This window comes from Schistocerca nitens, chromosome 8, assembly GCF_023898315.1.
Source record: "Schistocerca nitens isolate TAMUIC-IGC-003100 chromosome 8, iqSchNite1.1, whole genome shotgun sequence".
NCBI classification, from domain to species: Eukaryota; Metazoa; Arthropoda; class Insecta; order Orthoptera; family Acrididae; genus Schistocerca; species Schistocerca nitens.
In genome coordinates, this window is record NC_064621.1 from 367,283,233 (window position 1) to 367,427,411 (window position 144,179).

At 41.9% G+C, this 144,179-nt stretch overlaps 1 protein-coding gene across 1 annotated transcript; it reads left to right on the forward strand.

Moving 5' to 3' along the window:
• Positions 1 to 22,075: 22,075 nt before the first annotated feature.
• LOC126198942 (acetylcholinesterase-like) lies at positions 22,076 to 100,791 on the forward strand. Its single transcript, XM_049935586.1, has 10 exons — positions 22,076 to 22,180; positions 31,557 to 31,691; positions 42,880 to 43,159; positions 49,599 to 49,784; positions 64,790 to 64,989; positions 69,442 to 69,607; positions 76,300 to 76,481; positions 88,219 to 88,351; positions 97,553 to 97,682; positions 100,317 to 100,791. Exons 1-10 carry the CDS (start codon positions 22,127 to 22,129, stop codon positions 100,462 to 100,464), a joined length of 1,614 nt encoding a protein of 537 aa, XP_049791543.1. The 5' UTR covers positions 22,076 to 22,126; the 3' UTR covers positions 100,465 to 100,791.
• The last annotated feature ends 43,388 nt before the right edge of the window (positions 100,792 to 144,179 follow it).

Sequence of the window (144,179 nt, forward strand, 5' to 3'; positions counted from 1 at the left end):
TGTACTGCCTGGCGATCGGGAATTGCGCGTAGCATTGTCTACCATAAGAACAGCGATTTCATCAACCATCTGTGGTGAAACTAGTCGTCGACCTCTTATCGAATGGTTCAAATGGCTCTGAGCACTATGGGACTCAACATCTGAGGTCATCAGTCCCCTAGAACTTAGAACTACTTAAACCTAACCTAAGGATATCACACACATCCATGCCCGAGGCAGGATTCGAACCTGCGACCGTAGCAGTCACGCGGTTCCGGACTGAAGTGCCTAGAACCGCATGGCCACCGCGGCCGGCTACCTCTTCTCGGAGCGATGCCCATTTCTCCAGCTGACTCGAACTTATTCATCATATTCTGCGCAGTAGATGGAGAAAGAGGACCCTTCCGTAATCGTTTCAGCCGGCATTATTCTCGAAATGCAGCTGCAGCATTACTGTTGTTTTGATAATAGAGATTCACCAATAATGCCCTTCTCCTTTGGTCCAAGCTCATGTTGACACGTCAACAAATGCACTGCGACTGGTCAGGTCTGTAAGACTATGAACCACGATGACTGATCACGGCACCTGGTGGCCATAGCTGGAACTGGACGGTAGCGCTGTGAGGCATGGAAATCATGCACCCATACTCTGGACATTAATGCTGCCATGTTTGGTACTCGTACTGTAATTAGACTACTGGCCATTAAAATTGCTACACCACGAAGATGACGTGCTACAGACGCGAAATTTAACCGACAGGAGGAAGATGGTGTGATATACAAATGATTAGCTTTTCAGAACATTCACACAAGGTTGGCGCCGGTGGCGACACCTACAACGTGATGACATGAGGGAAGTTTCCAACCGATTTCTCATACACAAACAGCAGTTGACCGGCGTTGCCTGGTAAAACGTTGTTGTGATGCCTCGTCTATGGAGGAGAAATGCGTACCATCACGTTTCCGACTTTGATAAAGGTCGGATTGAAGCCTATCGCGATTGCGGTTTATCGTATCGCGACATTGCTACTCGCGTTGGTCGAGATCTAATGACTGTTAGCAGAATATGAAATCGGTGGGTTCAGGAGGGTAATACGGAACGCCGTTCTGGATGCGAACGGCCTCATATCACTAGCAGTCGAGATGACAAGCATCTTATCAGCATGGCTGTAACGGATCGTGCAGCCACGTCTCGATCCCTGAGTCAACAGATGGGGACGTTTGCAAGACAACAACCATCTGCACGAACAGTTCGACGACGTTTGCAACAGCATGGACTATCAGCTCGGAGAACATGGCTGCGGTTACCCTTCACGCTGTATCACAGACAGGAGCGCCTGCGATGTTGTACTCAACCTTACTCAACTTACCTGGGTGCACGAATGGTAAAACGTCTCTTTTTCGGATGAATCCAGGTTCTGTTTACAGCATCATGTGGTCACATCCGTGTTTGGCGACATCGCGGTGAACGCACATTGGAAGCGTGTATTCGTCATCGCCAAACTGGCGTATCACCCGGCGTGATGGTATGGGGTGCCATTGGTTACACGTCTCAGTCACCTCGTGTTCGTATTGACGGCGCTTTGAACAGTGGATGTTACATTTCAGATGTGTTACGATCCTTGGCTCTACCCTTCATTCGGTCCCTGCGAAAACCTACATTGCGGCAGGATAATGCACGACCGCATGTTGCAGGTCCTGTACGGGCCTTTCTGGATATAGAAAAAGTTCGACTGTTGCCCTGGCCAGCACATTCTCCAGATGTCTCACCAATTGAAAATGTCTGGTCAATGGTGGCCGAGCAACTGGCTCGTCACAATACGCCAGTCACTACTCTTGATGAACTGTGGTATCGTGTTGTCACTAGAGAAGAGGTAACTGCAGAATGCGTTGGTCAGGACAGTCCTCGGATTTCGAATGTGAACTGCTAGTTGGATATCACCATAGTAACTAATCTGTCAGGGATGTTTCAATCCTTCTAAAGCAGCCAAATCTGTCTGTTGGTGGCGTCATTGTGAAGTGGAAATGCGAAAGAACAACGACAACTAAACCAACACCAGACAGACCTTATGTACTGGTGGACAGGGACCGTCGAGCATTGTGAACGGTATTTGTAAAAAATCGCTTGAAATCTGCGGAGGGAATCACTCGTGAGTCCCAAAGTGCTAACAGCAGCCCGGCTAGCACAATGTCTGTTGAAATGGATTTAAAAAGAATGGGCTACAATGGTCGGGCAGCTCAGAAACCATAAATTTCTTTTGTGAGTGCTAAAAGACAATTGGGGTGGGGTAAAGAGCGACGCACTGGTCAGCAAATGATTGGAAACGAGTAATTTGGAACGACGAATCACGCTGTACCTTGCTAATTCGATGGATGGGCTTGGGTTTGGAGAATGCTTGGGGAACGTTACTTGCCTTGATGTGTAATGCCGACAGTGAAGTACAGAGTAGGTTATATGGATGTCTCTTTCTTGTTTCGAGTGCGGTGCATGCGTGTCCCAAGGAACAGACACTGCAGCGAATACAGCCGTTTTGAAATATATGAAATTTATTCCTAAAATCCAAATACGAACAGCCATTAGCTGTATAAGAGAATGACGGCAGTGAAAATTTGTGCTGGACCGGGACTGGAAGCAGATTTTCCACTTTATGTGAACAGTCGCCTGAATCGCTTTGGCTGTCTCTGCATGATTCACGGCCAGACTCAAACTTCCATATGCCGTCGTTACTGCGTCACAACCAGTACTCGTACATACATTATGTAATTCCGGTACAGGGGAAGACATTTTTAATTCAAAGACGTTGTCCAGTAGCGACGGATAAATATGCTATTGCAGCGGCTGTGTTTTCAAGAATGATGCGATGTTCCTTCGGACATGTATACATATCTGAAGACACAGGCACTGGAACAACTGCAGCCATTATGAAATACTGTATTCGCAGAGGCGAATACAAACAACCATCAGCTGTTTATTTATTTATCGTATGGAAAGGAAATACTTTTTTCTTTAACAAAACATATACAGATATTTAGCACACATAAAAGAAAGTCATTGATTAAATTCACAATAATTACGAAGTACAGAAGGTGGCAAACTGCTCAACATACGCCTTAGTTGCTAGGCGCTACAGTCTGGAAACGCGCGACTGCTACGGTCGCAGGTTCGAATCCTGTCTCCGGCATGGATGTGTGTGATGTCCTTAGGTTAGCTAGGTTTAGGTAGTTCTAAGTTCTGGGGGAGTGATGACCTCAGAAGTTAAGTCCCACAGTGCTCAGAGCCATTCGAAACTTAGTTGCTAACAGAGGGAATGCCTCCGGATGGCCAAGAAAGGACCGATTTGAGCCCTTACATACCATATGCTGAACAGTTTGTCGTTCTGCACTACAGTCACAGCTGGGCGATGTTGTTAATCTCGAATTGTACACTAATCAGTACATATCCTACTATTTGTCCTTATTCTATTGAGTGAAGACCAGATGCTGTGATGCACTTCAACCCTTGGTGGCCTGGTCAGGATGCAGGGCATCTTAAGCTGTTCTGGGGTAATGTTGTTCTGTCAGGTTTCTGACCTTCGTTCTGCTGTTGTTGTTCCGTTATCTACCAACAATCTGCAGGTCTTCAGTCAATACAGAGTCAGTGACACTCAGGTCTTTGTGGGTCGCAGTAACAGCCCAGTCGTCAGCATAACCAAATTTCGTTGAGGCTGTCTTAGGCATGCCTGCTTAATACTGGGAAAGAGAAGGGGGGCTAGCTCTGATCCTTGTGGAAGGCGATTATTAAGCTTCATTAGAGGGCGCAGCTTGTTACCCGTTAAAACTTGGAAACTTCTATTGATTTACATAGCATTGAAAGTTTCCGATTTTAAGAGATGGTATGACTCTTAAAAGTTTGGATATGACCCATTGCTTCCGTACAGTATCAAGGCTGCTGTTACTTCTATAAACACAGTTCAAGTCTTTTGTTTGTTTTGGAAACCTGCTTCAATAAAAGTTGTCAGTGAGAGGATCCGGTGGATGCAGCTGCGGTTTGGGCGAAATCCTGTCTGTTCAGCGGGTTGCGGAAACTTTTTGCCTGATTCTCTTACACAGTATTATTTCCAAATGTTTGTATATTGTGCTAAGTAAAGCAGTGTGTCCATAGCTTTGCGGTTCGCTACTTGGTTTACCTGGTCTTAAGATGACTGTGATTTTTGTTACCCTCAAGTCATGGGTCTGTTACCAGTTTGGAGGATATCATAACGAATGCTGCTAGCCAAATTTTTACATGCTTCCCACAGTGGATTAGGAATCCTGAATGGATGCCGGCAAAACTAGGTATCTTTCCCGCTTACATTTCTTTGAGAGCTGTCGTTATTTCCTCACTGCTAGATGGTTTGGAGTTGTCTGATGCATGTTTAGAGGCTAGTGTGAGAGTGTTCAATTCCTTTTTGACCTTAATTATATGTGATCGAATCTTAGGAGTTCTAGAGATGGTCATAATGTTATTTGCTGCTTGCGTGGGAGTAACGGCCTCCTTCGTGGGGTCTGGTGGGTTGGCACATCTTAGTCTTCTTAGCAGGGACCAGGCTTTTCTGTTTGAACTGTTGAAGTCTAAGGCCACAACTGTTTCATTCCGCTGCATAAAACGAGCTGCGTCGATACTGTGCAGAAGTTCATCAGCTGTTTCACAGTTATTGGTTTTGCAAAACTGTCCGTACAGATCACAGCGCTGATTAATGTTTTGCGTCTTCTGACAACAACGGCCTGCCATAACCGGTGTCAATGAAAACCCTGGATGACTTGCCGCACAGCCAACATCGCCCAGTGCTTCTCGAGTTTCGTCCATCCAGGTATGTATTCCTTCTGGAAGCCTCTTTGTCTGTGGAATCCATCCCACACATTTGTTCAGGAAATGCAGGCCAGTCGGCTTTTCTAAAGTTCCATCTAGGTCAGAAAAATGATCTTATGACAGGTATACCTGTACATAATTCGAGAAGCACTGGACGATGTTGGCTGTGCGGCAAGTCATCCAGGGTTTTCATTGACACCGGTAATGGCAGGCCGTTGTTGTGAGAAGACGCAAAACATTAATCACCGCTGTGATCTGTTCTCCAGGCGCTAAAGCGGAATGTGCACCAATCTTTAGCGTCGAAAAGCAAGATGGATTGTGTTCTACACACCAGTGAAGCAGCATGATCCCATTTACATCGTTTCGTTTGTATTTCCATAATCCATGTTGGCTGCTGAAGTCAAGTACACTGTAGACTTGTCATGAGAGTTTAGTGCACGTGCTGGCCACATGGTTTCTGGTGGTCAGTAGACCTTCACAGCAGTTATTTGAGCTGTGTGAGGGGATGACGGCAATGAAAATTTTTGCCCAACCGGGACTCGAACCTGGATTTCCCGCTTTACGCAAGCGGTCGCCGTATCCGTGCACGACCCATGGCCAGACCCAGTCTTGTATTTCATAAAGGCTGTAGTCGCCGCAGTGCCTCTTCCTTCGGACGTGCATGCATGCGACTTTCATTCCAAAAGTACTCACATGTAGAGGAATTACATAATGAGTGTGCGAATACAGATTGTGACGCAGAAACGACGGCATGTGGAAGTTTGTGTCTGGCCATGATTGGTGCACGGGTAGCCAAGGCAGTTAAGGTGACCGCTCATGTAACATTGGGAGGAAGCTGTGATTCTCCCAGATCCACTTCTGGATTCATGGTGTGGGGAGCTATTGCATATTAGAGCAGAACTGATTCGGTAATTATTGAAGAGATACTGAATTCTCTTTAGTATGTGTTAAGAATGTTAAGTTCTGTTATCATAAATCTCATGGTCAGGAACCAAATGACATATTCTAGCAGGGTAAAGTAAGATTCCATCGAGCCCGCCAGGCTAGCCGCGCGGTCTAATGCGCTTCTCGAGCAGGATTGCGTGCCGGTTCCTGGCACGAATCCGCCCGGCGGATTAGTAAGGAGCCAGCCTGTAGATAGTTTTTAAGGCGGTTTACCATCTGCCTCGGTGAATGCGAGCTGGTTTCTCTTATTCCTCCTCGTTACACTATGTCGCCGATTGCTCCGCAAACACTCTCCATGTACGCGTACTCCACAATTACTCTACCACGCAAACATTTGGATCTACACTCGTCTGGCATGAGACGGGGTCCACTGGGTGCCCAACCGCCTGGGTCTGGTGTGGGGTGGCAGTAGGGTGGGTGGATTGCTGTGGCCTGTTGTGAACCACTGAGAGCTATGGCAGGGACGAAGCCTCTCCGTCTTTTCTAGGACCCCGCTTCAGTACACAATACACACAATACAAGATCCCACCGACACTGCAGATCACACCACAAACGGCTTGGGAATTGTCTGGACTGAATGGGCTTCCCAGCCCCCTGATTCGTCTACCAATGAGAACATGTCTGGAACGCAGAAGGAATACGTGTACTTTCATATCTGCCTCCAGCAGGCCATTTTTACGAATTGACACAGCATGTGTTTCAGACATGGCGAGAAATTCCACAAGATGGCATCCGGAGGCTCTTTGCTGCCATGGCACAGAGAATACAAGAGGGCATTCGTGTCAGTGAGGTCATACCTCGTTATTGATGTCGTTGATGCTCATCAGTTCCGAACGCAATAAAAGCGAATCGTTTAACGCCCGTTACGCAATAAAAACCTCCATAAAGTTTGATAAATATCGGACTGGCCTTTCAAACTGTAAAACTTTACGTCAGTGTGGTTTATTTATGGTTATGCTTAAGTCTCCTAATAACACTGGGGTCAATATAGCCCCATAAAAACATACATATCTTGTGGTGTCACCGCCAGACACCACACTTGCTAGGTGGTAGCCTTTTAAATCGGCCGCGGTCCGGTAGTATACGTCGGACCCGCGTGTCGCCACTGTCAGTGATAGCAGACCGAGCGCCACCACACGGCAGGTCTAGAGAGACGTCCTGGCACTCACCCCAGTTCTACAGCCGACTTTGCTAGCGAAGCTACACTGACCAATACGCTCTCATTTGCCGAGACGATAGTTAGCATAGCCTTCAGCTAAGTCATTGGCTACGACCTAGCAAGGCTCCATAATCCTTTGCTATATATATATTGTGATGTCTGTACCATCAGACCAATGTTCACCAATTGTGGATTAAAGTTAAGTATTACAAGATTTTCGTACTTCATTGCAATTCTCAAGACATTGTCCTGTTCCAGACCTCACGCCAATCTGCGTGAGCTTAACGCGTGCCTTTCGGCTTCCTCTCGTTGTGACTTGCCTGTCTTGCTAAGTCACAACATTCGTCTCTCTAGACCTGCCGTGTGGTGGCGCTCGGTCTGCTATCACTGACAGTGGCGACACGCGGGTCCGACGTATACTACCGGACCGCGGCCGATTTAAAAGGCTACCACCTAGCAAGTGTGGTGTCTGGCGGTGACACCACATATCTCCCTTGTTGAAACAAAAAATTCCGAAATATATCACATTGTCCCTCTGAGTCAACTGCATCCAACAACGTTCCCTTCATTTCTATATTTACAACACATTAAAATTTATTCATGGGTTTTGCAATGAATGCGAATGAGGTAATATGACACCAATAAATTGTTTCTTTCTTGAAAGTAACATTTATGAAAATAGAATGATGAATGTTACTTTGAACACATGTTATCAGAAACACCCACAACAATGAAACTATTATCTCTCCGCTACTTATATACCCATTGTTTAGGTTTCTTGCCTCAGCTATTGATGTACCATTCCTATTACCACTGGGGTCAAGCACCGTGAAAAAACCACATCTCCCTTGCTTTCAGTGCGATTATTTTAGAAATATATGACTTTCTTCACCCCCCCCCCCCTCCACCCCCCATGAACCATGGACCTTGCCGTTGGTGGGGAGGCTTGCGTGCCTCAACGATACAGATAGCCGTACCGTAGGTGCAACCACAACGGAGGGGTATCTGTTGAGAGGCCAGACAAACGTGTGGTTCCTGAAGAGGGGCAGCAGCCTTTTCAGTAGTTGCAGGGGCAACAGTCTGTATGATTGACTGATCTGGCCTTGCAACACTAACCAAAACGGCCTTGCTGTGCTGGTACCGCGAACGGCTGAAAGCAAGGGGAAACTACAGCCGTAATTTTTCCCGAGGGCATGCAGCTTTACTGTATGATTAAATGATGATGGCGTCCTCTTGGGTAAAATATTCCGGAGGTAAAATAGTCCCCCATTCGGATCTCCGGGCGGGGACTACTCAAGAGGACGTCGTTATCAGGAGAAAGAAAACTGGCGTTCTACGGATCGGAGCGTGGAATGTCAGATCCCTTAATCGGACAGGTAGGTTAGAAAACTTAAAAAGGGAAATGGATAGGTTAAAGTTAGATATAGTGGGAATTAGTGAAGTTCGGTGGCAGGAGGAACAAGACTTTTGGTGTGGTGAATACAGGGTTATAAATACAAAATCAAATAGGGGTAATGCAGGAGTAGGTTTAATAATGAATAAAAAAAATAGGAGTGCGGGTAAGCTACTACAAACAGCATAGTGAACGCATTATTGTGGCCAAGATAGACATGAAGCCCACGGCTGCTACAGTAGTACAAGTTTATATGCCAACTAAGTCTGCAGATGATGAAGAAATTGATGAAATGTATGATGAGATAAAAGAAATTATTCAGGTAGTGAAGGGAGTCGAAATAGTCATGGGTGACTGGAATTCGACAGTAGGAAAAGGGAGAGAAGGAAACATAGTAGGTGAATATGGATTGGGGCTAAGAAATGCAAGAGGAAGCCGCCTGGTAGAATTCTGCACATAGCATAACTTAATCATAGCTAACACTTGGTTCAAGAATCATGAAAGAAGGTTGTATACATGGAGGAACCCTGGAGATACTAAAAGGTTTCAGATAGATTATATAATGGTAAGACAGAGATTTAGGAACCAGATTTTAAATTGTAGGAGATTTCCAGGGGCAGATGTGGACTCTGACCACAATCTATTGGTTATGAACTGTAGATTAAAACTGAAGAAACTGAAGAAACTGCAAAAAGGTGGGAATTTAAGGAGATGGGACCTCGATAAACTGAAAGCACCAGAGGTTGTACAGAGTTTCAGGGAGACCATATGGGAACAATTGACAGGAATGGAGGAAAGAAATACAGTAGTACAAGAATGGGTAGCTTTGAGGAATGAAATAGTGAAGGCAGCAGAGGATCAAGTAGGTAAAAAGACGAGGGCTAGTAGAAATCCTTGGGTAACAGAAGAGATACTGAATTTAATTCTGGAAAGGAGAAAATACAAAAATGCGGTAAGTGAAGCAGGCAAAAAGGAATACAAACGTCTCAAAAATGAGATCGACAAGAAGTGCAAAATGGCTATATGCAGGGATGGCTAGAGGCCAAATGTAAGGATGCAGACGCTTATCTCACGAGGGGTAAGATAGATACTGCCTACAGGAAAATTAAAGAGACCTTTGGAGAAAAGAGAAGCACTTGCATGACTATCAAGAGCTCAGATGGAAACCCAGTTCTAAGCACAGAAGGGAAAGCAGAAAGGTGGAAGGAGTATTAAGAGGGTCTATACAGGGGCGATGTTCTTGAGGACAATATTATGGAAATGGAAGAGGAGGTACATGAAGATGAAATGGGAGATATGATACTGCGTAAAGAGTTTGACAGAGCACTGAAAGACCTGAGTCGAAACAAGGCGCCGGGAGTAGACAACATTCCATTAGAACTACTGACAGCCTTGGGAGAGCCAGACCTGACAAAACTCTACCATCTGGTGAGCAAGATGTATGAGACAGGCGAAATTCCCTCAGACTTCAAGAAGAATATAATAATTCCAATCCCAAAGAAAGCAGGTGTTGACAGATGTGAAAATTACCGAACTATCAGTTTAATAAGTCACAGCTGCAAAATACTAACGCGAATTCTTTACAGAGGGATGGAAAAACTGGAAGAAGCCGACCTCGGGGATGATCAGTTTGGATTCCGTAGAAATGTTGGAACACGTGAGGCAATACTGACCCTACGATTTATCTTAGAAGAAAGATTAAGGAAAGGCAAACCTACGTTTCTAGCATTTGTAGACTTGGAGAAAGCTTTTGACAATGTTGACTGGAATACTCTCTTCCAAATTCTAAATGTGGCAGGGGTAAAATACAGGGAGCGAAAGGCTATTTACAATTTGTACAGAAACCAGATGGCAGTTATAAGAGTCGAGGGACATGAAAGGGTAGCAGTGGTTGGGAAGGGAGTGAGACAGGATTGTAGCCTATCCCCGATGTTATTCAATCTGCATATTGAGCAAGTAGTAAAGGAAACAAAAGGAAAGTCCGGAGTAGGTATTAAAATCCACGGAGAAGAAATAAAAACTTTGGGGTTCGCCGATGACATTGTAGTTCTGTCAGAGACAGCAAAGGACTTAAAGGACTTGGAAGAGCAGTTGAACGGAATGGACAGTGTCTTGAAAGGAGGGTATAAGATGAACATCAACAAAAGCAAAATAAGTATAATGGAATGTAGTCGAATTAAGTCGGGTGATGCTGAGGGAAATAGATTAGGAAATGAGACACTTAAAGTAGTAAAGGAGTTTTTGTATTTGGGGAGCAAAATAACTGATGATGGTCGAAGTAGAGAGGATATAAAATGTAGACTGGCAATGGCAAGGAAATTGTTTCTGAAGAAGATAAATTTGTTAACATCGAGTATAGATTTAAGTGTCAGGAAGTAGTTTCTGAAAATATTTGTATGGAGTGTAGCCATGTATGGAAGTGAAACATGGACGATAAATAGTTTAGACAGGAAGAGAATAGAACCTTTCGAAATGTGGTGCTATAGAAGAATGCTGAAGATGAGATAGGTAGATCACATAACTAATGAGGAGGTATTGAATACAACTGGGGAGAAGAGGCGTTTGTGGCACAACTTGACCAGAAGAAGAGATCGGTTGTTAGGACATGTTCTGAGGCATCAAGGGATCACCATTTTAGTACTGAAGGGCAGCGTGGAGGGTAAAAATCGTAGAGGGAGACCAAGAGATGAATACACTAAGCAGATTCAGTAGGATGTAGGCTGCAGTAGGTACTGGGAGATGGAGAAACTTGCACAGGATAGAGTAGCACGGAGAGCTGCATCAAACCAGTCTCAGGACTGAAGACCACAACAACAACAACAATGACTTTCTCCTCTATGTCAGTTGAATACAATGTTGCTTCGTTTAGTTTTATATTTACAAGACATTGAAATTTATTCATGTTGTTATTTTGCACTGAGCATCAGTGGTGTCAATATGAACTTAATTTAAATTTTTCTTTGTTTCTTGAAAGTAATATTTGTGAGAACAGAATGATGCCTGTTACGTTAAACAACTGTGATGTATGTTTCTTTTTTTTTTTTTTTTTTTTTTCTTTTCCTTTAACATGGCTGCGCTTCAGCAAGTGTGCATGTAGGAGCTTCAGTGGATTGAAAATAACAGGAAACCAGTTGCAAAATACAGGTTTATTAAACATTGAGCATGGTTTCGACAATTGAAAAGGGGCTTCTTCAGAACGTGTTGTATGTAGGATCACGTATTATATGTGATCAATGTGGAAGTCGTTGACTCTGTGTAGTACATGTGGGTGTTATGTAGGCCTACTTAATCAAGATTTAAACTATTCGATTTAATAATAGTCTCTCTCTCTCTCTCTATTTTAAAGCTTTGTCTGAAAACTTTTTAAATTAGCACACATTGGACAATGGATCCAACAACGTGTAGTGTGCCACTTGAAAGGTATGTACATATATGATATTTGAATATAAAACGTGCCATTGGATCCTACAGAGAGTAAGTGTGCCACGTACACAGGTAGTGACATGCACCGATTGGCTAGAGAGTAGAAGCACTAGCCTCTGGTAGGTGACGTTTCTGCGCCTTCTGTATGCACGTAGCTGCAATGGGCATCATGTGTTATTTCACAAGCACACATTCACTACTCGAATTAAACCTCGTTTGCAAGACCGCCTTTCAACTTTTTAGCTAATATGTTAACTCTAGTAATGAACGTGTACTTGTGAAATAACACACGCTACCCATTTCAGTGACGTGGATACAGAACATGTAAGAATGTCACCTACCAGAGGCGACCTAAGGCTAGTGCTTCTACTCGCTAGCCAATCGGCGCATGTCACTATCTCTGTACGTGACATACGTACGTTCTGTAGGATCCAATGGCACGTTTTACATCCAAATATCATATATGTACATATCTTTCAAGTGGCACACAACACGTTGTTGAATCCATTGTCCAATGTATGGTAATTTTAAAGTTTTATGGCAAAGCTCTACAATATAGAGATATTACTTTTAAATCGTGTACTTTACTTGTTGATTAAGTAAATGACATGCACTTGTCCTAGACAGAGTCAACAAATTGCACATTGGTTACAGATGATATGTGATACTACGTACAATACCTTCTGAAGAAGACACTTTTAAAACTGTCGAAACTATGGTCAACGTTGGTAAACCTATATTTTGTAACTGGGTGACTGTAATCCATTGAAGTATGTGTTTATGTTAGTAAATTAAAATACTGCCAATTGATCCCGTGTAAATTGCTTGGGGTCTGTATGATCCCAGTAGCATTCAGTGAAAAAAAATGGTAGTAGGAGGTAGTACGAGTCTTGTCAACTCATATTTCTCAGTTATTTCAAATTCGCTAGAACAAATAGCCCCCAAACGGTACTATCGTCATCAAATGGCTACAGGGGGAAGCGGCTTCAGACTTTCCCGCACAGTGTTGGTACTGTTAGCGCAAGTGGTACCAACTTTCGCTGCCGGCAGAAAAGAGGCGCAGTCAGCGGCAGGAGGAGGCCGAGCAGGGACGACAAAAGCAGAGCGCAATCCGGCCGCGACAATGCGCCCATCCAATCTGTTAATTGCGTTCCCCACTGACGCACTTCCCGGCAATTAATCAGCTGAACCCTAAAACTGTTAAGTGGATTTCCTGCGGTCACAAGGAAGGGATTGGGGACGGCCTGCAAATGAAACGGGGAAATTGCATGGGTCGCGAAATGCCGGCCTGCGGGAACGAGTGGAAATGCTCAATTTGTGACGTCACCGTGTGGCTTGCCGTGGGCTAGCGGCTGCTTTTACTTTCGTATTACAGAGTGCTTTATCGTCCGCAGAAACCTACCAAACCAGTACACTTTTAATATCACGTCTCCTAACGCGATATTAATACCACTATAGTTGGTCTGCCTGCTACGTAATTATTTGTGGACAATCGAAAGGAAACTAAGAGAATTAAGAATTAAAATAAAATAAAACGTATGTCACGTACGGTATCTTATTAGCTGTATTATTTTCATCTCTAATTTCGCTGACATACACTGACGATACATTTGGCATTGCGTTCAATTATAACATTAGACAAACCTGCGGAAACTGATACCTAATACAGTCTGGTGAGTGCATTATCACGACAATGCTCTACAAGTATACATACAAACTACGTCCTGCAGTAATTCAGTACTATAGTACTATAGAGATTTGCAGGACAACGCTATCACCAAGAGGATGCTAGTGATATGGTAGAAAGTGGGTGAGGTTAGTGGTAAGGTGCTGGGCACATTAAACACCTAACGTAATTTAACATCCTTTATTAAAACATTAATTGAAGTACACTAGACCCAAAGCAATGCAGAATTAATCAAGATAGAAAATTTAAAACAATTCCTATATAGCCTGTATCAATATTGAAATCTTGGAAGCAATTATTACACAACTCATTACTCAAAAGAGTAATTACATTATTAAAGTATAGATTCAAGAAAATAATTTTTCTATAACATTCACTGTCATATAACTCTGCCTCTCGATCGATTGCGGTTCAACAAATTTTAAATTTAATACCATGACAATTAATCTAACTCAGATTCAAGCCGGTGAAAATAGCAAGTTTGCGTAACGCTGTTACACCGCTGGTCCCACGGCTCGCATTGAAGATATGCCAGTAATAAAATAAAAAAAAATTAAGTTATTCAGTTAAGAGGTAATAAAGTTCCAGACAAGTATAGCTTAATGACTGATTATTTACTTCACATAAAGGGCCTTCTGGCCGTTATTGTAAATGCATTAGTCACACGTCGCCTCAGCTGTTTACACTCACCTCGTGCCTCCGATCCAACTCCAATTGTCGTCTCTCGGCCTAGACAGCCGAGCTTAAAATCTTATTTTTCCCCCAACTGTAATGATCCCTTCGACCGGCGATCCATCGCAGATATTCCAGCCTGCCGGAAGAAAGAAATTCCAGGAGAAATAACCATTGTTAAAACAAATACTGAATTTGCTTACTTAATGTAAATTCTAAACATGACTGAACCTTAAAGGTGGCGCTACTCACTTCAAGCATTAATGCAGTAGACAGGTAGCAGTGCGTAATAGTGATTTACAATAACGACCAAAGGGCCCTGCATGTGAAGTAAATAATCAATCAGTAAGTTATACTTATTAACACTATTTGAGGGAAACAGTACAGAATTTTAATTTTTGGAGGCAACAACTAAACGAGGATCATATCACTGATTACGTTAAAGAGAGGAAATTTTCAGTCACGTAACCCCTTATTCACAGTAACGGCCAACTGCGAGTTTTAGGTTTGAGACAAGCGGGTGACCCACTATCGTAAGTAACAACAGGACCGGTTACAACTATAAAGTAATAGACCACAGTTAATGACGTGGTCAGTATGATTTCAGTAGACAAATGCGCTAACACAAGACCAAGAATTTCGAGAAGCTATTTACAACGAAATAAATCTCGGGTGAACAGCCTGGTATGAGTGTGCATAGGATACAATATTTCGGCAATCGACCACGCTGCCATCATCAGGTGCGCCTGGAGAAATTGAAGAATCACAAGCTATTTACAGCCAACCTTTGAAATGAATGGAGGACAATAGTATGTGAATAAGTCAGATGGTGGAAAACGTGCCTCAGTGGAAGCAAGTAATAGGGAAGAAAGAAAACACATTAAATAATAACAATAATAATCGATGGCGCCTACATATAAAAACACAGTCCCTGAGGGTCAGGCCGTATGAGGTAGCAGCGTGGTCTGAGGCGACTTGTCACGGTACGTGCGGCTCCCCCCGTCGGAGGTTTGAGTCCTCCCTCGGGCATGGGTGTGTGTGTTGTCGTTAGCGTAAGTTAGTTTAAATTAGATTATGTAGTGTGTAGGCTTAGGGACCGATGACCTCAGCAGTTTGGTCCCATAAGAGCTTACCACAAATTTCCAATTTCCTGAGGGTGACACAGTGTAGTCACGTAAATCAGCTAATAATTTACATTAAAACGTACCTAAAGACTGCCCTAAACATGTTGTTGTGGTCTTCAGCCCAAAGGCTGGTTTGATGTAGCTCTCCATGCTACTCTGTTCTGTGCAAGCCTCTCCATCTTCGAGTAACTACTGCAAATTACTTCCTTCGGAATCTGCTTACCGTATCTATCTCTTGTTCTCCCTCTACGTTTTTGCCCTCCACGCTTTCCTCCAGTACTAAATTGGTGATACCCTGATGTCTCAGAACGTGTCCGAGCAACTGATCCCCTCTTTTAGTGCCCGCAGCTCGTGGTCGTGCGGTAGCGTTCTCGCTTCCCACGCCCGGGTTCCCGGGTTCGATTCCCGGCGGGGTCAGGGATTTTCTCTGCCTCGTGATGGCTGGGTGTTGTGTGCTGTCCTTAGGTTAGTTAGGTTTAAGTAGTTCTAAGTTCTAGGGGACTGATGACCATAGATGTTAAGTCCCATAGTGCTCAGAGCCATTTGAGCCAGCCCTCTTTTAGTCAAGTTGTGCCACAAATTCCTCATCTGACGAATCCTATTCCGTACCGCCTCATTAGTTACATGATCTACCCATCTGATCTTCAGCATTATTCTGTAGAACCGCGTTTCAAACTGTTTGTCGTCTATGATTCACTTCCATACATGGTTAAACTCCATAAAAATACTTTCAGAAAAGACTTCCTGACACTTAAATCTATACTCGATGTCAACAAATTTCTCTTCTTCAGAAACACTTTTCTTGCCATCTCCAGTCTACATTTTGTATCCCTCCTACATCGACCATAATCAGTTATTTTGCTGCCCCAAATAACAAAACTCATATACTACTTTAGGTGTCTCATTTCCTAATCGAATTCCCTCAGCATCAACTGATTTAATTCTGACTACATTCTATAATCCTCGCTTTGCTATTATTGATGTTCATCTTACATCCTTCTTTCAAGACGCTGTCCATTGCATTCAACTGCTCTTCCAAGTCTTTTGCTGTCTCTGACAGAATTACAATGTCATCGGCAGACTTCAAGGTTATTATTTCTTTTCCCTGCATTTTAATTCTTACTTTAAATTTTTCTTTGGTTTCCATTACTGCTTGGCCAATGTACGGATTGAATAACATCGGGGATAGGCTACAGTCCTGTCTCACTCCCTTTTTCAACCACTGCTTGCCTTTCATGCTCCTCGACTCTTATAACTGCCTTCTGGTTTCTGTACAAACTGTAAATAGCCTTTCTCTCGCTGTATTTTATCCCTGCCACCTTCAGAACTTTGAAAGAGAGTTTTCCAATCAATATTGTCAAAAGCTTTCTCTAAGTCTACAAATGCTGTAAAAATGTGTGTGCCTTTTCTCAACGTATCTTCTAAGATAAGTCGTAGAGTTAGTATCGTCTCGCGTGTTCCTACATTTCTCCGGAACCCAAACTGATCTTCCCCGAGGTCGGCTTCTATCAGTGATTCGAACGGGACTGCCTTCCACGATCAATGCTCTTACAGGTCACCTTAGTTTCTAGTCGTCACTAGTATCCCCCTCCTGCTTTCCAAACCGCACAGAAGGATTCTAGCATAATCTCCTCGTCTATTTCTCTTGGAAGGAAGAGTAAGACGGAGAATGATATTACTCATGAAGCGCAAGGGTCTGGCTTCGAGCCTCGGTACGGCGTACTGTTTCGATCCGTCTGGAAATTTATTTCCAGTATTTTCTGTCTCTTCCTCTCTGTGAGTTGCGTTCGTTAACAGCGAGAAACTCACTTATATTCATTCTTCTTTTAATATTTTTGTACATACAGTGTACAGTATCTGCAACGTGAAGATGCGTCACCTTTTTGAGACTTTACTGACATCTTGAAAATAGCTGTCTCGAGCACATTCTTCTTTCGCGTGAGTGTTTAGCCTTATAGTAATGTTACTAGGGAATGGAGGAATCTGTCGGTAGAGTCTTCGTGGCGCCATCAGACGGACAGTCAAGTTCTAGGCACTGGCAGAATGGACGGAAACTGGTGTGTACCTCTCACGGAATTGATTAGTCGATGAGTAGCGGTGGACAGCCGTTACCAGCATTGGTGAACAAGTAAACTGCTCGCCGCTCTGTGCATGCTATTTCAATTCTTCAAGGTTTCAACCACATTTATGGATATGTTAACAGACTCAAAAACGGTTCAAACGGCTCTGAGCACTATGGGACTCAACTGCTGTGGTCATAAGTCCCCTAGAACTTAGAACTACTTAAACCTACCTAACCTAAGGACAGCACACAACACCCAGCCATCACGAGGCAGAGAAAATCCCTGACCCCGCCGGGAATCGAACCCGGGAACCCGGACGTGGGAAGCGAGAACGCTACCGCACGACCACGAGATGCGGGCTAACAGACTCAACATTTACATTCTAGGTAGTCGGCGCCCAAGCTTGTATCGAGAGCATCATCATTGGTTGCCGTCTGCAGTAATCGCTTATTGTTTTGTAACGTATATAACCCGTTGCAGGTAAATCTGCGTATTACTACTTAGGTTTCAAATTAATTACATTTGCCTTTCATGTCATGATTTTGTACGTCGAGGCCACTCTCTACAGATGTGGGTGTTTCTTTTCGTGTCATCAGTCTTCTGACTGGTTAGTGCGGACCGCCACGAACTCCTCTCTTGCGCCAACGTCTTCATCTCAGAGTAGTACTTGTAACCTACTTCCTCAGTTACCTGCTGTAAGTATTCCAATCTCAGTCTTCCTCTACAATTTTTACCCTCTACAGCTTCATCTTATACTATGGAAGTCATTCCGTGATGTAATAAAAGATGTCCTACCATCTTGACCCTTCCTCCTGTCTGTGTTTTACATATACACTCCTGGAAATGGAAAAAAGAACACATTGACACCGGTGTGTCAGACCCACCATACTTGCTCCGGACACTGCGAGAGGGCTGTACAAGCAATGATCACACGCACGGCACAGCGGACACACCAGGAACCGCGATGTTGGCCGTCGAATGGCGCTAGCTGCGCAGCATTTGTGCACCGCCGCCGTCAGTGTCAGCCAGTTTGCCGTGGCATACGGAGCTCCATCGCAGTCTTTAACACTGGTAGCATGCCGCGACAGCGTGGACGTGAACCGTATGTGCAGTTGACGGACTTTGAGCGAGGGCGTATAGTGGGCATGCGGGAGGCCGGGTGGACGTACCGCCGAATTGCTCAACACGTGGGGCGTGAGGTCTCCACAGTACATCGATGTTGTCGCCAGTGGTCGGCGGAAGGTGCACGTGCCCGTCGACCTGGGACCGGACCGCAGCGACGCACGGATGCACGCCAAGACCGTAGGATCCTACGCAGTGCCGTAGGGGACCGCACCGCCACTTCCCAGCAAATTAGGGACACTGTTGCTCCTGGGGTATCGGCGAGGACCATTCGCAACCGTCTCCATGAAGCTGGGCTACGGTCCCGCACACCGTTAGGCCGTCTTCCGCTCACGCCCCAACATCGTGCAGCCCGCCTCCAGTGGTGTCGCGACAGGCGTGAATGGAGGGACGAATGGAGACGTGTCGTCTTCAGCGATGAGAGTCGCTTCTGCCTTGGTGCCAATGATGGTCGTATGCGTGTTTGGCGCCGTGCAGGTGAGCGCCACACTCAGGACTGCATACGACCGAGGCACACAGGGCCAACACCCGGCATCATGGTGTGGGGAGCGATCTCCTACACTGGCCGTACACCACTGGTGATCGTCGAGGGGACACTGAATAGTGCACGGTACATCCAAACCGTCATCGAACCCATCGTTCTACCATTCCTAGACCGGCAAGGGAACTTGCTGTTCCAACAGGACAATGCACGTCCGCATGTATCCCGTGCCACCCAACGTGCTCTAGAAGGTGTAAGTCAACTACCCTGGCCAGCAAGATCTCCAGATCTGTCCCCCATTGCGCATGTTTGGGACTGGATGAAGCGTCGTCTCACGCGGTCTGCACGTCCAGCACGAACGCTGGTCCAACTGAGGCGCCAGGTGGAAATGGCATGGCAAGCCGTTCCACAGGACTACATCCAGCATCTCTACGATCGTCTCCATGGGAGAATAGCAGCCTGCATTGCTGCGAAAGGTGGATATACACTGTACTAGTGCCGACATTGTGCATGCTCTGTTGCCTGTGTCTATGTGCCTGTGGTTCTGTCAGTGTGATCATGTGATGTATCTGACCCCAGGAATGTGTCAATAAAGTTTCCCCTTCCTGGGACAATGAATTCACGGTGTTCTTATTTCAATTTCCAGGAGTGTATTCCTCTCCTCTCCAGAGAACCTCCTCGTTGCATACCTTACGAGGCCACCTGTCCGCGCCGGGTAGCTGAGTGGAGAACCGCCATGGTAGTTCAGCGTGTTCGGTCAGAGAGCTGCGTGTTCTCTCTAATTAAAAAAACTGAGTCAAGGAATCAACGATCAACTTGAACGGAAGTCTTGAGACGTCCGCCCGACCAAACCCAACGAACTATATCGATGAAAAATATTGGTCAGCGCGAAAGAATGTCAATCGAATGTTAATCCTAAGGGCCCGGGTTCGATTCCCGGCAGGGTCAGAGATTTTTCTCTGCTCAGGGACTGGGTGTTGTGTTGTCCTAATGACCATCATTTCATCCCTACCTACGTGCAGGTCATAGATGTGGCGTCAAATTGAAAGACTTTCACCCGGCGAACGGTCTTCCCGACGGGAGGCCCTAGTCACACGATATTCATATTTTTTCATCAGGCCACCTAATTTTCAACACTCCTCTGTACACCACATCTCAACTGTGGATACAAAAGAATAATAAGTAGCCCATCCGGAATTCCCTGGAATGGCCTGTACTAGCGATACTGTGTACTCACAGCAAAATTCCTAGATACAATCTGAACATGGCCTTCCCCATCAAAGAAGTGGTGGGGAGTGGAGTGAGCAGAGGGGAGAGGCGGCAAGTAAAGTAGATTTTAAAATTTCGCAACTATCGGGCCATATCAGAAACCTGATTTACTTTGATTTCGATTACACTATTTTACTGTTGATGTTGATATGGGGTTTTCACAGGTTGCCTTCTAAAGTATGGAAAATGATAAACTTGAGTGATGTTAAAAGCTCTTGGAAAGATGTTACTGAGCCGAACAACAAGAGCTGATTCCTCTTATCTGCAACGTACAGCTCAGGCCTGTGTTGCTAAGGTTACGTTGGGGATTTACGTGCTATGAAATCGAACACCCTGTTCCTCCGCTTTCGTCCTTCACAAGTTGCTGAGAGATCTGTTCGATGAACACAGCGTAGACAGCGGAGTACTAACCTGGTCACTGTTGTCAGCCAAACTATTTTATTGACGAAAATGAAGATGTATCGTCGAGTATAAGGCCATTAGAGACGGTCAGTCCTACTGAGCTGCTGCTGTTGTGGTCCTCAGGCCGAAGGTTGGTTTGATGCAGTTCTCCAGGCTAATCTATACTGTCGAAGACTCTTCATTTCTGCTGCTTTCGCATTCATTATTATCCCTACTTTTCATTACACCTTCATGGTTTTGTGTTAATAATCCTGTACTCACCCGAATAGAAGTTCTGTTCCTCCTGCCAGCGTACGGCACCAACTGCCACTGTAACTAAGTTCAACCTATCAATTTGTATCTATACACTGCTTGACAATCGCTAAGGAACAGAGACATTGATAGGCAGGAATAATCACAGGCAATCATGGGCGACGTGAGACGAAGTACTTACGTGAAAGAGTTGGAGCGGTGTGTTTAACGAAAAATGGTACAAATTCCACCACATAGGAAAACAGGATAACAGACATGAGTAACGTTCCGCATTCGGGAGGACGACGGTTCAATCCCGCGTCCGGCCATCCTGATTTAGGTCTTCCGTGATTTCCCTAAATCGCTACAGGCAAATGCCAGGATGGTTCCTTTGAAAGGGCACGGCCGACTTCCTTCCCCATCCTTCCCTAATCCGATGAGACCGATGACCTCGCTGTCTGGTCTCCTTCCTCTAACAACGCAACCCCCCATGAATAACGTTCACATTTGACGCAGGTCAGACTGCCAACATAAATGAAATGATAGTTAAATAAAGACCCTAAGCAGTCGACTGGGGCTGAAAATGTGTGCCCCGACCGGGACTCGAACCCGGGATCTCCTGCTTATATGGCAGACGCTCTATCCATTTTTTTTTTTTTTATCTGAGCCACCTAGGGCACAGAGAATAGTGTGACTTATCCCTTGCACGATCCCCATGAGACCCACATCCACAACTTAATGTCCACACACTACACACTACATTCGTAGAGCCCCTGCCCATTACACTCTTTACTCGCGGTTGACAATCTTACCGAGTCCCGTTAGAGTTCGGGCAATACGAGTGCATCCGCACAGAAGAAGAAGGTCAATGGCCGGTTAGCCTTAACTGTATGAAGATGGTAGCTGTTCTTTCGGAGAGGGGGACACGTTACACACTGTCCGAAAGAACAGATAGGTGTGTAATGATGGCAGGGAGAGATTGCCTTAGAGGTGTCCAGCACCAGAACCCGTTTCACGAACTCACAAACTCGATCTACCGTAACGACAGTGGCAACTCGGCCTCCCCAGCAGTAGCGAGGTTGCCTTTGCAAAACTGGCGACGAGGGTTTCCCAAAGCTACAGTTGTAGATTGCAGCTTAATGTCGCTAAGGGCATCAACTTACCTCAGGGTAATTCGACCTTGACAACAGCCTTTATCAGTACTGTCAGTAGATACGGCGTAGAGTGCTTTGAGTACTCCACTGATAAAACCGGCTCATGGGCTATAACTTCTTCAGACGTTATAATTCCGACCATGACTGTTTCTGTTCAGTCTGACTTGTGACACTGCCAACACAATATTACTAGGATGATCTCGTCTTTAGTAGCACTGGTGTGCGTGGCCACTATTTCGTCCTCACTGGTGAGCGCCTTTTTCTCTCCTATTACTTCCACTCTTTATTAGATGACTCTTACCACATGTTACGCTACTCTCAGGACACTGACGTCAGAAAAATTTCGGGCTTACAAGTATTCGTAAAGGCAGACTTTTCTTTAAATGAAGAAATGAGGGGTACTTTAGGTAGTTCAGACATACAAATTTCACATGAGTGTGCTTAATATTTCATGTAACAGGTCCATTTTATGCGATTAAAATCGTTGTTTTCCCATATTTGGCTAGCGTAACTGCCTTTTGATGTTTTGCTTTGTGTGGTGTTGCCAACAGTCGAATGTTATTGCCAAAGATCGAAGTTATTGCAAACTATTCAATGTATCCAGAATGAGATTTTCACTCTGCAGCGGAGTGTGCGCTGATATGAAACTTCCTGGCAGATTAAAACTGTGTGCCCGACCGAGACTCGAACTCGGGACCTTTGCCTTTCGCGGGCAAGTGCTCTACCATCCGAGCTACCGAAGCACGACTCACGCCGGGTACTCACAGCTTTACTTCTGCCAGTATCTCGTCTCCTACCTTCCAGACTTTACATATATGTGTGTGTGTGTGTGTGTGTGAGTGTGTGTGTGTGTGAGCGTAATCGTATTTGTTTTAATATGATTACGTGATGGTATATGTAGTTTTTTCAGTGTATGTGTGTGTGTGTGTGTGTGTGTGTGAACAGTTCTTATTCACGTGCCAGAATGTATTTAATTTCTATGTATTGGTTTAACCTGCTGTTGTTGCAGTGTTTCAAATCTTTTTCCAAACGAGTTTCTTTCTTTTTTTCTTGTAGTTCTGACACTGTCAGATTTAGAGGGAAACGTGGGTAAAATGTGTGTTGATGTTCTTATGGTTTCATATTACTTCTGCAAATGTATGTCTGTGCCTTTTTTATTGTTAGTTACATTATTTTTTGTTTAAGCTTATTTTGTAAATGTTTCACTGCCGTGTATGTGTTGTCTTCGGTTTTTTCTGTCAGTGCCATGCGGAGTGCGGGGTTTCCTATGTGCTGTGTTAACTCTAAATGTGTCTCAGTTGTTTTAACGTGTAATTAGACATTCCAAAAACAAAAATTATCAACGTACCGTAGTATTGTACGCAACTGAGTACGACAGGACTTCAAAGGTTGCAGATATTCGCTCAGAATTAATAAGTAAACACTCTGTTGATTACACTGAAGTTGTAACATACTTTATATATTACAACCAACAATCAACAAATAAGGTTAATTAATTAGTAGTGTGGCTGTAGTCGGTAGTTGGTCCACAACAGAACTACCTTTACTATCTTTGACATTCTTATCTTAACGATTTTAGAACGTATTTTGAGCTTGCACATAATGAGATATCTCGGACAATAGGACCTTTTCCGCAAACATCGGCCATCTGCATTTCTCACAAGACATTCCGAATCCATTGATCGAGATAGTCATGTGAATACAGTAATTCTTGACTTTCGAACGGCATTTGACGCAGTATATCACCAATGTTTACTGACGAAAATACAATCACATGGGACATCAAAAGCAACCTGAGATTGGATTGAGGATTTCTTGTTAGGGGGAAAGCAACATCTCATCGATGGCAGAGAGTCATCATTAGATGTATAAGTAACTTCGGGCGTACCCAGGAGAGTATATTGGGACCCTTGCTCTTCATGTTCTGTATTAATGGCATGGCAAACAATATTAGTAATAACTTTAAACTTTTTGCAGACGATGGAATTATCTATAATGGCGTACAGTCAGAAAAAAGATGCACAAATATTTATTCAGAGCTTGATAAGATTTAAAAGTGTTGTAAAGATTAGGAACTTGATTTAAATCTTCAGAAATGTAAATTCGTGCAGTTTACAAAACGCTAAAACGAAGCAACTTGTGACTACAGTGTAAACGAATCACTATTGGAAGCAGTCACCTGATACAGTTACCTCGTTGTAACAGTTTTAGGGATTTTAAATGCCGGCCTAAGTGGCCTTGCGGTTCTAGGCGCTGCAGTCTGGAACCGCGAGACCACTACGGTCGCAGGTTCGAATCCTGCCTCGGGCATGGATGTATGTGATGTCCTTAGGTTGGTTAGGTTTAAGTAGTTCTAAGTTCTAGGGGACTAATGACCTCAGCAGTTGATTCCCATAATGATCAGAGCCATTTGAACCATTTTTTTAGGGATTTTAAATTGAACGATCGCATAAGTACAGTCGTAGATAATGCACATGGTTGGTTAGTTGCTAGGGTACTGAGATAAAGCAATGAACCTACAAAGGAGATTGCTTAAAAAACACCGGCAAGAGCCAATATAATGTATTACTCAAGTGTACGAGACCCGTACCAAATAAGACTAACGGGAGATTTTGAAAGTGTACAAAGAAGGACAGAATGAAATGTTACAGGTCTGTTTGACCCACGACAGAGTGTCAGTGGAACGTTAAAAGCTGTGAACTGGCAGACGCTTGAAGACGGGCGCCAACAATACCGCGAAATCCTTTCTCCAAAGTTTGTAAAAACAGTATTGAGAAATCTACAGATCCCTAAGCATCGCTCTCGAAGGAACCGCGAAGACAAGATTAGACGCAATTAAACCATCATTCTTTCCACGATCCACATGCGAATGGATAGGGAAGCAACCTCTCTACGTGGTCCAGTGGGAAGTGCCCTCAACTGTGCTCTTCATATTGGTTTGCTGGGTATAGATGATGGTGCAGATTTAGTTGGTAATATTGGGCCAATTTCAGTAGTTCTTCGCTCAGTCGTGTTTTTGTCCAGACGTTTAGTTTCTGAGTGAAACCGAGGCGTAATGCAGAACGGTGGTAAGAATGGGATGGAGACATGTACGAACGTGAAATTTTATTTTAAAGTTGGGAAGGCAATGTCGCAACATGATGCGCCAGGTATATGGAAACAATTATTTGTTGAAAAAGTATGTGGACGAATGATACAAATACTTCCTCACGGCTGGAACTGAGTGGAAAACTCGCATCGGCGAGGCAGCCTTTTGACGCGCACCTTAAACAGGACGGCATACGAAAATTCGTCAACTCTTGACCGAAAATCATCGACGAATATTTCGAATTTTGGCATAATTTACAGGAATGCCGTACGGGATGCTTATACAACCGCCGTGGGAACACTGGATAACCGTTACTGTGTTCGCTGTTGTTGCATACAGACTGACTCAAAGACAGGAGCAAGCCAGGATAAGACGGACAGTGACACCATTTCTCCGGATCCCCCACGCAACGTCACAGGCAAGCAGTCGTAGTTCCTGAAGCACGACCTGATATCGACAAGTGAAACTGTCGGGTGATGTGGTCCTGTATACCGAAAAACATTGGAGATTTTAGAGGGTTTCAGGAGAAAACTAAACTGCGAATGGAAACCTGTGCATGAAACCGTCATTCATCAAGGCAACAGGGCGTCAAATTCATAGGAGAAAAGGTCTGTCTACGCAGCAGCTCGCACTATCTTCTCCACCGGCGATCGTGGCAATTAGCCCCGATCATTACCGTCAGCGTACAAAGTCACGTTTGCTGCCGGAGGGGTGGCCTAGTTGCAGGCACAGAAACCTAAAAGTTAAACGCTCTGTAGCGTCACTGAGTTCCTGTCCTCAATTTGTTCCGCAAGACACCTTCTATAACCTCTCGAAGTTAGTCGCGACATTTGTGGGACACCCTGTATAAAGAATACCTGCCAGTAGGGATGTCTTTTAATGCGGCCACCTAGTAGAAGATCATCTATAAGGTCCTGAAAATTAGACATATGCATGGAGAATACTTCGCAAATGATTCGTGTTGTCTTCTGCACGACAATGCACAGCATCATACCACCGTATCTCTGCAGCTGTTACGGCAGGGAGGTGGGTTGTTCATCGTCTTATTATTAACCAAATGTTTCTCCTGCCCTTCATTTCCGTTATCCTCTCATGGTAAACGCTTAGTAGGAACAACATTTATCGCAAAATTATTGATATTCAACCTAGTGGGAACGCTGAACTCAGTCGAATCCGTCTGCATGTATTGTCAGAAATGTATATCCAGGAGAGGAAATAGTTTTGAACATTAATAATACACTATCTGATCAAAAGTGTTTAGACAGCTGTATGCAATCAGCTAGTGGCCACACTAGATCTCAGGAGAGGCGAATCTGCCGGTGTAAATGGAGGCTGGAAATACGGTGTTGTCAGTAGAGGAACAGTAACAGCAGAACTGGTCTGTCAGTAGGCTTTAAGGTCTTCTAACTCCGACTGTTCGTTGAGTAATAGATCTATCAGGGAAATTTCAACTCTTCTAAAACTGCATGTGTCGCTGGTTAGTGATGCGACTGTGAAATGAAAATGCAGAGGAACAATCACACATAAATCAACACCAGATAGACTCCATGATAGGGATTGTCAAGCATTGCGGAGTGTGATTGTAAAAAATCACATGAAATCAGTGGAAGAGATCATCTGTGAGTTCCAAATTACCACCATCAGAACAGCTAACACAATGACTGCACGTAGAGAGTTAAAAAGAATGGGGACAATGGTCGACTACCTTCTCACAAGTCATACATTTTTGTAGTCAGTGTTAAGAGACGCTTGAGTTGCTGTAAAGAGCGAGGCCTATGGACGACGGATAACAGGAAACGAGTGATTTGGAGTGATGCCACACTATATTCTGTGCCACTCCCACAGAAGGGTTTGGGTTTGGTGAATGCTTGCCTTCATCTGAGTGCCAACATTGAGGTACAGAGCAGGTGGTGTTTTGATATTGGTGTCTTTTCATGGTTAGGGGGTGGGCCCCTTATTACATTTAAGGAAACACTAAAATTGAAAGGATACGAACAGACTTTACAGCATTATACACTTCATAAGTTACAGGAACTGTTCGGAGACGGTGACTGTTGGTATCAGCATTCCATGAAGCAGGATCTGTGAGGCGATGATTTGTTGAAAGTAACATTCCTTTAATGTACTGGACTCCTGAACCAAATAGAACACCTTTGGAATGTATTAAAACATCGACTTCGCTCCAGACCACAGCGTCCAACATAGCCACTTTTTCTGGTGTTGGTTCATGAGGAATAATGGGCTGCCATTCCTCCACGGACATTCAGAAACATCACTGAAGCAGTCCCCAGTGGAGGTCAAGCTGCCATAGAGGCAAAGAGTGGACACATTTCATAGTAATGTCCACTAATATGCAAATAAAGTAAAGTCGTGTGGCATGAATTGTTGGGAGACCCGAAAGTGGATGTTCAGCCGCCTGATTGAAAAGGTTTTCACGCTCACAGGCACCTCTCCGTCTCGAAGTATGAGATCTGGGGGGGATGTACGTGTTAAGTGTAGATGACTGGGTTAGTGTGTGAATAGTGAATACCGTCAAACCTCTTTGCGTGGGGACGCCAGATGAAAGCTGATGTCGTCAAGCCCTGAATGAAAATTGCGCAACGGATAACTGGGGAGGGGAGCTTGAGAGCGCTACCTAGAGAGCGTGCCCTGTCTGTACGGTACTAGGCAAGGGGCTGGAGGGCTCACACGCTGATGTGTGGCTCCCTGCATTCTGTATCTTTTATTTTAAATGAATTCCTTTAACTTGACTCCTTTGTGATTTTTAGGGTATGTTAATGATTGATGACAACTGATTATTTATTTAAACATTATCACTCGACTTTACAGCGATTGCAGCAATTGATCCAGTTTACAGATATTACAATTTTACAAATTATAGCACGGGTATATTATATATTAATCTGCACGCACATTTCTACGGGCAAGACGGACCTGCGTTGCCAAATGTATACCACCAAAGTCTCCCAATATTTTACATGGGACATCCACTATGTGAGGAGGATAACGGGCAAACTGGGGACCAGATACGTTAACACAGGGGGTCAAATTTGCGAAATTAAACGAGAACATTTATTTCTTTACACAATCCGAAGCTTGAAATAAAAGAATTAGTGCAAATATTCAAATACCTCTCTTCCACGCGGGAACATCGGAACAGACGCACTGAGGGCCCGTCTGCTCACTTACCCGTCTTCTGTAACACTCCCAGAATATCGCGGGCACCCGGAGGTCTTTCTGGACCCCGGTGGAAGGGTTGGTCGAAACACTTGGCCGTGACCAACCTCTCCACCCCAAATCTTGTGACACTGGAACGTCTTTGACTTTGCCAGTGCTGTCACCCTGATCCCCTACCCAGGAGTAAGGTTGGCACTACTATACTACAGAACTACTTCCCAACTAAGATTTGGCCACGCTTTATGGAAAGGTGTGAGGAGGATTAGGAAAGCTCATCTGCAGATTCACATTCACGTACAAGAAATGCATAATACACGACACATATAAATATGTATTATGAAGCCTGACACATTTCTTTCCACCCGTCCACATGGGTTCTGTTGCACCCGCGGCCGGCCACATCGTGCAATATGGAGCGGAAACTACTGTACCGTTTCAATAGTACAGTGTGAGGTTCGTGTTGGTGGTGACGGGAGAGGGGCAAAGCCAGTGATGGCGCGCACCCCATTTCTCCCTAGGGGTACCAAAGGAGCTGCCGAGCTTAGCGCCCCAATCCGATGGACAGATCACTATCAACATTGTCGCTTGCCCCCCCCCCCCCCCCCCCCCTCTTCATGAAAGGCTGCGAAGAGGTTTGGAATTTAATCCAGGACACTGGCGTGAACATTAATGATCACGGACTTCACGCCACTACCCCTCCTGTTCCCTCTGCCATAAAGGCAAGGGGGGGGAGGGGGGGGGGAATGTTATAGTGCGCTGTGAACCCAGACAGTCACCCATCCAAGTGCTAAAAGCGCCTAGCGGTGCTTGACATATGTGATCTGACGGAACTGGTGTATCCACCTCGACACAGCCGTTAACCAGTAATCAGTGTCCGGATATTTTTGATCAGATAGTTTATGTGGTCCTGCCTAAAAGTACGACCTTGTCTTCGACTACTGCATTAATTATTAGATGTTAAGGACAATAAATAGTTGCACTGGACATCAAAATTGCAATAACTTGAAGGATGTGTGCAACAAAAATTAAAAATTCTTACGAAAATTGCTACATGCACAGATATGCACATCGTTAGCATTTTAGTACAATTGCATAAAGCAGTTATCACGGAATGTACAGTCTGTAAGTAAGGAAAGAATACTTAGCGGATTTCTCATTTAGCAGTTACATTTTGTGGAGGTTTTTGAAAAATTGTGTGGTGTCACCGCCAGACACCACACTTGCTAGGTGGTAGCCTTTAAATCGGCCGCGGTCCGTTAGTATACGTCGGACCCGCGTTTCGCCACTATCAGTGATTGCAGACCGAGCGCCGCCACACGGCAGGTCTAGTCTAGAGACTCCCTAGCACTCGCCCCAGTTGTACAGCCGACTTTGCTAGCGATGGTTCACTGTCTACATACGCTCTCATTTGCAGAGACGACAGTTTAGCATAGCCTTCAGCTACGTCATTTGCTACGACCTAGCAAGGCGCCCTATTCAGTTACTATAATTACTTCAAGAATGTATTCTGAACAGATAATATTGTGAATCATGTACCGTTAAGAGCGACGCTCATCATTAATGGATTAAAGTTAAGTATCAAAGTAATTACGTCCGCTTTCTGAGTTCTCATTCCTTGTCATGTTCCAGACCTCACGTCAGTATAGTTCTTCCCTCTTCACGCCAGCCTGCGTGAGCTAAGACGCGTGCATTTCGGCCTCCGCTCGTAACACGGTGTTGGCTTTTCTGCTAACACAAAAGATTATTTCACACCACGTGTAAGGGGATGAAACGTCTACCAGCAGGTGTTCAAGAGGTGGCCTATTGAGAATGCAGTACTGCGATACTACAGCTCTCGTCGGTTGCAATCCCAAAACTGGCGTGCCAGTATACAACCGATGGTTTTAGGTGAGCCATGCTCAAAGCTATGCAGAATCTCAACGATCACACGCGACTATCGCCAGAAAGGATATACATTTTGTTCACTTGTCCTTACAGGATCGTTCAACCACGTAGCTTACTTGACTCAAGAACTGGGCCTATTTGCAGCAAGACAAGTATTCACTGGGACAATAGGACGCCATCTGGAGCACCACTGTCTGTCAGCTGAGTGACCATTGTTGTGCCTTTCCTGTACGTGGCAGCAAAGAGGGGCGACTCAACAGCAGTGCGCTGAGGCATGGGCGCATTCAGAAATTTATTTGGGGGTAGGAGGGGTGCGAGGACGAGACGTTAAATCTTCATTTTTGAAATAAATTAGCTGATTAGTTTCGTAACTTGTCACACCAGAAGAACGAAATTTTACAGGGACACAGAAAACTTATTATATCCTAGAGAAGGCCGGCCGAAGTGGCCGCGCGGTTCTGGCGCTGCAGTCTGGAACCGCGAGACCGCTACGGTCGCAGGTTCGAATCCTGCCTCGGGCATGGATGTGTGTGATGTCCTTAGGTTAGTTAGGTTTAACTAGTTCTAAGTTCTAGGGGACTAATGACCTCAGCAGTCGAGTCCCATAGTGCTCAGAGCCATTTTTTTATCCTAGAGAAATTATTGTTAGTCACTCGCAGGAAATCAGTTCTGGAAATCTATGATACCGTAATTATGTAATAAATAAAAATATTGTATTCCAGATTACACGACGGGAGGGGGGGGGGGGAGACACGTCGACTTCTCAAATATGTTCCGTTTCTGGATTCTGTACATCAGTGGTCACATCCATGTATAGAGGCTCTGAGGAGAACGAATGTTGCCGAATTTCATTCGTCACCACCACAGGAGCCCAGAAGCTGGCGTGATGCTATGGGAAGGTGTTAAGAACACAACGCGATCACCTCTGACTTGCATAGATGGTAATTTGGACAGTGATGGCTACGTTTGTGTTATGGTTGGAGGCTGTGCCCTATATTTAAGGTCTCTGTGATGTAATATTTCAACAAGATAACGCAACACCCTAATTATACCCGTGCTACCCCGACCTACTTCGATACAAAGGATGTTCTACTATAGCTGTGATATGTCTCACCCTTGGAAATATCTGGTCACGGGTTGCCGACATCACTCACCACCCAGTACGATTGAGTGCTCTAACACAGGATTGTGTCTTTCAAGCTCAGATCAATTTTGTGCACTGCTTCGCAGAGCCTTTGTTACTGCCAGAAGTGAAGGTTTGTTGCTAAATTTCGCACTCAGTTTCTCCTCAAATCACCTATAAATTTAGTCACGTATTCTTGATACGCACCATATGTAAAATTTCTTTATTCGCTACGGTAAACTTTCAGAAACTTCAGTGACTGTGGAGAGTAGCGGTAATAATTATTCACGTGGCGGAGATGTCTCCCGTTCTGCAACGGCATCACACCAATCATTCTGTAATTTGCTTCCAGGCTCAAGACGTGTATGTCACCGTGGAGCAGGGCACCCTGAGGGGTGCAGTGGTGAGCAGCGCTCTGGGCACGCAGTACGCGAGCTTCAAGGGAGTGCCGTATGCACGACCACCGACGGGGGAGCTGCGGTTCCAGGTGAGATTACTCACACGGTTAAGCAGCGGCACTAGCTGCGGTGTTCTGACACCTCTTATTGAACCTTGACTGTGTAGTTATTTTTGTTGAGAAGTTGAAATATTTTTATGTAGCAAATTCTAAATTCACTCTTAAAATTTGCATTAGAAAGCTTGGATCCTCCTTGAAGGACAGCCATTCTTTTCGTACGTGAAGCAGGGAAGGCGATGGGTTAAGGGGCAATGTGACTAAGGGTTTGTTTAAGATTCAAGAGTGTTTTCCTTTTTATTTATAGAATATTCTGTTACTACTCGGAGGAACACCTACATATTAAAAGCTGAAATACCCATTGTCAATGTTTCACTGTTAACATTTATTTTACATTTTGTTGCCGCTTTCGGCTTGCTAGACTATTGTAAGACAACTTAAGACTAAACAGACAGTCAGCACAACCATAGGGAGAGCTTCTAGCTGTACAAAGATTGTTATTTCCAAAGATATGTTTAAAGATTTTTTATGCATACTAAAAACACAAAGAAGGGAATTTAAGGAGATGGGACCTGGATAAACTGACTAAACCAGAGGTTGTGCAGAGTTTCAGGGACAGTATAAGGGAACAATTGACAGGAATGGGGGAAAGAAATACAGTAGAAGACGAATGGGTAGCTTTGAGGGATGAAGTAGTGAAGGCAGCAGAGGATCAAGTAGGTAAAAAGACGAGGGCTAGTAGAAATCCTTGGGTAACAGAAGAAAAATTGAATTTAATTGATGAAAGGAGAAAATATAAAAATGCAGTAAATGAAGCAGGCAAAAAGGAATACAAACGTCTCAAAAATGAGATCGACAGGAAGTGCAAAATGGCGAAGCAGGGATGGCTAGAGGACAAATGTAAGGATGTAGAGGCTTATCTCACTAGAGGTAAGATAGATACAGCCTACAGGAAAATTAAAGAGACCTTTGGAGAAAAGAGAGCCACTTGTATGAATATCAACAGCTCAGATGGAAACCCAGTTCTAAGCAAAGAAGGGAAAGCAGAAAGGTGGAAGGAGTATATAGAGGGTCTATACAAGGGCGATGTACTTGAGGACAATGTTATGGAAATGGAAGAGGATGTAGATGAAGATGCAATGGGAGACGCGATACTGCGTGAAGAGTTTGACAGAGCACTGAACGGCCTGAGTCGAAACAAGGCCCCGGGAGTAGACAGCATTGCATTAGAACTACTGACGGCCTTGGGAGAGCCAGTCCTGACAAAACTCTACCATCTGGTGAGCAAGATGTTCGAAACAGGCGAAATACCCTCAGACTTCAAGAAGAATATAATAATTCCAATCCCAAAGAAAGCAGGTGTTGAAAGATGTGAAAATTACCGAACTATCAGTTTAATAAGTCACAGCTGCAAAATACTAATGCGAATTCTTTACAGACGAATGGAAAAACTGGTAGAAGCCGACCTCGGGGAAGATCAGTTTGGATTCCGTAGAAATATGGGAACACGTGAGGCAATACTGACCTTACGACTTATCTTAGAAGAAAGATTAAGGAAAGGCAAACCTACATTTCTAGCATTTGTAGACTTAGAGAAAGCTTTTGACAATGTTGACTGGAATACTCTCTTTAAAATTCTAAAGGTGGCAGGGGTAAAATACAGGGAGCGAAAGGCTATTTACAATTTGTACAGAAACTAGATGGCAGTTATAAGAGTCGACGGACATGAAAGGGAAGCATTGGTTGGGAAGGGAGTGAGACAGGGTTGTAGCCTCTCCCCGATGTTATTCAATCTGTATATTGAGCAAGCAGTAAAGGAAACAAAAGAAAAATTCGGAGTAGGTATTAAAATCCAGGGAGAAGAAATAAAAACTTTGAGGTTCACCGATGACATTGTAATTCTGTCAGAGACAGCAAAGGACTTGGAAGAGCAGTTGAACGGAATGGACAGTGTCTTGAAAGGAGGGAAGATGAACATCAACAAAAGCAAAACGAGGATAATGGAATGTAGTCGAATTAAGTCGGGTGATGCTGAGGGAATTAGATTAGGAAATGAGACACTTAAAGTAGTAAAGGAGTTTTGCTATTTGGGGAGCAAAATAATTGATGATGGTCGAAGTAGAGATGATATAAAATGTAGACTGGCAATGGCAAGGAAAGCGTTTCTGAAGAAGAGAAACTTGTTAACATCGAGTATAGATTTAACTGCCAGGAAGTCGTTTCTGAAAGTATTTGTATGGAGTGTAGCCATGTATGGAAGTGAAACATGGACGATAAATAGTTAGGAGAAGAAGAGAATAGAAGCTTTCGAAATGTGGTGCTACAGAAGAATGTTGAAGATTAGGTGGGTAGATCACGTAACTAATGAGGAGATATTGAATAGGATTGGGGAGAAGAGAAGTTTGTGGCACAACTTGACTAGAAGAAGGGATCGGTTGGTAGGACATGTCCTGAGGCATCAAGGGATCACAAATTTAGCATTGGAGGGCAGCGTGGAGGGTAAAAATCGTAGAGGGAGACCAAGAGGTGAATACACTAAGCAGATTCAGAAGGATGTAGGTTGCAGTAGGTACTGGGAGATGAAGAAGCTTGCACAGGATAGATTAGCATGGAGAGCTGCATCAAGCCAGTCTCAGGACTGAAGACCACAACAACAACAAAAACACAAAGCTGGAAAGCTTCATTTGACACAGAGACAATACAATAAATATTATGCAATGATATATTGAATGTTTTAGAACCTAAGAATACGAGTACAAAACTGAATATACAATGTTTGACTACCCTAAACGAAAAACAAAAAGATGCAGTGCTTCAATTTGACATTAGTACGGAACAAAAATAATGCATTGATATACTTAATGTTTTAGAATCTAAAGATATGAATATACATCCGTGAATGCAATGTTTGACTAATCTCAACACGGAACTACTGAAACTATACAAATATTATTTAGTATCCTCAACCTTTACTAACTAATACTGACGTAATAGATACAGAGTATTTACCAAGAAACTGTATTCAGGCATTAAAACTTCTTGGAAAGACAGGTCAAAGAAGTACCGAAAGACTACTATGGTGTATTATGCACAAAAATGTGGTGGACTGGGAAAGGAGTGGGGAGAGAGGCAGAGGAGAGCAAGGAGAGAAATCAAAGTGGAGAGAACGAAACAGTCTCAGAATTTACTGCGAGAATGTCGTTTTGATGTGAGAAGATTATTAACCGCTGTTGATACTTTAGCAAGGCTGAATCATGGGACTGTATTTGATATTTTACTATTGGGTCAGGATTCTCTGACTGTTGTTTATTAACGGCCAAAATTTCCATTAACGTTGGTTTACTGCTTTCATTTGATATATGGAGAACTTGATATTTAATGTCAAACAAATGGAATTCGCTCAGGGCGTACTCTGCAAAGGTGTAATCACTCCGTTTTAGCCTCCAATTTCTTTCTCATTCAGTCAGCTTAGTATATACAACCCTGTCTGACTGACCTACATATGCCTTTCCACACAAACTGCAGGAAGAGCTATAAACTCAATTCTATTCTATGTATTCCTGGTGTAGAAAGCTAGTGTATATTTTCTAGATTTCAATTTATTAGCTATGCCTGTGAAGTCCTGCCCTTATATTACATGGGGACCCAATTCTTGGTAGGATTTAGTGCCTTCTGAGAAGGATACATAAGTTCTATTATCCTCTTTCTACTGGTTCTCTTAACTAAACCATCAGTTACGGTAGGATTATAATCATTACTGTATGTAATGTCTTTAATTATTTTCAATTACCTTTAAATATCTGATATGGTTGAGTATCTCGATAAATCGGCTTTAGAATAAGGGATAATAATATAGGATTTTCTTTTAAACATGGCTGCTTAGTTCAGTGACCGTTTACAAATTAAAGTTAAAGCAATTACAGCCCTAGGTCACAAAATTTAAGTCTTTTGACCAGTTTTCAACAATTCTGTGAGCAACAGACGGTTGCTACCTGTGGCTTTATTGGTATGAACAGCCCATAGTGGCTCGCCTTCCATTTATTTATAAATTTTTGTGACTAAAGCCCTTCTAGCTTGATATTTATCTTATACGTGACATGTAAGTACTGTTTCTTTCTTGTACTGTTAGCCAGTACATACACACTTATATAACAAAATTTTCTCATAAATTTGTGCTTATGTTATAGGCCAATTTGAATATTTAATTTCTGAAGGCACTCATAGAATTGAAACCTGGTCAAAAGACATAAATTTCATGACCGAGGGTTGTAATAGCTTTAAATTTAATTATAGAGGATATTATGCTACTAAATATGTACCAGCCCCGCAAATTACACCCTTTCCTGATCTATATAAATGACCTGGGTGACAATCTGAGCAGTTCTCTTAGGTTGTTCGCAGATGATGCTGTAATTTACCGTCTAGTAAGGTCATCCGAAGACCAGTATCAGTTGCAAAGCGATTTAGAAAATATTGCTGTATGGTGTGGCAGGTGGCAGTTGACGCTAAATAACGAAAAGTGTGAGGTGATCCACATGAGTTCCAAAAGAAATCCGTTGGAATTCGATTACTCGATAAATAGTACAATTCTCAAGGCTGCCAATTCAACTAAGTACCTGGGTGTTAAAATTACGAACAACTTCAGTTGGAAAGACCACATGGATAGTATTGTGGGGAAGGCGAGCCAAAGGTTGCGTTTCATTGGCAGGACACTTAGAAGATGCAACAAGTCCACTAAAGAGACAACTTACACTACACTCGTTCGTCCTCTGTTAGAATATTGCTGCGCGGTGTGGGATCCTTACCAGGTGGGATTGACGGAGGACATCGAAAGGGTGCAAAAAAGGGCAGCTCGTTTTGTATTATCACGTAATAGGGGAGAGAGTGTGGCAGATATGATACGCGAGTTGGGATGGAAGTCATTAAAGCAAAGACGTTTTTCGTCGCGGCGAGATCTATTTACGAAATTTCAGTCACCAACTTTCTCTTCCGAATGCGAAAATATTTTGTTGAGCCCAACCGAGGAACTGTCATCAAAATAAAATATGAGAAATCAGAGCTCGAACAGAAAGGTTTAGGTGTTCGTTTTTCCCGCGCGCTGTTCGGGAGTGGAATGGTAGAGAGATAGTATGATTGTGATTCTATGAACCCTCTGCCAAGTACTTAAATGTGAAATGCAGAGTACTCATTTAGATGTAGATGTATTTGCCGGGAAGTGGCTAGAGTAAATGTTTAGTGGCTGCAAGTTAATAGCTGGTGAAAAAGCAACACTGGCATACTCCTGTCAAAAATTAAACTAAACTAAACTCCATCCGAACATGCCTCGAAAGACTCTTACGGTACTGACCTTAGCCTATAGGTGTCAGCGGATGCGGATATGAAGGGGGGGGGGGGTACCTCCTCAATTTGCCTCACAAGGACTGAGTGCACTGCGCTTGCCAACAACGTTAAGCAGACCGAACGGTCACCCATCCAAGTGCTAGCCCAGCTCGATCACTTCGGTGATCTGGCGGAAACCGGTGTTTTCACTGCGGCAAGGCCGTTTGCGTAATGATAATGAAAGTTTCCCTTAAGCAATTACAATATGTACTATGCGCCTGACACAGAGCGGCCCCCTAATGAGCTCGACAAGTCTTTACGACGGCGGCGATAAAGAGTGATTGTTCTAACAAAAGCGCTTACCTGCATTTTCAGAGGCTGAAGCTGATGTCACGTTCCCGACTTAAACATACATCGAAGTAGGCCATGTGGCTAAACTCAAGCCTCAAAGACATTCCGGGGCTACAAGAGATCGATTGTGAGGGAAGCAACGATCTGTTTCATCTTCAGACATTGGTACATTAGCGTGAGCTGTAAACAGCGATGGTATGAGGAGATATCTTTTCAAATATAACGTATTCATAATCCAAAACCGGCAGTGTTCACCTGAGACAAAGGTAACGTAGAAGCAGATCAAAAGGAATTTTAACGTATCGTCGACGAAAGCGTCGGTAGAGACGGAGTACAGGCTTCGACTGGGGAAAGAATTCACTATGTCCTTTAAAAAGGAACGTTTCCCCTATTTACATGAAAGTAACTTCGGAGTGTTGTAGGACCATTATGAGAGTTATACGACCATTACTTTTCAGTATGCACACTGGTGTCCAAAATTAAAGCAATAAAAGGAAATTTTGTAAGGTTGCGTTTCTATTGCCACAAAAGAGTATAAACAGGTGATAGTAAAGTAGAAACAATGTAAAGAATACAGATTGTAATCAACTGCAACATACATAACGATAGGCAAAAATGTTCTTCGCTTTTTTTCGACTTAACGGATTTGCACACACAGTCTGGCAACTGATTAATGTTCTCAGTATCAGATGTAACCACCTCTGGCACCAATACAGGCCTGACAACGACTGGACATGCTGCGAACGATGTCATCAATCTCATGTTGAGGCAATAACATCCATTTTTCCTGCAGAGCTGCTCACAAGTCTTGGAGAGTGGGCGGTGGATGCCGACGTGGTGCAATCCATGTCCCTAGTGATTCCCAGACATGCTCTACGGGATTCAAATCAGGAGAGCGAGCAGACCACGCCATGCGTGCAATATTTTCAGTTCCCAACAAAACATCGACCATCCGTGCTCTATGAGGTCGAGCATTATCGTCCATCAATACGAAGTCTGGGCCCACAGCACCTCGGAACAACCACGCATGAGATCCCAAGATCTCCCCACGGTACCTGACAGCAGTTAAATCTTGCTGATTCACCCGTACAATTTCCTGAAGAGGTGTTCGAATGACCAACATAATCCCCGACCACACCATTAGGGATATCCCTCGATATCGTTCCATCCAGATGCGAATCCGCCGAGTGTCACTCTCCAGACTAAATACGGACTCATCTGTGAAAAGAACATCGGCCCACAGTTCGACCATCCAGGTGGCATGTTGATGGCTCCACTCTAGACGTTCCCTTCTGTGAAGACACGCCAGACGTAAACAGATAGCAGAACTATAGAGGCCACTCTGCTGAAGCCTACTGTACACCTTTTGCCTCGATGCTGCGAGGTCAGATGCCAGTTGCAGTGCCCTTAGAGCCAAATAACGGTCCAGTCTTTCTGATGTCACACATGGTCCGGCCCTGTCCTGGTCTCCAGGATACAGTTTCGGTTTCTATAAACTGTTGCCTCATCTGAGAAACAACAGAACGATTCACATTAAGCCATCGGCTCACAACAGTCTGCTACTCTCCTGCTTCCTATCTTCCTATGGCCCTCCACAGCAGGGAGTCTATATGCGTCTTCTCTGTGCCATTTAGCACCGTATGTGACTGTGTACACGTCTGTTGTGGATGTGTACACGTCTGTTGTGGATGTGAGGCTATCCTACAAACACTACCTTGCTTGATAGGCGCCATGACGTCATTGCTGGCGTGGTTGTCTATTGATCGGAATGTCATCTTCCATGCAGAACACCATCGTAACGTCATCTGTTGACAATTTGTATGATTATGTCGTGAATTAGAAACAGGACGGGGAAATAGCAGTTTGTTTCTTCAGTTATGGGCATATGAGTTCATTTTAACTGAAGAAATTGAGATATCTCGAAAATAACACATCGGATAAGAAAGTTATAATTCCAATTTTTTTTGTCTCGGAGGGACCCGCACTCTGTATAACAGATTACGATTCTACGGCAAAATCTACATACGTTTTGTCTGAAGCATTTTCCTCATTTCGCCACATAGGGCGCTTAATCGATGGAATAGAAATAGCTACACAGTCGTACTTTACGACATTCTACTCAATGGCCCTTGAATATCCAGTGGCACATCGGGCCCCAAGTCCATGCTGCAGGGATAGAACATTTCATAACTTCTATTTGCAACTCCCATTCGTAACGTTGTATTCCTTCAAAATAGCGAACAGGTGACTACTCGACGCCCCACGTGGCCGTTGGCGAACTACGACGTATCATAACAGACAGTACTCTGCGACTGGACCTCACGTATCGTGCAGACGTAGAACTGATAGCAGCTGTAAATATTACAACACTTCCACAGTGTTTATTGACTGCACACACACCTAGTATTTGGAAAACAGATTTGCAAGTGGACGAACGAATGCTACAGTCACAGAATAAAAAACTGAAATGGTCCTGATTGACGGAGAACGTAATGTCGAGACTGTTGTTGCCCTGTATGCTGAGCGTTTTCCAGAGAAAGCTCTGATGCTACATGTGAAAATAAACCGAAAATGTCCCGTGAACATTTGCCCGATTTTCGATCGTGATGGACAGAATATTGGTGGGACAGAGACCATATCCATTTTGCAAGAGGTGTTCAGAAAGTTCTCCACCCATCTCAATACATTTGTCAACGCTTTGGAGGGCTTTAATGCGGCGACAGCATCGGTGATGCGAGCGATCGGCGACGCGAGTGAAAATTTCTTCATGTGTATCCACCTTCGTAGCGTACGCTTCCTCCTATAACCAGACGCATAAACAAAACTTTAATGGAGTAACCGCCTGTGATCTGGGATGCCAGTTAATGGGTCCACCGCGGCCAATCCACGGCTGAGGAAATTTGTTATTCGGATACTGGGATACTTGTTTGGTACCGGTGATTCAACGTGTTGCAGATACATTTACCGTCGTTGCTCTAATGTCACGTCTTCCAAAAGTGGAAGAAGATCTTCTATTGGCAAATGTGCATATGCTGTGGCTGTCATGCAGTTTGATAGGACCACACGCTTTATCAACAGGCCATCAATCATACCACACCAGACGTTCGCTGAGAACCTAACATGGAATTTTGTTTCTCTAGTGCCATATGGGTCCTCCATCGCCCATGTACGAGAATTGTGGGTGTTCTTGATAGCACTGCGTGTAAATGTGGCCTCATCTGTAAATAAAAAGCATCAAAGAATTGTTGTCTGCTTACTGAGTCTCCTAGAGGCATGTGTTTCATGGGTTGTAAATGGAATGGGTACAAGTCCTGCGAATTTAACGTACGCCACAATCGCGTTTTTTGGAATATTGAGCTGACGGCTAATGTACCGTGTTGGTGTTGGGACTCCATTGTACCATTGTAATACTGTCTTCCCTTTCCTCAACTGATTCGGCTGCCTCACGTTCTGATGCTATATATACGGTGGGTAGTGTACTGTTTGAAAAACCCTGGGTAACACCTCGGTGCAGGGAGTTTGTCGATTAGGTAAACGTCTCCGGTATTCTCTCACAGTCTCAAGGGCGCTGCGATTACAGTACCTGTACAAAAACAACATGTCTGAGTATTCCGCTTGGGTGACTGTATGCGGCATGTTGATATTCACGTGCATAATGGAGTTGCTCAGTTAAACAACACTCAAGCACGACGCGCACATGACCTCACGACAGTGCTTAGCTTCGGTGATCTGATGGGAACCGGTATTATCACTGCGGAAAGGCCGTTGGCGCTTGCGGTGCATGTATCCTGTATCCGTGGAATTAACTCAGTGATGTGAGCTCTACTCCCGAAACCCTTTTCTGGGGTTTATGTTACTAACATTAATGGTTGTACCCTAAAGTATTTATAACCGCTGCTTCCGGCCCCCTGGGACGGACAACATTAGAAGTATCGAGTACGTTGCGACGTTTAAGGGGCTGTTGCACAACGGCCGCGATATTCCAGAATTTGAAACACGAACAGCTGCTAGCATGAGTTTCTTAGAAGTAGATACCTTAGGGGTTGCGAAGCAACTCAAATCGCTTGATACGGGCAAGTCTTCAGGTCCAGATTGTATACCGATTAGGTTCCTTTCAGATTACGCTGATACAATAGCTCCCTACTTAGGAATCATATACAACCGCTCGCTCACCGATAGATCTGTACCTACAGACTGGAAAATTGCGCAGGTCGCACCAGTGTTTAAGAAGGGTAGTAGGAGTAATCCATCGAACTACAGACCTATATCATTGACGTCGGTTTGCAGTAGGGTTTTGGAGCATATCAAACATTATGAATCACCTCGAAGGGAACGATCTATTGATACGTAATCAGCATGGTTTCAGAAAACATCGTTCTTGTGCAACGCAGCTAGCTCTTTATTCGCACGAAGTAATGGCCGCTATCGACAGGGGATCTCAAGTTGATTCCGTATTTCTAGATTTCCGGAAAGCTTTTGACACCGTTCCTCACAAGCGACTTCTAATCAAGCTGCGGGCCTATGGGGTATCGTCTCAGTTGTGCGACTGGATTCGTGATTTCCTGTCAGGAAGGTCGCAGTTCGTAGTAATAGACGGCAAATAATCGAGTAAAACTGAAGTGATATCAGGTGTTCCCCAGGGAAGCGTCCTGGGACCTCTGCTGTTCCTGATCTATATAAATGACCTGGGTGACAATCTGAGCAGTTCTCTTAGGTTGTTCGCAGATGATGCTGTAATTTACCGTCTAGTAAGGTCATCCAAAGACCAGTGTCAGTTGCAAAGCGATTTAGAAAAAATTGCTGTATGGTGTGGCAGGTGGCAGTTGACGCTAAATAACGAAAAGTGTGAGGTGATCCACATGAGTTCCAAAAGAAATCTGCTGGAATTCGATTACTCGATAAATAGTACAATTCTCAAGGCTGTCAATTCAACTAAGTACCTGGGTGTTAAAATTACGAACAACTTCAGTTGGAAAGACCACATAGATAATATTGTGAGGAAGGCGAGCCAAAGGTTGCGTTTCATTGGCAGGACACTTAGAAGATGCAACAAGTCTACTAAAGAGACAGCTTTCACTACACTCGTTCGTCCTCTGTTAGAATATTGCTGCGCGGTGTGGGATCCTTACCAGGTGGGATTGACGGAGGACATCGAAAGGCTGCAAAAAAGGGCAGCTCGTTTTGTATTATCACGTAATAGGGGAGTGAGTGTGGCAGATATGATACGCGAGCTGGGATGGAAGTCATTAAAGCAAAGACGTTTTTCGTCGCGGCGATATCTATTTACGAAGTTTCAGTCACCAACTTTCTCTTCCGAATGCGAAAATATTTTTTTGAGCCCAACCCACATAGGTAGGAATGATCGTCAAAATAAAATAAGAGAAATCAGAGCTCGAACAGAAAGGTTTAGATGGTCGTTTTTCCCGCGCGCTGTTCGGAAGTGGAATGGTAGAGAGATAGTATGATTGTGGTTCGATGAACCCTCTGCCAAGCACTTAAATGTGAATTGCGGAGTAGACATGTAGATGTAGATAGATGTAGATGTCTGCAGGCTCCGCAGGCGGCCGACAGCTGGGAGGGCGTGCGCGACGCCCTGGAGGAGGGGTCGGCGTGCGTGCAGGAGCCGGGAGGCCCCGAGGCGGGCTCCGAGGACTGCCTCTACCTGAACGTGCACGTGCCGCTCAACAGCTCCGCGCCCTTCGCCGTCTACGTGCTGATCCCCGGCGGCGGCTTCACGGGGGGCAGCGGCGCCACCCGCATCTACGGGCCAGACTTGTTCATCGAAGAGGGCGTGGCCGTCGTTGCCATCAACTATCGCCTGGGACCTCTCGGTAAAGCCCCTCTTACTCGAGCGACTTGCTTGTCTCAATCGACTACTCGTGGCAGGTTATGTCTACTGTGGAGCAAATAAGTGGCGCGTTGTTCCTGTACCGAGGCTCTCTATCACGAGTGGTTGTTTGTGTTTACACGTTGATGCCAAAATTGTACAGGTTCTCATAGTCCTGTACGATGTAAGTCAGGTTATAAAGGACCGATCTTCTTATAAAAAGTGCCCCCCCCCCCCCCCCAGGGCCAACCCTTTTCCTTTCCCCTCCTCCCATAGCGAATTTTCTTCCCTTGCCTCCCCCTCTGAGATCCTGTACCCCATCCTCAACTCTTTCCCCCCCGCGACCTTCCCTCCCCGGCCCTCTTTGGCGCCCCCCCCCCACCCGTCTCCCCCCTCTCCCTTCTTCCCTTCTCCCTCATCTCCATCCGCCTGGCACATCCTCTGTTTGCTCATCATCATCGGTGTGCTACGTCAGTGTAGTGTTTGGTGCTGTTCTCCTGTGCGTCGAGAGCTGTGACTTTAATTGTGTGCTGGACTTGTACATAGTGTTACTATCAGTCATCGTTATGTGCTACGCCCTCCATCGATAATTTTACGCTGAAGCCATACTTCACCTTCTGTTCTTTTAATTGTCCTTGTGGTTTTTTGTGCTCAATACTTTTTAAGGTTTTTGTCTCCATTTTACAGTCGCCCCCTTTTTGTCTGTTCTCGTCCATTATGTTCCTCCTTTTTTATATTTTTGTCCGTCATATTTTCTCCTTTGTAATTTTAAATGTCTTCTGTTGTATCATTATTGTCTTTTGGCTGAAGAACAGCGCATATGCTGCTGCCAGCCCGCCCCGTTGGGGAATTGAAATTCAATAAAGAAAATAAAAATATAAAAAAATGTCCAAATGTGTGTGAAATCTTATGGGACTTAACTGCTAAGGTCATCAGTCCCTACGCCTACACACTACTTAACCTAAATTATCCTAAGGTCAGACACACACGCCCATGCCCGAGGGAGGACTCGAACCTCCGCTGGGATCAGCTGCACAGTCCATGACTACAGCGCTTCAGACCGCTCGGCTAATCCCGTGCGGCAAAATTATAAAAAGTCGCAATATACACTGACGGGAAAAAAATATCAGCACCAAAAAATTATTGGTGTAGAGTAATGAAATTTCGGGAATACATTTGTCTAGGTAACATATGCAAATGATTAAAATTACGAGATCACAGGTTAATGTACGTGCGAGATAAGCCATTACAAATTTGAGATGCTGGTACATTAACAACCCGTGTAACCGTCACAATGTTGAATGCAAACGTGTGTGCATTGTGTTCCACAGATGCCGGATGTCGGTTTGTGGAGCGGTGATCCATGCTGTTGCACTTGTTCGGTCAGTATAGGGACGATTAATGCTGTTTGCGGATGACTCTGGACTTGTCGTCCGCTGACGCCCCATATGTACTCGACTGGAGTCAGGGCTAGTGATCGAGCAGGCTAAGGTAACATTTCGACACTGTAGAGCATGCTGGGTTACAACGGCGGTATGTGGGCGAGCGTTATCCTATTGGAAAATACCCTATGGTGTGCTGTTAATGAACGGCAGGTCGAATCACCAGATTGACGTTCAGGTTTTCACTTAGGGTGCTTGGAATAACCACTAGAGCGCTCTGCTTTCTTACGAAATCGCACCCGAGACCATAAATCTAGGTGTAGTTCGCCGGCTGGAGTGGCAGAGCGGTTCTAGGCGCTTCAGTCTGGAACCGCACGACCGCTACGGTCGAAGGTTCGAATCCTGCCTCGGGCATTGATGTGTGTGATGTCCTTAGGTTAGTTAGGTTTAAGTAGTTGTAAGTTCTAGGGGACTGATGACCTCAGATGTTAAGTCCCATAGTGCTCAGAGCCAGTTCAGTTCAACCAGGTGTAGTTCCAGTGTGAATAACACGCAGACGAGTTGATTGCAGCCCCTCAACTGGCCACCTGCTAACCAATACACGGCCATCACTGTCACAATCGCGAGACCAGTTTCCAATGGGCTCTCCTTTGACACCACTTTGGTCGCAAATGGCAGTATTTTGGGGTCAGTGGAATGCACGCTACAAGGCTTCTAGCTCAGAGCTGTCCTTGAAGTAACTGATTTGTAAAAGTTTGTTGTGTCACTTCGGTGCCAACTGCTGCTTAGCTTGCTGTTGCAGAAGTAGTACGATGTGCCAGAGCTGCATGTCGAACACGATGGTCATTCCTCTCGGTTGTCTCACATGACTGTCCGCAGTCCGGTCTTCTTGCGACCGTACATTTTCGTAACCCTTGCTGCCAGCAATCACGTACAGTGGCTGCATATCAGCCAAGTCTTTCTACGATATCGCAGAGTGAACGTCCAGCTTCTCGTAGCCCTATTACACGACCTCGTTCAGACTCAGTGAGGTGCTGAAAATAGTGTCATTGTCACCTTTTGGCATTCTTGACAAACATCTCAACATGTCCAATCCCAAAGCTGACTAACGGTCGCGACAGTTGCAACGTATATTTACAGAAATCTTGATTTGCATCCTTATAGAGGTGCTACTAGGTGCATTCTTCTGTGACTAGTGTGAAATTTTAAAAGGCATCATCTTTCAGATATAGGAACTATCCTACCAATTGTCGTTTACGTCGCACAACTCCTTCTTGGTGTTGCGATTTTTTCCCCGTCAGCGAAATATCAGAATTAAGAAACTAGCCATTACTAGGGGTATTCGTAAACTTTCTTAAAAAAATCTAACTAGCGTTAGCCCATCTCTGCACAATCACCCATCAGTGAGACAGATTAATCTAAGTCCCGTACGAGTTGGGGCATAGCGTGTGCGTTCGCACAAGGTCAATAACCGGGTAGCCATGTTTTAACTGTATGTGAAAGTAGTATCGTTGGGGACATGTTGAAAATGTGTGTCCCGACCGTGTCTCGAACCCGGAATCTCCTGCTTACATGACAGACGCTCTATCCAACTGAGCCACCGAGGGCACAGAGGATAGCGCGCCTGCAGGGACTTATCCCTTGCACGCTCCCCGTGAGACCCACATTCCCAACATGTCCACACCACTACATTCGTAGTGCGCCTAATAGATGTTTGCCCATCACACTCATTACTCGTGGCTCAGTTGGATAGAGCGTCTGCCTTGTAAGCAGGAGATCCAGCGTTAGAGTCCCGGTCGGGGCACACATTTTCAATATGTCCCCAATGATGTATATCAACGCATGTTTGCAGCTAGGGTGTCGATTTAATTATCATTTCATTCTAGAGAAGCTGCACGGTCATCAATGGTATTTGTTCTTTCGGGAACAGATACTACCTTCATATACAGTTTCCGTTAGTTTAAGTAGCGTGTAAGTTTAGGGACCGATGACCTCAGCAGTTTGGTCTCTTTGGAATTCACACGCAATTGAAACATTTGCAACTCGAAAATCATCTCGTTGTCTTTGTGCAAATACCTGCCACGCAATAGCCTATTCATCCGAGGAGCAAAATACGGGAGGCCATATAGGAGGAGGGAGAAGGTGAGAGGGGGTTGCTACATTTGATAGTCCAAAAAATGAGCATGTGTTAATATTTCGTGTGCTGAATTAGCTGCGGTGTTGTCGTGGAGGAAAAAACACTCCCTGCCTTGTACATCTTCCAACAACTCCATCTGATGCATGTGGACGTACTGCAATGTCTGCCAACACATCTCACACGCGCTCGTTAGGATTAAGTAGGGGAAGCAGGAAGGCCAGTCCATTCGCCAAAAATCCTCTCGTTCCAAGAGTTCCTTGACCTGCGTGGTTCTATGCAGTCGCGCATTATCATTCATAAAAATGAAGTCAGGGCCGAATGAACCCCTGAAAAGACTCACCTGACGAAAAAGTAGAGTGCGGCAACAACGTTGATTGGTGGGAGTATCGTGTTCAAAGACATGAACGTCAGTACAACCATGCAACATTACACCATAACACCTGGCCCACCAAATGATCTTCATGGGTGCATTAGGTGTTCCCATCTCTCGCCAAATGAGGGCACGTCCACCACAAGAACTCCTTATCAGCTTTGTAGGGGCAGGTTGCAGGGCATGCACTCCGTCCGTAGTGCCACATACCCTATTAATAACCATGTCCTGCCATTTTGTAATGACCAGGGGACCATCATATACAGCAGTGACTTCAGTGTAATTATTTTCTTTGAATAAAAGTATCGTTTCTGTTCGAATCATCCTTATTTCTTTGAGTTATCTTCTGTATTATATTGCAAAAGTTCTTTCTATGTAAGGTCCAAGAGTCATCGAGCTATGTTACTTGGCAGTGACACATCATGCGAAAGTTGTTTCGTCCTTAAGTTTTGCAAAAAATGGTTCAAATGGCTCTGAGCACTATGCGACTTAACTTCTGAGGTCATCAGTCGCCTACAACTTAGAACTAATTAAACCTAACTAACCTAAGGACATCACACACATCCACGCCCGAGGCAGGATTCGAACCTGCGACCGTAGCGGTCGCTCGGCTCCAGACTGTAGCGCCTAGAACCGCACGGCCACTCCGGCCGGCTAAGTTTTGCACACTGGTGTTTTAGTATAATGTGTGATACTATTCTATGAACTTTGCAATATTAACTGTAGAGAGAGTATATAAAATGGTGATTAGATTTACAAGATCAAATGACAGCTCTAATCCACCAGATAAAAGAAATGCAGCAGTAAGAGACTATTGTTATCAGCGGTCACATTCGTGTAAGCGGTCTCCGTATTCGAAAATAGTTCTTTCTAATATTGTCCTGTCCGTAAGAGGAAGTTACGTTTTTCTCTCCTTCTTATGAAGTTTCACCACGGGATTTATGTTCTGCTATTACACAACGAACAGGATTTCTGTTGGATACCTCTAGTAGATTTATGACGGATACGCCATCTACAGCGGATGCCGAAAATTTAATTTCATTGCTAGATTACTTTCATTAACGCAATGTTAGTAGGACCCATAGTGTCCACTCTTATTCACTCTTGAAAGATGTGAAAATTACCGAACTATCAGTTTAATAAGTCACAGCTGCAAAATACTAACGCGACTTCTTTACAGACGAATGGAAAAACTAGTAGAAGCGGACCTCGGGGAAGATCAGTTTGGATTCCGTAAAAATGTTGGAACTCGTGAGGCAATTCTAACCTTACGACTTATCTTAGAAGAAAGATTAAGAAAAGGCAAACCTACGTTTCTAGCATTTGTAGACTTAGAGAAAGCTTTTGACAACGTTAACTGGAATACTCTCTTTCAAATTCTGAAGGTGGCAGGGGTAAAATACAGGGAGCGAAAGGCTATTTACAATTTGTACAGAAACCAGATGGCAGTTATAAGAGTCGAGGGGCATGAAAGGGAAGCAGTGGTTGGGAAAGGAGTGAGACAGGGTTGTAGCCTCTCCCCGATGTTATTCAATCTGTATATTGAGCAAGCAGTAAAGGAAACAAAAGAAAAATTCGGAGTAGGTATTAAAATTCATGGAGAAGAAGTAAAAACTTTGAGGTTCGCCGATGACATTGTAATTCTGTCAGAGACAGCAAAGGACTTGGAACAGCAGTTGAACGGAATGGACAGTGTCTTGAAAGGAGGATATAAGATGGACATCAACAAAAGCAAAACGAGGATAATGGAATGTAGTCAAATTAAATCGGGTGATGCTGAGGGGATTAGATTAGGAAATGAGACACTTAAAGTAGTAAAGGAGTTTTGCTATTTAGAGAGTAAAATAACTGATGATGGTCGAAGTAGAGAGGATGTAAAATGTAGACTGGCAATGGCAAGGAAATCGTTTCTGAAGAAGAGAAATTTGTTAACATCGAGTATAGATTTAAGTGTCAGGAAGTCGTTTCTGAAAGTTTGTATGGAGTGTAGCCATGTATGGAAGTGAAAGATGGACAATAAATAGTTTGGACAAGAGAATAGAAGCTCTCGAAATGTGGTGCTACAGAAGAATGCTGAAGATAAGGTGGGTAGATCACGTAACTAATGAGGAGGTATTGAATAGGATTGGGGAGAAGAGAAGTTTGTGGCACAACTTGACTAGAAGAAGGGATCAGTTGGTAGGACATGTTTTGAGGCATCAAGGGATCACTAATTTAGCATTGGAGGGCAGCGTGGAGGGTAAAAATCGTAGAGGGAGACCAAGAGATGAATACACTAAGCAGATTGAAAAGGATGTAGGTTGCAGTAGGTACTGGGAGATGAAGAAGCTTGCACAGGATAGAGTAGCATGGAGAGCTGCATCAAACCAGTCTCAGGACTGGAGACCACAACAACAACAGTTCTATGGAACCCACGTGTAGTAAATCCTTTTCCAGTACCTTCCTCTTGCTCATGAATGCCACATTGTCTTGATCTCCCAGTGAGAAATGTAGACCTGACTATGTCTTTGATTAGTTGTACGATTATGTACATAAAATGTCTCGCTTTTTCCAGGTTATCTAAGCACACAAGATGAAGTGATCCCAGGAAACGCGGGTATGAAGGACCAGGTGCTGGCTCTGCGGTGGGTAAATCAGAACATCGCAGCCTTCGGTGGAGACCCTGGGAGAATAACTGCCGGTGGTTCTAGTGCCGGCGGCTGTTCAGTGTCGCACCACCTCTTGTCGCCCAGCTCTGCAGGTAAGCAGCTGCCGACGTGGACAACCTTCTGTGTTGAATGTTTTCTCAGCGCTGCAGTAAATGACAGTGACAATTGTGACCTGTGACTATAAATGACCAAGTCATAAAAAGCGTCCACAGTAACTATTACACTAAATAAGCTAATACTCACTCTTGGTTCCTTTTTATTGTATAAACCTTTACAATTTTATCTTCGTACATCCATATTTAAATTGGACGATGGTGGAACATCAGCTGGTATAATTTTTATTAAAAATTAAACTCCTCCAGCTGTACTTAAGATTTCACATTTATTTGACTACTAGCTTCGACGTTCCGTCAATGCCACCTTCAGGCTCGTACACTTGTTGATATCAGTTGTGTGTCGCTAAGTACTAGAAGTACGCGGTGAGACCAATACGTGCTTCACATGGATGGCGGGCAGTAACTTCAGACAGTATTGCCCGCCATCCATGTGGAGCACGTGTTGGTATCACCGCGGACTTCTAGTACTCAGCCACACGCAATTGATATCATCAAAGAGCCTGAAGATGGCCTTGACGTAATGTCGAAACTAGTAGCCAAATAAATGTGAAATCTTAAGTACAGCTGGAGGAGTTCCGTTTTCAATTAAATTTTTCAATTTTACTCGTTTCGGCTTTAAACCACCTTCAGAATCTGTTATGTAGAGAAACACAAATGAAAAGTAGTTATCTTACAAAGTACTAAATGTCACAGCACATATACATAAAACCGATACATACCGTATTAAGAGGACATCGATACACAGTATCTTGTCAAAAATTCCACTGTATAAAAGTGCCATGAGCCGGCCGCGGTGGTCTAGCGGTTCAAGGCGCTCAGTCCGGAACCGCGCGACTGCTACGGTCGCAGGTTCGAATCCTGCCTCTGGCATGGATGTGTGTGATGTCCTTAGGTTAGTTAGGTTTAAGTATTTCTAAGTTCTAGGGGACTGATGACCACAGATGTTAAGTCCCATAGTGCTCAGAGCCATTTTTAAGTGCCATGAGTACTTATACTGACAGTCACAGAGGTTGCCTGAAGTAACATAAGCAGTGGCAATTAGGTGCAGGCACGCTTTAGAATATGTTATCAGTAACTTTTAGTAATATAAATAAAGTAATTTTCTACGAAAGAAACAAAATCTATAAACGCAAATAAAATGTGATGTGCTCTAGAGTCTAGTGTAACGACGGAACCGCTTTCCACACTAATATACGAGGGCTGGAACTTAAATAGTGGCAACTATTTATTCACAAATGATACAAAAGAGTTACATGTTTGCACCTGTTACTGTCCTTCAAAGTAGTCACCAGCGTTGTGTAGAACCCGTAGCCAGCGATGTGGAAGGCATAGTATACCCTTAGCAGAGGTTGTTCTGTTGATGGTGCGAATGGAGCGGTCTAATGTTATGGTAATTCTCGTGTACGACTGTGATGGTGTTATCCTAACTCATTACGTTTCTCCACGGCAGACCGTCAATGCACAGAATTACTGTTCGTTTTGGAGCATCACCTGCGACCGGCTTTGCGAAAGAAGCGGCGACACTTTCTGCGCAACCCACCCATCATTTTGCACGACAATGCGCGGGCGCATATGGCGCAAGCTGTGGCTGCTCTGTTCGGTCGATGGGACTGGGAAGTACTGTACCATACTCTCCGGACTTAAGTCCTTGTGACTTTGATTTGATTCCGAAGATGAAGGAACCACTTCGTGGCATTCGCTTCAGAACTGTTCCAGAGATTCGACAGGCAGTAGACCGCACCATTCTCACCATCAATAGAACAGGCTCTGATAACGGTATACTACGCCTTCCACATCACTGGCAACGTGTTCTACACAAAGCTGGTGACTACTTTGAAGGACAGTAACAGGTGCAAAAAATGGTTCAAATGGCTCTGAGCACTATGGGACTCAACTGCTGTGGTCATAAGTCCCCTAGAACTTAGAACTACTTAAACCTAACTAACCTAAGGACAGCACACAACACCCAGCCATCACGAGGCAGAGAAAATCCCTGACCCCGCCGGGAATCGAACCCGGGAACCCGGGCGTGGGAAGCGAGAACGCTACCGCACGACCACGAGATGCGGGCGTAACAGGTGCAAACATGTGACTCTTTTGTATCGGTTGTGAATAAATAGTTGCCAGTATTTAAGTTCCAAGCCTCGTATAACTCAATATTTTGAGAAACAAAACATAGTCCAGTTTAAAAATTGCATTGATTGATAGTTCCGTCGGTTATTGGTAGAATATTTTATGCATTATCAATGAAGACACACCCAATTCTGGTGTAATATTCTACAATATTGTAACCGTGGCGAAGCCTATATAGGTCAGTCTGGCAGGGCAATATGAACGCACTTGAAGGTGCACCACAGAAGCTGGAAACTTACAAAAGGGGACTCTACTTTTTCAGATCTACCTACTTAAAGAAAGCCATAATTATAAGGTGCAACATGAAGTATTACAACACATCGATAAAGGACGGAAGATGAACCTTCTTGAGACAGTGGAAATTAATGAACATATGCCCATCTCTCCAACCTTAGTACTGAATGATCGCAGTTACCTTACTCGCCACTTCTAACTGCAGATACTACTCAAAGTCCCATCTAGACCATGCTATAAATTACCCCTCATACTGACATGACCCATTTCTTCTTTATTTCAGTAACTATAATTTCTCTAGTCGTGATAAAAATTGCTATGTACAGTCATAGCTGCTTCACGTACCGGCTTAATCTTATCTATTTTTAATTTTGCACCTATTAAAGGCAAAATTATTTTGTGCAGCCCCACCCTTAGAACATGTTACCAAAGTTTACCGTTAAATTTATTTTCTTCTATGGACAATTTTTGTCATTTGTATGTAGTTCATCAGTTAATGACTCACATATTTTATGTTAGTTATACATGGTGTTTCAGGAGTGATGGTCAATATTCATGGATATGACAGGAATGATCATTCGAAACAAGAAAGTCAGTCCGCAGCTCGTGGTCTCGCGGTAGCGTTCTCGCTACCCGAGCACGGGGTCCCGGGTTCGATTCCCGGCGGGGTCAGGGATTTTCTCTGCCTCGTGATGACTGGGTGTTGTGTGTTGTCCTTAGGTTAGTTAGGTTTAAGTAGTTCTAAGTTCTAGGGGACTGATGACCATAGCTGTTAAGTCCCATAGTGCTCAGAGCCATTTGAACCAAGAAAGTCAAGCAAACATGGGCTCAAAACGCAAACCCTAAGAGCTTTGAGCAATTCTTGATCTTTGGTACTGTGAAAAAATCTCTTCTACTGCAAGCTCTTTGCGTTCCATATTTTGGGAAGTTGTAGTATGGACCAAAACAAAAAAATATGTACAGTAAAAATGTGCTCTAAAATGCATACCTTGAAAGTTATGACCACTTGTTTATTAGAAGAGTTGTGTTTCAAATGAGATAAAATGAACAAGTGTTCATAGTTCTGCAGTTACTGTGTATGTGCACTAGCTTAAAATCTTTGACCCAAAAAAATTTCACTGCACCACATGTTTATATTTGTACCTGATGATGGCTTAACAGTCAAAACCAGTTTCTGAAATAAATAATAAATATTGTAGAATATTACACCCACGTTGTGTGTGTTTTCATTCATAATGCATTTTAAACATACTTAAAAGTTAAATTTTCGTAAAATAAGGTTGATGTAATATAATGGTAACTTTATTAGTACGTTATACAGCAAGGTCTTTAAAACAACAAAATTGAAATAGAAGGTTGGACTCTGATATTGTAGCCATTTCGCGCCCGTTGTGTTTACTGAAGATGATGTCACCGGCCAGACAAACTCCGTCTTTTGGCCGACGTGAACATGCTGGGGGGACAGCTATATATCGACTACGTCATGGTCCGCCGCACTCGCCGTATCCCTACAGTAAAAGGGCTTGAACGAAATACCTGTTTAGTAGTAATTATGGTAAATGAAACAAAATATACATAAATTTAGCGTTTATCTACTGTAAAAAAAAACTTACGCTTGTTTTTCTAATATTGTCACACACTGCCGGAAGAAAATCCCAGCGCCAAAAAACATGAATGTAGAGGAAGTTACGGGAGTACGTTTGTCTGGGTAACGTATGTAAGTGTGTAGGTTCACAGGTTAATGCAAGCGCGAGAAAAGCCACTGGAAATTTGAACTGCTGGTACACAAATAACCAGTGTAATCACCGGAACGTTGAATGCAAGCATGCACTGTGTTCTACAGGTGGCGGATGTCAGTTTGTAAGTTCCATGCATGTTACACTTGGTCAGTCAATACAGGAACGGTTAATGCTGGTTGCAGATGAAGCTGGAATTATCGTCCGATGTTGTCCCATATGTGCTCGATTGGGAAAGATCTGACGATTGAGCGGGCCGACACTGCATAGAGCATGTTGGGTTACAACAGTGGCATGTGGGCGAGCGTTATCCTTTTGGAAAGCATGCCCTGGATACTGTTCAAGAATCACAGCACAACAGGTCGGATCATCAGCCTGACGTGCAAATTGTCAGTCGGGAGCATGGGATAACAACGAAACTGCTCCTGCTGTCATACGAAATCGCAACCCAGACCATAACTCCAATGAGCTCTCTCTAGACACCACTGAGGTCACAAACGGCGTTGGTTTAGGGTCATTGGGATGCACGCTACAGGGCGTCTGGCTCAGACCTGTTCTTGAAGTAACCGATTTTTAACAGTTTTTTGTGTCACTGTGCTGCCAACAGCTGCTCGCATGGCTGCTGCAGACGGGCTACAGTCGTATTCCGTACATGACGGTCTTCCCTCTCGGTAGTTCAAAAATGGCTCTGAGCACTATGGGACTTAACATCTGAGGTCATCAGTCCCCTAGAACTTACAACTACTTAAACCTAACTAACCTAAGGACATCACACACATCGATGCCGGAGGCAGGATTCGAACCTGCGACCGTAGCAGTCGTGCGGTTCCGTACTGAAGCGCCTAGACCCGCTCGGCCACAGCGGCCGGCCCCTCTCCGTAGTGACACGTAGAGCCTGGTCTTCTTGCGTCCGTACATTCCTGTGACCGCCGCTGCCAGCAATCATGTACATTCCTGCCAAGTCTTTCTGCGATGTCGCGGAAGGAACATCCACCTTTTCGTAGCCCTGTTACAAGACTTCTTTCAAACTCGGTGAGCTGTTGATAATGGCGTCTTAAAGGCTTTTTTAACGAACATCAACTCACCACATCCAATCTCAGACCGTCATATCGCTTATTTAAAGCAAAGCTTATTAGCATCCTCATGGCGGCGTCACTAGCACTACTCTCATGCGACTGGCGCAAAATTTGGATAGACGTCATCTTTCAGATGTGGAAACACGCCTACCAACTTTCGTTTATCTCACACAATTCCTTCTTGGTATTGAGACTTTTTTCGTCAGTGTATGTTAAAGTAGTTCAACTATCAAGCAAGTGTATTTCATTACTTATTTAGTAGAAAATGACTGTATACATACTGAAACTTTTAGATGGCGCCGGCCGCTGGTGGCCGAGCGGTTCTGGCGCTACAGTCTGGAACCGTGCGACCGCTACGGTCGCAGGTTCGAATCTTGCCTCGGGCATGGATGTGTGTGTTGTCCTTAGGTTAGTTAGGTTTAAGTAGTTCTAAGTTCTAGGGGACTTATGACCTCAGCAGTTGAGTCCCATAGTGCTCAGAGCCATTTGAACCATTTGTTTAGATGGCGTATAGGAAAGTGTGTCTGCACTAATGTCACCTAAGTGCCTCAGATTGCATACCTACGTGACTAAACAGTACCAGTAGTCCATGGCACTTGTGCACTGGAATTTTTGACGGGATGGTGTTGATGCCCTCGAATATGATATCTGTTGCTTTTGTAGATACGCACTGTAACAGCTTGCACTCTGTAAGATAACTACTCATCTCTTTCTCTTAATATGACAAATTCTAGTCACGGATTAAAGTCAAAATGTGTAAATTTGTAAAGTCTGTGCTAAAAAAAAAAGCGATCGCGACGGAATATTACATTCTCAATGCGTGGTGTCCAAAACCTAAACCAAATTTCTATAATTTTTTACGATTTATGCTAGTTAATCTGAGTACCGCGGTAATGGTGAAGCACAAAGCATTCCACTTTTATTTTCACATGTTCGTCTTGATCACACAGATTTCCTTACACTTTATAACCGGTTTCGGCTTATCGCCATCTTCAGATCGTTAAAATATTCTGATGCAAATCATCGTCAAGTTAAACATGTTTAATTGACGATGATTTATATCAGAATATTTTAACGATCTGAAGATGACGATAAGCCGAAAACGGTAATAAAGTTAAAGAAATCTATGTGATCAAGACGGACATGTGAAAATAAAAGTGCTCAAAATAAAATGATCGCGGACTCATATACAGAATTTATTTCTTCAATTGATAACAAAGCAATCCATCGATGTGGCATAGTGTTGCTATCTTCAGCCATGTGCGTCGTCTTCATCAAAAAAGTCAACTGCTCCCTAACATAGTCGACTGATTTTGTTTTCACTGTTAATCCTGAATTTCATATTTTCTGGCTGTGTTGTATTAAATCGATGTTGAGGCAAATATGTGTTGTGTACGACTTTGTACACAACGGAGAGGAGAGGTGGGCTGCAGAGCGGTGCGGCAACTCTCAAAAATTCAAATGGCTCTGAGCACTATGGGACTTAAACATCTGAGGTCATCAGTCCCCTAGACTTCGAACTACTTAAACCTAACTAACCTAAGGACATCACACACATCCATGCCCGTGGCAAGATTCGAACCTGCGACCGTAGCAGTCGCGCAGTTCCGGACTGAAGCGCCTAGAACCGCTCGACCACGGAACTCTCGTCGTAGGAAAGTTTGAGAGGAGCAGGAGTGTTAACACACTAAATAGAAGATTTATTTCTATTACTCCAAGCGTATGAGGCCTCTTTGCAAATAATGGAGCAACAAACAAGAGTCCAGCTCATATAATAGCAGCATGGATGATGCTCTCAACAGTAATGCACGAACGATGGTGTCGCAGCCGCGACTTGGCGGCGTCTGCCTAGCATCATATAGCGAAGCAGTTCCAAGTCTGAGATGGCTATGTGGCTGCCGCTGGCCGTTCTACATCGCAGCGGCAGAGGGCACTCGTAGTCCAGAGCTGATGGAAACATGGCTCAACGGGCGTGCACCATTGGGTCTGCCAGATCCTGCGTCTGACCAAAACTAGGAATTCCATTGACAGCTTGAAGACGCCGGTAGGGTAGTATCGAAATGTGACGCCACAATATGAAGATCTAAAAGCAACACTCTAATAGAAATAAATGGTTGGAGTAGTTCAATAGAATATGCATAACTATTAAAACAAGAAAGGCTGATGGTAATATGTAAAAAGTTATAAACTCGTGTTTGATCGGGTTGGTATCTGATAAATGTATAAATTTTTTTCTGATAGTGAAATAGATAAATCTAAGTGCAGGGCAACAGAACTGTGTTAAAACCACATTTTGGACGGAGTATGTGAAGCATACCCTGCACGTTGCTAAGTCCAGCCTAGCCAGTGCATCAAACAAATCGCCTGCGAGAGATAAATCCGTTTTCAATGAAATTTACGTATGATGTTTGACTGAGAAACAAAATGATTCAAATTAAAATGTTGGACCTGAATACAGCTAATCTTTATCTTTATTCTTGCAAACAATCTTCGTACCAGCATTGACTGAGGGAGGTGGCGCAGTGGTTAGCACACTGGAGTCTCATTCGAGAGGACAACGGTTCAATCCCGCGTCCGGCCATCCTAATTTAGATTTTCCGTGATTTCCCTAAACCGCTTTATGCAAATGCCGGAATGGTTTCTTTAACAAGGCACGGCCGACTTCCTTCGCCATCCTTCCCTAATCCGTTGAGACCGATGACCTCTCTGTCACAACAAATGAACACAAAATATACCGCATCTGACAAAACGACTTGGAAATTCACAAGGTAGCATTTTACCGAAATCATCTGCTGCTATTAAGCCTCTATGCAGATACGATATTTTCACAATTGCATTCTCACAATCACTGTGCCTTACAATGGCATGATGTTTGATAATTAAATTCATTGGTCTATCTCTGCGCACGGAACGCTCATGTGTTCTGCAACCTGTAACTACTAGGAATACTGATCTGACTGTCCAAAACCAAATTTCATTTTCGATGCTTGTGATGGGCAATGTAAGATGGTACCTTACTTATTTTCACAAAATGCTCCTGCAGCACACAACTCGCGATGCGTAATGCGAGTATACAAACACATTGATAAACGTAAAACACATTGACTAAAAAATAAGGAATTAAACTTAACGACTGATAAATCAAAACAAACTATGCCTCATTAACAACAATACACCCTTTCCTAAAGTTCTCACAATTAAAAACGTTAGCAAACATCTTTCTCATCAATTTTCCTGTTTACAATTACTTTCCTTGACACTTATTACAATTATAAGACAAATTCATGTGCTCAACTATAAAACTTGTTACAGTAAACTTTGACCATACACAATGTTCTAACAATAAGATTATTAATATATAAAAAACTTCCCTTCTGACATTCCCGCATTCATATAATCTCAATTCCACAAAATTTTTGCTCAGAATAAATTAATACGAAATCCTTTTCAAACAATGCTGCCTCCACTACACGGCAGGCCAGCTTCTACCCCTCTCAAAGCAAGTAAGTAGCCAGACTGACTCACACACACTGACTGCCACTCTGACATAGTAAAACTAACCTCTCTGACCAAGATCTGTGGTCTCAGGAATAGACTTAGAAAGAATATGATTATATCGATATATATTGATTTATCAAATCCACACCTTCTTTCACATTGATGGCCAAAACTTGCTGAAGATCGACATGGCAAATAAGACAGTCCACTTTCAAGGCTCTTGTTTAAGTCGGAGTACAGCCGTATTGCACAATAATGGCAAATCCTGTACAATACTGATAAAATGGAAGAGAAAGAAAATAAGGGCTATTACCTGCTCTCAAATCGTACTGACATCAGGTGATAAGACACACTATCAGAGTGAATGAGACAGACTTGAGAAGTAAGGGGAGATTAAACAAAATTTCTGGGAAGTGAAAAGTAAGGTTTTTAATGTGAGAAGTGTAAATGGAAAACCTATGTTGATGCAAAATGTTGGTCAGTTTGATGGCAGGAGGAATAGAAAGTCTGTACGATAGATAATATCTGTCCGTCTTTATGAGTTTCTGCAAGAGGAAGAGGTATAGGATATAGGAGGTATTTTTATCTCGTGGGGTAAACCATTTACACGTTGAAATAAACGAACAAGTGGAATGTCGTTAAGTGAGTTTTAGGCAAGAACTTGCACACCTGACGTACCCATAGGAACTGCAGGATGGACAATAGCGGCCGATCACACCTCCAGCGTAGCGGCTGGCTACTGATATGGTCCTACAGACGTGTATCATCAACTGACTGTCCTTAGGCTGTGTAGCATCGATCATCCTCAGTATAGTAGATCCATAACCCATTCGGGATATCACGAATGTTTTATGAAACTGGAGAACATAATCTCCTACCCACCTCCCTGACTGTTAGCTATGATTAGTACCTACAGCAACATGATTTTAGTTCCCATTGGTGTACTAACCAGTGGAACCAGCACCTACAGACCGATCACTATCTCGTAATGAAATGAAGCACTCCAGTGTCTATTTATGTTTCCTGGATGCTGAACACAGCGACTGGGGTTAAAATAACGGATGATTTGTATTGAAACTGCGACCAGTATCTCTTATTTTACCACTGGCCAGCCTTCGAAACCATGTCTAGGGTACTCCAAAGTCCGTTCAGAACAGCTTTAGGACCGACACTTCACCAAGCGCTGAGGAGAGCAGAGAAAGGCAGACACATCCGGCACGGGACACAGTCGCAATCTCACATTTCATTCGACTCGCTCAAACTCGCAAACTATTCATAGTAAAAATTTGGAACTGGAATCAGTGTATTCTGGAGAAGGAGCACTAAGCCTTGATTTTAATACTATTTACGGTATCAAAATTGTAAGATGATAGACGGGAAGAATACGAAAATGCATTTCCTGATAACGTTACGTGTTTACGACAAGGAGAAAAATTTTTTTAAAGTTAGCAGTACATACTGTACGAACGAGGTCTTAAGAAAATATCATTTATTTATTCGATCCAAACCAGAACCCTTTCATGTCTCTAAAACGAGATGCCGGAGTCAAATGCGACGCATTATGTTCCGCTCGCTCGCACGTCAACAGCGAAGCGATCGCCCTTTCGGTTTCATTACGAGAAACATATCTCTGTGTTTATTAACCTGTTACTAGAAGTGTAGTACGTTTCCTGACCAGCCACGCAGTTAAGTCTTCTCTATCCATCAGTAGCTTAGAGCCAAATGAATGTACTTACAAGGGAACCTCCCCATCGCACCCCCCTCAGATTTAGTTATAAGTTGGCACAGTGGCTAGGCCTTGATAAACTGAACACAGATCAATTGAGAAAACAGGAAGAAGTTGTGTGGAACTGTGAAAAAATAAGCAAAATATACAAACTGAGTAGTCCATGGGTCACATAAGCAACATCATGGACAATATGAGCTTACGAGCGCCGTGGTCCCGTGGTAGCGTGAGCAGCTGCCGAACGAGAGGTCCTTGGTTCAAGTCTTCCCTGGAGTGAAAATTTTACTTTCTTTATTTTTGCATAGTTATTATCTGTCCGTTCGTTCATTGACGTCTATGTTCACTGTAATAAGTTTAGTGTCTGTGTTTTGCGACCGCATCGCAAAACCGTGCGATTAGTAGACGAAAGGACGTGCCTCTCCAATGGGAACCGAAAACATTTGATCGCAAGGTCATAGGTCAACCGATTCCTCCACAGGAAAACACATCTGATATATTCCATACGACACTGGTGACGGCATGTGCGTCACATGACAGGAATATGTTGTCGACCCACCTAACTTGTACAGTTGGCGAATGGGTAAAAAGATTCTTCTACCTTGCCCGATTTAGGTTTTCTTGTGGATGTGATAATCACTCCCAAAAAAGTGATGAAAACATAAGAGTTTGTCACATAAACTGAAAATAAAAAATTAAACTTTTCACTCAATGGCAGAATTGAACGAAGGACCTTTCGTTCTGCAGCTGCTCACGTTACCACGAGACCACGGCGCTCCTGCGTTAACATTCTCCTTGAAGTTGCCTATCTTCCCATGAACTACTCCGTTTGTATATTTTGCTTATTTTTTCACAGTTCCACAGAACTTCTTCCTGTTTTCTCAATTGATCTGTGTTCAGTTTTTCAAGGCCTATCCACTGTGCCAACTTATAACTAAATCTGAGGGGGGTGCGATGGGGAGGTTCCCTTGTTAGTGAGAGCCCAGGTTGCGCAGAACTGAAAATAACTATTTGCAGGATCGTTGGAAAATAGGAGTACTTACTTCCTTAACGATGATCAATAATTTGTTGAGTGCCGGATATCTGTATCTTCAAACTATGAATAGATTTAGCTCATCCGCTTATGCATAAAGCGTTTTTCCGCAAAGCTTCCATCTTACTCTTGCTTTCCTAACATGTTTGCAAATCTTCACAAAAGAGCATTTCTTAATATTGAGAGCTACAGCAGTTCTTTCGATCTAATTGTTAACTAAGTGAAGCGGACTACTAGCAAGTTTTTCTTTCTCAAAACAGACAGGTAAATGCAAACCATTTGTCTCGTCTAAACTTGTACGGAACTTTCATGACCGAGAGAGCGACTTTGAACTTTTCCACTCATAACATTTGACGAACTAGCTTCCGACTTTGTTCAGTATGAAAAAACACACAACAAATGAATGGAGGATGCCACGTTTATTTACACTGACGGCTCCAAGACCACCTTTGGTGTCGGGAGTGCCTATACTGTTGGGAACACCTCTATTAGGTTTCGGCTTCCTGACCAGTGCTCCGTTTTTACTGTGGAGCTTTAAGCTGTCCCCCAGGCTCTCCAATACATCCGTCGCCATAAGCAGATACAGTATATTATATGCGCAGATTCGCTCGGCTCTCTTCTCAACCTCCTAGCTCTTTATCCCGTCTACCCTCTGGTCCACCGGATTCAGTACTGCCTCCACATGCTCCACTTGGGGTGGGGGGCATCTCTGTGGCATTCCCCTGAATCCCAGGGCATGTTGGTATCTGCGGAAACGAGGCAGCCGACATAGGGGCAAAGGCTGCAGTCTCTCTCCCTCGGCCCACTGTTTTCATGGTTCCCTTTGCCGATCTACAGAGAACTTTATGCCGTCCTGTACCTTTTTATGGCACTCACATTGATCTGCACTTCGAGATAATAAATTACGGGACATAAAACCTCTTCCCTGTGCTCGGACCTCTTCTTCCCGGCCTCGTCATCGGGAGGAGGTAACTAGACTCCGGATTGGGCACTGTCTTTTTAGCCGTTGACATCTTTTAAGTGGCGATCCTCTCCCGCTTTGCCCCACTGCTCAGAATCGTGAATGGTGATACACCTTTTACTTCAGTGCCCCTGGTTTAAATTTCGGTTCTTCCCTTCACTAAGCCACACAATCACAAAGACAGCAAGGGAAAGTTGCAAATTGTACTTTTTTTATTCACTCGATGACTAGCTCCGGGCCGAGACCTTTTTTCAAATCATTGTAACATTGCCAAAAATGGTACACTCCTGGAAATGGAAAAAAGAACACATTGACACCGGTGTGTCAGACCCACCATACTTGCTCCGGACACTGCGAGAGGGCTGTACAAGCAATGATCACACGCACGGCACAGCGGACACACCAGGAACCGCGGTGTTGGCCGTCGAATGGCGCTAGCTGCGCAGCATTTGTGCACCGCCGCCGTCAGTGTCAGCCAGTTTGCCGTGGCATACGGAGCTCCATCGCAGTCTTTAACACTGGTAGCATGCCGCGACAGCGTGGACGAGAACCGTATGTGCAGTTGACGGACTTTGAGCGAGGGCTTATAGTGGGCATGCGGGTGGCCGGGTGGACGTACCGCCGAATTTCTCAACACGTGGGGCGTGAGGTCTCCACAGTACATCGATGTTGTCGCCAGTGGTCGGCGGAAGGTGCACGTGCCCGTCGACCTGGGACCGGACCGCAGCGACGCACGGATGCACGCCAAGACGGTAGGATCCTACGCAGTGCCGTAGGGGACCGCACCGCCACTTCCCAGCAAATTAGGGACACTGTTGCTCCTGGGGTATCGGCGAGGACCATTCGCAACCGTCTCCATGAAGCTGGGCTACGGTCCCGCACACCGTTAGGCCGTCTTCTGCTCACGCCCCAACATCGTGCAGCCCGCCTCCAGTGGTGTCGCGACAGGCGTGAATGGAGGGACGAATGGAGACGTGTCGTCTTCAGCGATGAGAGTCGCTTCTGCCTTGGTGCCAATGATGGTCGTATGCGTGTTTGGCGCCGTGCAGGTTAGCGCCACAATCAGGACTGCATACGACCGAGGCACACAGGGCCAACACCCGGCATCATGGTGTGGGGAGCGATCTCCTACACTGGCCGTACACCACTGGTGATCGTCGAGGGGACACTGAATAGTGCACGGTACATCCAAACCGTCATCGAACCCATCGTTCTACCATTCCTAGACCGGCAAGGGAACTTGCTGTTCCAACAGGACAATGCACGTCCGCATGTATCCCGTGCCACCGAACGTGCTCTAGAAGGTGTAAGTCAACTACCCTGGCCAGCAAGATTTCCGGATCTGTCCCCCATTGAGCATGTTTGGGACTGGATGAAGCGTCGTCTCACGCGGTCCGCACGTCCAGCACGAACGCTGGTCCAACTGAGGCGCCAGGTGGAAATGGCATGGCAAGCCGTTCCACAGGACTACATCCAGCATCTCTACGATCGTCTCCATGGGAGAATAGCAGCCTGCATTGCTGCGAAATGTGGATATACACTGTACTAGTGCCGACATTGTGCATGCTCTGTTGCCTGTGTGTATGTGCCTGTGGTTCTGTCAGTGTGATCATGTGATGTATCTGACCCCAGGAATGTGTCAATAAAGTTTCCCCTTCCTGGGACAATGAATTCACGGTGTTCTTATTTCAATTTCCAGGAGTGTATTTCCGAAAACGTGAAAACCATGCCAAACAGTTGCAGCGCATACATTTAACTATCATCTGTGATGTGAAGTCATACCTGATGACCCCACACTATTACGCTAGGAGTAACTCCGCAGCACGTCTCCAAAACTTTGTAGTAATGGGACTTTGCCCATGGTGAATGCCACACTCACTGACGATACTGAGAGTAATGCAGAATGCCGATTCCTTTTTGAACGCAGTACGACGCCATTCATGCTTTCCGGTCACAGTACCACTCAAAACGCAGCCTTTTCTCTTGTGGCAGTCTAGGCTTGTGACCAAATGCGCAGGATGATACAGGATGATGCAGGGGCTCTATTATTTGTTCTCTGATGACAGACACAGATGTCAAGGGTTATGAGGTAAGTGCACAATACGACATCCTCCTTTGTAGCGGTCAGACGTGGTCAACTGGAACGATGATGACGAGTAAGCCTGCCCTCACGTTCCCTTGTACTCTATCGTTGGCCACTGTCACATCTGAACGCCTCCCAAATCCAAATGCTGCGCGATTCGACCAGCTGGCCAAATGTAAATCCAAACTCTGTCAGGTGCTGTTAATGGTGTCTGATATGAGTACACAGCATCCCCATGTCCTTCACAGTGATCAACATCCAATTCTGTTCATGCTACTTACGTACCATACCAGACCTGGTTATAACAGTAAATATGAACAACGCTAATGCATTCTGGTGGATGTTCTGCCTCTCACAGAGAATTGCTGCTCTAATCATTTACATTCCCTCTGATGGTGTGTACATGTATGACATCCGACCATGTCTTCTGGGTGCTTGTTCTCTTTTTCCAGGCAGTTTAACTAGGAGTGACTGGAAGGCTCCTGATCGCCGTTGTGCCTGCAGGCCTGTTTCAGGGACTGACAATCCAGAGCGGAGACGCCATTAGCCCGTGGGGCATCATGGCGGACGCGAGGGAGAAGGCCTTCAGGCTGGGGGAGGTTCTCGGCCTCTCCACCAACGACTCCCGACAGCTGCTCGACTTCCTGCTGGCACAGGACGCGGCCGACCTCGTAAGCCACAACGACGACGTCATCACAGATGCGGTGGGTTACGTCTGGAGCTGATGGATATCGTTTGCATTTATTACTAATTTCGAATTTGTTACGAGACTCGAGGTACCGTTTAGTTACTGCCTGAAACGTTTCGTTACTCATATGTTTCCTTTCCCGCTCGCTGTTCGTACCCAACTCGGACCGAGTCGGCAGTTTTCGTATTCCTCCAATTTCTTTTCGTCAGCAGACCCTGAGTAAAGTCAGTCCGGAACCGCGCTGCTGCTACGGTCGCAGGTTCGAATCCTACCTCGAGCATGGATGTGTGTGATGTCCTTAGGTTGGTTAGGTTTAAGTAGTTCTAAGTCTAGGGACTGATGACCTCAGATGTTAAGTTCCATAGTGCTTGGAACCATTTGAACCTGAGTAAAGGATACGTTTTGTTACTTGCGTGATTTCCTTCCCAGAGCACAGCTGGTGCCTACTCGGTAGGGTTCGTATTCCTCAGATTTTTTATTCCCAGCTGACCAAGTCGTTATTGACAAAGAGTACCGAACACATTTTGTCACGCCCTACGTTTTCTTTCCGCATGCAGTTCGTGTCCGGTCCGGATCGAGTCGACAGTATTCGTTTCGTTACTCATGTAATTCAAACGCCGTTGTAAACAGCATATGGCTTGAGTCACTTGTGTGGCACTGTTAGGCCACAGACAGCAATTAGTTCGAGCTACCTTCGATTGTAAAATTAATTTGTGGCCCGCACTGTGAGAAGAGATTAGTTATATTGTACAACGACTCATTATACAATTCATATGAGTTCACATTGACGATAATTTAATACACATTCTCATCGTTCAGTGAAATCACCATGCACAGGAAAAGAAGCTAACAGTGATTTTTTAATTTTGTCCAGAGAAGATGCATGCAATAAAGGAAATGCGATTTGTGTCGACTGTCATACTCCGTCATGGGAGTGTCCAGAACAAATTAATATATACATAATGAGATTCAATATCGAAAGTAACGAGTAAGGAATACTTTGTAAGGGTATGCGCCTCGACGGTACCGAGTACATATGGTACAAAATTTAATCATTTATTTTACGACATTAGTTTTCTCTCACTGGATTTCCAAAATCCGTTTTCGTAGGCAATTGTGATGAAAAGTACCGGCAAAGCGCGGGAAAACGTAATTCTTTATGCGGTGACAAAACTCGTTGTGTGTAGGTGAACATGGATTTTGTTGGAATGTAGATGGATATTTCGTTTCACAGTTTCTGCTGAAGGGAACGAGTGGAACGAGAGATATCATCCATGTTTCTAAGGTTAAGGGATGTCTTCAGATCTGGTTGTCTATAGAAAACGTACAGCCATTTTACTTAGTGCTGGAGCAGTCTTTGAAGAGTTCTGGACAGGGTTTGTGAGTCCGAGAAGCATGTAATCTCTTCCAGTTCGAGACACTCAGCAACATGGTTTGGATGTGCTAAGATGACATAAGGAGTGATTTCATAATGGATGTGCCTTGAGGTGGGTATAGGGTTGCGAGGTATCCCGATTTTCACGGGATTGTCCAGAATTTCCAGCTGAAAATCCAATTCCCGATTACACCTTGCCGGTATAGATAAATATCTCGACCACACAAAAAAATTGGCAATATTTCATATAATATTGCGATCTCTGCATTAACTTGTTCATTTTGGGTTTAAAAGTGAGGGAAAATCTTATAAAAGTTGTTGAAATTGAAAATTCTTCTTAAGTTTTAGTCACAGAGTTAAGTTGACATACCCGACTCAGCAGCCGTTGTTTTTGAGGAGCGAGTCAGAAATTGATCATAACACTGCTTAATCGTTCTGTGCAAGAACAACTGAGTAGTGTTGTGCAGTTTCCTTCATGATAATATGGATTCATGACACAGTGAAAGCAAAGAAGTGTCATTGCCGAAAGAGAAGCAAATGTGGAAAACTAAGTTCCGTGGAGTATGGTATAAAGTTTACTCTTGGCTTCGACAATATAAAGGTGATCATAATACTTACTGTACTGTGTGCCCCTCATATTTCGATGTTTCTCATGGATGCGAAAATAACTTTAGAAAACACCCAAGCCCAAACATTAGCCGCCAAAACGCAGACGAAAGCTGCGGAAGCATCCTTTGTGTTCACTCAGTTAAAAACAGCCGTAGTTATGTTTCTGTGGACTGATGCAGCAGTTTGTTCTCGCTCACTTTTTTCAAGATTCTAAAATATCTGAAAAATATTCTGGATGCACGAATCTTCGGATAGTACATTATTTTTCTCTCGAAGAAAGTGTATGTACAAAACTTATTTTATATCAGTGATGATGAAACGTTTGACTCAGTTGCCTCAGTTGCGCCAGGAACAAAAAGTGAGCTAACCACAGCATCTTTACCACTGAATATTATCAGCAGCTTTTCCTGCTGATAACGCCTCTGTTAATTTTGGAAAAAACTAAAAATATATACTTCGAGCTACGCAAAGAAAATCGAAACTTGACTGCAACAGCATGTAACTATCATCTTTTGAATAATGCCGCAAAGCGAGCAGCATATGCTCTTTGAATTGATGTAGAAGACGTTGTTATTAAGATATATAATTACTCCCATCGGTAAGATTCAACGAACAAAAGGAACTTTTTGCTTGGATGTACATTGAACGGCAGGAAATTTTGAAATACTCTGGTCGTGAAAGGAAGAGTGAAAAACTTCGAACCAATTAAATCATACGTGCGAAAGACGCTCAGAGACATTTTCGAGTATTTGGACTTTATAATGAACATTAGTGGTTATTTCTCATCCTCAAATGCAAAACTTTGATCTGCTGATGCACTTATAACAGACATATTTGATTTACAAACACTTTAGAATCTCTCTGAAACAAAGAAAATATCAGTTTTATGGCTCGGTGGCATCCCCAGACATCTTGAAGTCAGTAAATGATGGCTTATGGTTTCAAACATTCAAAAGAGAAACTTCCGATTACTTACTGCACGGTATAGACTTTCTTGATAAAAGATTTGACTTTGAAAAGAGTGCGTACAAATCTTTCATACCGTTTACATTAACATGGAACAGTGCTCAGTTTTAGAATTCATATAAGTGACTTCCCTGTATGGACTTCTTGTAGAGAGGATTTGCGCAATTAAACACCTTTCTCAAGGAAGAAGAGATAATTATCAAGTTGAAGTTTGATAATAAGCGGATGAAATTTTTTCGTCCGTGTGAAAACTGTGGAAACCTGTCCAAAGTTGTTTGTTTCGTGTTTTCTATACCTCATTCCAATATTGGCCCAAAAAGAATTGTCAGCATCGTGAGGAACACTTGGCGAGCTGAGAGAAACCGTTTGTCAATGGCTATGGTTACACTGGAAGCTGGATTAATGATGAAGATGAATTACTCATTTACGTGCGTAGAGTTTCGTGATTTTCTCGACGGGGAAGAAGGGAAGACCCTACTAACGAGATTGAAAAGCGAGCAGGAATATCAACAAAATGAAATGCAGTGCTTTCTTACATTGCATTTTGAATTTTGGGCCTAAGTGTATTTTGTCTAAGTTCCGTAAAAAATCCCGATTTTGTTCGGACAAAACCTGGCAACCCTGGATGGTGACGACGTCTTTTTTGGAAACTGTCATTAAACGTCAGGCATCAAGCCCGAAGACTTTTGCGAAGTAACACTTCTGCAAAGCATGCTCCAGTCTACCACAGGTATTACTGGGAATTGGTTTTAATAAATGTTGGAAGGTTGGAAAAACGGCAATCAGTCACTTATTAATGATAATTTATTTTGCCTTTATCTGTATCAGGCTGGTTTGCCTATGAAATGTGGGGGTTTTGTTTGTGACTTGGTGAATTCAACGAATACGGAAGCAAAAAAAAAAAAAGGTCGGTCGTTCAAATCTGCATCCGACCATCCAGATTTAGGTTTTCTGTGATTTCTTTCAAAAGGGCATGGTCGAACTCGTTTCTCATCCTTGAATTATTCCGATCTCGTACTCCATTTCTAATGACTAAGGTGTGGACGGTACGTTAAACCATAATCTTCCCTGCTTCTGGACAACTGTCACAAACCCCTCAGCCATAGCCGGAATTCAGGGAATCGGCTATAGCTATCTAGGCAATTTTGTAGCTAAAAAGTGTATGCATATACGGATGACAAGGTCGTAAGGTTTCAAGAAAAGAATGCCGGATGGGGCGCGTGGGGTAGCCGCGCGTCTAAGGCGCCTTGTCACGGTCCACGCGGCTGCCCCCGTCGGAGGTTCGAGTCCTCCCTCGGGAATGGGTGCGTGTGTCGTCCTTAGGGTGAGTTATTTTAAGTTAGGTTAAGTAGTGCGTAAGCTTAGGGACCGATGAGCTCAGCAGTTTGGTCCCATAAGACCTTACCACATATTTCCAATTTTCAATGTCGGATGAGGTGCTCTGTAGAAGTATTGTACTCAGTTTTTGGCCGAATAAAAATGTTTCTATCTTAACAGTTCCTGTGTCTTCTCTTGCAGGAAAAAGTACGCATGCAGCATTTAGCTTGGCTGCCAGCGATAGAACCAGATTTAGAGGGCGCCTTCCTCACAGACTCACCGATCAATATCTTGAGGAGTGGTGGCTTCAATAAGGTTCCCATCATCGAAGGCTACACGTCAGGAGACGGCGTCATCTTCGTTGACCGTGAGTATCTCTTTCACCTTCTAGCGCTTATCGCAATTTCCAGTTAGTCGCCTGTAGTCATCTTGTGATCGCAATTTCCAGTTAGTCGCCTGTAGTCATCTTGTGAAATCATTACGTACAGTGCCTGATAAAAGTTACAACACCATGAAAGAACTGTCAGAGAAGAAAGGAAATAACCTCGCATGACAAAAAGAAAGCGACTGATTTACTGCAGTGTACTGGGAAAGCTGTAATCTATGGTCTTTCAGCTGAACACATCACATCATGCTTGTGTGCGTGTTCGGAACGACGGCTGTTTGAATTATTTCTGTTCCATCATCCGCATGTATGTTTAAATTGCTTGTGGCGGATGCTGGAACGTCCCTATGAAAAGGGAGAGCTGATTTCCTTCCCCATCCTTCTTCAGTCAGAACTTGGGCTCCGTCTGTATTGATCTCGTTGTCGGCGAGTCCATAAATCTTTCTTCCTTTCAGAATGAGATTTTCACTCTGCAGCGGAGTGTGCGCTAATATGAAACTTCCTGGCAGATTAAAACTGTGTGCTGGACCGAGACTCAGGACCTTTGCCTTTCGCGGGCAAGTGCTCTCTTCTTTTGTGTGTGTGTGTGTGTGTGTGTGTGTGTGTGTGTGTGTGTGGGTGTGTGTGGGTGGGTGGGTGTGTGGATGTGTAGGTGGGTGGGTGGGTGGGTGTGGGTGTGTGGGCGCGCGCTAGAAGTACTCATTAATGACTGTAGTCAAGAGCTCAAGTTCCAATCATTATTTTGGTCAGTCGTACTGGATTTGATCGCAAATGTCAGTTCCTTAATGGAAGATAAAAAAACTGAGAGGTGCGGGGATGTACAATTTGTCTCGAGGGCGGAGTGCATCAGCCCTTCCATGGCATATCTCCACCTTAATGCAGAATATAACGGAGGTAAGCGCATATATTTTTATTGATGACTGAGGACAGTGTACTGAAAAACATCACATCAGTATTTACTTCATTTGGATACTAATAATAATTATTGCTATTAGGAGTGGTATATTTTTAGGTTGGTTAGTACCTTGAAGTACACGTTGCAAGAGCAAACGATTAATGATTACTTTCCCTTGGGTAGCAGGTCAGACGTTGTAGTGTGGTCGCATGTACGCAAAACGTTTACTCTATACTACCAGGCGTAGTCCACTTATTGGTGTAGTTACGACCTTGCAAAGAAGATCAGTTTCTATGGTCTGAGACACGTTTGTGGGAAGACTGTTCCATGCAGAGAAAGAACCACCGTTACCCTGGTGTGTGTACGCATTAAGGTACCACACATAAAAATATCTCCACTTATCCCTGTTACACACTATATATGCAGATGGTTCTGAAAGTTTCGGAGCGGTACCTCCTGCCTAGAGCGAGGTCTCTCTCAGCTGGTCATTGATTCCATTAGTCTCCGAGGAAAATTTTGAAAGCGTAGCTGCTTCTGTGTGGATGATACTCTTCTTGGGATACATGCAAATGACACATTGATTCTCGTGGGGAAAAAGATTCGGAAGCTGTGCATCTACGCAAAGAACGACGAAACTCATATTTATTGCTGTGTACTGTCAACTAGCTCGTGTACATGTATTCGAAGCAGTGGGTGGTGTGTGAAGCTATTGATCCCCTTGTCAGAAGCATTACGTGCAGCAGCGGCGTGTACTGAACTTTTTGTTAAGGAAGCAGTTGCAAAATAATAAAATATTTAAAAAAATATGAAACTGCCCTTCTGACAAACTGTTTGACTACCAGAACTCAGGCCTCAGTTGCCGCAGGATTTGCTTTCAGGTTGATAGTAGAGTTAAGATTGTATGCTGTTTTTGAGTTTGTGAGCTACGTACATAGTTTTTTATCCTTCTTGTGGCTGAATTGCTCCTTCTGCCTGCGGCACTGGATACAGTAATAGTCAAAAGAGTTTTATAATATCACAGTATGTAGGCTAGAGTCATTTAACAATACAATTTAATAAATCACCAACTTTTTATTGACACATTTTTCCTAAAATGTACACAACCACCAGCTCGATTTTAAACAGGAAAAAAAGAGCCATAGGAATCACGTAGTGATTGTGTGCAAGTTCTGGGTAACACCGTTTATGTGGCTCAGAATCATCTACCCTTAAAAGTTCCAAAAATAACAGAGTCCAAGTTACCGAATCTTTCTTATAAATGTCCCAACCCTCCGTCCAAAGTTTTACAGTATATTTTTATATCGTTTGTTTCCAAATAGACCACAGCATCATCCATTTGTTGACCGCGAAGACTATTTCCCGTTTTCTTCCAAAACCGTCATATTTGGTTCTTAACATTGTTTGGAATTCTGTAATTTCTGTTTCGCGTCAGCCAATGTCATAAGCTCTGGCTCGCGAGGTGTCAGTGACAGGGAAAATACCTGCAGAAACATTAGAACGAAACTGACTTGCCTCATGATTTCAGATCCACGAGCAGCAGTAGAGGCTTCTTAGACCCTCTTATATGGATCTATTATCTTGTTGAAAAGTGAATCCAGTTGACTGCAACATGAGGTTTTCACCAAATATGTAGAACTCAATCGCTTTACAACTTTGGGTAATCATTTCCTTACGTTCTCATCTACACCCCAGATTCTTTTGGTTGGATTTGAAAAAAGCAGCAAGACTATTCAAAGTCAGGGAAGAAAATTCTGCGTTTTTTTTTAGTCGACTTGTGATAGACCGTGCACAATTGAAACGGTGGATGAAGATTGCAGTAAAAAACGTTTTTGTCACTCTTGATCGCAGTTAATTCAAATAAGCAGCCATAACAGCAGCTTCATCGTACCTTTCAGCATTTTCTAGTATTTTAAAAATCTTCCGTCCAGTAGGCCTAATCAACAGCTGTGGCATAGCGAACTACTTAGGAGACCAACAAGAAATAAATGCATGAGTTACTTCATCCTGAATACTTACTTGACTTAATTCATTTGGCCCTTATGGGGGCATAGGGCATCCAAAAGAACTCGCCATCCATCTCTGTCTTTGGCCATTTTCTTCAATTCCGCCGAGATATAGCCCACTCTCCTTGTTTGCCCTTTCACTGTCCACTTCCATGTATCTCTAGGCCCGCCTCTCATTATCATTCTTTAGGGATTCCACTCCAATATCTTCTTTTTTATTGCTCTCTCTGGGTTTCTCAATGCGTGCCCAAGCCATCTTTACTTTCTTTCACGTATCTGTTCTTCTATAAGTGTCTGGCTTGTTTTTCTCCTGAGATCCTCATCACTTATTTTTTTCGGGCCACCAGCTGGTAATTATACCCCGAAGACACCTAGTTGTGAGGCTCTGCACGTGATGTTTCTGTTTCTCCATACTGGATACAGTTGTGTGAAGCAAGCATTTGCCTTCTTTATGCGATTCTTCACGTTTTCTCTGGGTGCAGCATCTTCTGTCATCTCATTACTCAGATACAGGAATGAATTGACAGTCTCCACTTGCTGCTCCCCCACAAGCAGTGGTGTAAGTAGCGTGAGCAAAAAAAGGAAGGAAAATGGCGTTACAGACTTACGCTGAAAAGTTGTTTTGGAGTCAGAGTGGGCTGAACCTGCCGTCATTTTAAACGGCCCAAAACATTAATAGACTACTGTTTATGATTGTTTCTTGTTCACTGTTTCTGTCATGTGCACGCAACAACTGTTTTAAATACTAAAAATTACAGTGCTTACATGAATATCATAGCGTGAGGAAGGCAATTTCGATCTTTTTCTGTTCTTAAATACGTATTTGATCTAGTAACACGACACATTTGGCCTCGTTAGTGTAACTTGTTTTTTGTTGATATATTTCGAATAACCAAGAAGAGAAGGAAGTGATGTGAAAAGCTGTCTTTTTTAATCCATTTAATTCCACTTTTATTGCATTTGTATCAGTAGAAAATGAAGATGGAACCCCGAAACCAATGCTTGTTTGCTTACTGGTATTGCTTCTTGTTCGTTACATTTTCAGCTTTCATCTCATATGCACAATATTTTTAATGTTCACGTTTGCAAAGAAACTTGCCTACTTGTTCTTTGCTAGCCCACAGACGTGTGCGATGAGGGAAGACGCAAGGCATGCTATCGTATCTTTTGCATATCAACAAAGTGAACGATTATTGAAATGTCAAAGAAACAGAACTGCACAGAGATGTATCTCCATGCAGAGTAGAGTTCTTGTTTTATTAGATTGTTAGTGCATTAGTTTCACTGTAGTTTACATATCTCTTCACTTTGAAATCTTATACTATGCGAATATATAATTTTCTAAACAGCATGGCCAAATGCTATAAATACGATTAAGGATACACTCTCAAACGCATAGGGCGCATAAAACGAATATTTTCGATCAACACGCTTGTGAGTCACTTTTTTAGTAGTGTTAGTCTAGCCCGTGCTACACATAGGCCTACCTTTCGATTAGTAGCCTGTTTGCTTCTTTTTCCGGAATATTTCTCGTCAGCAGCTGTCAGGTTTTGAGGAATAGCCAATCATATCACTGTTGGAATGCACTTTGATCATCTGCCTTTTTTGAATTTCATTTTGAGGCTTTCAACGTATAGGACTCTATACCATGCTTTGTGATATAACAATAAATAATTAATTAGTTAGTTAGTTTCATATTCCTTGTATCATTTGCGTGGTAAATCATAATGATGTGGAACTAGTTATTCTCTATCAACATTTTTTTGTAAAAATGACTCCATGTAGTTAATTTATTAGTATTTTTGATTTTTAATTAAAGACAGATGTTAGTAATTCGTAGTCATCACCATTTACACATTACAGTCTTCTGTGAATTAGGAAGAGTTGTCAAAGAGAAACGTTACGGTGAAGCGGTTAGATTGCTACTCACAGGCCGAGCAGCAGGCAGGCACGACAAAAAGTGTGATCGGCTAAAGCCTTCTTCTGAAAGGAAGCAAAGCACACACTCACGTTCATACAATCATACACACAGAACACATACACATATGACCGCTGTCTGCTAATATTCTAGTCAGAATCTCTTTTAAAGAGGGAGGAAATATGAACAATGAATAATTATCGGCGGGAGGAATTCCGGGAATGAGTTACTGAACCAACAATCAGCGAGCTCACGTAGCCTTGTGTTGTGCGGAGACGAGGCCATCGACAGTGTGTTTCGGACGCCTGAGCGTTTGGAATACAATGAAAAACACAGGAAAGAAAACAAAGAAAACAGCAGAACTATAATTCATGTATAGAAAAGAAAATATTGCTTGAAAAGCTCCACTTATGAATGAAATGTGACTCCTGTAAATTTTGGATTACGATCGGATCGGTTAGTACAGCCATAACCGGCGCAAGCTGGCATTTTTGACGAAACAACTACGTCTCGACGCAAAGTACCAGATGCTATTTGGGAGGCGACCACAAAAGTCGGTAGATATCCCCAGCGGTCGAAACTTGGCAGGAGCACGTCAGAGTGATATCACGGAGAAGTATGACCGCGGTGAACCGTGGAGGTATAAATGGGATGAACCTAATGTTTTGGGCAATATAAGATGGCGGGCGCTTGTTTCAGGTTTGTGACGTAATGATAATTGCTCCATGCGCAGAAAAGGGCAAAGAGGTCAGCGATGTACAGGATAGGGCAAATAAAAGTGGCCCGGAAGGGTGGATACAATTGGACGTGAATGAATGTATATAACCACACCCCAACAGGATGGAGCAACTGGCCACACAGCCGGTCGAACATCGGAGCACATTTACACAATTTTCACGCCTGACGAAGTTGTTAGCAGAGGTCAACCTGGTCGCTGCGCTAGTTGGCCATCCAGGACACAAGATCTGTCAGTGCGCGGTTACTTTGTGTGTGGAGCCATCAAGTGTAAGGTGTATTGCAAAAGCACCAGTCTTCAAAACTGCAGCAGAACATTTCGGACGAGAGTGCAGCAAGTTCAGCATTTCAGCTTTGATCCGCCTTCAGTAACTTGCTGCCCAGGGCCCAAAAGTATTAAGAGATGAATGATGGTCCCTTTCAACATCTGCTGTAGTCAGATTAGTTCTGTATTTCCTTTCCTCTTGTGTGGTTCTTTGTGCCCTGGAACTCTTTTCTGCGAGCCATTTTTATTTGCCCAACCCTGTATTTAGGAATACCAAAATGTTGTTTTAAACTGATCTATACAAGCAAAGACAATTTCATGCACACTTTATAACTGACGATATAAATGTTATAAGTGATTATAAAAATTATTGAAATAACAATAATCATTATATAAATTTTCAAAATTATGAAATATGTATGATCTTTTGTGGTACAGTGTCCTATCTGAAACTACTTTCCATTACACATTTTAACATTTGAATACAAACAAATTGCCGGCCGGAGTGGCCGTGCGTTTCTAGGCGCTTCAGTCTGGAGCCGAGCGACCGCTACGGTCGCAGGTTCGAATCCTGCCTCGGGCATGGATGTGTGTGATGTCCTTAGGTTAGTTAGGTTTAATTAGTTCTAAGTTCTAGGCGACTGAAGACCTCAGAAGTTAAGTCGCATAGTGCTCAGAGCCAATACAAACAAATTATACTTTACCATCAGCTCTTTGACAAATGTAAAAAAAAAAAAAAGTGTTGTGTGAGAAAGTCACTAAATCGGATGGTGACCTTATTGTATGTTTCGCGTTGTATACGAAATAATAGTGTCCCATTGACCAATTCCATCACGACCTTCATTCCTTGCCTTGCAGAGAAGGCGTACCTGTCGGAGCCAGCGTCTCTGCAGGAGCTGAACGACAACTTTGAGCTGGCGGTGGCGCCGCTGCTGCACCTGCCGACGGCCGAGGAACGCTCTGCAGCCGCCCTCAGCATGCACGACTTCTACTTCGGACACGAGAACATCACCGTGGCCGATGGGCAAGCCCTGGTCAACGTACGTACCTCACTTGCTGACGGACTCAAACAGCGTCATGCGACTTCCCACAATTCGTGTCATTCCATGATTCAGGTGTCACCCACTGAATAACATGTACAACTGTGCTCTGCAAATCATAGCGAAGTGCAGGGCAGGGGGCACTTCCCATTATATTAGACTTCCGGTTCCATTCGCGTATAAAGCACTGGGAAGAAAGATTGTTAAATTGCCTCTGTCAGTTCAGTAATAAGTCACGTCTTACCTTCGAAGTCCCTAAGGGCGCGGCACGAAGCGGTTTGTAGTATGCGCCTAGATTCTTCAATACAGATACTTGAAATTTTGTAAGTTGGCCAAGTGTTTTGGCGTGGCCATTATCCCCAGCAAGTATATAAATATTTCTTTCACAAGTTGAAACGCCGTTTTCTTGCTTCTGTCTTTAGTATCTACGTTTCACATGTGTTTCGCCTTCTACATTAAGGCACCTGCAGTGTATTTAATATGGAATTATAAAATTTTGTTTTTTCCGTAATATCTGAACAAATTGTTTAATTCTCTTGAAAAAACAACTTAAACTCATGTAGGTGCAAATGCACGCAAGTACACACACACACACACACACACAGAGAGAGAGAGAGAGAGAGAGAGAGAGAGAGAGAGAGAGAGAGAGAGAAGAAACAGTAGTTAGGTTGGCAACTCTTAAGAAAAGTAACAAGTAACAAGTAACACCAAGTGAACATACAGAGATCGTTCATAATTCTCGTAACAAAAATCTGCAGTTAATGACAGACCAGTAGTGGGGTCTACTCCAGTCAGCTTACGAAGTATGAAATGACAAAAGAAAATGTGTCGATTTTTGAGTGACGTGACAGTGCTACCGCTAATGAAAAATTAGATGAGAGGAAAATCAGATTTCGGCCTTTAAGACGAAAAATTGTAAGTAATAATTTATAAACGTAAAAATTTTACATTCAGTTGTTTTCTAATCTTCAAGTACCATATATATATAAACAACACAGTACAATTTCAGATTAAATCCACTAAAGATACGTTAGTATAAAGTGAGAAACGTGTCTTGACTATAAATAAATATACACGGCAGCAAGAAAAAGGCGTTTCAATTTATAAAACGAATATTTGTAAACAGCTTTCAACGGAATAGTTGGCGGTCTTCAATCGGTCTTCAAGCGTCAGTGAGTTCCGTTTTTCAGCATCTCTGTGACACTTCCTCGTGAATCAAACAAACACGTTGACATTTGTGCTGTCCTCATTTGTATCTTGCTTGATATCGACACTTACACACTTGAATGATATGGTATGTAGGTCACACGAGTGTTTTTTAGACAATCTCCTTTAAAGACATTGCGGTCTTGCAGTAACCAACCAATGAAACGAAGCTTTATGAACGACTGAGCCTATGTGATCAATCCACTAATATACCCACAAACTGTTAGTCCGAGACGTTAGTAATAGTTGATTGATTCAGTTGAGGTTCACTGATATTGTTTTCTTCATTTTGTGATGCGCAAAATTTACATTTGTGAGTGCTGAAAGGAACGTGCCAATATTTGCACGAGTACGAAGACTTATTAACATCCATTCGAATATTTCTGTGATTTTTTCGCGTAGTCCTTCATTGCAGATAGCTGCATCGAAAATGTTCAAATGTGTGTGAATTCTTAAGGGGCGAAACTGCTGAGATAATCGGTCCCTAGACTTACATTCTAATTAAACTAACTTATGCTAAGAACAACACACGCACCCATCCCTGAGGGAGGTCTCGAACCTCCTGTGGGAGCTGCATCACCTATAAATAGTTTGAGGTTACTATTAACATTCCCTGGCAGCTCATTAATATACGATATGAACAGCAAGGACCTCAACACACTTCCTTGGGACAAACCTGAGGGTAGTGCTACATCTGCCATTGACACTCCATCCAAGATAACATGTTGCTTCTTCCTACTGAGAAATTCTAAATCCTCTTATACTGCCGATAACAGTTATAAGACAGCAGACTAAGGATTATTACAGGAAAAAGTTACTGTTGTTCACATGGACGACGACGTTACACATTCGTATTACGACACTTATTATCTATAAATTATCCAGGAAGACTCTGAGTTTAGATTAGATACATCTTTTATTCCACAGATAGAGTGTGCAATATGTCACAAAATGAAAATACATATATGTATTTACAGAAGAACTGATGTGCTAATCGTTTAAATGATTGCATTCCACATGTGATAATCAGCTCTAGTTTATTTGTTGTTCTACTGTACAATTTAGGTCTAGGCCATTTTGACGTACACTTACGTAAGTGACTGTTAACAATTCATTTCGTCACAACGACTTGAAAATTAAGCACTGTGACAAACCAAGTCATAAAATCTGCTGAGATTAATAAGGAATTACTGCACTTTCGTAAACAATACTATGGAAAAAAAATCAGGTAAGTCATACTGGTATCTTGCACATGTGGCATTACAAGAGTGTCTTGAGCTATTGTACTTGTGAGTGTAACTGTCACATTTGTAATAAAAGCCTATACCAACAGCACCATTTATATGGACACAGGTAACACATTTAAAATTTCGTGTATTGTTAAATAGCATCGCAATCGACTTTTAAATTTCGGACTTGCAGTCGCACTCACAAGCACAGTAGCTGTAGACACTCTTCAAATACCTGGTGATTTAATTAACGTGTAGCCACATATGTAGGTTCAGTGTGGGCTGTGACTATCGTACGGCAACGAAACGTAGTAGATATGCTGATGTGCTAATCCGGAACATATTTACATTGGAACACAAATTAGTTATAATTGTGGCCACCAGGTGCAAATCTGGAGCTACATACTGTTTGTATGGCTATGACATCCACGCTGTCATCTGAGTAGCCATAGCGTGGGTGAACTGTATGGCTATCGAGAAGAGAGACCGTGCACTGTTAGCGAAACTGTTCTATGTGAACTGCAGCTTTTGTAGTGCTACATTGAGAGAGTATCGCCTACTGAAAGACCTGAGTAAAGGTCTGATATTATTAAATGGTTAAAGAAGATGATAATACAATTTGAAAACACGGGTAAGCTGGTATATCCCCTGGAAGAGAAAGGCGTCCTGTGCCGATGGAAGTTATTGACGAGATTGTTGTTACGGTAACTGGTATTGCTAGTGCTCGTGCAGTGTCACAAGAACTGTCCATCCCATGGTCAACGGTACGGGAAGTTTTGCGGTCTATATTACGCTAGTACCAGTACGAGATCCAGAAGGTGCAACAGTTGAAACCTCATGATCTGCAGCAACGTTCTCAATTTGATCTTCGGTTTCTGGCTGGGATCAAAGTGGATGACATGTGGCTGGGGCAATGTTCGGTGGAGTGACGGGGTACACTTTACACCACAGTATGCAGTGAATATACTGCTGGATTTGGATTTCTGTTTAAACCGCGTGTTGCGCACGAAGAGCCATTGCGCTCGCCTTATGTGGGTGTGTGCTTTTGATTCACGAGCAGCTTTATTCTCGGTTAAGTCTTCTTTGAAGAGAACATAGCCAGAAGCTCTGTCAGGTAGCCGGCCGGGGTGGCCGAGCGGTTCTAGACGCTACAGTCAGGAACCGCGCGACTGCTACGTTCGCATGTTCGAATCCTGCCTCGGGCATGGGTGTGTTATGTCCTTAGGTTAGTTAGGTTTACGTAATTCTAAGTTCTAGGGGACTGATGACCTCCGAAGTTAAGCCCCTTAGTGCTAAGAGCCATTTGAACCATTTCTGTCAGGTATAGCATCCAGTCTGCACGTTATCGAGACCTATTCGTACAATAGGTGATTCCTGCTTTGGAAGACCACAAATGTGTGGAAATCACTGTTTTCATGCAGGACGAGGCAACATGTCATGTCACTCGCCAAGTGAAAGATCTGCTTAACGAAACCTTCCACGAAAATGTTATTTCCAGAGATTTTACAGAAGCACGGCCTGCAAGATCACCTTATCCGAAATCTGTGTGATTTTTCGCTATGGGGATACCAAAAGGAACGCGTTTACCGGGTACACGCTTGGTCTCCACGTGATCTGAAGGCCAGTGAAAATAGGAACACGCTGTTCATATTCCACCGTAATGCTGCAAGGAACTGTTGATTACGTCGTTTTATCGAAGCAGATCGTGTCGAAGTCTCCGATGCTCATATGAACAACTGCACTGATCCCACGCCCGTCCGTAACGCACCCAGCCGATAGCGGTGGACGAGCGCGACACAGCTGTCGGTCGGTCGGTCGGTCGGGTCCCTCTGTGGACAGAGTGGAGGAGTTTATAAACCTTAGTATATCTAGTGATCTGGTTTGTCACTGTGCTTAGTTTTTTAAACGATTTTTTATAGCTGATTTCTTATCAGTCCTTTTTGTAAGCGTACTTGGAAACGGACGGTCGCTCCATTTGCACTACAGTACGACTGATAAAGTGAAACTGACAATTATAAGCGGGACGCAATCGTTTAAGCGGTTTGTCGCAGCTGTGGACCCATGTTTAATGAAAATCAAGATATGCTAAATATTTCTTCTGCAGACTGTGAGACTCCTCTTGTTTTGGCAGCATTTTTTTTGCTAAATATTTCGTGTTATTGGGACGCTGCAGCGATTGGAAGTAATTCGCTCTCTTAAGCAGCATCACAGAATACAACAGCAAAGAGTGAGAAACTGTTTCCCATGCTGGCGTCGGTAATGAATGCAGCACGTTGCGCGATGGTTAGTCAATGGAGCGAAGAGATGTAAGCGAACCATTAGAAAGTATCTTGCCTGGTGACCTGTACGTAGGATACCCAACAAAACAGGCGTGAAATCCAAACTTTTTCTTTCATAAATTTTAATTATTAGTGCCCACGTTTCGCATAATAGATGCTAAGAGGAAAGTAACTGGAATTAAAGATTTAACACAACAATACCATTACACAATAAATTTTTTAAATCTGATAACAATTGAAAATTGTTCACCTTCCGATTGCTTACGAACAGCTACGAAGTTGTACGAAGTATGTACGAGGTTACCGCTACGCGCCAATCTAGTCTATTCTTTATACTGCTCGTCTTGATATAATATACTGCGAACTAGGACTATTGATATTTTAAAAAAATATCACTTGTCCTATATATAGACACTTAAAAACATCAATATAGGGCCTTGATAGGTCGAATAAATTATCGATATATCCACGGAAAAGTATCAGCGTACTGCCCTATATAAATATCGCCAGTACATTGTAAATATACTGCAGATTTTAGTGCTATATATCTAAGTTTTAAAATATTCTACACATCAAGAAGCTAGGAGCCTGCCTATCCAAATGGTTCAAATGGCTCTGAGCACCATAGGACTTAACATCTATGGTCATCAGTCCCCTAGAACTTAGAACTACTTAAACCTAACTAACCTAAGGACATCACACAACACCCAGCCATCACGAGGCAGAGAAAAGCCTCCCTATCCCCCTCACAACAATAACTGTGAGGATAAAGATGCACGTTCAGGCTTGGCGATAACCTCTTTGCTAATAATGGTAACTGCAATTCATGTCGACTTTCTGTTTTTTTATTTCTGCCAACGCCAGCGACCCAGCAGCTGTAGTGTCAAAATTGCGTGGCGAAGCTAAACGTTGCAGTTTCCGTTCGCTGCGCCGAGCGCCGATTAGATCAGCATTTCCGCTCACACGTCTCCGTCCACCGTAAAGACAAATCTTGTCATCTAGTTTTGACTCATTATTTTCAGCAACTGTTTCTGAAAACGCAACTGGTGTACTATTTCTTTACATCAGAAATCTTGTTATTCCATTCACACCCAGCAGTATACTTGCTTGACACAGAGGGAAAGACTGGTCGTGATGAAAGCCCAAAAGTAGTAATACTCCTTTGCACAGCAAAAGTGACATTATGTTCTATTACAGTTTCAAAAAAACAACATAAAATATTTACCAAAAACTGCGAATAAAATAGAACCCAAAATAAAAATATAGACATTCGATATTGCCATTTTTATATCGATGTATCGGAGAAAATAAAGTCGCAGATGTATATGCATACTTTATAGCAAATATCGATATATCGATATTAAATCGAAGGCTCTATTACGAACTATGGATGAAGGGCAACAGATAGATGCCATATTTCTAGATTTATCGAAGGCGTTTAACACGGTGCCCCGCTGGCTGTTAACGAAGATACGAGCATATGAAATAACTTCACAGATACGTAAGTGTTTCGAAGACTTGTTAAATAATAGAACTCAGTAAGTTGTCCTTGACAGTGAGTGTTCATCAGAGACAAGGATGTCGTGAGGAGTGCCCCAGGGGAGAGTAATAGAACCGCTGCGGTTCTCTGTGAGTCAAATGAAAACCTTAAATTTGTAATAACAAATCGAAATTTCACGCCGTTATCCTGTAAGCTGATAAGCGTGCTACAAACAGCGTGTAGAATGGCTTGTAGGTGGCAGCATAGTGCAGATGCACACATACCGTCGCAGTATCAGTATAAAGATGGCCGCCCTACTTGCGACTTGCACCAGGGAAGAACAGCGTTCTGTTATTCGGTTTTTGTGTAGTGAAGATGTGAAACCTATCGAAATTCATCGACGAATGAAGGTTCAGTACGGTGATGCATGTTTGTCACAGCAGCAAGTCTACGAATGGAGTAGGAAGTTCGCAAATGGTGTGACTTCAGTGGAAGATGCTCCTCGTCCAGGTCAGGCACAACGAGTTGTGACTCCACAGAACATTGCAGCAGTTGAAGTCATAGTGACGGAAAACCGCCGAGTGACACTGAATGACATTGAAGCATGTTTACAGATTAGTCATGGGTCAGCACACCACACTGTGCATGAAGTGCTCCAGTTTCACAAAGTGTCTGCAAGATGGGTGCCACGGCAGCTGACTCCTGAAATGAGAGAACGACGCGTTGATGCTTGTGAAGAACTTCTTCGGCGCTTTGAACGAGAAGGTCATGGCTTCCTTGCAAGAATCGTTAATGGGGACGAAACCTGGGTTCACTTCCACCAACCGGAAACGAAGAGAGCGAGCTAGGAATGGCACCATTCCTCATCACCACAACCAAAGAAGTTTCGAATAGAACCATCAGCAGGGAAGGTTATGCCGACTCTCTTTTGGGAAGGAAAAGGCGTCATTTTGGAGCATTACATGCCTAGAGGGACCACTGTCACCAGTGCATCGTACACAGATCTCCTAAAAAATCATCTGCGGCCTGCAATCAAATCGAAGTGACGTGGATTGCTGTCAGCAGGTGTCCTTTTGCAACATGACGATACCCGTACAACAGTTGCAACAACCACAGACCTGCATTTTGAGTGTCTTCCTCATGCACCATACTCACCAGACCTTGCCCCAAGTGATTTCCATATGTTTGGACCACTGAAAGACGCAATGGGAGGAAAGAAGTTCCGTTCTGATGAAGAGGTACACCATGCGGTGCATGAGTGGTTGCTCGGACTACCAAAAGATTTTTTTTTCTAAAGGAATTTATCCACTTCGTAAGCGCTGGAGACTTGCATTGAGCATGGGGGAGATTATGTTGAAAAGAGATACAGCTTTGTATCACTTCTGCACAATAAATAATATTTTAAAAAAAATATTTGAGGTTTTCATTTGAGTCACCCTCGTACATATATGATTTGGTGGGCAGAGTGGGCAGTAATCTGCGGTTGTTTGCTGATGGTGCTGTGGTGTACGGTGAAGTATCGAAGTTGAGTGACTGTAGGAAGATACAAGACGACTTACACAAAATTTCCAGTTAGTGTGATGAATGACAGATAGCTCTAAATGTAGAAAAATGTCAGTTAATACGGATGAATAGGAAGAACAGACCTGTAATGTTCGGATACAGCATTTTTAGAGTCCTGCTCGACACCGTCAAGCCGTTTAAATTTTTGGGTGTAGCATTGCAAAGCGGTATGAAATGGAACGACTATGTGAGAGCTGTAGCAGGGAAGGCGAATGGTCGACTTCAGTTTATTGGGAGAACGTGAGGAAAAAGTGGTTCACCTGTGAAGGAGATCGCATATAGGACGCTGGTGCGACCTATTCTCGAGTACTGCTCGAGTGTTTGGGATCCGTACCAGGTCGGATAGAAAGAAGACATCGAAGCAGTTCAGAGGCCGGCGGCTAAATTTGTTACCGGTAGGTTCGGGCAACACACAAGTGTTACGGAGATGCTTCGGGAACTCAAATGGCAATCCCTGGAGGGAAGGCGACGTTCTTTCGAGAAACACTATTGAGAAAACTTAGAGACTCGGCATTTGAAGCTGACTGCCGAACGATTCTACTGCCGCCAATATACATCGCGCGCTAGGACCACGAAGATAAGGTATGAGGAATTAGGACTCATACGGAGCCATATAGACAGTGGTTTTTTCCCCCTTTTTCCTCGCTCTATTCACGAGTGGAAAAGGAAAGGGAATGACTAGTAGTGGTACAGGGTACCCTCCACCACTCACCGTACGGTGGCTTCCGGACTCTATGTACGTAGATGTCGTAATCATGCTCTCGGTTCTTATTAACTTTCATGTTGAATTGTTTCAACTGTTTAACTGGAAGCTGTTTTACGTTGTTTATTAGTAAATGCACCGTAATGGTATCCCGGGATTTATTTCACGTAGATTCGCTACCTGCACTCTCATAGTATAGCCACGCCGGTCACCTGCTTGCATCTCCAAACGAATCCACTGTGCCATAAGAACTACTTTAAGGGACTATATCAACGAAGGATCTACGGGAACGAGTAGGATGAATTCCTAAGCGCCGATTCATCAAGGCAATCCAGGAAAGGGTTAACTTATCTTTTGCAGTCTCGAGTGAAAAGGAACCATCTTTTCTATTCTGTGTCGCCTATGCCACTTTCTACAGACTCGTAGTTAAATGGAGAGTCATTTCTGGACGGTTGGTACCATGAGGGGATCTTGCAAGATCCGTAATGAAATTCTACTCGGGAATGTGCAAAAAGCAAATGATTTCATTAAATTTTTCGGTACACGTTGATGAGAACGTTCAGCACAATAAAATCGTAGAAACCAATTGTAAACCTTCTTTTATGAAGGTGATTTATTCCCAAATGTTGAACGAAGTGATTATTGTTGACTTTGGTCTTTACCGAAGTCGTAAAATGTCATCCAGTGTAAGCTTTCACGTTAAAATTTCATTTTTTTCACAACATTGTTTCTCTCAACGCTGACTGAACAAACTACTCGGCCAATTTCTTAAATGTTTTTGTTTGAACAATACCAAACGATAAATTTTAAAACAATATAATGTCACACCTTAACAGTGCTATTTCAGGCCGCTTGTAAAACTTAAAAGGCAACCCTCGCATTTTACCTGTCACGACAAACATAATTTTTCCGAGAAAGAGACCCGAGAGTTCTAGTTTTATGGTGGCTGTTTTGTAACATACTTTGTGGTGAAAAGACACTGCTTACGGCAGTGTAGCTTTTAAGGATTTGTAACCATAATTATATTGCACAACGGCAAAATTTTGGCTGTAACACATGTTATGGATCACGGGACATGTATTTCACAATTCGCAGAGGATAAAGTGTTCAGTGTAAGACGTGAATTTTCTTACAAATAACTCTTGGCATCTGGTGACAACAGCTTACTTTTGTAGCGTTTGGTGGAAACTTTCCTGGTAGCTTCAGAAACCTTGAACGACGTGTACCTGTAAAGTCGTTAACCATCGTGCGTGGAGATAAAACATTATTCTTATAATGGAAGGATGCCAGGAAGACACTGTACCCTTCAAGAGGTTTGTGATATGATAACGTTGCCGGAACGATTTTTGTATTACCCTCTTCTCCCACTTGCACGAACCTGGGAGTGAATCTACCGGTTCCCCTTCATGGCCGTCTTCATCACAGACTTTTATAGAAAGAACTTTGGCCAGATTATTCTACTGTCTAGCGTCTACACTTCAGTCAAGTAAGTTACTGCCCGTAAACATCGTAATCTGTGTTCTACATTTTTCCTTATTATTTTGAATATTACTAAGATGATGATGCTGTTATCCGCTTAAAACAAACGTTGAATGTCACTTGAAACGAAATCCTTTGTTGTTGGCCTTACAGAACAGCAGGTGCTTGTGGGAAGTATTGGCTGAATTCAGATTTGTTCCGTGTCCTTTCGGACGTGTATTTACGTCAATGTAACGACTAGGCAACTATTCCAGAACTACTGTGATGAAAAATGAACACCTCAAAAAAACATAGTTGCGGTTTACAGTATTCCAGCCGGAACTTGTAAGAGGACGCTAATGGGCATGAATCAAAGTGTTGTGCTCGGGGCAAAGTAGGAACTATGTTCATGAAGACTAAACTGGACTTGATAATTACGTTGTTCTGAACATGGTGTGCGTTAGCAAACTATGCAGACAGGTCAGGATTATTCGTCGAATACCAGAGAGGGAGGATTCTTGAACTGCGAAAAACTGGTTGCACTTTCCGATGAACAAAATGCGTTTATTGGCACTAACGTATTTTTGGCAGAAAAAACCTCCAAGCGGCAAGCCGAAATAGCGGCCGTTCTTCTAGATGAGTTCACAATTTGTAAGACCACTATCAGATAAGGCATATGTAAAAACCAAAACAAATTTTCACGCTCCATCTTTCCTGGCTAATGTATTCGGCAGACGATTCATGAAACAGCGTAAATACCCACACTCTTACAGACCAACAAGTCGGCTGTGAAAGAGCACTGCATCGATACTGGTCACTCTAAGCAAGTGCTTGGCAACCTTTCTTAGACCATTACCCCTGAGCGCAATCAAGACACCAACTAGACCCCCGTCTGTTGCCCACACTTCCCTCCCCCACATTCTAATCTGCAGAATGAAAGACTTGTATTTTTACAATGATGAAAGGTGAATGATATTTAGTTTGTGTGTGTGTTGGGGGGAGTGTTAGAATGAATGACGAAGGAATTCGTGGTGCATCGCAAATGCTGCCCATAACTCCTTCGCAGATAAGAAAGCTAACTATCCATAATGAAGATAGACACTTGTTACAAAACATACTTCCCCTGCATTACTCCTCTCCGTTGCGGCACTTGCTTGACCTGCACACTGCAACACTATTTAAAGTCAACCAAGTTAAAACGTGTGCACTTATAATTACTGTTCATAAATCACTTTATTGTTGCACTTCTTACTTTTTAACTGGCAGGAATTGGAAAAATTTAGGCTGATAGTGCTTTGTGTCTGACCACAGCCACTAATACTAATAGTAGTTATAGTAACAATAACAATAATGGGTACAGCACTATAGTAGCCCTTACATAGTTATTGTTGTGTCGTATTGGCAATTAATTCTGTCATTAGCGACTGCAGTCTGTCACTTCGCCACGCATAAATTTTCTGAGCAAGTTACTCGCCTTTCTACAAACAACAGAACACTACTGATATTCTCTGATAAAGCATTGGCATACTGGATGAACTTGCTAAGCCAGGCGCACAAATGTTTTACTAAGAGGTTATAACGCTATTGATTTCATGTGGAAAACTTATGGAAAGTTACCTCTCAACAATATCCCAGGCTTTTAGTATACTGTATTTATACACATAAAGGGCAATAACATAGGAGTTGAGACAGTGAAGTCCCGAGACAATACCAATACCCCTTAATTAATCATTAATTCTCATATTTTAAAGAAAAGATCATCTATACTCTTCCGTTTGCCGTGCGAAATGAATACGGTAGTTCTTTCACTGTTTTACAGATGTCAACTGACCTATACTTTGCGGAACCAGCAGATTCAGCCATGAGGTTCGTCGTCAACCAGTCTGACGCTGGTCCAGTGTACTACTACCTGTTTGACTACAGAGGATCCGAGCTTTTAAACTCGACGTTCGGTACGTACCTTATTTTTTAAATACCTTATTAGCTTCAACATTACGTAAACTACAGGCGGTTCGCAAATATTTTCGGACGCTATGTGTTTAGAATATCGAAGAACAGTGACTACCTTTCGAATAGAAATTTATTCTGTGCCCTGGGTATCCCTCTATAGCCTTACAGTATTTATTACTAGCTCAGTGTTCGCTGCTTCACTCGTGAAGTGTGTATGAGCTACGCAGATTTTTTTCTTTTTCTTTAATGGAATTTTTATGTTCACAAATTGCAACATCTTTTACACTATTCAAGCTAATTAAGGCCATAGAAGCACGGTCTTTCCCCGAATGTACTTTTGACCGAAAAGCGATCTTGATAGCTGGACGATTTTGTTAATCCTGCCTTTTGAGTTCTTTTGGTTATATTTCCACAGATGCTTTCAAACCCTAACACATTTCTTTATTTCTAACCATGAAGTGAAATACCAGTTTTCATACATTTAGATTTCAAAATGTTTTAATATAACGAAAACATTTTCCTCCCCTGTTTCACTCCTCTAGAGGCTGAGTTTCCAAAAACACTAAAACAAGTATTTTTTTTTAAAATTTCTAACCGACCAGTCAAACACCAATTGTCATAGATGCAGCTTTGAAATGCTGTGGTAGTATTTTAATTATGATTTACACAAATCAAAAAAAGTTTTGCATCTCCTCAGTTCATAGAGTTCCAGAACCTGTACAGAAAATTAGAACAGAGATCAACATAAACATCATTCCCGCCTTTTTATTGCTTATTGCGCATGAAAACCACACATTGCATGTTGAACCACCATACAGCGAGACCTTCAGAGGTGGTGCTCCAGATTGCTGTACACGCTGGTACCTCTGATACCCAGTAGCACGTTCTCTTGCATTGATGAATGCCTGTATTCGTCGTGGCATACTATCCACAAGTTCATCAAGGCACTGTTGGTCAAGACTGTCCCACTCATGAACGGTGATTCGGTATAGATCCCTCAGAGTGGTTGAGGGGGTCATGTCGTCCATAAAAAACCCTTTTCCATCTATCCCAGGCAAATTCGATAGGGTTCATGTCTGGATAACATGCTGGCCACTCTAGTGGAGCGATGTCGTTATCCTGAAGGAAGTCATTCACAAGATGTGCACGATGGGGGCGCGAATTATCGTCCATGAAGACAAATGCCTCGCCAATATGCTGCCGATGCGGTTACACTATAGGTCGGAGAATGGAATTCACGTATTTTACAGCCATTACGGCGCCTCCCATGACCACCAGCGGCGTACGTCGGCTCCACACAATGCCACCCCAAAACAGCAGGGAACCTCCACCTTGCTGCACTCGCTGGACAGTGTGTCTAAGGCGTTCAGCCTTACCAGTTTGCCTCCAAACACGTCTCCGTCGATTGTCTGGTTGAAGGCATATGCGACACTCATTGGTGAAGAGAAAGTGATGCCAATCCTTAGCAGTTCATTCGGCATGTTGTTAGGCCCATCAGTACCGCGCTGCATGGCGTCGTGTTGCAAGGATGGACCTCGCCACGGACGCTGCGAGTGAAGTTGCTCATCATGCAGCCTATTACGCACAGTTTGAGTCGTAACACGACGTCCTGTGGCTGCACGAAAAGCATTATTCAGTATGTTGGCGTTGCTGTCAGGGTTCCTCCGAGCCATAATCCATAGGTAGCGGTCATCCACTTCAGTAGTAGCCCTTGGGCGGCCTGAGCGAGGCATGTCATCGACAGTTCCTGTCTCTCTGTATCTTCTCCATGTCCGAACAACATCGCTTTGGTGCACTACGAGACGCCTGGATACTTCTCTTGTTGAGAGCCCTTCCTGGCACAAAGTAACAATGCGACGCGATCGAACCGCGGTGTTGACCGTCTAGGCATGTTTGAACTACAGATAATTCGAGCCGTGTACCTCCTTCCTGGTGGAATGACTGGAACTGATCGGATGTGGGACCACCTCCGTCTAATAGGCGCCGTTCATGCATGGATGTTTACATCTTTGGGCGGGTTTAGTGACATCTCTGAACATCAAAACATCAAAGGGACTGTGTCTGTGATACAATATCCACAGTCAACGTCTATCTTCAGGTGTTTTGGGAACCAGAGTGATGCAAAACTCTTTTTTGACATGCGTTTTTTGAAAAAAAAAAGACTTTCGGCAACTATTTAACCCAGAACGCTAAAATACATGTTTCTTTATTTATGACCGAGAAACCAAATACCAATTTTCGTAGTTCTCGCTTCATAATTACCTTAATAATGACAATTTTCAAACTGCCTTTCATCCCATATTTCACCCCCTTCGGGAGAGAACTTCGAAAAATCCCTTCTTAAACAATTGCAACGGTATACGATCAACAGACTCTTCAATTTTCAAGTTTCTGTCCTTAGCGATGATGAGTCAGTCAGTCAGGACACTTCTATTTACGTATAGAGACCAGCTGAGCGCCTGCCACTTCGCTTGCGTAGACTGTATGGTCTGCACAGTTTTTTAATCGTATTTTTATGTTGTTCACAAACTGCAACACCTAAACTTTTCACGCTAATTAAGGCCTTAGAAGTATGGCCTTCTCCGAATGTACTCCTTACCAAAAAGCCATTCTGGTAGCTGGAGTCCAAGGTTTTACCTAATCATGCAAAATTTTTTTGGAAATTTGTGGTAAGTTCCTATGGGACAAAACTACTAAGGTCATCGGTCTCTAGGCTTACACACTACTTGATCTAACTTTAACTTAAGACTATGGACAACACACACACCCATGCCCGAGGGAGAACTCAAATCTCCGACGGGGGGATACGCGCGAACCGAGGCTAGGCGCAAATTGAGACGCGTATGGCACGTGTGTCGTGACACGACACTACAGAGCGACACGCATGTTCCACACGAGTCGCGCGGGTCCAGCGCATATTGCGACGCGTACACCGTACTGGCGACGCTCGGCACAGACAGAACCGAAGCGCGCGCAACCTGTTTTCTTTCTCAAACGATTTTACAGAAACTATTCACTGAAAACATTTGATTTTTGCCTTACTTGTAGCGTTATGTTTCAGCTTCGTGGCGAAGTGCCCATCATCTCGCTAATGGTCATACTTATTGTGATGTACACATTATAGTAAGACACTATGGAAAACTCAAAAAGTTTGCAACGAAAATTAGGGGTCGCTATGATTTTGCGTCTGGTGCGTATTACACCATATGTTGCTGCGTATGAAATTTAGCTAACATGTTAAATTTTTGTTTAGATTTGGGAGGAGGTCTCTATCTGCCTCCGATCTCGAGCGCTATGCAGCGCGCTCACTTCCGATCACACGCCCGCGAGAATGAAATACTCGCAACATCTCTCATATCTCCTAAACCGCTCGAGGTATCGAAACGAAAGTTTGGCGAATGATAGCACACAAGGAGGACAGTGCTTTGCCAATCCTTAAACACACGGAACTTTCTTATCTATGGCGATATATCAGTACTTAAACGTCCCTTTTTATTTATTTCACTCCAGTGACTGTAATTTTTTTTAGAGTTATCGACAGCTAGCGAAACAAGAGCTTCCTAGTATGCAAATAAACATCAAATTTCTTCTTTTATGTTACTACAAACCAACACTATGAGGTTTTTCGTAAGCTATTGAGCTCTGTGCTTGCTAATTACTTGTTTAATGAGGCGGTCCGTTTCGGAATTGTGTCCCAATAACCGCTGTGAGATGAGTTTGGCAAATTACACTGTGACAAAGGAAGTACAGTTAAACCAGTCACCAAGAGAAATGTGGCCGTTACTCATAAACGGTGATGCTTCTTCTGATGTGTTGGCAGAAGAGCCAACACCGTGTTGCTAGAGGAGGCCGAAATGCACACGTTTAAGCTCACGCAGACTGGCGTGAGGTCTGGAACAATTAAAGGAGTTGAGTCTAATAAATAAAGTACGAAGCTCTTGGAATACTTAACTTTAATCCATAATTGGAGAACATCGCTCTTGATGATACATAATTACAATCTCAATATAAACTGGTAATGGCGCCTTGCTAGGTCGTAGCAAATGACGTAGCTGAAGGCTATGCTAACTATCGTCTCGGCAAATGAGAGCGTAGTTTGTCAGTATAGCATCGCTAGCAAAGTCGGCTGTACAACTGGGGCGAGTGCTAGGAAGTCTCTCTAGACCTGCCGTGTGGCGGCGCTCGGTCTGCAATCACTGATAGTGGCGACACGCGGGTCCGACGTATACTAACGGACCGCGGCCGATTTAAAGGCTACCACCTAGCAAGAGTGGTGTCTGGCGGTGACACCACATCTTCGAATGAGAAAAGGTTTACAACTCACTCAAAAATAGATTACCAATTCTGTTGGAATTTCCGTGAAATCCCCGTAACCCATCGTATTTTTAACACTGAGCGACTGGAATGGAAACTTACCAAACGATTTTATTCCTTGTCTTGATCTGAGCAGTATTAAAATAATGACGAGCGATCCTTCAGGCGGAATGATAGGCACATGCCAGATACTGGTTACTCACCTACTGCTTGCCAAACTGACAATATGTGATCGCGAATAAAATAGTTGTTATTGAGAAAAATAAACAATTGATCTGTCGCACAACACAATGGTCAGTGTACAGTCAGCAGCGGAAGGTGAATGCGCGCGACAGGAATGCAGAAGCTAGCCATGTGTGCCTTGTGAGCTGGAGTTCGAAAAACATTGTCATGAAAGTATATCTGCCTTTGTCAGCAGTACATTTCAACAGATTAAGTATAGAATGAGATTTTCACTCTGTAGTGGAGTGTGCACTGATATGAAACTTTCCTGGCAGATTAAAACTGCGTGCCGGACCGAGATTCGAACACGGGGCCTTTGCCTTTTGCGGGCAAGTACTCTACCAACTGAGCTACCCAAGCACGATTCACAACCCGTCCTCACAGCTTTACTTCTGCCAGTACCTCATCTCTTACTTTCCAAAATTAACAGATACTCTCCTGCGAACCTTGCACAACTAGCACTCCTGAAAGAGAAGAAATTGCGGAGACATGGCTTAGCCACAGCCTGGAGGATGTTTCCAGAATGAGATTTTCACTCTGCAGCGCAGTGTGTGCTGATATGAAACATTCCTGGAAGATTAAAACAGTGTGCCGGACCGAGACTCGAACTCGGGATCTTTGCCTTTCGCGGGCAAGTGCTCTAGTAGAGCACACAGTTTTAATCTGCCAGGAAAGTTTCAAATTAAATATATCTAATCATGACACTCTTTTAGGATATTCCTACTTTCGTAATAATACTGACCATTTTCTTCATTTGTGTAGCCTGTTCTATAATTACTTTATTAATGCTGCTAATGTGCATGCAACAATTGAAATACTTTTTCTCATCATTGCGAACCAATTAAATCACTGTTATTTGTGGCTGCTTTTGGACTGTTTCTAGCTTGCAGTGAAAATGTGATGTTCACATCTGTGCAGTACAGTGTGTCGTATTACATTATTACATCCGTATCGAAGTAATCACAGTGAGACTTCTGTACTTCAGATCTTGGATGCTTTTTACGAGGAGCACAAAGGGATCACACCTGTGGAGATTATGCCTTTCCAAATTTTTGTAACAGTTCGTACAGATACGCCAGCATACTAGGGCGTGAGAAGATAACCTTGTTTTACTTCCTGCCTTGCTTCTTAATCACATGATTTTACAATATTCCTTGCTTCCTTATTCACTACCCACTGTCCCTTCTTGCGATCTGAAAACATCGTGGATGCATGTGATACAATTCCAGCGGCCAATGGCTCACCAGTTACTGAAGTGTGCATTTTTCTTGACAGAAGAAACACAAAACAAAACAAAACTATACAGATATAAATAACAGGAAAGTATAATATACTAACGAAGAAAGCTGGAGGGTTTAAATGTCGAAAAACGAAACACTACCCAAAGGCAATAAAATTTAGTATACAGTAATGCAATATTTATCTTATGGGCAGTACTACCACTGCTCATATGCACCGTTCCGATGTGAGCATACGGCCAATTCCGCTCCCCGCCTAAAATTTCCCACTGTGCTAGCGAGGTACGCGCGACGCGCGGCGCGAGAAACTATGCCACAACCACAACGCCGCGCGACCTGGCGCAGGCGCGTGTCTCGTCCCACTCGCGTCGAATCGCGTCGCAATTGCGCGGTTGCATTTGAACCTGTGTAGTTACAAAAAAGCGCGCTGCGTTGCGCCGCGTCACACGGGCTGAACGCGTCTCAATTTGCGCCTAGCCTTACCGCACGGCTACCCAGCGCGGCACTAATCATGCCTTTGCTATCTTGTGGTAATATTTCCATAGAAGAAACTTTCATGCCTGTAATACATAGTTCTTTACATCTAACTGAGAAGTTAAGTACCAGTTTTCATAGTTTCAGCTCTAAAAATTTTTTAACATGACGAAATATTTTCTTAAAAAGTTTACGTTTCGAATTTCCAAACACAATGAAACACATATTTTTATCTTTAACAGAGAAGGTAAACAGAAATGTACATGGATTTAGCTTTGAAAATTATACAATTTTTCATCCCATATTTCACTCCCTTATGGGGGTTCGGTTTCCAAAAAAATTGAAATACACATTATTTATTTGACAGCGAGATGTCATATACCTGTTTTCATAGATGCAGCTTTAAAAGTGCTTTAGTAGTTCTTTAATCATGATTTATTTTTTAAAAAAACATTACCAAATATTTTCCCCCTTGGTGGCTGAATTTCAAAAAATTACGAAACACCTGTTTGTTTTACTTCCGACTGGGAAGCCAAATACTAATTTTCGTAGTTCTAGCTTGCCTTAATAGTGACATATTTTCAAAAAACCTTTCATCTCGTACTTAAACCCCCTTAAGAGTGTAATTTCAAACAGTCAATTCTTAAACGATGCGTACAACTTAAGAGTGATTTGGGCCGGGCGATGATGAATCACCCATTTAGGGGCTGAATTTCCAAATACAGTGAAACATGTATTTTTTCATTTCTAATCAAGAAGGCAAATACCAATTTTCAATGATTTAGCTTGAAAAACGTTTTCACAATGAAGGGTTTCGTAAAGTATTTTATCGCTTTAGAGGTTGAATTTCCAAAAACTGTGAGATAAGTACTTTTTTATTTCTAACTGAGAAGCCAAACACAAATGTTCATAGATTTACATTCAAAAATAATGAATAATGAAATATTTCCATAAAAACTGTCATTCCCTCTTTCACCACCATAGGGGTTCAGTTTCCAAAAACAGCAAAACATGTGTTTTTTTATTTCCAACCAAGAAGCCAAATTCACATTTTCGTGGATTCAGCTTTAAAAATACTTTCATAATGAGATAGTTTCATGAAACATTTCATCAAAGATTTCACCCCCTAAGGGTTGAATTTCCGTAGGCATTGAAATGCATATTTTTTTAAAAATTTGAAACCAAGGAATGAAAATACCAGTTTTCATAAATGTAGCTTTAAAAATACGTTAGTAGTTCTTCAATAATGATTTTCTAAAAAAAAAAAAAGCTTTCATCCACTTAACTTCCAGAAATGCTAAAACACATATTTCTTTATTACTCACCGAGAAATCAAATACGAGTTTTCACAGGTCTAGTTTTAAAACTACATTAATAGCGACGTATTTTCCAAAAACCTTTCATCCCTATTTCACCACCTTATGGGCTAGGATCCCCGTACTAGGAACTCACTGTATTTTAACGTTCCTTCCGTAAAGAGCATCTGTCGTTAATTTTCATGGAGAATGCTATACTACAAAGGGAAAGCAAAAGAAACACAGAGACCACTCTTACAAAGGAAAAACTAACAGAAATGCAAAGACCAAGTGCCACATATTAGTAATACGGAATCAGCATATAAGGTAACTTTCGCGAAACTATGACAACTTTGTGATCTGACCAGCACTTTTCAGATAATGCGAATTTAGCAAACTCACATACATGAAAGTCTGGCCGTGTTGAAGTTGCACTCTACGGTGTATGAGGTCTAGCTAAATTTTACATTACGGGTTCACTCACTGAACACACATATGGCCCTCGTGACGTTGTAAACCAAAAGCTTTCTCCTCTCAGATCTTTTGTCAGTAAATTCGGACGTCAAGGGAAATCAGCACATTCTTTTAGAAATCAAGCTCAAATGCGTCCATAGAGTTAAAATACTACCATCACAACGGGGTGTACATGACTTTATTTGTCTGTATATTGAACCCCTTTTCTTCCGCTAGACACACATACAGGTTGGTGAAGACGTAGAACTGCTAAAAACTGCGGTGTTTAGTAAATGGATATTTCTAAATCACTAATTTTTACACTTTCTCTTCGTGAATGAGAGTAAAAAAATAAGCATCCCTTTTCTCACTGTCCGTCAATGATATAGCAGCCAAATCCCAAACAAAATTGACGATATATACAAGCCTTATTTTTAGCTTCCTTTGCGAAGCATTGACAGCTAGTCTCATATGAAGTGGAATACGAAAATTGAAATCTAAGAAATATATCTTTCGATTCGGAAATTTTGGTGATCTCTACCACACCCAAAATTGATAGATGTGCAGTGTCAGTCCACTGGGACTATTATACAGGGTGGTCAGAAACAGTCTGAAAAGTTTGTAAGGGTGTTGCGAGGTAGATTGTGCTGAGAAATCATTATTAAGAAAGAAAATTGATGCTTTGCGCCGTTTCCGAGTTAATTAGCATTGAAGTTAGTCAATAAATACCGTTACGCGCGAAAGTTCAAGCGGCTCGTCATTTACAATTAGTGTCAGTTGTTCTCATAGCGTAGATGATAGCGCACGAGACTGCTCAGCCTTGGGCTCGGGTTCGATCCTCACTACCTTCCCATGCCCAATTTTTGTATCATTCTCTTGTTCGGTTCTAGGAAAACAAATGTAGAACATGTTTGGTGACACCATTTCTGGCTGGCCGCTTGAATTTTCGCGTGCAATAGACTGATTGGCTAACTTCATTGCAAAATAACTGGGAAACAGCGCAACATATCGAATTTTTTTCTTAACAGTTATTTCTCTGTCTTTTACATTGTTCCTGACGACACTGTACAAGGCGACTAATGTCTGTAGCTGACAATCGATGTCTGTGGTTTCTGTTCGTGCCCCGCTAAATGTGTGAACATGAACGTCAGAGAGTGTAATTGTGCCAGAATACCCTCGACTAAAGTGCCGTCTGCATTGCTTAAAGGTTCGTGGCATGCGGCGGAGACGGATGTGCTGTTCTTTGCTGGGAACTCTCAGCTGCCGGATCCAGATAGCGTGTATGGGCGCATGAGGTCCAATCTGGTCAGGCTCTGGTCCAACTTCATCAAGTATGGGTACGTATAACTACGTCTGCTTTGTTCCTGAGCTAATACCCTCCAGTAAGTTTCTGTACACATTACAGTCTATTCAGATATTAAGTCACTTATTAACTGAACCCACTACTTTTTTAGTCGCTGTATCTTTTTTGATGACAACAGCAGAGCGGAAAGCAATGCTTGAATATACAGCGCTGAGTCAAGATTTTTTTGTCAGAAATACGTTTATTACAGTAACAATGAGGAAGCTGTGAAGGAACACATACAGACAATAATATTGATAGTGTTAGGTCAACACCATAAACATTGGCTAAAGAGAAATTCGGTGTAGGAACATTTCTAACAGTTTTTCACAATTTCTGTCTATCTACTCAGAGCTGTTCCCCAAACATGGCTATATTGACGAATATTTATGTGATCTTAAGGTTTATGTTTTTGGATGTTAGCGCTGCCGCTGTGTTTGAGCTATTCTGCTGCTACATGAAATGTCATTTCATTAATCATATAGACGAGCATTATACAGTCTCCAGATTACTATGTTCTACACTCTTGTAGAATATCATACAGTCTATTCTTTCAAGTACTGTGTCAAAGTTATTTAAAAGCTGAATTTACGTAAAGTGATTTTTTAACGTATGACTTTAACTTTGTATATTTATACCCCCAAAAACTGAAAATATGACTGTATAACAACTACGCTACCAAAATTTTTAAAGAAAAAAAGGAAAAATTACTTTTACACTTACAAGACTGCATTGCAGTCAATGATGAAAACCACCGTCAGGTTCTCAATTGTGAAAGTGTGACAATTTCTCCCAGACAAGGTTCTGTTCCGCGAAAAAGCGAGTTGCATTGTTTGTCAATCTTTGATATTTAAATGAAGCCAACTAATTCACTGTGAATCTACCAGGAACCAATGCAGGAGTTTCATCGTTCAAATAACAGCAACAGTACCCACTGTTTTGAAAACTTGGTTTCCTTCAAATAGGAACTGTCCTTTTTGCACAACTGCATCGCTCTTACTTCCGTCTACCTTTCTGAGACGTACACCACCAAATTCGCATATCGCTTCACTCAAAAGCAAATCAGAAGTTAATCCCAGTTGTTTGTGGAAGACTGTTTGATGGAACTGGGGACTGTCTATGTCATAAGATAAAATGAAATAAATACGTGTGTATTTCTTTTTTTTATCCTTCTCAAGGATTTTCACCTTCATCCTCAGATGGATACACAATAATCAAAAATTCAGATGCGAGCCACTGTATCCATTCAAGGATGAGGCGGAAAATCCGCAAAACGCGTCACTGAGGATTAAGATAAAAGTGACTGATAGAGATTTAGTTTTTGTCTTAAGTCAGTAGCTACTAAAGTGAATTGTCAGCATAATATTCAGTGTTACTTAGGCACGGATCAAATCCTACTGCCGGTGGGACAAGAGGGTAGGGTTGCTTCCGGATCCAAGTTGTGAAAAAATTCATTTCTGTATGGTGCCTTAACAGAAGCTTTATTGCCGTTGTCGGTCAGAGCATCAGCACTGCCAAACACAGTCCATAGTTCCTCGCAGATACGATGCAACGTATGAACGCTGCAAAATACATGAATCATTTTAGACTATCTTGCTACTCTTGGCTCCTCTTTTCGTGTGTGTAAGCCAATGACAGCTATTTTAATGTATATAGCCACGTCAGTCAAAAGTAGAACAATATTTTTATATCATTAGACCAAAGTAGTTCTATTGATTACAAAGTACAGCATTGAAGGAACGGCGAACAGTTTCTAACACTTGACCATTTAGGAAGAGTGACAGAGGATTCTCCCTCCCCTGCCAATGTAACAGTAACGACATCTTTCACGAATTCTATTCACGGTTTCATTAAAACATTGTGACAAAATTTTCAAAAAGTTGATTCCTGCAGTGTGAAAAGAAGCGTAATATGTAATGTTATGCTTTAATAAAATTAGGAGTTTTCCAAAATATTTGTATACGCCAATTTTCAGAGGAATGCAATGTATTTAAAAATAGAAAATAGATAGACTCTATGTCTTAGTTATCCCGTATGGTATGGTTTAGTTTTGAACAGTGAGTAATAACTGTTTTTTCCCCGAAACTTGTAACTAAAGAAGAACACACAGCATCTTTATTGTACTTAAATTGTTTCTCCTAGATCCCTGCTTCCGCTAGTAGATTACATTACTCAGTCTCTCTGATTTCAGAGCACACACACCACACACACACACACACACACACACACACACACGAGAGCAGAAAATATCAAAAGCAAAGACATAAGCATATATGTAAATTATTGATACGTCCTTTTCTAGTGTTAAAACTGAAGCTGGGAACAAATGGCAAACGAAAATGACGAACAAGCTAAAGTACGATATAGACACCAGTATATGAGCTTCGTGCACCTTTGGAATTATTTATTTATTTTGACTACGAACTTTCTACAGCTGTCTCTGCAGAATACAAAAAAATCACTGTTCATACTTTAAAACATCCATTTACTTGTAAAGTAAACGAATATAAACAATTACCAGGAATTCAGTAACACAATATGTTTGGCGAAAATTCTGAGGTAGACAGGAGCTCCATGCGGCATCATACAATCACAGTATGTCTAAAGGTGATTTCCTTCACTGTTGCAGAACACCGTCTCCCGACGGCGAGACAATTGACTGGCAGCCCTTCACGACGTCTGCGTTGAAGTACATGCACATCACGGACGATTTTCAATTAAGTGAGAATGTCAACAAGGAACGTATTGACTTCTGGCATGAAAACATTCCGTGGTGATCGATGATGTAGCGAATTACGTAGCGAATATATTTATGTGATAAATTTTTCTGTCAACGTCGTAGACTGAGTCTCACTCAAAATAAAACGTTTCTGTGGCGTATTACCTGTTGGCTTTCGTCTCGAGATTTTCGGCCGACGCTTGATTGACGTTTTTCCTGACATTTCGCCAGCATGAATTGCTGACATTGTGAAAGATCTACTCTCCGTTGCTGGTAGCGGTTTCTTTGACAATGCCAGCCACTCGTGCTCGCGAAACGTCAGGAAAATCATTAAGCAAACGTCAACCTAAGATTCCGACGCGAAAATTACAAGGCAATAAGTCAACGAGCCTCAACAATTTTGTTTCTATTGCACTCATTCTATTCCCCTTCAAATTCCTCTCCGAAATCTGAAGGACTAGAAAAGCGCATAAGTCTGTTAATTTAACGTAATGTACAGTTTTTGCTGTTCGAGCTCTGTCACAACTTTTGACACGACTGAATGAGAACAGTAGCGATGGTCTCTTTAGGTTCAAAAATTCGTTTATTTCACCATCACAAACCGCATTTTTTTCTCTCTATACATATGATAACTAATTTCAGGCCATTAAGTCCATCCACGGGCGGCGGTCCGAAACTAGTAATTAAGGGTTAAAAAATTTGCAACCTTTGACAGTAAAATAGACTAGCTATATATATTTCCCATCGCTGTGTATAGACGATTATATAAGCGTTCATTAAAAAAGAAATACACTTTCGTGATCAATAAAAAGGTTTAATAACCCAATAAACATTCAAAAGTTTGCCACACTACACAGAGAGCATGGCATACTTATTATAAAGAAGAAATGCAATGTTTATGGAGACCTTTGAACAACGGGAGTTGCAGAATGCCAGTAAAAGAACACCCAGGTGGTATCGTTATGTCGATGATACTTTCATAGCAGGGACACACGGTACAGTGAGTTAGATACCTTCGTGATACATCTCAGCGGTATCAACCCGAAAATCTAATTTACTGTGGAGACGGAGAGCAATGGCCAACTGAATTTTTTAGACGTGTCAGTTGTCCGTCGCTAGGGCAGGTAATTGAGTCACAGGGTATACAGAAAAACCAAGCACACTGACTGTTACCTTCATAAGATTTCTAACCACCACCCCAGATAAAAAAGAGGTGTGATTGAAACCTTGGTACACAGGACATACACGTTTTGTGAACCGACTTATTTAAAAGATAATGTTGATCATCTATGATCGACATTCAAGAAAAGTGGTTATTCTAAGAAGAAGATGGAACGAGCTCTTTGCCCTATGAAAAGAATCAGGATCAACGAGGAATAACGGCCACCCGTGGGGAAAGTTTTCATTTCGTTCATTAGTAAATTACAGAATGCACTGGAAAAGTGTTGAGCAAGTATTGTGTGTAAATTATCTTCAGACCCACCAGGACGTTAAAAGAATGTTTAAGATCGGCAGAAGATATACGACATCCTCTGGCTACACAGAGTGTACATAGAATTCCTTGTACTTATGGACTGGTTTATATCTGGTACCCCCTGGTACCACGAAAGGTAGTGTTAGCACCCTTCAGGTGGAACACAAGAAGAACTGCCGTCTGGGACATACGGATAAATCGGTCATGGCGGAGAGGGAAATCATGGAAGAAAATATAGTGAGATGAGCGTCATATCGAAAACATTGCATTATCATGTGTAGAGAGGCTATTGAGATTTATAAACACTGTAGTAATTTTAACACAAATGAGGAAACTGTTAAATTAGATAAAATTGGGTGTCAACGTTGCACCGTAAGAATAACGATCGATTACATTCAATCGAGGATGTTGGCATTACCAGAGATAATCTCGTAGTCGAAATGATCTGTTTCCCTACACATTGCCTCTCGCATTCGGTGCTCTCTCGAGTTATAATTCCAGTTAGCAGCTTTGCATCTGAAGCCGTCTCCCACAGTCGGAGATGAAACGTTAGGAGAAAGTTTTATACATCCATCACGGCCTATTTGCCAGGAAGTTTCAAGTGAAGTCAATACCTGCCGTGACAGCTTACACTGTATGATCAAATTCAATAAGTAAGTCGGTTTTAAAAACATATACAAGACATTCCTTAAGCGAAACAATAATGTTATGTAGCTTATATTTCTTGATACATTAATTTCTAACTGCTTAGGGGTCTGAAAACTTGAAAAACATGAACATAAAGCCATCTTATTACATTAAATTTATATTCAGACAGTTAAATTCGTAATTCATGCAACAAATGAAATTTCCTAAGGCCCTAGTGCTAGTGGTCGTAATTTTGCAGTTTTTCAAATTGGAGCGTAAAGGGAACAGATTGTGTAGGGTTGTCTCATGATAACTGCAGATCGCGGAATCGCAACGTGTTGTCGCCCTTCCTGTCACATAACACTGCATTCAGTACCACTCTTCCAGTAATCGTACTCCTAACATTCTCCAAAGTTTCCGGGACTACACCAGCTGAGGCTCCATTTGTGATTCTGGGAATATGCCCAGTCGATGTAACAGATACGTGGCTGCGTCATACTGGCTGCATGTGGAAGATATAAACTCACTAAGAAATCACAGTTTTCAGGATCGTAGATAAATGCAGCCTAAAACTCTTGAAGTTACTCTGTCAAAAAATCGTCCTACCTATGGAATAAAAAATTAAAATTCCTTCTTTGCATATTCATGGTTTTTCAACAATGCCTTCTTTTTTTTTACTTTAAGGAAACCGTTCGGTAACAAATACTGATAATTTGGCAGCTTATAATCTCAGGTCACATATTGGTAACGGTCTGGCTACATTTTAGTTTTTGGTCAAGGCTACTACGCTGCTTCGAATTTAACGCACCACATATAAGAAGAATTTTCAGTAAGCCAGGAGGTCACTTGTTGCCTTTGTTTGATGTACTTTAGGCGATGCACTGTTGTGTACGGAGTGGAGCTAATGTAGAAAGCATGTAACAGAGCCGGAGAGCTGTATTACTTAGTGATAATTCGTAGTGGTGGCGGTAATTTGCACTCTATGGTGTTTCAAACCATGCAGTGTGATGTGTCATATCATTTCAAGGTACCCAGACTATGTTTTGGCAAATGATAGTACACAAAGGATTGGCTACTTTGCTTTAATGCTAATACTGCAAAACATATTTTTCTATTGAAATACAGTATTGACCATAGTTTCTTTTCAAGGAATGATGACTTACGGCGTTCGTGAAAAGAGAAGTATAGTCACACATAGTGCTGTTCAGATAAGCAAATGTTATTTTAATTTCATAATTATGAAAGATGAAAACATATTTACTGTGGGAGCTTTTGAGTTTCCCACAAACTTGGACGAAACAAAAAGAAATGTGTCAGCAGTAACAAATGAAGATACCGGGTGACACAGAAAAACGGGAAGATTTCCACAATCAAATAAAACTAGAAGTGATGAAGGAAAGAAATTTCATTCATAGTAATTCAAACCTTACAACTTTAACATTTACGAAACATTGCTGGCATTTATCACTTTTTAAAAATTGCGTCCTTTAGATGGCGTCCTCTTGTACGAATACATTCGTCTAATCTGCTGTTGAAATTCCTCTTTGACCGCTGCAGCATCTCAGCTGGGATACTGTGAATTGCATTCTGAATTCTCTGTTTTAATTCATCCAGGGTTCTTGGTCGAGTCGTGTAGACTTTGCTCTTGAGGTAGCCCCACAAGAAAAAATCACAAACGGATAAATCTGGCGACCTACGGGGCCAGCGAATGTTACCGGTTCGTGAGACCACACGGTTGCCAATTAATTCTCGCACATATGCCACTGATTGCCGTGCAGGGTGTGATGTCGCTTCGTCCTGTCGAAACCAAGCTCCTTGAACGTTTGGAAACTTGTTCAATGCAGGTGTAACGAAAGTTCGTAACATCTCCAAGTAACGATCACCATTGACAGTTATTGTGTTTCCCTGTTTATTTGCAAAAAAATCCGGTCCGATAATCCCATGTGATGAAACCCCACACAATACTGTCACTTTACTAGCGTGTAAACGACGCTCATGAACGTCATTAGTATTTGTATTTGCCCAGTAACTGTAGTTCTGTTTATTCACATAACTTGTGAGATGAAAATGTGCCTCATCTGACATCCACAGCCGGCCGAAGTGGCCGTGCGGTTAAAGGCGCTGCAGTCTGGAACCGCAAGACCGCTACGGTCGCAGGTTCGAATCCTGCATCGGGCATGGATGTTTGTGATGTCCTTAGGTTAGTTAGGTTTAACTAGTTCTAAGTTCTAGGGGACTAATGACCTCAGTAGTTGAGTCCCATAGTGCTCAGAGCCATTTGAACCATTTTTTGACATCCACAACTTGTTTAGAAATTCATCGTCATTGTTCATTTTTGTTATCATTTGTAATCGGCATTCGTTGTCCTTCACTTGTTGCACCATATGTAGTTTGTACGGATGAAATTTTAAATCAAGTTGAAGAGTTCCTCGAACACTCTCCCGGGACATTCCAGCCACTGCTGTTTGCTTACGAACTGAACGCCGTGAGCTACGTAAGACAGACTCGCGTACAACATCAGTGTTCGCTGGAGAACGCACATTTCTTGGTCGTCCTGTTGGTTTCTTCTTGAGGGCAGATCCAGTCTCTTCAAAGCTACTAATCTAACATTTTACCGCGTGTTTCGACGGAACAGAATCATGACGTCCTAGGTTATAAAAACGTCGAAACTCCCTCTGCGCCGCTACCAAACTGTCATTGTTTTTATAAAACATTTTTATGGCCAACGCACGCTGTTGGCCGTTCCACTGATCTATGAATACCGAAATGGCGGACTGTTTAGTCGCTAACTGTCACGAACCCGCAGTGCTGCCACCTGCTCATAGCTGCCACTACTAATTTCAAACATTCCCATTATTCTGTGTCACCATGTACATTGGCTACTTAATTTTCAAATGACACTGATGAAGTCAGAAATGCTCAAATTACCTGCTGTTCACTTGCTCTTACACTATCCCACGAACCATTTTGGAGCAGTGCTTATGGCAAGTAGTTTGTGATGTCTGTCATTTTATTCGAGTCAAGTTGCACTCTTTCTAATTACATTTTGTCTAAAGCTAACACATGGCTTGGTTTATGTGATACAAATGAACGGATGCCACTTTTGCTGTTTCTAAATGAAGAATGCGTAGAAGAGTAATATTTTTTCGCATCTTCGACTAAATGAAATTGGATGACGAATTTGCATCAAAGAGTCCGTGCCAACATTGCTGATAATTGGATTCTGCGTCACGATAATGCGCCATCCCATACTGTGAAAGGTGGCTACACTGAGCCACAGCGACAGAGATCGCTAGAGAGCATTGTTCCGCCGCCTCCACGGGAGTGATTATTGAGATGTCGTAGTGGTCAGTGCTTGTCGAGGACTCGTGGTAGTCAGTTGGTGTTCAGATGTGCTAGTAGGGAGTGCTTGCTGAGATGTGATACTGAAAGGTTCTTGTTCAGATGTGGTAATAGCGAGGCGGTGTGGAGATATATTGTAATTATGAGAGTGATTTTGGTCAATATATGAAGGTAACGAAACTTGATTTATTTTTCATTATTTCCATGTTTTAAATAATGTGTCATTACAGGTTCAGTCAACAAAGCATCTGGCTTGTGTTCTTGGATTAGAGTGTAATTGTGGTTCTCTTGAGTAATTATGGTATTTGTATTTTCTTTAATTAATTCAGTATAATGTTATTTAAAAATTGTTGTGTTGTTGAAGAAGAACCGTGCCAGATGCGTACGTTGAGTCACACTCCCACACACAGAACAGTTACTCTTGTGCTTGTTGTTGCGTTGGTAATCTTGCCAAATGCAAATTATGTCAACAGGCTAAGCCGCCAACTGTTTCTCACAGAGCACCGTTGTTTCCTATCATTCCAGCGAAATTAAAGGACATGGCTGGCACATCTGAACACCAATTGACTACCACGAGTCCTCGACAAGCACTGACCACTACGACATCTCAATAATCACTCCCGTGGAGGCGGCGGAACAATGCTCTCTAGCGATCTCTGTCGCTGTGGCTCAGTGTAGCCACCTTTCATATGCCCTTCCTCCACGGCTAGAATTTGATGGTATTTTTGCCAGCATTGGTGGTGAAAATACCACCAAATTCGTCAAAAAATACAGACAAAAATAAAAGATAATATTAATACGTAAATATCATATAACTAGATAAAATTTTGGCTTTGCACTAACCTTTCAATAACCTAATATATAAAATACAGTAAGCAATACAATTTCTTTCATACATGTGACTTTACATAAGTTTACACAAGTATTATGTGGTTAAACAGTTCAATCAATAGCGTCAGCAATGACGAATATGTGCAAGTAAGAGTCTCATAATTTTTCACTAACAGTAATACACAAAAAATCAGTTTATACAAATATTCACATAAACGCTTTCCATAGCCCAAGAATAAGCAGTTGACAGTTCCAGCAGTAGCACCCAGCAATGGTCAACAGGTGCACATACCAATAAGTAACATTTTTTCAATAGAAGCAGTCCATCAGTGGCACCCGCAATGTTGATCAGGTGCACACAGCAACAGGTGACTTCATTTCAGTAGAAGCAATCCATCAGTGGCACCCAGCAATGTTGAGTAGGTGCAGACACCAACAAGTAACACCATTTCAGTAGAAGCAGTCCATTAGTGGCACCAGCAATGTTGATCAGGTGCACACAGCAACAGGTGACTTCATTTCAGTAGAAGCAATCCGTCAGTGGCACCCAGCAATGTTGAGCAGGTGCAGACATCAACAGGTGACATCTTTTCAGTAGAAGCAGTCCATCAGTGGCACCCAGCAATGTTGAGTAGGTGCAGACACCAACAAGTAACACCATTTCAGTAGAAGCAGTCCATTAGTGGCACCAGCAATGTTGATCAGGTGCACACAGCAACAGGTGACTTCATTTCAGTAGAAGCAATCCATCAGTGGCACCCAGCAATGTTGAGCAGGTGCAGACATCAACAGGTGACATCTTTTCAGTAGAAACAGTCCATCAGTGGCACCCAGCAATGTTGAGTAGGTGCAGACACCAACAAGTAACACCATTTCAGTAGAAGCAGTCCATTAGTGGCACCAGCAATGTTGATCAGGTGCACACAGCAACAGGTGACTTCATTTCAGTAGAAGCAATCCATCAGTGGCACCCAGCAATGTTGAGCAGGTGCAGACATCAACAGGTGACATCTTTTCAGTAGAAACAGTCCATTAGTGGCACCAGCAATGTTGATCAGGTGCACACAGCAACAGGTGACTTCATTTCAGTAGAAGCAATCCATCAGTGGCACCCAGCAATGTTGAGCAGGTGCAGACACCAACAAGTAACACCATTTCAGTAGAAGCAGTCCATTAGTGGCACCAGCAATGTTGATCAGGTGCACACAGCAACAGGTGACTTCATTTCAGTAGAAGCAATCCATCAGTGGCACCCAGCAATGTTGAGTAGGTACACACAGCAACAAGTCACATTTCTCAGCAGAAGCAGTTCCATAAAATCTAGTATCACTGATCACACTGTTCATCAGAGTTTATAAGCAGAAATTAAACATGTCCTAGTGGCACCAATCATGTAGAGAAGGTACAAGTAACAGTCCATAATTTTTTCACAATCACTGATCACACAGTTCATCAGCAGAAATTAAACATGTCCTTGTGACACCAATCATGTAGAAAAAGTGCAAGTAACAGTCCATACTATTCACCATAACTACTGAGACAGTTCAGTCATGAACAATAGTTTGAATGCACATACAATTTCTTTAACAAATTATTATCAATGCTCTTACACTAAACATACAAATCATAATAAACACACAAATGATATCAGGTAATTGTCACATTAACTATTACAGTACACAATAACAGTTAACCTATAATATTTATGGGTGTCAGTGCAAGCCACTACCAACAAATAAAATAATATTTAGGAGATAGGTTGGGATCACTTCTCTGGGATTATAAAAGGAAAACACACAAAACACACTCACTCATCTTTCATCCACATTAGTGCTATTGTGTAGTTGAATAGTGTTAACTGTGTAAATGCAATTCTGTCAAAAGTTGATGTTCATCATGTGTATCAAGTAGTAGTGGCAGCAATGTATAACAGTCAATAATAGTTAGTCAACGTCATAGTCATCATGTCTAGACCAATGTTTGCCAAGCCAGATCAAATTGTACTATTGCTGAACAACTGTCAGTGAGCCAAGATATGCAAATACTTCCTCTCTTAAAAAAAAAGTGTATACTGCTTATTGATTTAACAAAGTGTGTGTGTAGGCAATCTTCTTTCTACTTTAGTGTTCTAGTCTGCCATCTTCATCCTCCTTGTTCCATATAAACCAACAAAAACAATATGCTCCTCATTTACTTTACCTCTTATCCACCAAAACTCCAATAATCATTAGCATCACAACATCTCAATACTTCACTAATACCTTTTCAATACGTCGATCATCAATATCATTTACCTTACCTTTTGTCCACGAAAACTCCAATAATCATCTACTTCACCTAATCTCAATACCTCAATAATACGTCGATACATATAAACCTCAGCACCAATATCATTTCGCTTCCATAGCAACACTTTCCTCTAGTCAGTCTCCTCGAACAAGTACAGATAAAAACCTAATGCAAACCTCATCATCCCATACAATCCGAAGACACAGTGTCCACACACAACCTCTGTGTAATCCATCTGACACAAATTTTCTACTCATTATAAATTATAAGATACATTTTGGTTCCTTGTCCATCATTAAATAAAAGAAATGCATACATGACCTCTAACAGACTTAGTTCGAATAACTCTCAGTAATTAAGTACGATTACGGAGTGTGAATGATCATAATATTTCAGTGTGTACACCACTTCAAGAATCATAGCAGAAGCAAACATGTGGAGTACTTTTTGTGTCAAGTGTCACCTCCTATTTCAATTGCTCACGAAAAATGCAGTGTAATACTGTCAATGGTCTAAACCTAGTTTTGGTATGTCATGTCGTTAGCTTCCTTCCTATTAGCATAAATTTATACAGCTTCCATAAAACCTCAGCTCATGTGACTTCTATGACTTTCTTTTACTAATGTCGTTCGTCGAATTATAGCAGTTCATTTTCTTATCTTAAAAATATAAGGCACTGAGCGTAAGCAAAACATGCAATAGCGAGTAAATATACCAGTAGAGAACAGAATGTCAACAAGTGGATGCAGCACAATCCCTATAACAAGGCTCTGCCAAGCGAATAATCTACAATTAATACCATAGTGTAACCTAGTCTCTATGTTTGTACACAGTATATCAGCATTTCTATATACTAAATTGAAGAGTAGTTATGACAACAAAACAGAAATGTGTAAATATGCAATCCATAAGCAAGGCAGCAAATATGTTATCTATCATAATAAACAGGTCATTAGCATCATATCAGCATAAGCAAATAAATGTTTATATGTAATCTTAAGAAGTAAACATGAAGGCGCAAGCAGATAAATCACAAAGTATAACTTACATATCTAACCACATCAGCACAATTAATCAGGTGACAATTATAATTTAAATAAATAAGCACAGCAGGCACATAATAGAAAAATATGACATCAGTGAAAAAGCATAGCAGCCAAGCGATGCATAATATATACAAATAACAACCCTGTTCATTAATTAATCATTGTCAAAATCAGTTAATATGCGTAAGCACGTCGCTTCACTAGTAAATTCATAGAACATGAAATTAACACAGAGTATGAATCACGTAATCGCAAGCAGCAAATTACGTCTGAAGTACGTACCTAAGTGGAATTATGTTACCTGAAAAATAAACTCAATTAACCGTTACCTTTTTTTTGTTTATTACTTTCTTCTTCGAAATGACCTTCTTCCTGAAAATTTTCTCCAAAGCAAGTCGTCTTAACGTCGGACACGCACAGAATTTACCTGAAGGTCTTAAATACTTTATACAACCGTATCCTGAAAAATACTGAACGTTAATAACATAATTTATGAGGTCACCATAGCTTTATACTGAATTTAATCCGAGAAATTAGACTGTGTATTTGTTTACGTCTGTCAGTGCATTCGCACTGAGCGCTCGATCAGCTGTAGGCGCGTGACATAGGAAGTGATTGTTTGCGGTCAACGACTGCCTTGTGCGGCGCGCAGACTGACTGTTGCTTTGAGTATGTGCCGCCGCCGGAACACGGCGCGGTATCCTTGTATTCTCTGCGTGTTTACGTGTAACTGTTGGTTACTCAAAAGTATGTCATTCCACAAAAATTTTTACGTTAGATATGTGATGTATTCCCTTAGAGCGTCGAGATTTAAGAGTTTCTACTTCAACAGTGTTATCATGTATAATTTTGCGAACTCTATATGGACCGTTATAAAGCAGAAAAAATTTGCGACACAAGCCTTTTCCTTTATGAGACAAACGGTGGGACTTAATTAATACCTTTTGACCAACTGACAAGATTTTTAAACGACCAGGACGTTTAGCTGATTTCTCTCTTCTAGCAGCCGCCGATGCAATATTTTGTAGAGCCAGGTTGACAACTTCAGAATGCCGCAGTTTTCGTGAAGGCGGAAAAGGAACGATTTCAGAAATGCGATTTGTTGGTACTTTATTTTTTAATATCAATAGAGGCGGTAAAGAAGTTGAGTCATTAGGAAGTTCATTCAGAATGTTTTGAAAAATATGAAGATACTGATCCCAAGTTCTGTGATTCTGATGACAATAAAGACGACACAATTTATTGATTTCCTTCATCCATCTCTCTGAAGGATTAGATTGAGGGTGAAAAAGTGAAATGAAAATTGGTTTAATTTTACGACGCCGTAGAGTACGAAGCCAAATTTTAGAGCGAAACTGTGATCCATTATCTGATATAACCTTATCAACATGACCAACTTCCTTAAGAAAATGTTTGATGAAAGCATTAGATACTGAACGAGCTGTTGCTTTGCGTAAAGGTGTAAAACACACATATTTTGATGTTAATTCCACTGCTACGAAAATATACGCAAAACCATTAGTAGAACGAACCACTGGACCGAACAAATCGACTGCAGCCATCTCCTTTAATTTCGCTGGAATGATAGGAAACAACGGTGCTCTGTGAGAAACTGTTGGCGGCTTAGCCTTTTGACATAATTTGCATTTGGCAAGAACAGATCGAATACGTTTTTCCATATTACTGAAGTAGCAATTTTCTCGTAATTTATGAAAGCATTTTCTGGGACCAAAGTGCGCATAACTGAAATGTGTGTACCAAATCAATTTATTGACCCACTCATCAGGAATACAAACTAACCAAACAGAGTTGTCGAACGATTTCCGTTTAAAAAGAATGTCATTGCGAACTAAATAATGCTGTCTAATCGCTATGCTTTCCTTTCTCCTCCACTTCTCCTTAATGTCCTTCCAGATTGGATCCTTATTTTGCTCCTTAGCGATGTCCTGGAGCGAAGACGAAATAAAGTTCTCAAACGCAACACCTTGAATATACATCAAACAATAATGGTTTTCTTTGCCGTCCTCTTCAGCTCTTTGTTTCAAACCCATAGGTGCACGTGATAAAGCATCAGCAACAATATTTGAAGATCCCTGTATGTAAACAATACTAAAATCAAATTCCTGTAGGTACAACGCCCATCGTGACAATCTGCCGTGAGTTAATTTTGTCGACATAAGAAATTCCAGAGCTCGATGATCGGTGTAAACCTTAGTATGTCTGCCAAACAAAAATGTGCGAAATTTTGTGAAGGCCCATACAACAGCCAAAGCTTCAAGTTCCGTAATCGAATAATTCTTCTCTGATTTAGAGAGAACACGGCTTCCAAAGGCAACAGTTTTCTGTACTACAACGCCGTCTTCTTCTATCTCTTGAAATAAATGTGCACCTAGGCCTTTGTATGATGAGTCCGTCGCCAAACAAAAATCTTTGGATAAATCCGGATGTGAAAGAAGTGGAGCAGCAACTAAAGCATCACGAAGTTGTTCAAATTCTGACTGAGCTTCCTCATCCCCACACCAATTAGAATTTTTTCCAGATAGTTCACATAAACGAGGTGTGGCCAAATTGTCCAATCTAACAAAGCGTCTAAGAAAATTACAGACACCAAGGAAACTACGAACATCACGTTTTGTGGTAGGAACAGCATAATTACGAATAGCATCTAGTTTCTCTGGATCGGGAAGAATACCTTCTGTAGAAATAATGTGACCGAGAAATTTCACCTGAGAACGACCAAATTCTGATTTTTCCAAGTTCACTGTCATGCCAACTCGTGCAAAAATACGTAATAATGAATCCAAAATTTTGTTATGCTCACTCCAAGAACGTTTAGCAATAAGAATGTCGTCAACATAAGAAGTAATATTGTCACGAAGATAAACGTAAAATTTCATTTAAGCTACGAATGAATGCTGCAGAAAATATTGTAAGTCCAAACAGTAATTTCCGAAGTCACTTTTGGGTAAAATCGTCATATACGGTTATTCTTTACCTACTGTCTAGATAGATGGATAGTAGAAGAATTGTTTTTTATAGATGCAAAGAATAGTATAAGAGTAGGCAGCGGTGCAGAAAACTAAAAGGAAAATAGCACCACTACAGCTCGGGGCCCTGTGAGCGCTACGGCACATATTCACTTAGCATAGTGAATTCCCTGAGGACGTTAATAACTGCACATAAATTTTCAATCTGTGACTTAGTAGCAAATCTGGCGGAAGTGCGCACGTAAATCGATCCAACCATGAACATGGACGTATGTCATTCCTAGAATTGCAAAAGATCTTAAATTTCCGAACAGTCAAGAAGTGTTTACAGTCAAAGCTTCCGCCTCGCGGTGACAAAGACCTGCCGCGTCTGTCCCTGTCCCAATGTCGATTATTGTCAAGTTCGCGCGCCTGGCGCTCTCTTGTTGCTTCTCGTAAATGAAATAAATTATTTTCTTCAAACCCCTCTGGTATCTGTGATACTAAAATTCGTCTGCTGTCTTTTCCTACGATTTCGCTTTCAATATATTTGTCTTGCTTTTGTAATGCCTCAAATTCCCTTTTGACGCGTTCATTAACTTTTCCTTGATTTTCAACATGCTTATTTATGTTCTGGTACTCTTCGGTTTCTGCAAATGACAATGGTGCTGTATCATCTGAATCTCTGTCTCCATTTAAGTTAAGACTTGTCAATTTATCTGGAATCTCCTCAACTCTTTGCGATAAGTTTACGTCTTCCGTCAGTGTCGCAACTCGGCAGTATCACATCTCAGCAAGCACTCCCTACTAGCACATCTGAACACCAACTGACTACTACGAGTCCTGGACAAGCACTGCCCTCTAGCACATCTCAATAATGACAGCCCGTGGAGGCGGCGGAACAATTCTCTCTAGCGATCTCTGGCGCTGTGGCTCAGTGTAGCCAACCGGATATGACGATTTTACCCAAAAGTGACTTTGGAAATTACCGTTTGGACTTACTATATTTTCTGCAGCATTAATTCGTAGTTTAAATGAAATTTTACCTGTTTATCTTCGTGACAATATTACTTCATATGTTGACGACATTCTTATTGCTAAACGTTCTTGGAATGAGCACAACAAAATTTTGGATTCATTATTACGTATTTTTGCAAGAGTTGGCATTACTGTGAACTTTGAAAAATCTGAATTTGGTCGTTCTCAGGTGAAATTTCTCGGTCACATTATTTCTACAGAAGGTATTCTTCCTGATCCAGAAAAATTAGACGCTATTCGTAATTATGCTGTTCCTACCACAAAACGTGATGTTCGTAGTTTCCTTGGTGTCTGTAATTTTCTTAGACGCTTTGTTAGATTGGACAATTTGGCCACACCTCGTTTATGTGAATTATCTGGAAAAAATTCTAATTGGTGTTGGGATGAGGAAGCTCAGTCAGAATTTGAACAACTTCGTGATGCTTTAGTTGCTGCCCCACTTCTTTCAGATCCGGATTTATCTAAAGATTTTTGTTTGGCGACGGACTCATCATACAAAGGCCTAGGTGCACATTTATTTCAAGAGATAGAAGAAAACGGCGTTGTAGTACAGAAGACTATTGCATTTGGAAGTCGTGTTCTCTGTAAATCCGAAAAGAATTATTCGATTACGGAACTTGAAGCTTTGGCTGTTGTTTGGGCCTTCACAAAATTTCGCACATTTTTGTTTGGCAGACATACTAAGGTTTACACCGATCATCGAGCTCTGGAATTTCTTATGTCGACAAAATTAACTCACGGCAGATTGTCACGATGGGCGTTGTACCTACAGGAATTTGATTTTAGTATTGTTTACATACAGGGATCTTCAAATATTGTTGCTGATGCTTTATCACGTGCACCTATGGGTTTGAAACAAAGTGCCGAAGAGGACGGCAAAGAAAACCATTATTGTTTGATGCACATTCAAGGTGTTGCGTTTGAGAACTTTATTTCGTCTTCGCTCCAGGACATCGCTAAGGAGCAAAATAAGGATCCAATCTGGAAGGACATTAAGGAGAAGTGGAGGAGAAAGGAAAGCGTAGCGATCAGACAGTATTATTTAGTTCGCAATGATATTCTTTTCAAACGAAAATCGGTCGACAACTCTGTTTGGTTAGTTTGTATTCCTGATGAGTGGGTCAATAAATGGATTTGGTACACACATTTCAGTTATGCGCACTTTGGTCCCAGAAAATGCTTTCATAAATTACGAGAAAATTGCTACTTCAGTAATATGGAAAAACGTATTCGATCTGTTCTTGCCAAATGCAAATTATGTCAAAAGGCTAAGCCGCCAACAGTTTCTCACAGAGCACCGTTGTTTCCTATCATTCCAGCGAAATTAAAGGAGATGGCTGCAGTCGATTTGTTCGGTCCAGTGGTTCGTTCTACTAATGGTTTTGCGTATATTTTCGTAGCAGTGGAATTAACATCAAAATATGTGTGTTTTACACCTTTACGCAAAGCAACAGCTCGTTCAGTATCTAATGCTTTCATCAAACATTTTCTTAAGGAAGTTGGTCATGTTGATAAGGTTATATCAGATAATGGATCACAGTTTCGCTCTAAAATTTGGCTTCGTACTCTACGGCGTCGTAAAATTAAACCAATTTTCATTTCACTTTTTCACCCTCAATCTAATCCTTCAGAGAGAGGGATGAAGGAAATAAATAAATTGTGCCGTCTTTATTGTCATCAGAATCACAGAACTTGGGATCAGTATCTTCATATTTTTCAAAACATTCTGAATGAACTTCCTAATGACTCAACTTCTTTACCGCCTCTATTGATATTAAAAAATAAAGTACCAACAAATCGCATTTCTGAAATCGTTCCTTTTCCGCCTTCACGGAAACTGCGGCATTCTGAAGTTGTCAACCTGGCTCTACGAAATATTGCGTCTGCGGCTGCTAGAAGAGAGAAATCAGCGAAACGTCCTGGTCGTTTAAAAATCTTGTCAGTTGGCCAGAAGGTGTTAATTAAGTCCCACCGTTTGTCTCATAAAGGAAAAGGCTTGTGTCGCAAATTTTTTCTGCTTTATAACGGTCCATATAGAGTTCGCAAAATTATACATGATAACACTGTTGAAGTAGAAACTCTTAAATCTCGACGCTCTAAGGGAATACATCATATATCTAACGTAAAAATTTTTGTGGAATGATATACTTGTGAGAAACCAACAGTTTACGTAAACATGGAGAGAGTACAAGGATACCGCGCTGTGTTTTGGCGGCGGCACATACTCAAAGCAACAGTCAGTCTGCGCGCCGCACGAGGCAGTCGTTGACCGCAAACAATCACTTCCTACGTCACTCGCCTACAGCTGATCGAGCGCCCAGTGCGAATGCACTGACAGACGTAAACAAATACACAGTCTAATTTCTCCGACTAAATTCTGTATAAAGCTATAAGGACTTCATAAATTATGTTATTAACGTTCAGTATTTTTCAGGATATGGTTCTATAAAATATTTAAGACCTTCAGGTAAATTCTGTGCGTGTCCGACGTTAAGACGACTTGCTTTGGAGAAAATTTTCAGGAAGAAGGTCATTTCGAAGATGAAACTAATAAACTAAAAAGGGTAACTATTAATTGAGTTTATTTTTCAGGTAACATAATTTCACTTAGGTACGTACTTTAGACGTAATTTGCTGCTCGCGATTACGTGACTCATACTTTGTGCTAAATTTTATGTTCTATGAATTTACTTGTGAAGCGACGTGCTTGTGTACATTTACTGATTTTGACAATTATTGATTAATGAACAGTGTTATTACTTGCGTATATTATGCATCGCTTGGCTGCTATGCTTTTTCACTGACGTCATATTTTTTTTATTATGTGCCTGCTGTGCTTAGTTATTTAAATTATAATTGTCACCTGATTAATTGTGCTGATGTGGTTAGATATGTAAGTTATACTTTGTGATTTATCTGCTTGCGCCTTCATGTTTACTTATTAAGATTACATATGAACATTTATTTGCTTATGTCGATGCGATGCTAATGACCTGTTTATTGTGTAAGGCATGTTTGCTGCTGTACGTATGGATTTCACATTTACACATTTCTGTTTTGTTGTCATAACTACTCTTCAATTTAGTATATAGAAATGCTGATATACTGTGTACAAATATAGAATTTAGGTTACACTGTGGTATTAATTATAGATTGTTCACTTGGCAGAGCCTCGTTGTAGGGATTGTGCTGCATCCACTTGTTGACATTCTGTTCTCTACTGGTATATTTACTCGCTATTGCATGTTTTGCTTACGCTCAGTGCCTTATATATTTAAGATAAGAAAATGAACTGCTATAATTCGACGAACGACATTAGTAAAAGAAAGTCATAGAAGTCACATGAGCTGAGGTTTTATGGAAGCTGTATAAATTTATGCTAATAGGAAGGAAGCTAACGACATGACACACCAAAACTAGGTTTAGACCATTGACAGTATTACACTGCATTTTCGTGAGCAATTGAAATAGGAAGTGACAATTGACACAAAAAATACTCCACATGTTTGCTTCTGCTATGATTCTTGAAGTGGTGTACACACTGTGAAATGTTATGATCATTCACACTCCGTAATCGTACTTAATTACTGAGAGTTATTCGAACTAAGGTCTGTTAGAGGTCATGTATGCATTTCTTTTATTTAATGATGGACAAGGAACCAAAATGTATCTTATAATTTATAATGAGTAGAAAATTTGGGTCAGATGGAATACACAGAGGTTGTGTGTGGACAATGTGTCTTCGGATTACATGGGATGCTGAATTGAAGTTGCACTAGGATTTTATCTGTACTTGTTCGAGGAGACTGACTAGAGGAAAGAGTTGTTATGGAAGTGAAATGATATTGGTGCTGAGGTTTATATGTATCGACGTATTATTGAAGTATTAAGATTAAGTGATGATTATTGGAGTTTGGTGGATAAGAGGTAAAGTAAGTGAGGAGCATATTTTTTTTTGTTGGTCCATATGGAACAAGGAGGATGAAGATGGCAGACTAGAACACTCAAGTAGAAAGAAGATTGCCTACACACACACTTTGTTAAATCAATAAGCAGTATACATTTTTTTTGAAGAGAGGAAGTATTTGCATATCTTGGCTCACTGACAGTTGTTCAGCAACAGTACAATTTGATCTGGCTTGGCAAACATTGGTCTTGACATGATGACTATGACGTTGACTAACTATTATTGACTGTTATACATTGCTGCCACTACTACTTGGTACACATGATGAACATCAAATCTTGGACAGAGTTACATTTACACAGTTAACACTATTCAATTACACAGTAGCACTTAATGAGGATGAAAGATGAGTGGATGTGTTTTGTGTGTTTTCCTTTCCTAATCCTACCCACCTATCTCCTAAATATTATTTTATTTGTTGGTAGAGGCTTGCACTGACACCCATAAATATTATAGGTTAACTGTTATTGTGTACTGTAATAGTTAATGTGACAATTAACTGATATCATTTGTGTGTTTATTATGATTTGTATGTTTAGTGTAAGAGCATTGATTATATTTTGTTAAAGAAATTGTATGTGCATTCAAACTATTGTTCATGACTGAACTGTCTCAGTAGTTATGGTGAATAGTATGGACTGTTACTTGCACTTTTTCTACATGATTGGTGCCACAAGGACATGTTTAATTTCTGCTGATGAACTGTGTGATCAGTGATTGTAAAAAAAAATTATGGACTGTTACTTGTACCTTTTCTACAATATTGGTGCCACTAGGACATGTTTAATTTCTGCTTATAAACTCTGATGAACAGTGTGATCAGTGACAGTGTATTTTATTGAACTGCTTCTGCTGAGAAATGTGACTTGTTGCTGTGTGTACCTGCTCAACATTGCTGGGTACCACTGATGGGCTGTTTCTACTGAAAAGATGTCACCTGTTGCTGTGTGTACCTGCTCAACATTGCTGGGTACCACTGATGGACTGCTTCTACTGAAATGGTGTTACTTGTTGATGTCTGCACCTGCTCAACATTGCGGGGTACCACTGATGGACTGCTTCTACTGAAATGAAGTCACCTGTTGCTGTGTGTACCTGCTCAGCTTTGCTGGTGCCACTCATGGACTGCTTCTACTGAAATGGTGTTACTTGTTGGTGTCTGCACCTACTCAACATTGCTGGGTGCCACTGATGGACTGCTTCTACTGAAAAGATGTCACCTGTTGATGTCTGCACCTACTCAACATTGCTGGGTGCCACTGATGGATTGCTTCTACTGAAATGAAGTCACCTGTTGCTGTGTGCACCTACTCAACATTGCTGGGTGCCACTAATGGACTGCTTCTACTGAAATGGTGTTACTTGTTGGTGTCTGCACCAACTCAACATTGTGGGTGCCACTGATGGACTGCTTCTATTGAAAAAATGTTACTTATTGGTTTTTGCACCTGTTGACCATTGCTGGGTGCTATTGCTGGAACTGTCAACTGCTTATTCATGGGCTATGGAAAGCGTTTATGTGAATATTTGTATAAACTGATTTTTTTGTGTATTACTGTTTGTGGAAAGTTATGAGACTCTTACCTGCACATATTCGTCATTGCTGACGCTATTGATTGAACTGTTTAACCACATAATACTTGTGTAGATAAAATTTTGGCTTTGCACTGACCTTTCAATAACCTAATATATAAAATACAGTAAGCAATACAAATTCTTTCATACATGTGACTTTACATAACAGTTTACACAAGTATTATGTGGTTAAACAGTTCAATCAATAGCGTCAGCAATGACGAATATGTGCAAGTAAGAGTCTCATAATTTTTCACTAACAGTAATACACAAAAAATCAGTTTATACAAATATTCACATAAACGCTTTCCATAGCTCACGAATAAGCAGTTGACAGTTCCAGCAGTAGCACCCAGCAATGGTCAACAGGTGCAAATACCAACAAGTAACATTTTTTCAATAGAAACAGTCCATCAGTGGCACCTAGTACTGTTGAATAGGTGCAGACACCAAAAAGTAACACCATTTCAGTAGAAGCAGTCCATTAGTGGCACCAGCAATGTTGATCAGGTGCACACAGCGACAGGTGACTTCATTTCAGTAGAAGCAGTCCATCAGTGGCACCCAGCAATGTTGAGCAGGTGCACACAGCAACAGGTGACTTCATTTCAGTAGAAGCAATCCATCAGTGGCACCCAGCAATGTTGAGCAGGTGCAGACATCAACAGGTGACATCTTTTCAGTAGAAGCAGTCCATCAGTGGCACCCAGCAATGTTGAGCAGGTGCAGACACCAACAAGTAACACCATTTCAGTAGAAGCAGTCCATTAGTGGCACCCAGCAATGTTAATCAGGTGCACACAGCAACAGGTGACTTCATTTCAGTAGAAGCAGTCCATCAGTGGCACCCAGAAATGTTGAGTAGGTACAAGTAACAGTCCATAATTTTTTTACAATCACTGATCACACAGTTCATCAGCAGAATTTAAACATATCCTTGTAGCACCAATCATGTAGAAAAGGTGCAAGTAACAGTCCATACTATTCACCATAACTACTGAGACAGTTCAGTCATGAACAATAGTTTGAATGCACATACAATTTCTTTAACAAAATATAATCAATGCTCTTACACTAAACATACAAATCATAATAAACACACAAATGATATCAGTTAATTGTCACATTAACTATTACAGTACACAATAACAGTTAACCTATAATATTTATGGGTGTCAGTGCAAGCCACAACAAACAAATAAAATAATATTTAGGAGATAGGTGGGTAGGATTAGAAAAGGAAAACACACAAAACACATCCACTCATCTTTCATCCACATTAAGTACTACTGTGTAATTGAATAGTGTTAACTGTGTAAATGTAACTCTGTCCAAGATTTTATGTTCATCATGTGTACCAAGTAGTAGTGGCAGCAATGTATAACAGTCAATAATAGTTAAGTCAACGTCATAGTCATCACGTCTAGACCAATGTTTGCCAAGCCAGATCAAATTGTACTATTGCTGAACAACTGTCAGTGAGCCAAGATATGCACATACTTCCTCTCTTCAAAAAAAAATGTATACTGCTTATTGATTTAACAAAGTGTGTGTGTAGGCAATCTTCTTTCTACTTGAGTGTTCTAGTCTGCCATCTTCATCCTCCTTGTTCCATATGGACCAACAAAAAAAAATATGCTCCTCACTTACTTTACCTCTTATCCACCAAACTCCAATAATCATCACTTAATCTTCCTCACTTACTTTACCTCTTATCCACCAAAACTCCAATAATCATCAACTTCACCCAATCTCAATACCTCAATAATACGTCGATAACATATAAACCTCAGCACCAATATCATTTCGCTTCCACAGCAACTCCTTCCTCTAGTCAGTCTCCTCGAACAGTACAGATAAAATCCTAATGCAAACCTCATCATCCATACAATCCGAAGATACAGTGTCAACACACAACCTCTGTGTAATCCATCTGACCCAAATTTTCTACTCATTATAAATTATAAGATACATTTTGGTTCCTTGTCCATCATTAAATAAAAGAAATGCATACATGACCTCTAACAGACTTAGTTCGAATAACTCTCAGTAATTAAGTACGATTACGGAGTGTGAATGATCATAATATTTCACAGTGTGTACACCACTTCAAGAATCATAGCAGAAGCAAACATGTGGAGTATTTTTTGTGTCAAGTGTCACTTCCTATTTCAATTGCTCACGAAAATGCAGTGTAATACTGTCAATGGTCTAAACCTAGTTTTGGTGTGTCATGTCGTTAGCTTCCTTCCTATTAGCATAAATTTATACAGCTTCCATAAAACCTCAGCTCATGTGACTTCTATGACTTTCTTTTACTAATGTCGTTCGTCGAATTATAGCAGTTCATTTTCTTATCTTAAAAATATAAGGCACTGAGCGTAAGCAAAACATGCAATAGCGAGTAAATATACCAGTAGAGAACAGAATGTCAACAAGTGGATGCAGCACAATTCTTACAACGAGGCTCTGCCAAGCGAACAATCTATTATTAATACCACAGTGTAACCTAAACTCTATGTTCGTACACTGTACATCAGCATTGCTATATTCTAAATTGAAGAGTAGTTATGACAACAAAACAGAAATGTGTAAATATGCAATCCATAAGCAAGGCAGCAAATATGTTATCTATCATAATAAACAGGTCATTAGCATCATATCAGCATAAGCAAATAAATGTTTATATGTAATCTTAATAAGTAAACATGAAGGCGCAAGCAGATAAATCACAAAGTATAACTTACATATCTAACCACATCAGCACAATTAATCAGGTGACAATTATAATTTAAATAAATAAGCACAGCAGGCACATAATAGAAAAATATGACATCAGTGAAAAAGCATAGCAGCCAAGCGATGCATAATATATACAAATAACAACCCTGTTCATTAATTAATCATTGTCAAAGTCAGTTAATATGCGTAAGCACGTCGCTTCACTAGTAAATTCATAGAACATGAAATTAGCACAAAGTATGAATCACGTAATCGCAAGCAGCAAATTACGTCTGAAGTACGTACCTAAGTGGAATTATGTCACCTGAAAAATAAACTCAATTAACCGTTACCTTTTTTTGTTTATTACTTTCTTCTTCGAAATGACCTTCTTCCTGAAAATTTTCTCCAAAGCAAGTCGTCTTAACGTCGGACACGCACAGAATTTACCTGAAGGTCTTAAATACTTTATACAACCGTATCCTGAAAAATACTGAACGTTAATAACATAATTTATGAAGTCATCATAGCTTTATACAGAATTTATTCGGAGAAATTAGACTGTGTATTTGTTTACGTCTATCAGTGCATTCGCACTGAGCGCTCGATCAGCTGTAGGCGCGTGACGTAGGAAGCGATTGTTTGCGGTCAACGACTGTCTTGTGCGGCGCGCCGACTTGACTGTTGCTTTGAGTATGTGCCGCCGCCAAAACACAGCGCGGTATCCTTGTACTCTCTTCGTGTTTACATGTAGCTGTTGGTTTCTCAAAAGTATGTCATTCCACAAAAATTTTACCGTTAGATATATGATGTATTCCTTTAGAGCGTCGAGATTTAAGAGTTTCTACTTCAACAGTGTTATCATGAATAATTTTGCGAACTCTATATGGACCGTTATAAAGCAGAAAAAATTTGCGACACAAGCCTTTTCCTTTATGAGACAAACGGTGGGACTTAATTAACACCTTCTGGCCAACTGACAAGATTTTTAAACGACCAGGACGTTTCGCTGATTTCTCTCTTCTAGCAGCCGCAGACGCAATATTTCGTAGAGCCAGGTTGACAACTTCAGAATGCCGCAGTTTCCGTGAAGGCGGAAAAGGAACGATTTCAGAAATGCGATTTATTGGTACTTTATTTTTTAATATCAGTATAGGCGGTAAAGAAGTTGAATCATTAGGAAGTTCATTCAGAATGTTTTGAAAAAGATGAAGATACTGATCCCAAGTTCTGTGATTCTGATGACAATAAAGACGACACAGTTTATTGATTTCCTTCATCCATCTCTCTGAAGCGTTAGATTGAGGGTGAAAAAGTGAAATGAAAATTGGTTTAATTTTACGACGCCGTAGAGTACGAAGCCAAATTTTAGAGCGAAACTGTGATCCATTATCTGATATAACCTTATCAACATGACCAACTTCCTTAAGAAAATGTTTGATGAAAGCATTAGATACTGAACGAGCTGTTGCTTTGCGTAAAGGTGTAAAACACACATATTTTGATGTCAATTCCACTGCTACGAAAATGTACGCAAAACCATTAGTAGAACGAACCACTGGACCGAACAAATCGACTGCAGCCATGTCCTTTAATTTCGCTGGAATGATAGGAAACAACGGTGCTCTGTGAGAAATCGTTGGCGGTTTAGCCTTTTGACATAATTTGCATTTGGCCAGAACGGATCGAATACGTTTTTCCATATTACTGAAGTAACAATTTTCTCGTAATTTATGAAAACATTTTCTGGGACCAAAATGCGCATAACTGAAATGTGTGTACCAAATCAATTTATTGACCCACTCATCAGGAATACAAACTAACCAAACAGAGTTGTCGACCGATTTTCGTTTGAAAAGAATGTCATTGCGAACTAAATAATGCTGTCTAATCGCTACGCTTTCCTTTCTCCTCCACTTCTCCTTAATGTCCTTCCAGATTGGATCCTTATTTTGCTCCTTAGCGATGTCCTGGAGCGAAGACGAAATAAAGTTCTCAAATCAACACCTTGAATGTACATCAAACAATAATGGTTTTCTTTGCAGTCCTCTTCAGCACTTTGTTTCAAACCCATAGGTGCACGTGATAAAGCATCAGCAACAATATTTGAAGATCCCTGTATGTAAACAATACTAAAATCAAATTCCTGTAGGTACAGCGCCCATCGTGACAATCTTCCATGAGTTAATTTTGTCGACATAAGAAATTCCAGAGCTCGATGATCGGTGTAAACCTTAGTATGTCTGCCAAACAAAAATGTGCGAAATTTTGTAAAAGCCCAAACAACAGCCAAGGCTTCAAGTTCCGTAATCGAATAATTCTTTTCGGATTTAGAGAGAACACGACTTCCAAATGCAATTGTCTTCTGTACTACAACGCCGTTTTCTTCTATCTCTTGAAATAAGTGTGCACCTAGGCCTTTGTATGATGAGTCCGTCGCCAAACAAAAATCTTTAGATAAATCCGGATGTGAAAGAAGTGGAGCAGCAACTAAAGCATCACGAAGTTGTTCAAATTCTGACTGAGCTTCCTCATCCCAACACCAGTTAGATTTCTTTCCAGATAGTTCACATAAACGAGGTGTGGCCAAATTGTCCAATCTAACAAAGCGTCTAAGAAAATTACAGACACCAAGGAAACTACGAACATCACGTTTTGTGGTAGGAACAGCATAATTACGAATAGCGTCTAGTTTCTCTGGATCAGGAAGAATACCTTCTGTAGAAATAATGTGACCGAGAAATTTCACCTGAGAACGACCAAATTCAGATTTTTCCAAGTTCACTGTCATGCCAACTCGTGCAAAAATACGTAATAATGAATCCAAAATTTTGTTATGCTCACTCCAAGAACGTTTAGCAATAAGAATATCGTCAACATATGAAGTAATATTGTCACGAAGATAAACAGGTAAAATTTCATTTAAGCTACGAATGAATGCTGCAGAAGATACAGTAAGTCCAAACGGTAATTTCCGAAACTGGTAACAGTTACCAAAGGCTAAAAAGGCAGTATATTTTCTACAATCAGGGTGGAGTTCTATTTGCCAAAAACTTGCGCGCATATCAATCGTGGATAAAACTTTAATTCCATGGAAATGTTGAAGAAGTTCATCTAAATTTTGTGGACGGTCAGTTTCAGGAATAATAATATTATTTATCTGTCTGGAATCCAGAACCAAACGAATTGACCCATCCTTTTTAAGAACAACGTGTAATGGGCTGGTATAAGGGCTGACTGCTGGCTCAATAATGCCCTGATCTAACATGTATTGAAGTTCATTCTTAACCTTGTCTCTGTAAGCCAAAGGAATAGCGTACGTTTTCCCGCGAAATGGTGTGTGTTCTTTTACTTTAAATAAATATTGTAAGCCTTGTATAGTTCCTGTGTGATGACTAAACACTGTAGCATGTGAAGTCAAAATATGGTGCAGCTCTTCTCTTGCAACGTCATCTGGCACTTCAGCTTTCTTAACCTTTTCATTAATTAATTCTTCGCTACTAATTATATCCTCCATCGCGTCTCTGTATCTATTGTCATTGTCATGAATAAACACACTGTCGTCATAATGCACAACGAAAACATCAGAAGTAAGAAACCTTAAACATTTTGTATCTGATTCAGATCTTGCTAAACACTCGAAAAATTTCAAACATTTCGGCATTCCGGCAACAGTCAAATTCACACTTCCTTCTTTAAAGTTCAAAATTGCCTTATGTGTGTTAAGAAACTCCATACCTAATATAATCTGTGTACTGAGTAATGGAACAATAATAAAATTAGCAGACAATTCGTATCCTTGACAAATGAAATTTAGGTTGGTCTGTTGTTTAACTTCCACACCTTTTCCAGAAATCGCTCCTCGAATTGTATAGTAGACAGTAGGATTGTTGTAGTAATTTGTAGTTAGTAATTGTAGTCTATATTGCATGTGTAGATTTGGTAATTAGCATTCTTCTAATGGTATTTTTCAAAATTTAATTTTTATTGCCTTGTATACGCGTTTGACAATTTAATGCAATTATTTCAATTGTTCGTTAATCGTGTTTGAGGGAAGCATTTCGTGTGAAGGGTATTGTTGGAGATAAAGAGTCATTGTGTGTAATTTTCATATAGTGACGAGTTTTGTATATTTTGTAAATGATTACGCGATCAATGAAAAAGGCAAAAATGATGAATAGTGAGAATGACGAAATTGTTGACATGGCGAACTCGCCAACACAGGAGAACAGTATGTTGAATAATGAAGTGGAAATCAATTTAATAAGTCGGGAAAGTAGTCCGGAACCATTTCAAAATTTTTCTCAATCAGAAAATTCACAGAATACGAGATTAACGATAGAAAATTCTGGAATAGCATCAAACACAGATAGCTTTACAGCTATGACGAATGAAGCTGGTTTTGCGGGAAATGTTAGGGGCGAAAGGAATTGCGAACAAGCTAATATGGAGCAGTTGATGGGTGCAATATTAAATTTGGGATCACAAATAGGAACAATTAAAACACAGATGGGAACAATGGAAACACGGTTAGACTCACTGGGATCACAGTTACGATCTGAATTAAAAACAGATAGGGGAACAATGGAAACACGGTTAGACTCACTGGGATCACAGTTGGGATCACAAATAGGCACAATTAAAACAGAGATGGAAACAATGGAAACACGGTTAGATTCACGAATAGGGACATGTTTCAAAAATATGAAAGATGAATTAAAGAAAGAAATCAGAGAAGAAGTACAACCGATTTTGAATGCTCACAATAATAGATTAATTGCAGTAGAGATTAGACAAAGGGAACAGGATAGAGAACAGGAGGAGAGAGATCGCGTGATAGTACAGAAATTTTCAGAGTTAAATTTACAACGTGCACACGATAAGGAAGAAATATTTGAGAGAATCGAGGAATCCGTACCAAATGACAGAATAAATAAACTAACACAACAATATGAACAGTTAACTACCAAATGTGTTAATACTGAAACCCGAGTCGCGACACTTACGGAAGACGTAAATAGACAGAAAGAACAAATAGGTGATTTATCGGAAAGAGTTGAGGAGATTTCAGATAAATTGACAAGTCTTAGTTTAAATGGGGATAGAGATTCAGATGATACAGCTCCATTACCATTTGCAGAAACCGAAGAGTACCAGAACATAAATAAGCATGTTGAAAATCAGGGAAAATTTAATGAACGCGTTAAAAGGGAAGTTGAGGCATTACGAAAGCAAGTCAAACAAATTGAAGGCGAAATCGTAGGAAAAGACAGCAGAAGAAATTTAGAATCACAGATAGCAGAGGGGTTTGAAGAAAGTAATTTATTTCATTTACGGGACACAACAAGAGAGCGCCAGGCGCGCGAACTTGACAATAATCGACATTCAAACTGGGACAGACGCGGTAGGTCTTTGTCGCCACGAGGCGAAAACTTTGACTATAAACACTTTTTGACTGTTCGGAAATTTAAGATCTTCCGCAATTCTAAAAATGACATACATCCATGTGCATGGTTAGATCAATTTATGTATGCACTCCCACCAAATTGGCCACTAAGTCACAAACTGGAATTTATGTGTGGATATTTAGAAAACGAACCGGCGACGCGGATGCGTGCACTCATTAGAGATTGTAATAATCTGAATGATTTTTATCATGCATTTCTATCGGCATATTGGTCCGAAAACACGCAAGACAGAGTCAAACACAGTCTTATTATGCAGCGTAATTTCAAACAGTCTGAATTCCGCACGCCAGCAGAATATTTTGAAGACATGATTCGAAAGAATCAGTTCCTTTCCAACCCTTACAGTCCGACTGAATTAATTCGCATTTGTTTAACTAAGCTGCCACAATCCATAAGACAAATTGCTTTAGCCGGAAGATGTAAAGACGACATTGAGACTTTTAAGACTTTGCTACAAGAACTTGAGTATGACAACGACGACGGGACTTCTTGTAATTTTTTCAGTAGCAGTAATTACAATACATTTTCAGAGAAAAGGGATAGTGATCGGAACGGACGTTATTTGGGTAACTTTGAGAATGACAGACGTAACAGACAGGACAATAGATACCAGCCTTATGACAATAACAGACGTTCTAACAGAAATTACACAGACAATTATAATAACGGTAATTCCTACCGGAATGATCAACCATACGGAAACAGTAATCGGTATCATCAAGATAGAAATTATTCATACAGTAACAGAAATTCTTACTACAGAAATAACCAGGGTAGTAGATACAACAATAATTTCAGAAGTGACAGTCGAAATTACACAAGAAGTAGTTATGCAGACAGACAGGAAAACAGAAATTTTAATAACAGACACAACCAAGAATTTGCATCTAACAGACAGGAAGGACCTAATTGGCATCCTCCACGTGACAGAACTTCAGAGAGACAAGTGCAATTAGTAGAAATTGATCCGCGAAATGACGCGAATAATCAAAGACGTGACGCAAACAATCGACAATGACTAGCAGCTTCGGCTTCTGGCAGCAATATAGACGGTTCAGAAAGTAATGACACTTCGACTTTACACTACGTACGACTGGAAGACATGAGAGACATTTTGTTAGACGAAAAGGAAACTAATGTAGACGCATTTTTACATCCTGTTATTGAAGTATGTGTGGGTAAGAATAAGTTCACTGCAGTTTTAGATTCTGGGAGCCCATTGAACGTCATTAGTGAATCAGTTTTTCGTATATGTGAAAGAACTATTGCCTGTCCCGTGTTACCTATTTCTAAAACTACAATTCGAGGAGCGATTTCTGGAAAAGGTGTGGAAGTTAAACAACAGACCAACCTAAATTTCATTTGTCAAGGATACGAATTTTCTGCTAATTTTATTATTGTTCCATTACTCAGTACACAGATTATTTTAGGTATGGAGTTTCTTAACGCACATAAGGCAATTTTGAACTTTAAAGAAGGAAGTGTGAATTTGACTGTTGCCGGAATGCTGAAATGTTTGAAATTTTTCGAGTGTTTAGCAAGATCTGAATCAGATACAAAATGTTTAAGGTTTCTTACTTCTGATGCTTTTGTTGAGCATTATGACGACAGTGTGTTTATTCGTGACAATGACAATAGATACAGGGACGCGATGGATGATGTAATTAATAGCGAAGAATTAATTAATGAAAAGGTTAAGAAAGCTGAAGTGCCAGATGACGTTGCAAGAGAAGAGCTGCACCATATTTTGACTTCACATGCTACAGTGTTTAGTCATCACACAGGAACTATACAAGGCTTACAATATTTATTTAAAGTAAAAGAACACACACCATTTCGCGGAAAAACGTACGCTATTCCTTTGGCTTACAGAGACAAGGTTAAGAATGAACTTCAATACATGTTAGATCAGGGCATTGTTGAGCCAGCAGTCAGTCCTTATACCAGCCCATTACACGTTGTTCTTAAAAAGGATGGGTCAATTCGTTTGGTTCTGGATTCCAGACAGATAAATAATATTATTATTCCTGAAACTGACCGTCCACAAAATTTAGATGAACTTCTTCAACATTTCCATGGAATTAAAGTTTTATCCACGATTGATATGCGAGCAAGTTTTTGGCAAATAGAACTCCACCCTGATTGTAGAAAATATACTGCTTTTTTAGCCTTTGGTAACTGTTACCAGTTTCGGAAATTACCGTTTGGACTTACTGTATCTTCAGCAGCATTCATTCGTAGCTTAAATGAAATTTTACCTGTTTATCTTCGTGACAATATTACTTCTTATGTTGACGACATTCTTATTGCTAAACGTTCTTGGAGTGAGCACAACAAAATTTTGGATTCATTATTACGTATTTTTGCACGAGTTGCCATTACTGTGAACTTAGAAAAATCTGAATTTGGTCGATCTCAGGTGAAATTTCTCGGTCACATTATTTCTACAGAAGGTTTTCTTCCCGATCCAGAAAAGCTAGACGCAATTCGTAATTATGCTGTTCCTACCACAAAACGTGATGTTCGTAGTTTCCTTGGTGTGTGTAATTTTCTTAGACGCTTTGTTGGATTGGATGATTTGGCCACACCTCGTTTACACAATTCGGTTATGCACACTTTGGTCCCAGAAAATGCTTTCATAAATTACGAGAAAATTGCTACTTCAGTAATATGGAAAAACGTATTCGATCTGTTCTTGCCAAATGCAAATTATGTCAAAAGGCTAAGCCGCCAACAGTTTCTCACAGAGCACCGTTGTTTCCTATCATTCCAGCGAAATTAAAGGAGATGGCTGCAGTCGATTTGTTCGGTCCAGTGGTTCGTTCTACTAATGGTTTTGCGTATATTTTCGTAGCAGTGGAATTAACATCAAAATATGTGTGTTTTACACCTTTACGCAAAGCAACAGCTCGTTCAGTATCTAATGCTTTCATCAAACATTTTCTTAAGGAAGTTGGTCATGTTGATAAGGTTATATCAGATAATGGATCACAGTTTCGCTCTAAAATTTGGCTTCGTACTCTACGGCGTCGTAAAATTAAACCAATCTTCATTTCACTTTTTCACCCTCAATCTAACGTTTCAGAAAGATGGATGAAGGAAATCAATAAATTGTGTCGTCTTTATTGTCATCAGAATCACAGAACGTGGGATCAGTATCTTCATCTTTTTCAAAACATTCTGAATGAACTTCCTAATGATTCAACTTCTTTACCGCCTACACTGATATTAAAGAATAAAGCACCGACAAATCGCATTTCTGAAATCGTTCCTTTTCCGCCTTCACGGAAACTGCGGCATTCTGAAGTTGTCAACCTGGCTCTACAAAATATTGCATCGGCGGCTGCTAGAAGAGAGAAATCAGCGAAACGTCCTGGTCGTTTAAAAATCTTGTCAGTTGGCCAGAAGGTGTTAATTAAGTCCCACCGTTTATCTCATAAAGGAAAAGGCTTATGTCGCAAATTTTTTCTGCTTTATAACGGTCCGTATAGAGTTCGCAAAATTATACATGATAACACTGTTGAAGTAGAAACTCTTAAATCTCGACGCTCTAAGGGAATACATCACATATCTAACGTAAAAATTTTTGTGGAATGACATACTTGTGAGAAACCAACAGTTTACGTAAACATGGAGAGAGTACAAGGATACCGCGCTGTGTTTGGCGGCGGCACATACTCAAAGCAACAGTCAGTCTGCGCGCCGCACAAGGCAGTCGTTGACCGCAAACAATTACCTTCCTACGTCACGCGCCTACAGCTGATCGAGCGCTCAGTGCGAATGCACTGACAGACGTAAACAAATACACAGTCTAATTTCTCCGACTAAATTCTGTATAAAGCTATAAGGACTTCATAAATTATGTTATTAACGTTCAGTATTTTTCAGGATACGGTTGTGTAAAATATTTAAGACCTTCAGGTAAATTCTGTGCGTGTCCGACGTTAAGACGACTTGCTTTGGAGAAAATTTCAGGAAGAATGTAATTTCGAAAAAAAAAAGTAATAAACTAAAAAGGGTAATTATTGATTGAGTTTATTTTTCAGGTAACATAATTCCACTTAGGTACGTACTTTAGACGTAATTTGCTGCTTGCGATTACGTGATTCATACTTCGTGCTAAATTTCATGTTCTATGAATTTACTTGTGAAGCGACGTGCTTGTGTACATTTGCTGATTTTGACAATTATTGATTAATGAACAGTGTTATTACTTGTGTATATTATGCATCGCTTGCTGCTATGCTTTTTCACTGATGTCATATTTTTCTATTATGTGCCTGCTGTGCTTATTTATTTAAATTATAATTGTCACCTGATTAATTGTGCTGACTGTGGTTAGATATGTAAGTTATACTTTGTGATTTATCTGCTTGCGCCTTCATGGGTACTTATTAAGATTACATATGAACATTTATTTGCTTATGTCGATGTGATGCTAATGACCTGTTTATTGTGTAAGGCATGTTTGCTGCTGTGCGCATGGATTGCATATTTACACATTTCTGTTTTGTTGTCATAACTACTCTTCAATTTAGAATATAGCACTGCTGATGTACAGTGTACGAACATAGAGTTTAGGTTACACTGTGGTATTAATAATAGATTGTTCGCTTGGCAGAGCCTCGTTGTAAGAATTGTGCTGCATCCACTTGTTGACATTCTGTTCTCTACTGGTATATTTACTCGCTATTGCATGTTTTGCTTACGCTCAGTGCCTTATATTTTTAAGATAAGAAAATGAACTGCAGTAATTCTACGAACGACATTAGTACAAGAAAGTCATAGAAGTCACTTGAGCTGAGGTTTTATGGAAGCTGTATAAATTTATGCTAATAGGAAGGAAGCTAACGACATGACACACCAACATTAGGTTTAGACCATTGACAGTTATTACACTGCATTCTTCGTGAGCAATTGAAATAGGAAGTGACACTTGACACAAAAAATACTCCACATGTTTGTTTCTGCCATGATTCTTGAAGTGGTGTACACACTGTGAAATATTATGATCATTCACACTCCGTAATCGTACTTAATTACTGAGAGTTATTCGAACTAAAGTCTGTTAGAGGTCATGTATGCATTTCTTTTATTTAATGATGGACAAGGAACCAAAATGTATCTTATAATTTATAATGAGTAGAAAATTTGGGTCAGATGGAATACACAGAGGTTGTGTGTGGACAATGTGTCTTCGGATTACATGGGATGCTGAATTGAAGTTGCACTAGGATTTTGTCTGTACTTGTTCGAGGAGACTGACTAGAGGAAAGAGTTGTTATGGAAGGTAAATGATATTGGTGCTGAGGTTTATATGTATCGACGTATTATTGAAGTATTAAGATTAAGTGATGATTATTGGAGTTTGGTGGATAAGAGGTAAAGTAAGTGAGGAGCATATTTTTTTTGTACTGACTAGAGGAAAGAGTTGTTATGGAAGTGAAATGATATTGGTGCTGCAGTTTATATGTATCGACGTATTATTGAAGTATTAAGATTAAGTGATGATTATTGGAGTTTGGTGGATAAGAGGTAAAGTAAGTGAGGAGCATTTTTTTTTTTTGTTGGTCCATATGGAACAAGGAGGATGAAGATGGCAGACTAGAACACTAAAGTGGAAGGAAGATTGTCTACACACACACTTTGTCAAATCACTAAGCAGTATATACATTTTTTTTGAAGAGAGGAAGTATTTGCATATCTTGGCTCACTGACAGTTGTTCAGCAACAGTACAATTTGATCTGGCTTGGCAAACATTGGTCTTGACATGATGACTATGACGTTGACTAACTATTATTGACTGTTATACATTGCTGCCACTACTATTTGATACACATGATGAACATAAAATTTTGACAGAATTGCATTTACACAGTTAACACTATTCAATTACACAGTAGCACTTAATGAGGATGAAAGATGAGTGGATGTGTTTTGTGTGTTTTCCTTTCCTAATCCTACCCACCTATCTCCTAAATATTATTTTATTTGTTGGTAGTGGCTTGTACTGACACCCATAAATATTATAGGTTAACTGTTATTGTGTACTGTAATAGTTAATGTGACAATTAACTGATATCATTTGTGTGTTTATTATGATTTGTATGTTTAGTGTAAGAGCATTGATTATATTTTGTTAAAGAAATTGTATGTGCATTCAAACTATTGTTCATGACTGAACTGTCTCAGTAGTTATGGTGAATAGTATGGACTGTTACTTGCACTTTTTCTACATGATTGGTGCCACAAGGACATGTTTAATTTCTGCTGATGAACTGTGTGATCAGTGATTGTAAAAAAAAAATTATGGACTGTTACTTGTACCTTTTCTACAATATTGGTGCCACTAGGACATGTTTAATTTCTGCTTATAAACTCTGATGAACAGTGTGATCAGTGACAGTGTATTTTATTGAACTGCTTCTGCTGAGAAATGTGACTTGTTGCTGTGTGTACCTGCTCAACATTGCTGGGTACCACTGATGGACTGTTTCTACTGAAAAGATGTCACCTGTTGCTGTGTGTACCTGCTCAACATTGCTGGGTACCACTGATGGACTGCTTCTACTGAAATGGTGTTACTTGTTGATGTCTGCACCTGCTCAACATTGCTGGGTGCCACTGATGGATTGCTTCTACTGAAATGAAGTCACCTGTTGCTGTGTGCACCTGCTCAACATTGCTGGGTGCCACTGATGGACTGCTTCTACTGAAATTAAGTCACCTGTCGCTGTGTGCACCTGATCAACATTGCTGGTGCCACTAATGGACTGCTTCTACTGAAATGGTGTTACATGTTGGTGTCTGCACCTATTCAACAGTACTGGGTGCCACTGATGGACTGTTTCTATTGAAAAAATGTTACTTGTGGTATTTGCACCTGTTGACCATTGCTGGGTGCTACTGCTGGAACTGTCAACTGCTTATTCTTGGGCTATGGAAAGCGTTTATGTGAATATTTGTATAAACTGATTTATTGTGTATTACTGTTTGTGGAAAGTTATGAGACTCTTACCTGCACATATTCGTCATTGCTGACGCTATTGATTGAACTGTTTAACCGCATAATACTTGTATAAACTGTTATGTAAAGTCACATGTATGAAAGAATTTGTATTGCTTACTGTATTCTATATAATAGGTTATTGAAAGGTCAGTGCAAAGCCAAAATTTTATCTAGTTATATGATATTTACGTATTAATATTATCTTTTATTTTTGTCTGTATTTTTTTGACGAATTTGGTGGTATTTTCACCACCAATGCTGGCAAAAATACCATCAAATTCTCAAGAAAACCAGAATTACACTCTAATCCAAGAACACAAGCCAGATGCTTTGTTGACTGAACCTGTAATGACGCATTATTTAAAACATGGAAATAATGAAAAATAAATCAAGTTTCGTTAAAACACGAACTGACTACCACGAGTCCTCGACAAGCACTGCCCACTACGACATCTCAATAATCACTGTGCCAGTGGAGGCGGCGGAACAATGCTCTCTAGCGATCTCTGGCGCTGTGGCTCAGTGTAGCCACCTTTCATATGCCCTTCCTCCACGGCTAGAATTTGATGGTATTTTTGCCAGCATTGGTGGTGAAAATACCACCAAATTCGTCAAAAAAATATAGACAAAAATAAAAGATAATATTAATACGTAAATATCATATAACTAGATAAAATTTTGGCTTTGCACTGACCTTTCAATAACCTATTATATAGAATACAGTAAGCAATACAAATTCTTTCATACATGTGACTTTACATAACAGTTTATACAAGTATTATGTGGTTAAACAGTTCAATCAATAGCGTCAGCAATGACGAATATGTGCAGGTAAGAGTCTCATAGCTTTCCACAAACAGTAATACACAAAAAATCAGTTTATACAAATATTCACATAAACGCTTTCCATAGCCCAAGAATAAGCAGTTGACAGTTCCAGCAGTAGCACCCAGCAATGGTCAACAGGTGCAAAAACCAATAAGTAACATTTTTTCAATAGAAGCAGTCCATCAGTGGCACCCGCAATGTTGATCAGGTGCACACAGCAACAGGTGACTTCATTTCAGTAGAAGCAATCCATCAGTGGCACCCAGCAATGTTGAGTAGGTGCAGACACCAACAAGTAACACCATTTCAGTAGAAGCAGTCCATTAGTGGCACCAGCAATGTTGATCAGGTGCACACAGCAACAGGTGACTTCATTTCAGTAGAAGCAATCCATCAGTGGCACCCAGCAATGTTGAGCAGGTGCAGACATCAACAGGTGACATCTTTTCAGTAGAAGCAGTCCATCAGTGGCACCCAGCAATGTTGAGTAGGTGCAGACATCAACAGGTGACATCATTTCGGTAGAAGCAGTCCATCAGTGGCACCTGCAATGTTGAGTAGGTGCAGACACCAACAGGTAACACCATTTCAGTAGAAGCAGTCCATTAGTGGCACCAGCAAAGCTGAGCAGGTACACACAGCAACAAGTCACATTTCTCAGCAGAAGCAGTTCCATAAAATACACTGTCACTGATCACACTGTTCATCAGAGTTTATAAGCAGAAATTAAACATGTCCTAGTGGCACCAATATTGTAGAAAAAGTACAAGTAACAGTCCATAATTTTTTTTACAATCACTGATCACACAGTTCATCAGCAGAAATTAAACATGACTAAATGTCACACATCATGTTGAAAAGTGCAGCACCATCACTAATCAGACATTTCAGGCATGAACAATAGTTTGAATACACATACAATGCTTTTACATTAAACATACAAATCATAACAAACACACAAATGATATCAGATAATTGTCCTATTAACTATTACAATACACAAATACCAGTAAACCTATAACATTTGTGGGTGTCAGTGCAAGCCACTACCAACAAATAAAATAATATTTAGGAGATAGGTGGGTAGGATTAGAAAAGGAAAACACACAAAACACATCCACTCATCTTTCATCCACATTAAGTACTACTGTGTCAACAAGAATTTTTCAGTATCACATCTCAGCAAGCACTCCCTACTAGCACATCTCAACACGAACTGACTACTACGAGTCCTGGACAAGCACTGACTACTACGACATCTCAATAATCACTCTGCCAGTGGAGGCGGGCGAACAATGCTCTCTAGCGATCTCTGGCGCTGTGGCTCAGTGTAGCCACCTTTCAACTGCTCTGTCAGCACAGTAATTTTTAACCTCAAAACAAATTTCAGTTTTACCACAGCCACCTTATTCACCAGATATCGCGTCGTGCGACTTCTTTCTATTTCCAAGACTCAAAACGGCGGTCAAGGGACACCATTTTCAAACAACGCAAGATATTCAAAAAGCCGTGACGAGGGTTTTGGAGGATATTACAGAAGATGAGTTCCAGAAATGTTACCATCAATGGCAGAAGCGCTGGAAAAAGTGTGTGCAATCAGAAGGGAACTACTTTGAAGGCGACAACACTAAACCTGACTAAAACGGTAAACAACATGTTTTTTCACATCAGTCTCATTACTTTATTGTCGCACCTCGTATATACACAAGAGCCATGTGGCTCGCCCCTGTTTGTTCTCCATTTTTCGCCTGTTTGTTCCTTCTCGCCTATGGGTCCATGTATGTATAACTCGCTGCCTGTATTTTAAGGTTAACGAAAGTCTCTTACGTTTCATTTCCACAAAACCTCTCCCCCACGTCGAATTTATTTAAAGATAACAATAATATTGCTGTCGATTACTCATCTGGCTTCGACTGTTTTGGTGGCGATGAGTACGCCATTATGTATACGAAAGAAGCTTCACTCGGAAAGGACAATAATTCTAAGTGCTTTTCAATTTTCAATACTAAAGTTAATTAATATTCTGATTACGAAACTGATTCAGAGATTTAACACCGCAAGGCTTAGGTGAGGTTTCACCTCTGATTTAAAATATTTTCAGTTAATTCACAGGATTAAAAGTTAACTCATTTCTTAAAGAAATACAATTAAAGAAATTCTTTGTAATGAATTTAACGCAAGTGTTTGTACCATTCTTTCTTTCTGTACAAAATTAGATATCTTTACTGGGAAAATAAATCATTTCATGCTCTATCTTATCGCTGGGTTAGTTGCAGGTTACGTTACGTTGTCATTCATTGAAAGAGCGCGTAACATTTCCGTTAATAATAAATAACTTTTTGTGTGCTTTTTGAGATTAAGTCACGATCAAAATATACGTAGCGTTCCCAAAAATAATTTGCAGAATTTGAACTGCTACGTTACATGATCGTCGCTGTAGGTTGCGACTGACGACTGCGCGCGTTTTCAAACCGCACATAGCAATCTGCAGTGACTTATTCGGAATAACTAAATTAATTCAACACCACAACAACCGGTAGCTGAGTGGTCAGAGAGACAGAAAGTCAATCCTAGGGGCCCGGGTTCGATTCCCGGCTGGGTCGGAGATTTCTTCGCTCAGGGACTGGGTGTTGTGTTGTCCTTATCGTCATCAATTCATTCCCATCGACGCGCTAGTAGCCGAAGTGGCATCAAATCGAAAGACCTGCACCCGGCGAACGGTCTGCCCAAAGGGAGGCCCTAGTCACAGTACATCTACATTTACCAGAACAATTACGCAGAAGGGAGGGACTGGTACAAAACAAAGTCAAAATGTCGACATTATGCACTGTGTCTTGTTACCATCCTCTCACGGTAGCTGCTGTTGACAACAGCAGTATCCATATTACCCTTCGCCTTTAGTACTACTGATAAATGCACCTGTGGAAAACTGACCGCTATGGCTTCACTGAATACTGCGACAGAGCACCGCAACGGCGCTGTGCTGAACTGTTCTCACAACCACCACCCACACCAGACTGCAGTGTTTCGTTTGAAAAATGTTGCGTTATTCTGTGTTGTGCGTCGTACGTCTCTGCTATTGCATATCACAGGTTGGGCGGTTGATTTTTTTTCGGGGGAGGGGGGGGGGGGAGGCAATCAAACGGCGAGTTCATGGGTTCCATCGGATTAGGGCAGGATGGAGGCGGAAGTTGGCCGTGCCCTTTCAGAGGAACCATCCAGGCATTTGCCTGGATCGATTTAGCGAAGTCACGGTAAACCGAAATTAGGATGGCCGGACGCAGGCTTGAACCATCGTCCTCCGAATGCGAGTCCAGTGTGCTAACCACTGCGCCACCTCGCTCGGTGCATGTTACAGGCGTCTTCACTGAAGCAAGGGTGATTACGGTAACAAACAGAATAAGTCATAATTACATTATTACTCCTTAATGAACTGGGGGAGACCACGGGCCCCTTATGCCAAAATTTTCAGAAAGTATCCCCGAACAAAACTCTCAAAGTTTGTCGGTAGGGTTCTGGTTCACCCTGTATCTTACATGAATGTTCTATAGCTCTAGTTCTCTTGTCTGACCGATTCTAAATTCCTGCAGATATAAAAAAAAGATTGCCTCCATGTGCTTGCGCCATTTTGCGAATTGAAGCGAAACAGTATTGTTTGACCCTTCAGATTACGTGTCTTTGCATTGAAGCGTTCTCGGCGTGAGGAAAATGAAGCAAGGATTATGCCAATATTAAACCATCCAGTTTTCTTTGACAAAGTAATTTGATTAAATATCCATCATATTTTCTTTGATAAAGATATTTGACGTGGCGTAAATAGGGATACTACACCGCCATTACATTTTATTTGAGAAAGTACTTTGACGTCATAGTTCCTTCAGAATGGCCGACGAAGAATTATTAGTGTGATCTGCAGTTGCGTGTACCACAATTGCATTGAATCTACAGAAGAACAGAAAAAGGAAACTACTTGGGTGCAGCTGTCGATTTCACGGCGAGATGCCAAAAGCATCCAATAAATTTAATTACGGGAGCTGCAAGTCGAGAACGTAAAGTCGTATGAAAATTACTTGCGAATGGAGGAGAGTGCATTTCAATACGTGTTCATGAAAGAAACTCCTCATATTACGTACCAGAAATGCTATATCTGCAAAAGACAGTCTTATCGTAATGGTACAATTTCTTGCAACAGGAGAAATCTACTCTAGTATATAGTGGAGCACTCGAATACCTGTGTGCCTCCGTAGGCTAGAGGTAGCCTTACCGCCTACCACGCAGGGGACCCGCGTTCGATTTCCGGCAGGGGACTGGGCATTGTGTGTCCATCATCATTGACTCGCAAGTCGCCGAAGTGGCGTCAACTATAAAGGACTTGCAATACGGCGCCCGAACTCCCCCGAATGGGGCCTCCCGGCCAACAAAGTCATACGATCATTTCATTTTTACTCGAATACCTCAGTGCATATTGACGAAAATAGTACGGGAAAAGTATGAAGCTATGTACAAAATACCCAAGGAGGAATATCTGAACATAAATATTTACTATACAATGTAGCCATTACGAACTATTTTCATTTATCAGCAGTTGTAGGCCATAATGACACATTAGTAAAAAATTCACGAACTTTTCACCGTGTCCTCCTCCCCTAGCCGTGCCTCTTAAAATGCAGCTCGAATCAAACCCGAGGCACAGCTGGACGGCTGTTGCGATACCGCCGCTAACAAGTCCCATCTGCATATTAACACGCATTAATTTCGTTCATTGTGCCTCTCGGAAACGCATCCACCCCCACGGCACTCTTTTTTCGCAGTTCACATGCGTTGTGATTCGAGAGGGCACAAAGGCAAAGTTCTTTGATTGGTTGAGGTGGTTGAGCAGGGCTCCAAGTGAATTCGGCCATCACCTTCAGCGTTTTGGTACCCTCCAGAAGAACATCAGAGGATTTCCCTGGTTTCCTTCTTCGGACTGGAGTTCCTTCTGGCCAACTTTACCTTCCTCCACCTGGTGCTTCTGAGCATCTATTGCTGTCTACATATACAGAAACGAAAACCATTAATTACATATTACGTTAAATGTGCATTTAAAAAAAATCGCTAGATGAGATGTACGTCTACGGACAAACACATGATTATAACTACCGAAAAATTGGACGATTTATTCAAGAGAAAGAGCTTCACAAATTGAGCAAGCCAGTAACCTGCTGGTCTACCTCTGGCCCTTGTGCGTGCAGTTATTGGGCCTGGCATTGATTGACAGACCTGTTGGATGCCCTCCTGAGGGATATCGTGCCAGATTATGTCGAACCGGCGCCTTGCACGGTGAAAATTCCCAACCATTTGGAGGGCCCTGCCCATAATGCAGCAAAAGTTCTCAACTGGGGAGAGATACAGCGACATTGCTGGCCAAGGTAGGGATTGGCAAACTCGAAGACAAGCAGTAGAGACGCTCGTCGTGTGCGGACGGGCATTATCTTGCTGAAATGTAAGGCCAGGATGACTTGCTACGAAGAGCAACAAACAGAGGCGTAGAATAACGTCGACGTACATCTTTGCTACAACGGTGCCGCGGACGTCAAGCAGAAGGGTCTTGTCATGAAATGAATTGGCGCCCGGACCTCACCTCTGGTTGTCGGACCTTATGGCAGGCAACAGTCAGGTCGGTAACCCACCACTCTCTGGGGTGTATTCGGATACGTCTTGGTCAATTCGAAGCGGGACTTATCACTGAAGATAGTTTTACTCCAGTCAATGATTATATACATATATCATATCTACATAAATACTTCGCAGTCCACCAAAACTCGCATGACGCAGTGTACTCCGTACTACTACTACTAGTCATTTCCGTTTCTGTTCCACTCCCAAATAGAGCCAGAGAACAACGATTTTCTACGGGCCTCCGTATGAGCCCTAATTTCACGTAACTTACTTTATTGATCCTTAGGCGCAATGTATATTGAAGGTAGTAGAATCGTTATGCAGTCAGCTTCAAATACCGGTTCTCGAAAAGACTGTCGCCTTCCCTCCAGGGAAACCCACTTGAGTCCTTGAAGTATGTGCGTAATACTTGCATGTTATATCTACAGGACACGTTGCCCGTAATTTAAAAAAAAATATCACGATGATCTGTCCGTTGGCAAAAGATTCTGCATCAGTCCCCATTTGGATCTCTGGGAGAGGACTACCAAGGGGGTGGAGATCATGAAAAACAGAATGTATGACCAGTGGAAGGGTAACACTCTGAATGGCGCGTGGGAAAGATGATTGTCGGTAAACCTATGAAAGTGATCTTATTTCTTTGATTTTCTCACCACGGTCCGTTGGATCTTCTCTCTCTTCTAGTAATCCCGCCTGTTAATAGTCGATGAACAGTTCTCGAGAATCGGTCTTACAAGTGCGTAGTGAGACACTTCTTTTATGGATGTATTACATTTCATTAAGATTCTCCCAACAAATCTTAGCCTGCCATATGCTTTCCTTACAATTTGTTTTGTGGTCATTACACTTTAGGTCGCCCCTACTCCTAGGCCTCCATGGTGCAACATTTATAGACGGAAAGTCCATGAATCGGTTGAGATTTGTAAGAACGAAAGTAATTTCAATAAAGGCGAGGGCTACAGGCTTTCAGCTTCGGGGGATTCCCGCCGTCAATGAAGTAAATGCTTACCCACGACGCACGAGAAATGCACACGATCACCAAGAATCCACCTCTGCGGTGTTACAATAGTACACTCTGAGACATAAAGAAAAGTTGCATCACAAAGGAGTTATGCAAGTTGATCACAAACTGACTTTCATACGGGTATTGAACGAAAATGCAAAATTGTGACCTTCGGTGGCCGATGAGTGTGTGATGCTGTAGCGCCATTTCACCGCTCAGCTGGTGAGGGAGTATATCGATACACGGGCATAAAGTCTTGCCGATTTCATTCCGTGTATTCAGTTGGACAGTAACTATGCCCCGCACACAGGCGCGTGAACAATACAGGCACATATCAGCATTGGAAATACGTGTAGTTGGGTTCAAGGAGGCCGGAAGGAGTAAATGGCGAATCGCTCGACGTCTGAATAGGAGCGATGCCACTATTCGGTGATGTTGGCACGAGTGGGTGAACCATGGCGGAAAACAGCACCAAAAAGGAAGCAGTCGACCTAGAGAGACGACACCATACGAGAACCGAGCAGCCGTCAGAGAGACACTCAAAGCCCCAGATTCATCATTATCATCTATTCGACGTGGATCTGATGATTCACGTGGCACACAAAGATGTGGCTGAGCTCTCGGGGCCCCTTGGTCTGACTACCATTGACCAATGTACACCAACAAGCCCGTCTGTAGCAGTGTGGGCCACATTCGGCCTGGAATCTCATTGACCAGAGTAGAATTGTATTCCGTGAAAGTCCCGCTTCGAACTGAGACCCGAGAGACACAGGAGACAAGGGAGGCAGGACAACTAAGAGTACAGGATGACGGCATCACCATCAAATCGAATGGAAACTTGATAAACAACAAGCCGGAAGCAGAAAACATTTTGAATCATTTTTGAAATGTTGTAGAGAAAATAGGATCTAAATGTTCATTAGAAGAAGGAAGGCAGTTAATGGAAGAGGCCTTACCCACACCATTTGATACAATTGAAATTCCACCCACCTCTCCATCTGAAATTAGGAAGATAATAAACTCTCTCAAGAATATAAGCTCACATGGGATTGATGGCATTTCCAGCAGGATAATAAAAGCTTGTTCCCAAGAAATAAGTGAGATTCTTAGCCACATATGTAATAGCTCTCTGAAGTAGGGTATTTTCCCAGATAGACTGAAGTATGCCATTGTTATACCACAGCATAAAAAAGGGGATACGTCTGATGTCAACAACTACCGCCCAATCTCTCTTCTGACTGCCTTATCCAAAATTATTGAAACAGTAATGTATTGTAGAGTAGCTTCACATCTTTGTAAAAATAAAGTTTTAACAAAATGTCAGTTTGGTTTCCAGAAGGGTTTTTCAACGGAAAATGCTATATATACTTTCACTAATGAAATATTAAATGCTCTGAGTAACCGGAAGTCACCCATTGGGATTTTTTGTGATCTATCAAAGGCTTTTGATTGTGTAAATCATGGAATACTTCTAGATAAGCTCAAGTATTGTGGTATGAATGGGACAGTGCTCAAATGGTTTAAATCATACCTAACTGGAAGAGTGCAGAAACTTGAAATAAACAGTTCACATAATATGCAAAAAACTGGTGATTTCTCAAACTGGGGAATAATCAAGAATGGGGTGCTGCAAGGTTCGGTCTTGGGTCCTCTGCTGTTCTTAATATATATTAATGACTTGCCATTCTATATTCACGAAGATGCAAAGCTGGTACTTTTTGCCGATGATACAAGTATAGCTATCACACCCGACAGACAAGAATTAACTGGTGAAATTGTAAACGATGTTTTTCAGAAAATCATTAAGTGGTTCTCTGCAAATGGGCTCTCATTAAACTTTGACAAAACCCAGTATTTACAGTTCCACACAGTAAATGGAATGACCCCACTAATAAATATAGACTTCGATCAGAAATCGGTAACTAAGGTA

What these genes read in the sequence shown, in the direction of transcription:
- LOC126198942 (XM_049935586.1), top strand. Translation starts at nt 22,127, where the DNA reads ATGATCTCGTCTTTAGTAGCACTGGTGTGCGTGGCCACTATTTCGTCC. An exon ending in CCACTATTTCGTCCTCACTG is followed by an intron (nt 22,181 to 31,556) that starts GTGAGCGCCTTT and finishes ATTTGCTTCCAG; the next exon opens with GCTCAAGACGTGTATGTCAC. An exon ending in CTTGTCGCCCAGCTCTGCAG is followed by an intron (nt 49,785 to 64,789) that starts GTAAGCAGCTGC and finishes TTGTGCCTGCAG; the next exon opens with GCCTGTTTCAGGGACTGACA.